This window comes from Mytilus edulis, chromosome 2, assembly GCF_963676685.1.
Source record: "Mytilus edulis chromosome 2, xbMytEdul2.2, whole genome shotgun sequence".
Classification (NCBI taxonomy): Eukaryota; Metazoa; Mollusca; class Bivalvia; order Mytilida; family Mytilidae; genus Mytilus; species Mytilus edulis.
The window spans coordinates 65,593,903-65,738,081 of record NC_092345.1 but is presented as its reverse complement, the minus strand read 5'-3'; the positions used below and the strand labels follow the sequence as shown (position 1 = coordinate 65,738,081).

The 144,179-nt window shown below is 32.1% G+C and overlaps 7 protein-coding genes across 11 annotated transcripts; 4 read left to right on the top strand and 3 right to left on the bottom strand.

The window, feature by feature from the left end:
• Positions 1–11,907: 11,907 nt before the first annotated feature.
• LOC139510972 (uncharacterized) lies at positions 11,908–13,620 on the bottom strand. Its single transcript, XM_071297532.1, has 2 exons — positions 13,132–13,620; positions 11,908–12,729 (listed from the first exon to the last, which is right to left on the bottom strand). Exons 1-2 carry the CDS (start codon positions 13,618–13,620, stop codon positions 11,908–11,910), a joined length of 1,311 nt encoding a protein of 436 aa, XP_071153633.1.
• Positions 13,621–35,491: 21,871 nt separating this feature from the next.
• LOC139510971 (lachesin-like) lies at positions 35,492–43,722 on the top strand. The gene is made up of 5 exons (XM_071297530.1): positions 35,492–35,501; positions 36,989–37,279; positions 38,238–38,522; positions 41,475–41,795; positions 42,847–43,722. Exons 1-5 carry the CDS (start codon positions 35,492–35,494, stop codon positions 43,161–43,163), a joined length of 1,224 nt encoding a protein of 407 aa, XP_071153631.1. The 3' UTR covers positions 43,164–43,722.
• Positions 43,723–72,417: 28,695 nt separating this feature from the next.
• LOC139510642 (neuroendocrine convertase 2-like) lies at positions 72,418–97,630 on the top strand. Its single transcript, XM_071297192.1, has 15 exons — positions 72,418–72,768; positions 75,509–75,631; positions 77,204–77,293; positions 79,534–79,662; positions 80,140–80,207; positions 82,208–82,296; positions 83,359–83,540; positions 84,183–84,386; positions 84,667–84,767; positions 86,702–86,817; positions 87,434–87,548; positions 92,383–92,507; positions 93,773–93,994; positions 94,428–94,484; positions 97,516–97,630. Exons 1-14 carry the CDS (start codon positions 72,472–72,474, stop codon positions 94,481–94,483), a joined length of 1,917 nt encoding a protein of 638 aa, XP_071153293.1. The 5' UTR covers positions 72,418–72,471; the 3' UTR covers position 94,484; positions 97,516–97,630.
• A 2,041-nt stretch (positions 97,631–99,671) lies between these two features.
• On the top strand, positions 99,672–123,288 carry LOC139512682 (uncharacterized). Of its 5 annotated transcripts, none has more exons than XM_071300475.1 (9): positions 99,794–100,171; positions 113,259–113,318; positions 118,136–118,199; positions 118,723–118,791; positions 120,167–120,187; positions 121,001–121,266; positions 121,699–121,903; positions 122,272–122,383; positions 122,704–123,288. In XM_071300475.1, the coding sequence occupies exons 1-9, from the start codon at positions 99,941–99,943 to the stop codon at positions 122,948–122,950; spliced, it is 1,275 nt and encodes a 424-aa protein (XP_071156576.1). In that variant the 5' UTR covers positions 99,794–99,940; the 3' UTR covers positions 122,951–123,288. The 5 variants fall into 5 exon arrangements, with proteins under 5 accessions (XP_071156577.1, XP_071156576.1, XP_071156578.1 ...); XM_071300477.1 differs by lacking the exon at positions 99,794–100,171 and adding an exon at positions 105,503–105,640; XM_071300478.1 differs by lacking the exon at positions 99,794–100,171 and adding an exon at positions 109,650–109,844.
• Positions 123,289–125,218: 1,930 nt separating this feature from the next.
• On the bottom strand, positions 125,219–126,517 carry LOC139510970 (protein PML-like). The gene has a single exon (XM_071297529.1). It carries the CDS (start codon positions 126,515–126,517, stop codon positions 125,219–125,221), a length of 1,299 nt encoding a protein of 432 aa, XP_071153630.1.
• Positions 126,518–129,731: 3,214 nt separating this feature from the next.
• Positions 129,732–132,578, bottom strand: LOC139512680 (protein FAM78B-like). The gene is made up of 3 exons (XM_071300472.1): positions 132,290–132,578; positions 131,078–131,191; positions 129,732–130,449 (listed from the first exon to the last, which is right to left on the bottom strand). The coding sequence occupies exons 1-3, from the start codon at positions 132,475–132,477 to the stop codon at positions 129,861–129,863; spliced, it is 891 nt and encodes a 296-aa protein (XP_071156573.1). The 5' UTR covers positions 132,478–132,578; the 3' UTR covers positions 129,732–129,860.
• A 196-nt stretch (positions 132,579–132,774) lies between these two features.
• Positions 132,775–136,066, top strand: LOC139512681 (polyisoprenoid diphosphate/phosphate phosphohydrolase PLPP6-like). The gene is made up of 2 exons (XM_071300474.1): positions 132,775–133,167; positions 134,544–136,066. The coding sequence occupies exons 1-2, from the start codon at positions 132,867–132,869 to the stop codon at positions 134,924–134,926; spliced, it is 684 nt and encodes a 227-aa protein (XP_071156575.1). The 5' UTR covers positions 132,775–132,866; the 3' UTR covers positions 134,927–136,066.
• Positions 136,067–144,179: the final 8,113 nt, after the last annotated feature.

Below are 144,179 nucleotides of genomic sequence, written 5' to 3'. Positions count from 1 at the left end.
AATTCTATTGAATGGCAACTAGCGGAAAGGCAATTAAATGTTAAAGCTATTAATAGTAATAGTTGGTTTAGTTTACTGAGGAAAATATTTTTGAAATATGAACTTAATGATCCTGCACAATACTTAGTTAATCCAATTAGTAAATGCCAATGGAAAAGGGAAATAACTTCCAAAGTTCAAAAATTCTGGATTGAGAAGATACTGAATCAAGAAAAACTTTATACCAGTTTAAAATATTTATCGTTGATATATAAACCAGGACAATGTCATCCTATTGCAAATACAAATACTATGAATTCAAGGGAAATTATTAGAATTCCTACAAAATTGAAAATAGCTACTGGGAGTTACATTCTGCAAACAGTTAGAGCCAAATTTATAAGTAATACAGAACTGTCTATATGCAAACTGTGTAATGAAACAGAAGAAACTTTACCACATTTTTTATTAACGTGTAAAAGTTTAGAAGATATTAGAAAACCAATTTTGGAAGATTTAATTAATTCCTGTAGTGAAGAGTTAACTGTCTTTAATATGAAAGATGAACATTTTGACATTTTACAACTGATCATATTAGATCCCTTTACTTACATGACAATGTAATAAGTTTTCCTCAGTTAAGAAATGAAAAAGTTTTTAAAGTGATACAGAACATTATAGATCCAAAATGTAGACGATTATGTTACAATCTCCATTGTGAAAGGTATAGACTGTTGCAATTAGATGATATAAAAAAAAAAAAAAAGAAATCCTATAAAGTGACGATTGGTTGTCTACTCTTAACAGTGATATCTTTTGATAAATATTTTAGATTTTAAAATATGTAATGAGTTGATGATATTGACATTACGCCCAATTTTATCGTCAAGAATAAATTGTACAATGTAAATAGTGTATAGTGATATTGGTGGAAGATATTTTTATTCATATTGTGAAATCCAATACTCGGAAGAGGTGTGCCTACATTGGCAGAATTTATATAACAGATTACAGATTACAGATTGCAATTAAATGTGACATGTTATAGTCACTATAATGATAGCCAAGGGCATAGCTAGATTAAGGAGATACCAATTAAGTCATAACATCAACGTGATCAAAGATCGAAAACAAACATGGCACCTAATCACGATGTAAGTTTTGACAATACCTATATATGATAAATAATAATAATACCAATGTAGATTAGTGTTCTCGATGAAATTCATTACGATATTATTTCATATTTATAAAAGAAGACCTCCAATGGATATTAAATAAACGAGGTGAAATAAATTTAATTGTTTAATATTCTTTAAATCATTCATCGGGTAACCAGTAAATTTTACATAATCCTATTTAAACCAGTTACATGCAGAGTTATCGAACGTAATTATGACTGGAATAGTTGCATATGCTCGCGGGATTCGAACTCATGCTACTGAGATATCTTGACATTAAATCGCGTGACCGAGTGTTACCTTTCCTCGTCAATTTTAATCTAGTGTCGTAATACAGTACATGATACATAAGGCATGAAGATGGTATTGTTAAGATCAGCTGAATTATATATTGTAAAGGATCATACAAATTATTGCAAGATACAGTCACATGAATAATTATATTTATAAGTACGTCTGAACCAGTGACAACTCTACAACAGATGTATCTATCGGACCACCAGCAGTGATGGTGATACATGGCTGTGTACATTCTGTATATACAACTCGTCTAAGCATCAACCAAACAATGTTAGATCTGTATATTTTCTTTCCCGAATTTTTTGTTCTTCCATCGCCGGGATATATATACATTGTATTTATCCTTTTGTTCGTTTGTTTCATGAAATTGGTAGTGATTGGGTTTCAATTCTAGTCAATATTAATAACACAAAATAAAAAAGGAAAATTCTACATTTAGCAGCATGTAAAGAACACTCGTCATACTTATTATTCAAAAAGAAAACTTGGGTTCAATGTCCTTCTTTTCATGCTTCTTGAGAAAAACTGATTTTTTTCTATATATAGTACACTCGGCAACCCAAATGAAACACCACTTCTTCCCATATAGGGCAATTTTAAAATATAAACTGCAAATTAATCCGTGGAAACTTCATTACTCAACTTAAATTATCCCAAGTTAGTTTTTATTGCATTTTTTTGTCATTTATCTAAATTGCTGTTCGAATGTTTGGGGTTTATTGTTTCTTTGATTATTCCATAATTTCACCTGATTTCACTCCCGGGTTTTAGTGGAGTTCGTGTTGTTTATTATGTATTATTAATAACTGGTGAAGTAAATGTCTTTTGGTTTTGTGAGTCTTTGTTTACTCCTTGTTTTGATTATTATTGTCTTCGATCCGGGGCATTACTAAGATTTAGTATTTGATGAAACGTGCACACACAGTGCATCAAAATCAAAAGCAGTAGTTGCTCATTTTGACTGCTATCCTTATTTAGAAAACGTTTCCTTATTTTAACATATACATGTATATGTTTTTTATATATAAAACTTAACAGAAAAATCAGCAGAAAATCTACAAAGTAAAAGCAAATTAAAAATTGCGTAATCCATGAACAAAGGGCCGACGCAACTAAAATAAAAAAAAATTGAAGGTACTTTGCACGCATAACGTTACATTTGGTTATGGACAAGTCCTAGTTCTTTGTGAAGCCTATCCCATAGTACATAACATCGGCAACATCACCGAAGCATATTGTTCTGTTCGAGATAAGGAAAAAAACATCGACAAAACATCAGCTCATGGCAGTCAACGTACTATTTACAAATCGGCCTAGAATTGTCCCATGGTACAGAATACGTTTAAGACTATAATGCTGTTCTGAATGAACATAGCCAAGACATTATGATTCGTCGCGCCTGGGGCAAATTGAAAGCGTCTTTTTCATATAGTTTAAGATCAAGTCAATTTTCAAGGTGGAAGGACACTGCTTGTTCAATGGGGCTAGTATACTTTCTAATAATTGCCAACAGATCATAGGTTAGAATGTGATGTATATTGGAATACATCTATAATCAATTAGAAATAAAATAAAATACTAGTAGTAGCGAATATTTTTCTTTCTATAGTTTCTTTATTTTAGTTATACACATGTACATCAAACTATTCTCACTACAGTTGGAAAGCAAGTCCTTGGAAACTTCCGTTGTCGGTAAGCTCTATCAGCAACAATCACAAGGGGAATTAATAAGATTGACGTTTAAAGTATTTTTTCAACTTGTCATGCTTTTATTATAATTGAATTTTAAAATTTGTAGGTTTTTCGAACAACATAGTTTCAACACTACATATAAATATTATCAAAAATACACTGTTATTGCTAATTCTTTATCCTTTCCGTTCAAAACAAATCAGCCATCTTTTTTGTTTCCCAAAAAGTTCGATTTTCCATAACTTGACGGTTTAACGTAATAATCTTAAATGAAACCGGGTTTCCTATTACATAGTTCTACACAATTTTGAAGCCATCATTTTTTACTGTTATACATCAATTTTAGTGACCACCAGTCATGCCAATTTGTACCTGGTTTTGGCTGCGTTTCTACTTTAACAGTAAAGTAAAACTTCTTTCCATTGTATCTGTTTCCAAAGTGCTCTTAAATACTGATTTTATGATAGATATGTATGAAATTGTGATTAGAAATTGTTGTTTTTCACAATTCCATACGATACCTTCATTTTAAAGGGAAAACGGTACTATTTCATTTTCCCAGTATTAGGTTGGTCTTTTGTGTACCCAAGACAGGTGAAGGAAGTCAACTTAGGAGGGCTGTGATTGGATGTAAGGGTACAATATATTTTTTTATTTATCTATGAATAACTGCAGTGTGTAAATTTGCAATATAAATTTTAAAACCTGTTGAAATATTTTCTAGAGAATTATTCGAATAGAGTAATAAAGTACTAACACCCCACATATTAATATAAAAACTGGTAAATTTAGAAAATGTTAGTATTGTCGCCTATGGCAGAATAAATAGTACCGTTTTCCCTAAAGTAATTAAAACCCTATTTGATCCCATATCAAATTGACGGTAACATTGTTTTCTTTGATCATTAAATAATGTTGCGTTTGAATATTGTTCTCAGTTAATATTAGTTTCAGTCTCCCTATGTTTTGTTTTTAAACAAACACTCCTTCTTAGAATTGGAGATTCATCATTGTCATTAGAGTTTATCTCTAGTGGGTACAGTTTGACGATTCGTCTATTAGTAAAACCACATTTTGTACAGAACGTACTACTACTCCTTTCACAAACTTTATTATAACTATCTTTAGTAGATTATTTTTAATGTCTCTATGAAATTCCCAAAGTGATGTTAAATACTCTTTCTTATTGTTGTTTGTTAAGCTAAAATACATAAGCAGAAGCTAGTATTTTTCTAGTGAATTTTAGTACGCTGTGGTAATTTGAAGGATATCGAAGTGTATTTAATCTTCTACCATACCAAATATAAGACGTCGTAAGTGTTTCCTGATCTTATTCATCAGTAGAAATGTACCTTAACGGTCGGTCATTCAGTGTGCACTTGATTTCCGTAGCAAAAGTGTGTAGCATATCTGAGTCGATACTTGCTCGCCTTTTTTATTTGTTTTTATTTTTATATTATTAATAATCACCTGCTACATCAACCCTAAATTTCCCAGGAAAGCAACTAAGAGGCCCCGATTTTTAAAGGCTTATTTGGGGGGGGGGGGGGGATGATAAAAAAAACTCCCATTTTAAATAATCATGTAACATCTATCTTTTTTAATATCATCTATCTTTGTACAAATGTACATGTAATATAATCTATCTATATATTTATTTATTTATTTACAAGATTGATCGTTTATATAAATATACAGTGTTATTTAAGGGAACAGTCATTATTTATCAGCTGAGGGGGTCGGTGCATTTTAGGGGGGGTCATTGCCAAAAATGTCATACCACTGGGGGGTTACCATAAAAAAATATTTTAACTAGGGGGGTCACACAATAAAGGTTTTTATGTCTGACTAGTATATAAATTGTTGACAAAATTGAAATGAGTGTGCGATCTGTGAAATAATGTCTGTTTATTAAATCTTTGATAGTGTAAACTGTAAAGCACCAGCAGGATATGCCTAATTTCTCAAGGACAGTGCATCTGATCACTCCTTATCACAGTTTAGTAAATTTACAATCAATAGATTAACAACTGTATGAAACATTTCTCCTTAGTTTTGACCACAGGAAATAGTGAGTTATAAACTTCAAGGTTTCTGGACATGCATAATTAACTTTCTATAGTCATGATAGTGTTTAAATCATTTTGATGTGATTCTTGAGATGAAATTGTTGTGTATATATTTAAATATTTTGAAGAAAGTTAAAGGATGCATGTTAGTTATATGTCTGTCAAGTGGTTACAAAAATAGGTATACTTATTTTATGAAATTATTACAAAGATATTGAATAAGAATAAAAGATGATCTCGATATTAGGTATTTCCCTTCTGTATTCTTTAATTTTTAAGGTAATATTTCTCTATTCTTAAGTATTTTTTGCTCTTTTCTCCTTTTCTTTATATTTGAACACCAGTGTCCTCTGTTCTTTTTTTTAATTTTTTTTTTTTGGTCCATTTTTCTGTAAATTTTCAAACCCATTCTCCGATATTTTTTCCTATCCAAATTTCAGACCTTACTAAAAAAAATGCTTGATGGGCACCATGGCATTCACACACACTTAACAAAACACTATATGATTTGGAAAAAGAACAAATATATTCAGCTTGGGCCACTAAACAAACATGTGTACTTGTTCAGAGAAAATTGATAACACACTTAACTCTTAAAACATACATCTGAACAAAACAAAGAAAGGCCAGAGGTTCCTGGCTTGTTCGTATATTTCTTTATCTCAAATAAATCATGTACATATTTAATCAAGAAAAGACAAGAACCATATAATCAGTGTTATTTTATTTGCACTTCCTAAATCATTTGTACATTGGAATCCTGACCCCCTCCCCCTCCCTCCATTCATAACTAGATATTTTAAGGCACACAGGTTAAAAAAAATAAGATACAAGGGCCTGTGATTGGGATTAAAATAACAGTCAGTATTAAAAGTTTATCTACCGGTATACTATAAAATTTGTAGATTTATAGGTTGCAGAAAACAAATTAATAAATTGGAACATACAATTTTCTGTATATTTTTTCTATTTTTCTACATGCACTTGTCAAATATTCCTTTTTGAGAAACAAAAAACAAGAAGAAAAGCTGTTTGTTATACTCAGAGTTTCTAAAAGCTTGTTACTATGTAGCTGGTAATCATTACCTTAATATAACTGGGGATGTTTTATTATTTTTTTTTTTTGGGGGGGGGGGGTCAAACTTTTGAAATTGTGTTCTTAGGGGGGGGTCACAATGTGGTATTATAAAATAATGGGGGGGGGGTCCCAACATAAAATTTTATATTAAAAATTTGAACCGACCCCCTCAGCTGATAAATAATGACCATTCCCTTATAACCCCGTGAATTTCCGGCATAAGTCCGTGAACTTCGGCACGGGTTACATTAAAGTCTGTAGGTCGATAATTGACACTATGGCTGCTTTAAACGCAAGACCGTATAAAAATATATGTACAAATTTATTCACAAGTTTACAGCTTGAAAGCTAGGGGAAGACTTCCCCAACAACAGTTTACAAAAACATATAAAGTAAGTCAAAGATAAGGGTATTAAACATTATAAAAAGGTTCTTATAGAAATAAATATTATTGTCCAATCTTATGTAATAACAATAGGATTATTGTCCTCCGGCTTAACTTTATAAAATAGCGATAATTGCTTTTGTAGTTCAAGTGTTAGATAAATGTATTATCTCGCACTTTTAACAGCCATCGGATTAAGTTGTAAAATAGTAAATCTACATGTATAATCACTTTGGATATTTGAAATAAGAAACATTATATTTAAGAAAAGGGAACATTGAAAACAATAAATATTTAACTTGAAACTAAAATGGAAAATAATCAATTTAAAACGAAAGTTCATATAAATATTCAATGCAAAACGAGAGTTCATATAAATATTCAATTCAAAACGAGAGTTCATATAAAGCACTTTGCGAATTATTGTAAAAGTTCCTAAAGTCACTTTTCTTCCGGTTATATTCTCCACTACTTCCCCGAAGTGCTCGTCCCGAGCACAAATTGCTACTTTTCGTCATTGGGTTGGTAATGTTTATATTTCATCTGCGGAATTCGTCCTTGGGTAATTCGTCTTTGGCCGTAATTCGTCTATGGTTAATTTGTCTTTCAATAGGGTAATTCGTCTTTGGGTAACTCGCGATATCGTCTATGGGTAATTCATCTTCCTGGTTGCTGAAAGTGTGTACATACTGAAAACATCACGAACATAGAAAATGCACATATATCGGACCTTTTAATAGATAAACAAAGGGGGTATGAGGAGGGGGACATAAAAATACTTAAAATACTATGAGGAGAGGGACTGTCATAAATACGCTAAAATATTCTGAAGATGGGGACAACTGACATGAATTTACTTATATTCTGAGGAGGGGGACTCCTGAAATAAATTAACTAAACTCTGAGGAGGGTGACTACTGACATAAGTATACTAACTCTGAGGAGGGTGACTACTGTCATAAGTATACTATACTCTGAGGAGGGGACTACTGACATAAGTACAACAATACTCTGAGGAGGGGGACTACTGACATACGTATACTATACTCTGAGGAGGGGGACTACTGACATAAGTATACTATACTCTGAGGAGGGGACTACTGACATAAATATACTATTATCTGAGGAGGGGGACTACTGACATAAGTCTTACTATACTATGAGGAGGGGGACTACTGACATAAATATACCGTGAAATATCTATTTTAACTTCACAACTCAAAGAAGCATGGCTCTATTATATGTATCGATATATAAACAACAAAGGGCGATTTATCATAATCATAAAAGTAGAACTAAGTATTCAATGAATTGCGGAAAGGGGGGAGGGGGCAATAATGATCATTGGCCCGTTTAGGGTTCTAACAAACTACACTATACTGGCTGAAAGGTTTTCGAAAACACTATCATGAATTAAAACCGATTATCAGATTATCAGTGGCTATTTGTACCTTGTAAGCAGGTTTTGATCAAACATAATAAAGCATTTTCTGACATGTAGTATACAGGTCGTCACTTCTGTACACCCAATGGAAACAAGAACACAAGATAGGTGACGAGTCCATCTTGCACTCCTGTTTCGAACCAAAATTGTAATCTAAAATGATTTTGTTATTCCACTGATAATCTATGTATTCACCCGGAAGTTCATACGTGTAAATTCAACTACTTATAGCATGGTGCGTGAAATGACACAAAACAATAACGACAACTAAACAATAATTGTGGTTATTTGGTATACTATAGTCCGTAATCTTTGTTCAAAGTTACAACCTTCACTTGTGTAAAACACTAGGTTCTATGCTACAACAAAGATATACAGACTTTAGCTCAATTTATTGCTTAATTTCTTAATGTCAGTGGCAAATATCTCAGAAAAGAAATGAATATTCATAGTAGAATAATGAAGTGTTCTTAATAAAAATGATTCTAAATGTGAAAATGACAAACAAAAATAGACTTTTCTCATTGAGTTGATTATCTAGACTCGATAAAAACCGTGCTCTGTAGAAAAAACACTTGGCCTACATGTAGTTTATTTTAAAAGTTATCCATGTCATTTTCGCTTATTTTTACTTTGACTCTGAGCATGAAAGTGTTGGATTAAATTATTGGGTATGTTGTTTGATGGTTTCCATGTATTTTGTGAACTACTATAACCTTGCCATTTAATAAGGTACTGCTTAATGTTGCCTCGTTTTCTACACTTAAGTATTTTCTCGACATCATATATGTCCTGTTGAGGGTTTGGATTTTGTGACGGTTGCTTATCATTGTGTAATTGTGTTTGATCATTTTGATTATTTTTCCCTACTTGATTTTGTGTATGATTGATAATTGTGTCATTGACTCTGTCGAGGATTTCAGGCATGTCCATGAGTTCCTCTGGGTTTAGATCGTGATCTTCATTAACTTCATTGGGTTGGTTCGTGGGGCGATTCTTGGGGTCGAGATACTTCTTCAATCGATTAGCGTGCACTGGAGCCTTCAATATTTTATTGTCAGAAGCTTTGCGCAAACGGTAAATGTATTCGCCTATGTGTTCCGCAATGTAATATGGTCCAGTCCATTTTCGTTGGAGTTTGGGCGACAACCCAACTGGAGTCCGGGTACAGTAAAGCCATACTTTGTCTAGTATATAAAAACTTGGTTCCTCTACATTTTTGTCGTGTTGCGTTTTATACTTCTGTTGTGCAGCTTCAATATTTGTCTTGGCTATTTTTCTGGCCTGGGTGAGATTATCAACGATCAATTTAAGGGCTGACTCTGCATCTTTGCTCAGACCTTTTGTTGATTCTGGAATCAGTGCAATGTCTATGGGATTTCGAGGTTCCCTTCCAAAGACCAAATAATATGGACTATATTGTGTGGACTCGGTTTGTATTGTGTTTCTGAAAGACATCATAACGCCTTGTAAATAGTCGGGCCATGTTGACTGGTTGTCATGGCAATACATTCGCAGAGATGTTGCTAATGTACGATTCTGTCGTTCGGTTGCTGCATTGCATTCTGGGTGATAGGATGACGTATTGAGCTTGGTGATCTGAAAAATTTGCAGATTTCTTTCACGAGGTTTGAAATGAAGTTTTTCCCTAAATCTGTAAGAATTTGTCTACAAGGACCATATAGGCATATAATTTCGTTGTACAAGACTCTCGCAGTTTCTACGGCGCCTCCTGTTTTAAGTGGAAAGGCTTCACACCATTTGGAAAACGGACATAATACTAGCAAAATTTGATTGAAACCTCCTGATGAATGTGGTAAATTGCAAAGAATGTCCATGTGTATTCTTTCAAATACTCCAGTTGCCGGAAGCGGCTGTAAGGGTGCTCTCTTAAAGTGCGGATTAGTCTTGCCTTGTTGACATTCAATACAGGTTTTCACATAATCTTCAATGTCTGAGTACATTTTCTTCCAGTAATACTTCATTCGGATGTTGTTGTAGGTTCTGTCAATACCGGGGTGAGCTGCAATAATTGCATCATGGTACGATAAAAGAACATCGTTTTGTAATGACTTTGGTACAACAAGTTGTTTGATGACCCTATCTGATAAGTGTCCTTTCCCTCTAGGATAATAAAGGTGAAACAGTATACCATTAGAAACAACGTAGTGATTTGACTCTCGGACTATAACGTCAGCCTTCTTTTTGTCTTGAGGTAGCGTGTTCTGTTCGATGTACTGTAGCATTTGTCCTGCTTCTTCGTCTTCATTTTGAGCTGCCTGGATTCTATCTTGTGTTAGCTTTGTGGTTTCAATCATCATGAGTAATGGGTCCACATCACGATAACGATTATCTGCTTCAGTGATTGCCTTAATTGCTGATACTGATTCATGTTTTGATTCATCTGAGTCTTGTAACTGGACTGGCTTGACGACTGACCTTTGATTTTCGTTGTACATTTGTTGATTGGTTTCTTTCCTTGATTGAACGGTTGCTGTATATGTAGCCTCGATTTCGTCTATACTAATTCGACGCTGACGCTGGTTTTCTGGGTGCTGAATTCTGGAGAGGAAATCTGCGCATACGTTGTCCTTTCCGGGCTGGTAGTGAACCTCAAAATTGTACGTCTGAAGATACATGGGCCATCTTGCTAAACGTCTGGTACTCACTTTAATGCGATGAAGATATTGCAAAGCTATATGGTCAGTATAAACATGAAATTTGTTGTTTGCCAAATAAACGTGGAACTGTTTGATAGCTACAACTAGTGCGAGGCATTCTCTGTCTTTAACGTCCCATCTTTGTTCTGGTTTTCGTAGCATACGTCCGCCATACGCAATAACTCGGAGTTTCTTGTCTTTGTCATGTTGACCTAGAACATATCCTATTGCAGTACCACTTGCGTCAGTATGTAAAATAAACTCTTTATTGAAGTCCGGAAATACTAGAATAGGAGCTGAAGTGAGTTTTGTCTTGAGCGTTTCAAGCGATCGTTGACATTCGTCTGTCCAATGAAATTGTTGATCTTTGTGTAGCAGTTGATTGAGCGGAGAAGTAATTTTGGAGTAGTTGTGAATGAACTTTCTGTAATAATTGCATAGTCCAAGGAACATGCGTACTTCTTTAACATTTTTCGGCGCCGCAAAGGAATGTACAGATGCCGTTTTCTCTGGGTCTACTGCTATGCCTTCTTTGGTGATAATATGGCCTAAATACTGGACTTCTTTACATGCGAATTGACATTTCGACGGTTTTAATTTTAGGTTGGCTTCGATTACTTTATCAAATAGAGTTGCTAAATGACAAAGGTGTTCTTCAAAGTTCTTGCTGTAAATAAGAATGTCGTCTACATAAACTAATGCGCTTTTCCAGTTGAGATCTCTGATAACTTCATTCATGATCATGTTGAAGGTTGCAGGCGAATTCGCGAGGCCATATGGTAGTCGGTTGAATTCGTACTGACCTCGATGCGTCATAAAAGCAGTCTTTTCTTTGAATTGTTCATCAAGTTCCAGCTACCAGAAGCCTTGTCTCATATCACAGACGCTATATGTCTGCGCATGCTTTTCTCCAAGTGTATCTAGGACATCTGAAAGATTCGGGAGCGATTGTGTATAGATTTTCGTCAGACGGTTTAGTTTGCGATAGTCTACACATACTCTTTTCTCGCCATTTGGCTTAGCTACTAGCAAAATGGGGCTGCTCCATAGTGACATGCTTTTCCGAATGATACCTTGTTCCTCCATTTCGTCCAAATGTGAATTTATTTCTTCCTTTGTTTAAGGGGTGGTCCTGTACGGACATTGTCTGACTGGATTTGCGTCGCCTGTGTCAATGATGTGTTTGCCTATTTTGGTACAGCCTAATTCGGTTATATCTTTAGCAAAAGCTTGCCTATATTGCCCTAACAGAGTCAATAACTGATATTTTTGTGTTTCGCTTAAATCGGATTTTGAAAGATCAATACCCATCTCGGTAGCAATTTTGATATAACTATTATTTGAATTTGAAGCTTCGCCAGTTCTGATACAATCTATAAACTCATAATTTTCTTTTAATTCTCCAAAAAATTTTATCATCTTGAATTTTAATATAATTTCCAACTCAGTATTTTGTTTCAATGTTATAACATCATTTGTAGGATTTAAGATTTCAAATACAGAATTGTTGTTATGTGTTTGTATTAAGCACCGTGCTCCCATAATATTGTGTTTGCCAGCAAGTGAAAAATTTGGTTCAATTACTCCTGATGTGTTTTCGCTAAAATTATCTATTTTCACAGGAAAAATAACTCTTTGTCTAGGTTGAAATGTAACATCGGATAGCACACGAACAAAACTGTGGGAGCGATTTCGATCTTGGCCCTGACATAAAGAAACTTCTGTCATTCCGTTTTGTAATGATAAAACTTGTTTAGGGAAACTTATCTCAGCTTTTTGATCATGCATGAAGGCTCGGCCTAAAATAAGTGGCATATTGACATCATCCAAAATATAAAAATCGTGAAATAAAGCGAGTTTTCCTATTTCAACGGGCAGTGTAACTTTGCCTAGCACTCTGATAAAATTGTCATTTACACCACGTACACCTAACAAATCTGACTATAGGGTAAGGTTTGTCTACTTGTAATGACTCATAAGCATTTGTATTTATGACCGATACTGCTGCACCGGTCTCGACAAGAGTATGTATAACCGAGGAACCTATTCTAACATTTATTTTACAATCGGCTCTTGAACAGCCTGTATTTGCAAAATGATTAACAATATTCTGATTAGGGAGGCTATTTCTAGAATTCATAAACCTGTCTTTGGTTGAATTATGGGAAGGGTTGAACTTAGCACTACTTGGATGAAAATTGAATTTGTTGCTCTGAAGTCTTTTATTTTGTGGGCGTTTCTGTTGCCTATTAATATGATTAAGTACATTGATAGGGGGGACGTAAAAATGTGCATTCTCAAAATGTTCGTAACTATGACAGTATGTATCACACTTAACATTACGATGGGTTGGTTCTGCGGTGTAGGATTGTCCTTAATAGCACTGGTGACTTGGTCTGGTTCCGACTTCGACTTCAACTGAATTGTCATGTCTGCTAGCAATGCAGCATCGATAGCCTCACTTATGGTAAACTTTTGTTTGAGACCAGTTGCGGTTACAAACGGAACAACAAATTCTGGTCTAAGTCCTTGATATATAAAACGCTCCATAAATACGGGTTGACCTGCTAGAAAACATAGTCTCTCAACCCTAGATATGAATTGTGAAACGGTTTCCTCGTCTTTTTGTTTCAGATTTGCCGCTTCCTTCCAAAATCCTACTTTTTGCATACAATTTCTACCAAAACGGTCCTTGAACTTACGGAATAGTTTATCTTTGCTGTTTCTGTCTTCGTCGTCAAGTAGCATATACCATTCTAAAGCATAATTGTCTATGAAACACGTGAATGCTCTTGTGGCTTGTACGTCATCCCACTTTGAAAATTCACACATTAGTTCGTATCTCTTTATCCAAACGTCTGCATTTTCTGTTTCGAACGCGTTAAAAAGTTCCAATTTCGGTAATTCCATTTTCAAATTTTCGTATACTGGGACTAGTTCATAAATAAAACACTCGCTTGGCTGCTTAAGGTTACGGTATTCGAGGAATCCTCCCCAATTATAACCCCGTGAATTTCCGGCATAAGTCCGTGAACTTCGGCACGGGTTACATTAAAGTCTGTAGGTCGATAATTGACACTATGGCTGCTTTAAACGCAAGACTGTATAAAAATATATGTACAAATTTATTCACAAGTTTACAGCTTGAAAGCTAGGGGAAGACTTCCCCAACAACAGTTTACAAAAACATATAAAGTAAGTCAAAGATAAGGGTATTAAACATTATAAAAAGGTTCTCATAGAAATAAATATTATTGTCCAATCTTATGTAATAACAATAGGATTATTGTCCTCCGGCTTAACTTTATAAAATAGCGATAATTGCTTTTGTAGTTCAAGTGTTAGATAAATGTATTATCTCGCACTTTTGACAGCCATCGGATTAAGTTGTAAAATAGTAAATCTACATGTATAATCACTTTGGATATTTGAAATAAGAAACATTATATTTAAGAAAAGGGCACATTGAAAACAATAAATATTCAACTTGAAACTAAAATGGGAAATAATCAATTTAAAACGAAAGTTCATATAAATATTCAATGCAAAACGAGAGTTCATATAAATATTCAATTCAAAACGAGAGTTCATATAAAGCAATTTGCGAATTATTGTAAAAGTTCCTAAAGTCACTTTTCTTCCGGTTATATTAATTTCCATTGTTTAACGCAAGTGTACATTTTAGATAAATAAATTGAATGAAAACTACGGTTCCTTATTTGTGCATTGTGATTAAAAATTCGTATGTATCATTACTTTCATTTGTTTACAACTCTGTCTTGTATTGTTCTGGTCGTACTATTGCAAATAGCAATTTCTTGACTGTATCATGTGTTTCCATCAGTTTAATATAGTACTATAACAAGATAATCGTTGCAAAGAATCCTGCTCAAACTTTTGTGAAAGACGATTTTAACTTTGCAGTGTTGCGAGAGTTTATGTTCTATTTTGAAGGCAATTGTAGTGACCTGCAATACAAGTACCGTTCCATTGAGTTTAGTTATATTAAAATTGAGAAAGGAAATGGTGAATATGCCAAAGCGACAACCACCCGACCATAGAGCAAACAACAGCCGAAGGCAACCAATGGGTCTTCAATGTAGCGAGAATTCCCGCACCCGTAGGTGTCCTTCAGCTGGCCCCTAAAATATGCATAATAGTACAGTGATAATGGACGTCATACTAAACTCCGAATTATACACAAGAAACCAAAATTTAAAATCATACAAGACTAACAAAGGCCAGAGGCTCCTGACTTGGGACAGGCGCAAAATTGCGGCGGGGTTAAACATGTTTATGAGATCTCAACCCTCCCCCTATACCTCTAGCCAATGTAGAAAAGTAAAAGAATAACAATACGCACATTAAAATTCAGTTCAAGAGAAGTCCGAGTCTGATGTCAAAAGATGTAACAAAAGAAAATAAATAAAATGACAATAATACATAAATAACAACAGACTACTAGCAGTTAACTGACATGCCAGCTCCAGACCTCAATTAAACTGATTGAAAGATTATGTCTTCATCATATGAATATCAGGTACAATCCCTCCCGTTAGGGGTTTAGTATCATACTATCATAAAATATATGAGAAGAACATAACCCGTGTCATGCCAACAACTGTCTTGTGTTTTTGTCTCTGACCTAGGTTTTCTGTATTTGGCATGTGTAGTGCATCATGACATAATGCATTGTTACGTGTACCGTGATGAACTTTCGTGCAGGACTGCGGTGTGCCTTTTTGACATGGAACTTGTGACCAGACTATGACTTTTTGACTCTTGACCTATGCACGTTGGTTTTGTCATCATGATACAGTGTGTATAATACATTGACCTCAAAATATAATTTTCAATTGACCTTGCTTCTGAATATGTGGCATGTAGATGTATTGTCATAAGATGGTGAGTCTAGTGGCACGAGAAACTTTATGTGAGCTTGACCTTTGGCCTCAATGTACAACTTGTATATTTTGTTTGAATTAAATGGAGAATTGTCTGATTGGCAATCATACCATATCTTCTTAATATATCTATTTTAGATATAAAGATTTATTTTTTAGTTTTGTGTACCACGATGACCCTTTCCTCAAAATCTGCTTTATGTTTTTTTGACAATGAACTCTTGACCAGACTATGACTTTTGACTCTTGACCTACATGTATGCGTATTGGGTGTGTCTCTTGGTATTATTACCTTGACGTCAAGTCAGGAGTCTGGTTTTTGTTAGTCTTGTATGTTTTTAATTGTAAGTTCAGTTTTATGTTTTAGAGTCTGAACTAGTTCACATTTTGTTTAGGGGCCATTTGAAACCCGCCTCCGGGCGAGGGATTTTCTCGCTTTGTTGAAGACCCATTGGTGGCTTTCGACTGATTTCTGCTCTTTTGTCATGTTACTGTCTCTTTTACACATTCCACAATTCCATTCTCAATTTTTAAGATTGTTTGGTTCAAATGAAAACTAAATCCTTTAATTTCCGTGAAAAAATAGAGAGAATATTTACTGCTTCAGTAGCACCATGTGCTGCCAGTTGTGATAGATAATGCAAAATGTTTCAACCATTTTATCTTAGATTTCATTTCATGGACATGTAGATATGGATAGTCTGTTTTTACATCTTAAAAATTCACACAGAAGGTATACGCATATCAATAAACTGAACTCAGTGCAAAGAACCTTTAAAGTACACTTAGACAGAGAGCTCAATCTAGTAAAACACTTTGTTATGCTGGTCGCATGTAACTTGAAATGTCACTGTCTGTTGCCAAACTGCACCGAGATCCTGAAAAAAATATGCAAGTTAATTCTATTAGAAGTAGAATTCAAAGGAAGTAAATAAGCTGTTCACTGAAATAAATGTAGAATATGTCTATGGGACACAGATGCCCCTGCTTGTGAAAAAAACATGAGTAAACTTCCACATATAATGCAGGATTCTCGTAATTTTGACCATTGTGTGACCAAAAACATTGTATATAAGTTTCAAAACATTTGTCAAACTAAAGTAAAAGAACGGAAACAACAGATTTAGCATTTTTCCTATCTTACGGCTCCGTGTTGACATTTGTATCATTGGTACTTGTACCACATCTTCTTACATCTAATAACTCATGAATAGTGACGTCACCCAATATCGAACTTGATAGATCTGTGTTATGGGGTAATAAGGATTACGTATAAGGTTCATAACATTTGATTGAGTCAAACTTATTTAAGAGAACGGAAACGAAAAAAGTCAGCATTTTCTGTTTTTAAAGGGACATGATAAATCATGAACGGTCAAAGTGACGCTACCAAATTTCAAATTAGATTTTGTGTTGTGTGGTAATAAGCATTGTCCCAGGTTGGGGGATGGTGGGGATCCCGATAACATGTTCAACCCCGCCTTATTCGGTATGTGTGTGACTGTCGCAAGTCAAGAGCCTGTAATTCAGTGGTTGTCGTTTGTTTATGTGTTACATATTTGTTTTTCGGTTCATTTTTTGTACATAAATTTGTCTGTTTCTTTTCTCGTTTGAATATTGTTTGACATTGTCATTTCGGTGCCTTTTATAGCTGACTATGCGGTATGGACTTTGCTCATTGTTGAAGGCCGTATATGACCTATAGTTGTTAATTTCTGTGTCATCTGGTCTCTTGTGGAGAGTTCTCATTGGCACTCATGCCACATATGGTGGAGGGTGGGGATTCAGCTAACATGTTTAACTCCGCCTTATTCTGTATGTATGTGCATGTCCCATGTCAGGAGCCTGTAATTCAGTGACAGTCGTTTGTTTGTGTGTTACATATTTTTTTTTCGTTCATTTTTTGTACATAAGTTAGGCCGTTAGTTTTCTCGTTTGAATTGTTTAACATTGTCATGTCGGTGCCTTTTATAGCTGACTATGCGGTATGGACTTTGCTCATTGTTGAAGCCGTATGGTGACCTATAGTTGTTAATTTCTGTTTCATTTGGTCTCTTGTGGAGGGTTCTCATTGGCACTCATGCCACATCTTCTTTTTTATATTGTGTATAAGTTTTGTATTATTTGATTGAGGCAAACTAAAGTTAGGAGAACGTGACCCATTTTTTGGGACGTTCGGACTAGGGTAACACTTTATGCCCCTCCACTATGGCGCCAACACAGAAGTTAATTGTGACTATTGTGCTTGTGATACTCATCCCACTAGCACTATCATTAACACACACACACACACAATTTTATTATAAAAATATTCAATCTTAATTTTGATTTCTTTATTTAGGGCCGAATGATTATATGCATGCCCTTCATAAGGAGTATCAAATTTGACAAATTTATTGTACATATACTTTTTTGTAATATTTTATAGCTTCTTTTTCAACTAATTAAAGCTTACCAACTTAAATTGATCATCACTTTCTTTTTATATGTCTTATAACATTCTGTTTTGAACAAAACGATTTGTTACATATACTTCACATGTATTTCTATAAAATCTGACATTATTACAAAGCCAATTAAATAAAATTCAGTCGAACTTGAAAGTAAATGTGCAATCAAATAAATATGCAAGTCGTCAACTGGTCAAGTGTAGTGGCGGATCCAGAATTTTTCATAAGTGGGGGCCCACTGGCTGCCTAAGAGGGGGCCCGATTTCGTCACGCCTCAGTGATTCCATATATAAGCAACCAATTTTGTTTCTCAAAAGCCCCCCCCCCCCCCCCCCCCTTAATCCGCCTCTGAAGTGGCTAGATGCATATATCGTTGGCCAATTGAACAACATGTCCTAATTGGGTGGTTTTAAAACTTCTAGAAATATTAACGAAAATAAGGGATGAGTAAAGGAAAATAGATGAAAACCGAACGACTGAATTAAATAAAAGGATGTTCGATATACTGTATATAAACTCATCATAGATACCAGGACCAAATTTAGTATATACGCCAGACGCGCGTTTCGTCTACAAAAGACTCATCAGTGACGCTCGAATCCAAAAAAGTTAAAAAGGCCAAATAAAGTACGAAGTTGAAGAGCATTGAGGACCAAATTTCCTAAAAGTTTTGCCAAATACAGCTAAGGTAATCTATGCCTGAGGTAGAAAAGCCTTAGTATTTCAAAAAAATCAAAATTTTGTAAACTGTTAATTTATAAATAAAACCATATCAATGATAATTCATGTCAGTACAAAAAGTAGTGACTACTGGGCTATATATTTCGGTTTATTTTTAAAATCTATACGATGTTTTATTTTTATCTAGTTTCCTAATGAAAATAATTAAAATGAGAAGATAAATACCTTACAGCTTCCTTTACCGTCGATGCTGGAATGTTTAATGTTATAAAACAATTTTAGCGTCTTAATTTTGACCTACTTAATCTTTTTATTCGGATACTTGCGGTTATCTTATCCAAGTTCAAGGGGGACATTAGAATGATCTAGAATTGAACCCAGATGGAACCAAGAAGTTGGGTTGGTATAACCAAACAACCCGGATGGTGAACCAGTTACCATGGTTTCGTCCCAAGGAACCCGGATAGAACCAAGGTTCAGAACCAAAAACCCAGATGGAACCAAGGTTTAGAACCAGAGTGCCCGGATATAATCTAATTGCATTCAGAATTTTCATTACTTTTTATACCTTCAACCTTTTTTCCAAATCATTTATTTATTTAGTATATTTATATAGTATCGAATTCATAACAGTGTGGCTATGGACATTGATTGGCGCACTTTAATATCCCATTGACTGGGACAGATTAGGTGAACGTTCGTCTATAACGCCCATTGCTCACGACGTCCTTAATATAAACATTTAAACCGTGGGGTCACCAAAGGTTCTCAACGCCTATATAAAATAATTCGAAATACTAATCAGGAATTTGTGTTTTGATTTATATTGATTAATTAAACGTCCTTTACTTGTGTTTTTGTTATGTTTCGACAATCAATTTTCATAATAAGATATCGTAAAGCCATGTTCTTTCAGAAAAAAGAATGACTTACTGAATGCATGTATTGATTGATTATCTTTTTTCGGATTTAACAATTGCGATTGTCGAGTTATGTAATCTTTTAACTTGTATCTGGTCTAATTTTATTTTAGAACGAATGCATAATCCACTTTCAAAAGTTGTGCAAATACGAAACATAAAGACAAAATATACTTCTGCCCTGTCTTTTTCGTACTTGAAAGTTATTGGATAGTACTTGTGAAATTTGCATGCATTTACGTTATTGTATTGGCAAAATGTATCATTTGGTGTATATAGGAAACTTAAACCGTTCTGCTATACTGCTACTATACTTGTGAAAAACACTTGGCAACAGAAACGCATTCATCTTATCTATATAAAAAAATCGACCCAATTTACATAGAAATGGACGTCTTCGTGCATTTGTGATCGCAAATAAAATATGTTCCGGACCTTATGAGTATTTGGACCATACGTGTATGGTTGGACCATATTAGTATACCCTTATGGTCATGATATATGCGTATGGTCCAAATACTCATATGGTCCGGAACACATACATGATATTCTGTGCGTTGTCGGTCGTCTATTAATTTTTTTCTTTTGTTGATGGATTTGACGTCTTTCTGTGAGTGATTATTTGTTCATGACTTAAAACTTACTTGCAAATAATTTAAAAACAAGACTTGATTTATAAAAATGTCCAAACAAACCATGATTTTTTTTTAAACATACATCACATCCATTGCAAAAGGCTAAAATTCGCCAGGTCTTTAAGTTGACTAAATTAATGTTGCGGACCATTTTCCAATTTCCATGCGGTATCCCTATTTTTTTTCTCGCTCATCTTTTATGTTTGTTTTTTTCATCTCAAGACCTCTTGGAGCTTTCATTCTATAAAGTGTGTATTTTGCTAATGGTCGAAGGCCATACGGGGACCTATAGCTTGATAACGCCTGTTGGTCCCTGGAAAGAATGTGTCTGATTGTCTATCACACTTCATATTCTTATTTTAACATGCAGTTATATCTATGATAAGAATGAAAATTGAATTGTCATTGAGACAAAAACCCAACCAAAGAGCAAAAAAAAAAGAAAAAAAAAGCACAAGGCAACATGTAGATCTTTCGTATCAAGGGAATTGTTATAAATATATTTATTTCAGGTTAATAGTATTAGGCCATACTCAAGTTATAAAATAGATCTTGTCGTCAACTTTTGCAACCAGCTTCTATGTTTCTATAATGCACTGTTCATCTTTTTTGGGCTTCGACTTTTCCATTGGACAGACAATTTTGTTTTCGACTGTTTTAAAAAGATGCATTTTTTTAAGTAAGGAGTCTCTGGCCTTTGGTAGTGTTGTATGTTAATTAATGTTTGTTTATTTATTTGTTTAGGAAATAAGTATGACGTACATTTTCACTGAACTATGACACTTTTTATAATAGTTTTTCGATATCGCTCGGGCAAAAATAATCACGAATATAATGCCTACCCATGCATTGATAAAAACGGGTATAAACTACACAGTGCAGCTTCCAACAAGAATACAAGATTTATTGATTTTCAAAATGCGACCAAAATTAAAAATTTGCTCGCAGCGGAAAAAATTCAACAGTTTGATTTTCATTGAAATAAAATAATTGTTATGATTTACACACCGTTACTTTTTCCAATATAAATATTCGAACTATGTTGTTTGTTGTTTCCTTTATAAATTTACATCATTTTTAAAAAGACCACGCGTCTTCGATATTTAGAAGACTATAAAAGCGATGTTCATTATCTTTCTTCTGCTGTAAGTTTAATTTAGTTATTTTGTGTCATAATTGCCATCTCGTATGTTTTAAATTTGAATAAAGAAGATTCAGGTTGTCTTATACGTCAATTATACACACACAAAAAAAAACGATAACAAATAAAATAAGGTGCAACATTCATTCTCCATGAAAAGAATACATCACATGGATGTAATTTTTGTAAGAAAAATACCAATTTCGTGAGAAGTTGTGTGTTGGACTTGAAGAGCCAAGGCAAACTGACAGATATCTGAATAAACGAATCGATTTATGGTATATAAAAAAAAACAAAGCCCACATGGTTAGCATTGAATAAATAGAAGGCCACTCTTAATTGATCACAACGTAGAAGTTTTTGTTCTCTTAATCAATAAGATATTTTCTGAAATAACGCGGGTCCCTATTAACTTAAATTTTTTTTTTTTTTTTTAACCATGAATAAACTTTTTTTTTTATTATTATTTATTGATATCAGCTCTGGACATTAATATTCTTAAAAGTGAAACTGTTGTAAGTGATGGTATAACAATTATTTAAAATAAATTCCTTAAATGATTTGTGAAAAGAAAGTTTCATTTTATGTATCAAAATTTGTAACAAATGATTATTTAAATCCCCACTTGAAGGCCTCCGATAGACTGAGTGAGCATAAAATCATCGCCCACGACAAACAAGTTAAAGGTAAACTTTTCAGTACAATTACTAATAAACGTTTTACTGTCGACCACACTGTTATGAATTTCGTTCTATAATCATACCTCACTCCAAATATAATCATTCTTTTTTTATAAGCTCACCTGGCCCAAAGGGCCAAGTGAGCTTTTCTCATCACTTGGCGTCCTTCGTCCTGCGTCCGTTGTCCGTCGTCCTGCGTCTGTCGTCCGTCGTCCGTAATCTTTTACAAAAATCTTCTCCTCTGAAACTACTGTGCCAAATTTAACTAAACTGGGCCACAATCATCCTTGGGGTATCTAGCTTAAAGAATGTGTCCAATGACCTGGCCAACCAACCAAGATGGCCGTTATGGCTAAAAATAGAACATACGGGTAAAATGTAGATTTCGGCTTATATCTGTGAAACCAAAGTATTAAGAACAAACTTGACAGGGTAAAATTGTTAAATCAGGTCAAGATCTATCTACCCTGAAATTTTTAGACAAATCGGACAACCCGATATTGGACTGCTGCCCCCGAATTAGTAATTTTAAGGAAATTTTGCAGTTTTTGGTTATTATCTTGAATATTATAAAAGATAGAGATAAACTGTAAATTGCAATAATGTTCAGCAAAGTAAGATCTACAAATAAGTCAATTGACCGAAATTGTCAGTTGACCTATTAAGGAGTTATTGCCCTTTGTATTCTATTTTTAACCATTTTTCTAAAATTTTAGTAATCTTTTTAAAAAATCTTCTCCTCTGAAACTACTTAGACAAATTCAACCAAATTTGGCAACCATCATCTTAAGGGTAGTAGTTTCAATAATGTGTCCAATGTCCTCATCCACGAAACAAAATGACCGGCATGGCTAAAAATTATAGTACATACATGTAGGGATAAAATGCAATTTTTTTGCTATTATATCTGAATTCAAAGCGTTAAGAGCAAATCTCATTCTATTAAATATGTTCATTTAGTCATGATCTAACTGCCTTGCAATTTTTAGACAAATCAGGCAAGCCGTTGTTGGGTTCCTGCCCCTGAATTGGTAATTTTAAGAAAAACTTGCAGTTTTTGGTTATTATCTTCAATTTTTCAAAAATAAACTGTAAACAACAATTATTGTATTGCAAAATAAGATCTACAAATAAGTCAGCTTGACCAAAACGGTCAATTGACCCCATAAGGAGTTATTGCTCTTTACAGTAAATGTTAAACAATTTTCGTAAATTTACGTAAACTTTTACAAAATATTTTCCTTTGAAACTACTGAGCCAAGTTCATTACAGATAGAGAAAATTGTTAACAGCAAGAATGTTCAGTAAAGTAAGATTGAAAAACACATCATCATCACCAAAACACAATTTTTTCATGAATTCTATTCTCACCTATTATGTGTGTCCTTTGTTAAGTATGATCATAGACCAAGGTGAGCGACACAGGCTCTTTAGAGCCTCTAGTTTGTATATGAGAAATATCTGACTCTACTTTTTCATATATAGAAGGGTTGTCAGATATCATAATGTTTGATAAAGATCAATGATTAAAAAATCTGCAAAATGGTAATAAAACCAAAATGCGTTGTTAAATCCAGAACTAACTAAATTTGAACAGCCCTTGTTGAGGCGCACGTAAACAGAAATCAGTGCGCTTTTTTTAATCTTGTTCGTATATTGTAAACCAACTTAGTTTCGCGGATACTTTATTTCGCGATTTACTTATTCTTGATCACTTCGCGGCTATTTAATTTCGCGATAGTCTTATTTACTTAGTGTAGTTAAATAAGGAGAGATCCAAATTTTAAATATTCGCGTATTTTTTCTACTCGTGAAATTCTCGAAAATAATTCGCTCGCGAAAATAAGTTGGTTTATAGTATGTAACGCTCCTGTGAAATCAACTCTTGTGGTGCTGAATGGCGGGTCCTCTCAAAGACGATCCTTTAGAATGGGGTGATGGGTCAGACATAACATACAGTTAAATAATAATCTTCCTTCAGGTCACTCAATTCAGTAATGCGGTTTTCACTCTTTGTCGGATTTTCGGAATCCAAACTGTCTGTTGATTTAACGTTATTGTCCCATTTATACTACTGTGTTTTTGTAGTTAGTGTTTATCTAAAATAATCAATGTTTCCAAAGAGTGTTTTGACGGAAGCAAATAAGGGTATTTCACTGTTTCGTTATAAACGAAAGCATTTATTAGTTCTTCCTCCGGAACGTAGTAGTCGTTTTTTGTCGATATATATAACAGTATCTGACGTACAAAAGGTAGTCAAGTAGTATCCTTTGAAATAATATTTCGATTTTATTCATGAAAATAGTTTGCTGTTCATACCGTATCAGTTTGAAAATTCGTCTTCCTCTAACTGTTTTGTTTGGGTGTTCTGCAATTTATTATAAAACGTAATACGTAAGACATTATACGAAGTAGATTCGGATAACTGCTAAACTTCTCTAAATTGATAAATTTCGTTTCAACTGTCAATCTGTCATCATTTTGTTGAATTTATCGGTTTATTTCTTCACTTTAATTGTCTGTTATTGTTGTCAAAGAAACGGACTTTCGATCCCAATATGGTCAATGTTCTTTATGTGCAAGTCATTTTGGTCCGTTGAATCAAGTTGCATTATTAAAACACCTCGCGTAATACAGTCAGCGGGGTTACATTCGGTTGGCCAATACCTTCAAGTTTTATAATCCATAAGTTGATGGATTTCTGTAATTCTATTAGCAATAAATGTTTTTTGTATTTTCGATGAATACAGCAAGCTAAGAACGATATGACTATCACACCAAAATGTGATTTCTGTCATTCCTACAATATTGGACACATGTTAACCTAATTTCGCTCAATTTATTGCGCCTATCAAATCCAGTCGTGGCAAAGTTATAATTTATAGCGGTGTAAATCAGTTTTTAGCCATACCAAATTGCGAATATTTTCTTTGTATAATTCACGCGCAAGCTAGTTTGTTTGCTAGCATCAGTAAAAATGTGTACACTAGATGTTTGTGTTGATATTCCATCGTTGTATAGTTGTCTGGAAATTTTAACTGATTTTGTATCATTAAGCTCTGTAGATAAAGAAGTACTGTACAGTTACATTTTCCCGTAAATGTCCGTACCATCCAAAATTACGTTTCCACAGTGACTTCTTTAGTATCTTACCTTTCACTGTCTCGTAAGTAACTAAGTAAGCCAAGCGGTTCAAAGTTTTATAACGAGTCTCAGAATATTTCTCTTTTTATTACATCTACCATGGTTTAATCTATGTTTAGTTCTACAAATAAAAGTATTTCGTCCGCTGCTTTACAGCGCATTCCATGTATGTTGATCTCGTTACTTGAATCTAGTACGTTCTCTGTGTCAGCAAGTTCTCGTAGTCTATTAGAATGAGAGTTCTATGATCTGGGGTTAAAGCCTTCTTTCTTCTCCATTATCGTCTGTAAAACTAGATAAAACATTGTCCACATACATGTCTTATGTACTTCTTAACAATGTTGGTCTATGATTCTCTGAAAAGTGTTATAACAAGGTTGCATTCTGTACAAATGGTGAGCATGTAGCTCCAAGACTGACTTGAAACGATATCGATAAGTTGAAAACAGACTGGTTTTATCTGTTGGACCTCTTAACCAAAAGTAGCGAGTTACATCACGGTCCAGCCTGTGTAAATGCCTTTTCAATGTCTGTTTCTGAGTACGAAATCTGGTAAGTATCTCGGTTATATCATTTGAAGTTAGCAGATATGAATGAAAGCAGTCATTCGAACTGGGACTTTTTGCGTTCTCTTTACAACTTAAATTAAACATAATTACAATTGGAGTATTTGTAGAATCTTTTTTGCCGGGGAAAACAAAATGTAGTGAATGCGCTGTGGCTCGTCCTCATTCTCTCCTTCCTTTTCGATGAAAGCGCATTTCTCCTGATCTTAGATTCTAAATAAGTTTGGTTTCTGGTTAAAGTGGTTAATGACTCTGTTGGTTCTTGCTCTTGTAATCATCTCGTTTCTCTGTTATTTGGGACTTTCTTCAATCCATTGAAGTTTTACAAGGTACTTTCCATCATCATATGTTTTCGATGTTGATATGAATTGTTTAATGTTAATTTCGTGTTAAGTTTGTCGTTTTCTTGTATACTAAGAGACTCTAATTTCCAACACATCTTAATATCATAGTCCTCTTTTGCACGACTAGATAATATATGCATCATATGTGAATTGCGTTGTCCTCTTGTACATGTAAGTGGTCCAGATATCAACTATCCAATTGTTGAGCTCCTCACTGTCGGACCGTTGCCTCGAACAATATCATCCTTGATTACATCCAATTACTAGTTTGCTCCAATCAATATAGAAATTTCAAAGCTTTGACCATCTGACGAGGGTGGGCTAGTTTTAGTCCCTTCAAATAATGTAGTTGCTTTGGTATGTATCTGCGATTTTATGGTCACGGCACCAATCTCATGACCATATATTGTACAATGAGTTGTGTATATGAAGTTGAAAAGAAAGTCCAGAAAAATTAACGATTTAATCATGAAATACGATCATGCCTTTTACACATAGATACAATGACGTTACATATAGAGAGCGCTAACGCGTGTAAGTACGTGTATAACTCACGCGGTAATGTATAAGCTTATTACTACACTTCATGCATAGGCATAGGATTCACCGAGTCTATTATATAAATACAGTTGACATAATTATTTATTGATCTGATATGGCCATTGAGATTTCGTATTCATGATATAAAAACTATGTTCTTAATCATACTTAAAATAAACAAATAAATTTCAAAATTTTGCCCTAAGATTTAATAAAAAAAGAGAAAAAAAAAAAGAAAAAAAACATTGTGTATGATAAAGCTCCATTTTGAAACAAATTAAAGATCAAATTAACCAGATCTCCAGACGAGTGTTTCCGCTTCAGAAGACTTATTAGTGGCACGCAAATGAAATCAGTAAGATACCAAGTCAAATGTTAAGTTGATTCGAAAATCAAAAATACCAACAAGTTTGCTAAAGAAAACTAATGACAATAATGCCAGTCGTTTAGAAGTATTCGATTACGAAAAATGAACCCTATTCAAGTGTTTGTTATGGATGCTTTAATGTTTAGTTTCATCGCATTCTAAAACAATTGCTTTAATTTTAATTCTGTTTCAGATCATCCTGATTGTGACGCTAAAGAACCAACTTTAGTATTAGACAAATGTCCTACAGGTTTGTTAACTTAGACAGGGAAGTAACAAATACACATCAACTTCTGGAAAATGATAATTTGATTGCTTTTTGTTTTGGGGTTTTTTTTCTGAGCTAGAATTGCCTAAAACAGTTACTGTTGTTAACATATTTAAATTTAAGTTCTTTTTAAAACTTTAAAATATGACTACAAGTGTCCCTATGCAGTACTACATCAAGATACCTACACCTGCCAGGATACTTGTTAACAAAAGTTGATATGTATCATGCATGATTAGGTATCATATAACAAGAAGACACTATTTGACCAACTAAAAACTATATGTGTATGTACATGTATGTGTAACCGGAAGACATTTATCTTGTACGGCTCGTGTCTTATCAGATGATGATATCGTATCGACAATAACGGAGTCAAAAATTGACATCTTTTCAATCCCGAGAACCTATACAAAAGACTTTAAAAAATAGAGAAATAATTCTTGCCAAATATTTGTCAGAAATTTCATATGGGCCGCGGCATGCGACAATAATAACGAAATAACTGTCATATTCGTTGGAGGTTTAGCTAGCTATAAAACCAGGTTTAATCCACAATTTTCTATCTAAGACAGTAAGAAATATACCGGTTGTTATCCATTCGTTTGATGTGTTTGAGCTTTGATTTTGCCATTTGATTCGGGACTTTCCGTTTGGACTTTCCTCAAAGTTGAGTACTTCTTTTATTTTACTTTTGACATGATTAATTCGATTCTAAAAGAAAATTTTATTATCTTTGAATAAAAAAACGAAGCGGAGATAGTTGTACATGTACCATGTTTGCGGCTGCTCTTTTTTCCAATTAATCTATAATTGTTTGCATCAATTATTTCTAAAAACTAAAGCGTGAAGCATCATATTGACTTGATAAAATATATGTGCGGTTAACGTAAAAGAATAGAAAATAACACAATGCCTAACTCAAATTCCATTTAAATACAAAAAAACGGTACAATTTAGAACGCACACGTATCTGAAATACCCTCAGCTGGAAAGTTCATTGTATGACATCATAATTTGAAATGACATTAATGTGCCTCAGGCATCACCTGAATTTCGCGGAATTTTCTTTTATGGCTATTATTTTTGTACACTTTCCCCAAGCATAAATGATGTATTAGACTGAATTGGTAAAGCTAACTCAACGCTAAAAAGTGATGATTTTCTTCTTTGTAATTTCTGAAATCATTCTTCAACAGCAAGGGCACAATGTGCACTTATTTTTGTTTTACGACTTATTGTTAAGAACAACGAAAGAGAAGGTGTGGGTGCACGTGAAACATTTTTAGCTCATTTTATGCCTACACACAGTTATATTTATTTATTGTTATTGTTATTTCTTCTTTTTTTACAAGACTCAAGTTAATTTGGTTGCTTTGGTCTGTTATGCAATGCGATATTTTGGCTTCCTTTTATCTCTTCCTATGTTATCGCATCTATGAAATAATTATCAGAACTGAGGTAACAGGTGTGGTCATCTATAGTTATGGAAGTTGGTACACATTATGCGTGAATAAATTCCAGATGAACAGGGAATTTCAGGAGGCTAAAAACTTAGAAAATGGTCTTTTCGCTTGGCTCTTCGTAGGAAGTTAATTTGATATCGTATGCGGATCAAATCTTATCAGGTGTCCATATTACAAATCAATGATTTCATCGGTTATCATAAGACATATCATGTCACTGCAAGTAAAGTATCCCATTATAACGTATTAGACTAAATAAAGGTTACAGTAGTATACCGCTGTTCAAAAGTCTTAAATCGATTGGGAGAAAGTAGATCCTGGTAACAAACTAAAACCGAGGGAAACACATCAACTTTAAGAGGAAAACAACGAAACAACTAAGTGACCGAAGATCATGTCCTCAAGCTCGTGACCAAATCCTGAGTCAATGCATTCGCGGATAAAAAAAATATTTTATCCTTCATGCTTCTACTGCTACCCAACGAGAAAATTCAATTACTATGGTTTCATCTCTTGTAGTTGCTGAGTTTCTCTCGGTTTTAGTTTGTAACCCTTATTTGTTTTCTTACAATCGTTTCATGACTTTTGAAAAGCGGGATACTACAACTGCCTTTATTCATTATAGTTTAGCACTCATCAACAGAATCCTTTTTACCAAACTTAACTTGCATCGGCAGTCACAATCCTAAATACTGTTCTATTTCTAATGTCTTTTGATAGTTTAACAGAACTTGATGTGAAAACAGAAAGCGACATTATATGCCACATGACAAGAAGTGACATTTGGTATTTTAATAAATGCAACTGACTCAAAGATCCGACCCGCTTGAAGCAAACCCGTCCAAACTATCAAAATTCGGAATTGGTGTAAAGTCCTACATAAAAACAAATGAAAGGATACTATGAGAAAAACTTTCGCTTTAGGATGTATTACGATTGTGGCATTTATAGGTTTTGATTACGGTAACGTAAATGGCCAAGAACGTATGATTACAAATAAATTCTACATGGTAAGAACGCTGTTGGGATAACCGTTTCTTAGCTACGAGTTTGAGCGTGTTTGGTACGCAATCCTACGGGGTATCCATTACCCTACAGATGAACTACAATGATTATGAATAAGTCGAACCAACATTTGAACAACTCGCTAGATGACGTCAATTCCTTTCATGTTGAACATGTAACTTCCAATCATATGCTTTTTGACGCCTTTATCAATAACGTAACGGAATTTTGTATGGACCGAGGCTTCATATGACCTAAACCGTAAAATATACGCTACTCTAGACCTTATTGTGAGTTTCCAACATGTAATGTACTATTGAAAATTGTACCTACAATTTTGCGTCCGTATTTGTTTAAGCTGAAGTATAATTTCTTAGAAATATCTAAGATGCATTTTAATTTCAAGAGAGACAACTCTCAACCATGTAACAAAATATGGTCATGATACCAGCTTAAGGCATCATTAGCTATGCAATTAAACTTATACGTGGGCAATTAAACCTGCATCGAAACAAGGATTTCTAAATAACAGCGCTACATTGAAATAAGACTAGAAACAATGATTGAATAGAGGTCGACCATTAGATTGGCATTAGTTAGACAAATGGCAACATAATGAAAAAAGACAAAATACAAATAAAATTACATGTATATAGCAGTGATATTGTTGGCTTTTTTCAAAACTACCTCTACCCTTTTTATTGGGAAAATATGCGTCATTTTTATCAAATTGGGAAATTTACAATTGTATAATAAACCATGAATTTGACTGGAAGTTCAATTTGCAGACCACCTTTCAAGAGGTAAACCCTCATTTGAAATATAAAGACCCCTTATTGCAGTGATGATACATAAATAGACCCTAAAATCTGCACATATAGTCAATTTAGACATAACAAATTTTTAAATGAGTTTTTTTCAGTTTGTATTCATGCTCAATTACTACTGTTTTGGGAAAAAAGGTGTATTTATAGGAATAATTTTAAGCCATTTTTTTTCAAATTGGGATTTTTCTTCAGCGGAAAAAGCCTTAATTCTCCGGTAATTTAAGGCAAACAATATCACTGATTATAGTAACTGAAGTTACTGAAAGGTTATTCAAAGCCAAATTTCAACTAACTAGTATAAATACATTAAAAAAGCAGGATAACAAAAATATCGATCACTGATGAAAATTCAAAACGGAAAGATAAAGAAATCAAATGGCAAAATCAAAATCTCAGATATATTAAACAAACGGATAACCACTGCTATATCAATGACTTGGTATAGGTATATGTATTGTGGATATGCTTGAAATGACTCCTTTGCCTTGATGTCAGTGTCATATACATTTCCAGTATTATAAATGTAATAAATCCAATTAACTTCATTATCTGCTTCAATATTCTAAAAGGTTATCACACTATAGAATTGTGTTGTACTGATAACGAATATTTAGATATATAGTATGTTGCATTTCTTCTAATGAAGCTGTAACTAATAGATTTCTATAAATTGTGTTTTTCCTTTGAAAAATATTAATTGTCTAACCTATATAACATAATATCAAAAAAGTAAACCGTAGTTATACTATTTACACTTGGTCTTTTATTGTTTTGTTGTTTTTTTGCCATATAATTTATTTCAGTTTATGAGTTTCAGTTCTCTTTTTGTATCTCTCGCTCCTCTTTCGTAACAAAGCAAACTTTAAATAATAATTTCGTCATTTTAGCTTCTGATCCACCAAACGTATATATAACTCCCAGAAGCAGCAATATGTCTGTGCATAGACACGATAACATGACATTAGAGTGTGCATTTGTATCGCTTACTGACATTACCAGTTTTAAATGGATCAAGCATGTAAAAAATGTACAAACAGTTTTAAATGAAACAACTCATCCAGATAAATTTAGTGTTAGTCTTTCCGGATCTTCTCGCAACGTATTGCTTTTTAAATCTGATTTTATTCTTGAGGACGCAGGTACTTATCAGTGCATAGTTTCTAATGAGAATGGTGAAAATGATGACAATGTAACCGTACTCATATATGAAGGTAAGTTTACTTATGACAACTGTACTTGAAAAAAACAACCCATCAAAAAAGTTTTTTTTTTTTTTATATATTTATAATATTTACTGTATGATCCTGTATGCAAGCTGGTTCTTTTATTATGTTTTGGGGTGGGGTGAAATTAGGGCATTTCTATTATTTTGGGTGCAAAGTTCATGATTAATTCATGTTGATATACACTGCGATGGTTTCATTTATAATTCTATAATCATAATGACAATTAGTAATAAATCTATTGAATATTCTATTTTATGTGAATTTCGTTTTCAATTTGAAAAAAAAATGTGATGTGCCCAATACTTCTATTTACAATTCTTGTATCCACAACTACTTAGTTTTAAATATTGTTTAGCCAACGTTGAAAATGTTGGTATTTCAATACAATGTTTATTCAACGTTGAAACAATGTACTAGTTTCAACGTTGAATTGTCAACGTTGAATCAATGTTGAATATTTGTTGATCAATGTATAACCTAAAATCAACATAGATTCAACGTTGATTCAAAACAGTGTGCTTGCAGGGTAACCATTAAAATTGTTTGTTTTGATAAAAAGGAAACAATACATCGAACACAATGTTATACACACATATAGAGACACACATATACATGAATATTTATACCTTTATGTAAACTTGTATTTTCTTATCAATCAGAAATCCCTAACCCTCAATTAACAAGCAAAATATACCCGCTGAATCTTGGTGATGACGTTCATTTGGAGTGCATGATTGACACATATCCAGAAGTAACGGATGTTTGGTGGACGAAAGACGACGGACTTATAGATATAACAGATAGTCGGTACAGCGGATCTGTTCCCGAGAAACCATCCCTTAACATATCAATGACTACTACAGACGATATTGGATATTACAGATGCTGTGCAAACAATTCCATAGGTTTCAACTGCAGTAATAATACTATACTTGGATGTGAGTTAACCTTTTGTTTTCTTTTTATAAAGCATGAAATGATGTAGATATCTTATATTATGTGACCTACAGGAGTAGTAGCATAATAAGTATCTGAAAGAGAATTGGAACAAGTATCAGTTGATATAATATGACATCATGTTTTTATGCCCCACCTACGATAGTAGAGGGGCATTATGTTTTATGGTCTGTGGGTCCGTTCGTCCGTCCGTTCGTCCGTCCGTTCGTTCGTTCGTTCGTCCGTTCGTTCGTCCGTTCATTTGTCCGTTCGTTTGTCCCGCTTCAGGTTAAAGTTTTTGGTCAAGGTAGTTTTTGATGAAGTTGATGTCCAATCAACTTGACACTTAGTACACAAAAGTCATGTTCCCTATGATATGATCTTTCTAATTGTAATGCCAAATTAGAGATTTTACCCAAATTTTACGGTCCACTGAACACAGAAAATGATAGTGCGAGTGGGGCACCCGTGTACTTGGGACACATTCTTGTTATTATTTCAATTTCACTACAAGGGTCAAATATCGATGACCTGGTCATAAATAGTTTTTGTCTATTTCCTAGCTTTACCACTTACTTTTTGAGATTTTACAAATGATGTAATGCATGCATAAAATGAGACACTTATATTATCTTGTCTTATCTGGTCTGGCGTTATTGCGATTATGAACATTTCCATAAAAAATACTTTTGTCTGTATTCAGGGGGACAGAGCTTCAAGCAACAAAATCGTGCACGAAACTTATTGTTAAAAATGCACATTCTCGTTCCCGAATTTAATTGTCATGTTAGGTCATACCTAGTGTAGTGTTATAGTCAACGTAAACGAAGGTAGTCTATGGTGCTGCGCATATATGAAAGACTTGTTTATGCTTTCATTTCCTTATAAGAAAACGGACTTCTTCTAACTGATATGTTGTATATATTCCTAATGCCTAGTCATTGTAAATCGAAAGTTGCATAAATAACGGGGTCTGCTCTGTTTACAGCAAAGTATGTTGATATATGAAATGAAACAATACATGCACACATTTCGATGCTATGTAATCTTTCAACCATCGAGACGTTATCTTAATTTACTTGTAAAATTCATTCTTTTTAAATTCATTCTAACGAAACCAAACATTGAAAATTACCGATGTCTTTTCTAGACCTTGATAATCAACGATGATGATTTTTCCCCATCGTATGGACTGGACATTTCTCAGTTGCTTCGATATGAACGAATTTGCAGAAATGTCTAGGAAAGTTTAACTTTGCTTTAATATACGTATTGATAAAGTTTATAGGTATACTGTTGTTGTTAAATCAGTGAATCTAGTATTGTTGGAATTGACTTCTAATTTCCTATTTATTATATATTTTTTCTTAAATGTGTTTATATATAATATGCAGCAGGTAACAACAACAAATTTAGTCCAAGTGTAACAATTAGGAGGTAATGTCAGCAATCCTTCTTAGTGATTTGTCGTCCTTGGTCCTTCGGTTTAGTAATGGTCCTAAAACTGTGTATTGCAATAACTGTCAGTATTGATTTAAAATGGCAACATGTACATTACAATTTTACAGATATATTTTATTTACATATAATAAATGTGTTCCTAATAGAGATATTGACCAAGTGATTTATGGGTTTACAGTATATACGGAAATCTTTATCCAAATATCGTTAAACAATATAATTGAGGATTCTAATAGTAGAGAAAGATAATTGTATGTACCCTCCATGCGTGCCTCGTTATGTCATTTATTAACTTATGCCGGCGTCACACATTGGCGTTTGGACGGGCGTGCTCCAGACTTACAGAAAAAACTGACAAAGTCCGTATACGTAAGTTGCACGCCAGAGGAACGCTCAACAATCGTTCAAAGCGTGTTGCATAAGTTTGAATTACGTCGAAATTCAAAGGTATACGCTTGGTGAACGCTAAAACTCGCGGAAATTTTTATGCAGCATAAACAATTTCATCTAGCTCAAGCGTATACATGTACGTTACACGCACGTAATACATACACTACAAGCGCGTTAAAAACGCTACATATAAGTTTGAGACACATTTAGGACAAGTTGTATACGTTTCAAGATCGTTCGACTTTAACTAAAACGTATGCCGGTGTGTTTGTAACAAACAATCCATAATTAAACGTCCCAGACACGCCGAAAGCACGAATTTTCGTCCTAGATACGACCGGGACGCGTTTCAGATACGTTCAGGGGACTTTTTTTCCGTCGTAGCGTGGATTCCATATCGATAGACAAACGCAATACATACGCCAACATACGTTTCTTGAACGCACGCTACCCGCTTATGTACGCTTCTCGTACGCACAATACACGCTTAAAGCTCGTTGTTCACACGATACAGATATGAAGTTGAATGCATCCAAAATTACTAGCGTACTGGCAGCGTACATGATTTTTTTACCACACCCGTCGTACATCGGAGCTATATACTGATGTGTGACACAGGAATTAACAAAGATGTGGAAAATGCATAGAGCACATTCAAAGGCAAATTTGTCAAAGAGAAACTGACACTGCCACGACAAAAAAAAGATTCGAAACAACAAACAAACATGTCAACAAAACTACTAAAGAACGCAATGACGCAACGTCAGATATTGCTACCACTTTGTGTAACAGAAAGATGACGTTAAATTAAAAAAAAATTGTGCTTTCTTAGTTGTGTAAATGTAAAGTATTACACAAAAGTATAAATGCCCTGTGATTCCAACCCAATAGGATTTTATAATTGACATAGGATATTAGATTTTAAATGTCAGTAATTTTGTGGTGTTTGGGGAATATTTTTGCACATATTAAAACCACATCGAATATTAGTTTAATCTAGCGGTGGTAAAAGAGACAATACATGTAATTATGATACTTAAGTTTTCTTACTTTTATTTTGATGTTCATATAGGTGGGTATTCTTTGTATTTGTGCATAATTTCGTTTTGTTCAAAGCAGTACAATTACAGTAGGCGGAGAAATGAACTTGCGAATGCATGTTTATGCTGTTCCTGACATATTACGCTTGTTGCAACGTCAAATTATGTTAACGGACAACCTTGCAAGACATTTTCATTGGTCCGTATTTTTCATAGACAACCTGTAATCTTAATACAATTTGGTGTACCAAATATAAATTTAAAAAAAAATAATCTACACAAAATTAACTCCCCGGTTTTTAGCCTTATCAGTTTTGTGAAGACATGAAAGTTTACTTCGGACATTTTCGCAAGACATTGCAAACGTATTGTTTTGAATTGAATAAGTAACTCAATGTATTTGATAATTAGGATTTTTATGCTTGTAGTTAGTACTAAATAAACGATATTTCATACATTTTGATAAATGATCTGTTAAAATTTTAATTTTTCAACTGAAATGTTTCAAGTTTCAAAACAAAAATTCCCCTGGGACATGCTGTTCATTATATTCTTTCCAAATTACATATGCAAGTTTTAGATGGAGGCAGACATGCAAACCTTTACTGAAATATATCACGTCATAGAAAATTGATGCAAAATTTCGAAGACATGCGTTAAAAAATTTAGCGGATTTTTCGAGTTTTATGTTTTGAGTTTGTTACATGGGACAACGCTAAATTAACGTTTTTCATGACAATCTGTATCTTTCAATACATCATACATTATATATTTTATTCTTCTTTTGTCATAATGTGAAAATTTGAGATACAATCCTTTTTTTCATCTATTAGTTGGCATATTTATTTCAGTATTTCTAAAAAAAAAATTCCCGTTACTTAACACTATTTTTCGTGGTAGTAGCAATAGCTAACGTTGCGTTATTACGAACGCTGCAAACTACTTAAAGAGCAGGCAGAATCTGATCTACTATTAAAATCCATCAAATTTTCCATTTTTCACTGATGTCACAATAGATAAAAGGGGATTGTAATCATAATACTTAACAATAGTTCTAGCATATCCTCGGTTATCTGTGAGGCATTGCCAAAACACAATATAATTTCAGAAATCTCTGAGAATATCTTTTTCCATTACAATATTCAAAGAACCTGAACTGAGATACAAATGTTATGGTTCCTTAATGATCTTGTCAATTTGTTTTTACAGATACGCCTTTTATAATTAATTCTACAGATTATGCAGAAGGATTTATTGGGAAATCATTACATGTCAATTGCGAAGTGAAATCAGTCCCTAAAATCCTTGATGTTACGCTTCAACCTAAAGAAACGATTTTTAATTCAGATGTCTCCAACATATCCACTGGAAATCATCAAACAAAGTTCACATTTATGATTACCGATCCAACATTACAGGATAGTGGAAATTATACATGCAACGCAACCAACGTGCACACATCCAGCATTAGTGATACAATTAAACTAGAGATATATGGTGGCAAGTTCTACTTTAAACTTAATTTTCATTGTGCCTTCCCACTAATTGGTTGTTTTTAAAAAAAAGTTATATGTTGCTTTAGCATGGATTGTTTAGAAATAACCGTTTTATATTGCATAATAGAAAACTTCCTATGCTATATTTACTAAATTAATACATGTAATTAACTGTTCATAGTAACCATTAACTTTGTTTGAGTGTTCGCACTTGTCGATCACATTACTACATAATCTAATGTCGGGTGTTGTGTGAACGAAGATTATTTTTCATCGTCTCCCCCTCAACTCATCCTTTAAAAAAAACAGGTCGTCAGTATTTCATAAACCTAATGAATTGTCTTATTAAGTCATTTACGAGAAGAAAAAAAAGGGTCTGCAGGTCAGTGCTATTTCTAAGAAAACATCTTTAGTCTACATATAAATAAGAAGATGTGGTATAAGTGCCAATGAGAAAACTCTCCATCCAAATTTATTTATTTCTAATCAGTATAAGAATTGCACTGTATCGTAACTTTAATGGTAAAAACACATGACCAATTCATTTTCCATATTTGTTTATTCTCGTTTAATTTTAAAATAATATAAAATACAACCATTTGACAACATATTCAAATGTTAAATGTTCCTCGAATCGTTTGAAAATTTGACCATGATTGAACGATAGCAATACATTTTTCGTTTGAATCTGTATGATGGAATTTGTCTTTAATAAACAACGACAATACTTTTAAATACGAAGTCTTTGATTGAATAAAACATTTTCTCAACAATAAATCTTTTGTAAAACGGACTACATTTTAACCAGTACTCTACAGCAGTTAATTTTGATGCAAGTACAACAAACAAAAATCGTATCACTGGTATGACAAAAACAATAGATTTTGGATATTTGTATATCACCGTTGATAGTTAAACTCTACTCATTCAAAATTTCTAATTTTGATAAAAAAAAATTTCAGTTCATTTTCAAGACCAATCTGATGAACACATTACATTTGGGGAACGAATTATCATCGACTGTGCCGTAGAGTCACATCCAGCGATTACTAAATCCACAGAAATAACTTGGTCGTTAAATGGAAGCTGTGTTAATACTAAAAACATAATAAAATATAAGCAGCCAACACCCACTAGCCTGACCATCAATAATGCCACGTTTGGTGACCAAGGGGAGTACACATGTGCTGTTGAGAAAGATATGATTAACGGAACCAGTGGTGGATTTTGGATTAATGTAAATGGAGGTAAGCAAAATTTAAAACTTATTGGTAAGCTCGAATTATTGCACCAAGAGAAAACAATCCGCACTTTTAAGCTCACCTGTCCCGAAGGGACAAGTGAGCTTATGCCATCACTTGGCGTCCGTCGTCGTCCGTCGTCTGTCGTCGTCGTAAACTATTTCAAGAATCTTCTCCTCTGAAACTACTGGGCCAAATACTTTCAAACTTTAACTGAATGTTCCTTAGGGTATCTAATTTATAAATTGTATCCGAAGTTTTGATCTATCAACAAACATGGTCGCCATTGCTAAAAATAGAACATAGGGGTCAAATGCAGTTTTTGGCTTATAACTCAAAAACCAAAGCATTTAGAGCAAATCTGACGTGGATAATATTGTTTATCAGGTCAAGATCTATCTGCCCTGAAATTTTCAGATGAATCAGACAACCCGTTGTTGGGTTGCTGCCCCTGAATTGGTAATTTTAAGGAAATTTTGCTGTTTTTGGTTATTATCTTGAATATTATTATAGAAAGAGATAAACTGTAAACAGCAATAATGTTCAACAAAGTAAGATTTACAAATAAGTCAACATGACGGAAATAGTCAGTTGACCCCTTTAGGAGTTATTGCCCTTTATAGTCAATTTTTTACCATTTTTCGTAAATCTTAGTAATCTTTTACAAAAATCTTCTCCTCTGAAACTACTGGGCCAAATACTTCCAAACTTTAATTGAATGTTCCTTAGGGTATCTAGTTTGTAAATTGTATCCGAAGTTATGATCTATCAACAAACATGGTCGCCATTGCTAAAAATGGAACATAGGGGTCAAATGCAGTTTTTGGCTTATAACTCAAAAACCAAAGCATTTATAGCAAATCTGACTGGGTAATATTGTTTATCAGGTCAAAATCTATCTGCCCTGAAATTTTCAGATGAATCAGACAACCTGTTGTTGGGTTGCTGCCCCTGAATTGGTAATTTTAAGGAAATTTTTCTGTTTTTGGTTATTATCTTGAATATTATTATAGATAGAGATAAACTGTAAACAGGAATAATGTTCAGCAAAGTAAGATTTACAAATAAGTCAACATGACGGAAATGGTCAGTTGACCCCTTTATGAGTTATTGCCCTTTATAGTCAATTTTTAACCATTTTTTGTAAATCTAAGTAATCTTTTACAAAAATCTTCTCCTCTGAAACTACTGGGCCAAATACTTCCAAACTTTAATTGAATGTTCCTTAGGGTATCTAGTTTGTAAATTGTATCCGAAGTTGTGATCTATCAACAAACATGGTCGCCATTGCTAAAAATAGAACATAGGGCTCAAATGCAGTTTTTGGCTTATAACTCAAAAACCAAAGCATTTAGAGCAAATCTGACGTGGATAATATTGTTAATCAGGTCAAGATCTATCTGCCCTGAAATTTTCAGATGAATCAGACAACCTGTTGTTGGGTTACTGCCCCTGAATTGGTAATTTTAAAGAAATTTTGCTGTTTTTGGTTATTATCTTGAATATTATTATAGATAGAGATAAACTGTAAACAGCAATAATGTTCAGCAAAGTAAGATTTACAAATAAGTCAACATGACGGAAATGGTCAGTTGACCCCTTTAGGAGTTATTGCCCTTTATAGTCAATTTTTAACCATTTTTCGTTAATCTTAGTAATCTTTTACAAAACTCTTCTCCTCTGAAACTACTGGGCCAAATACTTCCAAACTTTAACTGAATGTTCCTTAGGGTATCTAGTTTGTAAATTGTTTCCGAAATTATGATCTATCAACAAACATGGTCGCCATTGCTAAAAATAGAACATAGGGGTCAAATGCAGTTTTTGGCTTATAACTCAAAAACCAAAGCATTTAGAGCAAATCTGACGTGGGTAATATTGTTTATCAGGTCAAGATCTATCTGCCCTGAAATTTTCAGATGAATCAGACAACCTTTTGTTGGGTTGCTGCCCCTGAATTGATAATTTTAAGGAAATTTTGCTGTTTTTGTTTATTATCTTGAATATAATTAGAGATAGAAATAAACTGTAAACATCAATAATGTTCAGCAAAGTAAGATCTTCAATTAAGTCAATTTGACCAAAATTGTCAATTGACCCCTTAAGGAGTTATTGCCCTTTAAAGACTTTTTTCACAATTTGTTCATCATGTTGACTTACTTTAAAAAATCTTCTCCTTTGAAACTGCTGTATCAATTTCAACCAAACTTAGGCTAAATGAGTTTCAGAGTATCTAGTATAAATTTAATATTTTTTTTCCTTGTATGTCAAGAAACATAGCTCCAGGGCTAAAATAGAACATAGGAGAAAATGATTATTTTTTTTGGCTTTTAAAGAAAATAGGACGATTAAAAAAACATTTAAATAAATTGAAAAGCCAAAATAATCATTGATGAGAGATTTAACCAAAAGAATTAAGGTGAGCGATTCAGGCTCTTGAGAGCCTCTTGTTTTTTTAAATTCGCTATATCAAAGTTGGATGTAGCTGAATTATTAACTCTAGGGTCACTTGCAAAGAGTTTTACAGACGTATAGAATAAAAGGTAGATTTTATTTTATCCTACAGCTTACAATTTATCTTGTTAGTAATTGATTGCTAATAACTGTTCTACTAATATCAAGATGTGGAGCTGTGTCCTCAAAGAGGGGATTAACATTTTAACAGTTATAAATTAGTACAAAGATCGATGTTAAACTCGTCAATGAACAACTTGGACAAGGGGTGAGTGCACATTGTGATCTACTAAAGTTACTGATATAAATGAGGTCTAGATTTTTCTCTGAATATCAAGCAACTGCAATTGAAAAGAAATCCATTCTCAATTTTATAAATGAACAGCCAGAATTCACATTTAGTTAATGACATCTGATAATGCTAGGAAATAATGTATTGACCTATATAGATGAAATAGTAATAAATATTCCGCCGGATATATAATAGTTTAAATCTATTTTCAGACTTTCCGAATGTGAACAGTAACATCATTTACAACACAGTGCAAGACTCAGCATTTATAAGTGTAAACGAGTCAGCAGACTCAATTTTGATACTGACTTGTAGTTATGAATCCTTCCCAAATGCAACAGGTCTAATCTGGGAAAAGCAAAACGGTGATAATAAACACCCGGTGTCAGGAAAAGCCACTGGTGGTACTTTGGATAACCCAAACATCACGTTCACTTCGGTAGAAAAATCTGACGAAGGAAATTATACGTGCTATGTCACAAATGCAGTAGGGAAACGTGCTGGAAACTCAGTATACATACAAGTTAATGAATGTAAGTTTTTGTCCTTATTACACTTTATAGAAATTTCTCATATTATCCATTTGCTGATTTTTCACTAGCCTTTCATAAGTCCCGCCCAAATAACAATATGTGATGATTAAAGCAACGGATAATACTGCCTGAAAGTAACACCCGCTGACCCCGAGTTTACTGATCCGGTGAGAATCAACTACCGCTCGCCGGTAAACAAAGTCTTATTTATACTTCAATTATCTTTCTAATAACATAGCGCACACTTGAATCATACGGCGTTGAATGTATTAAAAAAAGACACTGCCCTTTGATTAATGTCCTTCGGTGATTTACATACTTGATGAATAAAATTATTACCTGCGATTGCGTTTTGGGTGATATCTATTTCTTCGCTAACACCTTTATCCAAGGGTATTATGTTTATATTATAAGATAGATATGTGTGCATCATCATGCAGAGAAAGATTTGTGTTCTCAGAATACTATTGATAAAGATTCAAAGAATAGCATTGCAAATGGAAATGGGGGATATGTCAAAGAGACAAGAACCCGACCAAAGAGTAGACAACAGCAGCGAGAAAATCCTGCACCTCATGTGGTCCTCAGCTGGCCCCTAAGTAAAATTGTGTAGTATTTCAGTGAAAATTGGCGTCACACTCAACTCTAAGAAATATAAATGAACTAATATTGGTCAGAGGCTCCTGACTTGGGGCAGTCGCAAAAATGACAGAATAAAAGAAAACTGATTTCACCTGTGTCTTGAAACATATTACGCTTTCTGTGCAGAAATAGGTTAGCTGTCGTGTTATTGTATATCTTTGAAATTTAGTAGTATCGTGTGTATTTATTGAAATCCATCATAGGTCCCCATCGGACTCACTGTGTTAAAGAAGAGTTAAATATTTCGACTGTTCATAGACACACCGGATTAAAATTCGTAGTTAACATTATATCCAAGTAATTTTATATCGTACTTACACAAATATGATGTGGTATGATTACCTTCGATGCAACTCTCCACAACAACATTATTCATACTTTCAAATCCCGTATTGTATCTCTTTTTCAGCAATGTGTCCATGTCTCTGTTCATTCAAACAAAAGCTTGAGTTTTGGAAGAATAAAAATTTTACGAAGGAAGAAATGTTAGAATATATGGCACCTTTCTTGAAAAAAACCCTTGAGGAAATGAAGCTTGAACAGAACAAATTGTCCAAAAACATCCGCAAGCGTACAAGTGCGAAGGATGACAGGACATCTTCTCAGCAGATTGGATTAGTGGGTATAGTTTTCATTGCCGCTGCTTTCGGAGTGATAATTGTATTCGATATCATTGCCATCAAAAGATATTTGCTAAACATCAGAGAAGCTTTTAATAGAGTTTAAGATAATTTAATCTTCAATTTCTGCAATATTGGCTTAAATTATGTCAGTAAAAATGTTTGGTATACACACCTGTTTAGGTTAAAGGCAAGAAACGAAAATCTACAATTTTTTTAAAGAATATTTTTTTTAACTCAGTAACTACCTCTGTAGGCAGATGTGATAAATGATAATATTTACATTAAAAATTAGATTCTGGATTTTTTAAAAGCTTGTGATATAAAATAATGTTTCTTCTTACTGAAACAATGTTGCAGGTTTTTGGCAACTAGATTAGCATTATTTTCATGATGGCGAATTTTAATAATAACTTAAACGCGTTTTATTTATCATAATTTGCCTTATGTAGGAACAAAAAAGGATTTTACAAGACAGTTTTTGGAGGTGAATTGTCCTCTCTTTTTAATTTTAAATTTACTTTTAATTCTTCTTTATTTCAATATTTTCAAAATCATAGTCTGTCCATACCTAAATACCTTGCTGAGTGTAATGAAACATTTGTCTTTTGTTAAAAGTATGGTGGATTTAAACCAGTTATGTTATCATTTTGCTTATATTTAACACTCCCATGAAATATCTAATGGCCCCGTATTCGCTACATTTTCAATTTAAAAAAGCCATAGTGTCGTAAAGTTGTAAATAATTGTATAGCTGGAAACCTCCATATTTGTTGCTTTTCACAATCATCATTTCTAATAGTTGTAGTTTCGTACCTCGCTTAAGCCCTTTACAAAACAATTCAGAATCCCGCAATATATTGATAATCACTTAGATGTTACCGTATAGCGGGTTATTTTAGCGGGTGTAAGATTTAGCGATTTTCATTCAATAACTTAAAGATATATTTTGGCGGTTATTATTTTTGGCGAATTCAAAACTTTTATCAATACCTTTGCATGTACACTTTGAAATTGGCGGAATTATTTTGGCGATTTTGTTCTATCTGCGAAAATAAGCGAAAATTTACACCCCGCGGAAATAACCCGCTATACGGTATTTAACACTACAATCAACCCAATATTTAAAATTATTTTGTAAACAGTACATAATCTTGGACTGTAAATGTTAACTGCTAGCGTTTTTTTTTTTAAAGAAAACCACTTACATTGTTGTTCTATGCAGATCTAAAATTTTCTTTTATATTCGTGATTTTCAACCATTAAATGTTATTATCTGCTTATGACAATATTGCGAATTTTCGCTTATTTGTACGTTATATCAATATTCAGGGCATGTATATCATTATCTCTATTTTTAAAATTCATTAATCATAATAAATGATAATACAAATCCTTGTTTAAACATTTATAGTTTGTATTAAACCATTCATTCATATTTCCATTTATACATGAGCTGCATTATGTATTTAGGAATAAAGCTTCTCCTAGTTTTATTTTATTTGTGGAAGTTAAGGTGCTTATGTGATCAATGGTACTTTTGTCTTTCATCAATCATCCTGCCCATCGTCAATTATCTTATTTTCATCAAACTTTTGTCTAAACTTTCATTGAAAATGTTACAATGTATATTTATTTAAATGGATCAAGAGTTATACCACTCACGGTAAGATAAATGATCTCGAGGATCTGGTTTTGAACATCTGTGCATTGGGATTATAAATCCCTCATTTCACCTATCCGGTACTTGACCAGAATTAAAGCATATCTTGAAATATTCATGAAAATAGAAATAGCAGAACCATTTTGGCACTGAGGGTCAGAAGTGATCGGCAAAGGTCATTGCCTACAATTTGATTTTCATTGTTGTTTGTTTTGTTGTACATGTATGCGCCAATGTTTTTCCGTTCTTACATTGAATTGGTGATTTTCCGTGTTGTATGTTAAAGTTGTACATGTAGGCATCAATGTTGTCCTAAACTTGCATTCGTTTGTATTGTCGACTTTCAGTTTCGAATTTTCCTTTAAATGAAGTTGCTTGGGTACTCTATCAGTCTTAAGTTTTTAAACGAATTTTATCTCACCTTCACAAAGGATCGGTGTATACTGTTGCCGTCACATTCAATCAGGCATTTATCTGTTACTCCTAACACTTTTAAGTTGATATTCATGTTTAATCTGATTTAGAGACCCTCACAAAAACTTTTTTTTCTTACAATGACTTTGAAAGTGTATGTGGACGTACGAGCTTTAATGTTTTCTGTGTATTTCCCACTTCTTTTTTATATAGTACATAAACTTTAATGAGGTAAAATTTAATCATTGAATTTTTTTATATATATATAACATGAAAAAACCTGGCCAAGACAACTCTACTCCTACCTTGTAATTTCTTGTACATTTTCGTCTTCTCTAAAAATCTTTGGCTCACGGAAAACAATGCCATATTCTTTTTAATCATACAAACTATACAATCTCGGAAATGCATTCTGTTTCTATTTTCAGCAAGTTACGTATTCTTATTTGTAACTATGATGTGTTTTATTATCTTTACGTGTTGTATTGCATATTTGTGATTGTTAAAAAATGTGACAAAAAAAATGTAAAATATTTAAGATTTATTGTTTAATATTTGTATATGTTTGCATAATTCTGATTAAAATATTGAGAGAAATGTCCATAGATTTACATATGCCCCTTAATCTGTTATCTTAATTTCTGACAATTAACTGTGTTTGTTTTGGTATTTTATCACAGCTTCCTGTAGGAAGGATTAAAGATTGCGGACGATATTTGATATGGCGTCCCCACAAAATTAAAACCGTAAGGTGTCATTGTACTTATATTGTTCGGTGGGGTATCATACCAAACTCTAAACAATCGTTTTATAAATTAATTGTTATGATGGCTTAACCGTAAAAGCCTGTTAATATTTGTTGATTTATAAATCTTCTGAGATCTTCTTATCAAATTAAAATAGACCGGTTCAATACGCCACTTAATAAGTCCCCAAACGATCAAATGAACAGAAAATGTTTTAAAATGATATGTCTCCTAAAGACCTAAAAACGTGATAAAGATTTCGAAGATTAGGACGAGCACACAGAAAACCAAATGACATACGTTCAAGTACAGATTATATTTTAATGTACTACAATACCATACAAGAACCAAAAAGATGTTTTTTGAATTTGTATTTGTAAAAACCGACTTGCCATTAACTGTAAATAACAAGTATAAATCTGCAGGAGGCATATCATTATAGGCAAAGCTTTTGCTTAATTGCTCTTTTAGGGTAATTAAATCTGTGTGTGACATTTACTTTTTTGTACATATATCTAGTTTATATTATCTTCAAATTTACGTATATTGTGTAAAATGCTTAAAACATATTATTATATTGTATTATTGTCATTATATGTTGCTTATACAGCAGTTGGGTTAAAAAGATACGTTGTTGCATAATGAATTAAAGAACATTTTAAAGTTCCTATCAGAGGATTATGATTTAAAACTAAATGACACTTCAGAAAACACAAAGGTCATTTTTTATACTTTTCGACAGCTTTACAGTTTTAAACAAGAGAACAAAATTATAAGGATAAAAAATGAGTTATGTAAAATCATATGATCAAAATAGTATAAGCATAGAAACTGATTTGTTTACTTTATAATACTTAAAAAGAGAAAAAACACAAACAACATACTACTCGACAATATACGTAGGTGTTGAATTGGAATATAAGGGATTGAAAGTTGTATCTCTTTTAATAAATAGAAAAATCGACTAAACATGCGAGTCGGACTTCTTAAGTTTACTTTAAAACGTATATACATCACGTATACGTCAAATGAAAGGAATGTTCTGATAAGTAGTATGACAACATATAGCAGTAAGTGCATGATATTTAAAGCAAAACATTCTAAGAAATTGCAGAAAAGATTACCCACAGTATGACTTTTTATTGTTATTGTTTAGCCTCGACAAATTTGTTTTAGAGTATTAAGTACAAGAGGGGATTGGGGTATACGTAAATGAGACAGCAACCGAACGACACAAATTTCCGAATGACATCGGAAGGTCAAGGCACTGTATATAAAGCATCAAATATATTACATCAGCATCTCTATGCATGTGTTTGCACATTGGGTATATACAATCTTGTGTTAAACTATCAAGCTATTTTTGCGTAACTGTTTTAAGACTCTGGTGAAATCTGTCAAATTTTTAAACTATTATCTTTACTGAAATGCTATCACTACAACTCGTCTTTCCTAATAATTAACAGTATTTAAAATTTTTACAGCTAACAATGGATTAAAATTATATTAAAATATGATAACATTTATAAAGTACGAAAGTCTGGTACGGGCTTTCTCTTTTTATCATTTCGAATGTTCATTTTGACATTTCTAAGTTCTAACTTGACATTTCCTAGTTTGAACATAAAATAAGGAGATGATCACCAATGAAACAGCTATCCTTTCAGATACCAAAGACGTAGATGTTGGAAATAAATAGGTTGTCGTACGTCCTTCAACAATGATCAAAACCGATACTACATAGCAAGCTAGAAAATGTCCCGACAAAATAAAATGGAAAGCAAACTCAAATGCGAAAACCAACAACCTGGTTTAAGTGCAAAAGAACAAACTAAAAACAAATGTCATATACAATAACAAACGACAACCATAGAATTACAAGCTCCTGACTTGGGACAGGCATATACAGAAAGTAACGGGGTTAAACGGATATAGACGCACTATCAAGTATCCCTTACCAACCCGAGACAGGTGTGTAACGTACGAACATAAGAACACATTATATAATCAGTTATAAAGAGTGTGACTCATCAGATCAAAACAAAGCAAAACAAGCAACTAACAAAAACAGTATTGAAATGGCTGATGTTATGCCCTATAACTTGCGTCAACTATAAAACTTTTACTGGTTGTCCATAAAAGAAAAGATGTTTCAGATCGAAAGGATTACACCTTTGTTTATAATCTTTTGTCAATTATATCAATCAAGCACATAATTTTTCAAAACCAAATGATTTTAACAATAATATTTAAAAAAATATATACCGAGGCTATTATATGTATTTATGGTTGTTAATAATGTTTTTTATGATATATAGATGTGGTACTTTATTTATTCATAAATCATGTTTCATTTACGTAAGACACAAATATGTTTTAAGAAAAAATATAAGAATGTACATGTAAGTTATTTTCATGTAGGTTAGAAAAATAATGATACTCCATTAGTACACAGATTGGACTAAATAGATCTCTCAGGTCTATAATAAGGTCGTGTTTGATTGCAAGAAAACCAGATACGGTTTCAAAATCCGGTCTTTCAAAAACTTACAAATGCCTCCTCCATAAAAAGTAAGAAAAACAAGTATATCAAAACTTTATAGAATAGCGACAAATGCATATTAGCAACTGCTGCCGTCATATTTTTTTCTTTTATATAGTACATTATATCCAAAATGTTACAATTTTTACATTTTTTAAAAAATTCCGTTTTACATAAAATCAACAGATGTGTCTCGCTAATAAATTTACTTTTGCACATATAGTGTTTGCATATTTCATCCGGATCAATGACCACAACACTACACTTCATTGATGATTTTATCCCAAATCACTTTTCTAAAGATGGACTCGTCTATAATAAACGAACCAGTTATATAACGCTAATTTTGACTCCGATAAATCTTGTTTAAGGGCAGGTTTCACCGTTACTTAAATCCGAAAAAAATCCGTAAAATAATTTGTTGGTTTTCAAACCAGGTTCCAGATTCTTTGTAATCAAACCCGGCCAAACTGTTTTGTTTATATGTCAAACACTCGTCGTGTACAAGTTATGATTTTGTGTTAGCTATGGCTCTAGTAATACGAATTGATGTTTTACAATTTTTATTATTTGACCCAGGTTTCCTATTATTGTTAATGAATGTTTAAAGAGTATATTTAGTTTGCGTCATGTGAACAGGTTTAATTTAACCATTTCATTCAAACTCTTTATTGTGAATATACACATTGAAGATGAACGTATTGTATTCTCCAAAGGAAATTATGTTGTTATTTTTTGGTTTCCCCATAATTATATTTTGTCCTTAAAAAAAATCAATTGCAATAATTATTATAGATTTGAAATCACATTTTTTATCAAAAATATAACACTTTTAATTTTGATTTCCTAGACAAAATTTCACTTTGTTTGTATGAGACAAATAGGATTTGTTTAATTGCCAAGATTATTTCATTCGTGTATACTTGGCTAAAAAGTTATTTCATATTTTGATTAGTTTTCAATTTTATAGAATGAAATTCAAAACAGTGTGGCTGTGGCCATTGATTGACACATTAAATTCATCCATTGACTGGGACAATTTAGGTGAACGTTTGTCTGTAACGACCATTGCTTACTGTGTACTTTTTTAAGACACTTAAACTATGGCCGGGGTCACCAAAGGTTCTCAACACCTTAATAAAGTAATTCGAAAAAATTAATCAGAAATAACACGATGTTTTGATTTATATCAATTATATAAATCAAAGCATAAAGGTTATTCCTGATTATTTTTTCGAATTATTTTATAATTAAAGGCGTTAAAAAACCTTGGTGACCCCACAGTTTAAATATCTATCGTAGGTACGTCGTGAGCAGTGGTCGTTACATACAAACGTTCACGTAATTTGTCCCAGTCAATGGATGAATTTTATGTGTCAATCAATGGCCACAGCCACACTGTTTTGAATTTCATTCTAATACATTTTGTTATAAGAACGATAAGTTATCATAAGAACAAACATAAAAAAACAAATGTCTTTCAACGTTGGTCGATTGCAACCGAATCGACGGACTCGATGTTATCCTGTTTTATTAACGTTTCAAATTGTTTTTTTAATATTGTTGTTGTTTTATTTAATTTTTGTTAGGGGTGGGGGGATGATCACTATTACTTTAATGAAGTAAACGTCAATCATGAAAAAGTTGAAAGTTATTTTCCTTTATTTTGGTTCTTGTCAACCGCTAAGTCCGGTATATCTCATTTATTTAGAGGGGTCAAAAAGATGGGCATTAATTATATCTTTCATCAGGTATAAATTGAATAGTTTTTACACAATATTTAAGCTAAAAGATATGGAGAGTCATATTTTATCATTTTCGTTTTATAAATAATGTGAGAAATAAAAATACTGTATACTTGCATCTTGTAGTAAATACTAAACCTTCAGTCAGACTTCAAGAATATGAGCTAATTTTGTAGGGGTTATATAGTGCCTATATACATATATATTTGTGTGATGCTACTAATTATAACTTGTCCACGGCGTTTGTATAATATTAGATCCATAAACTATGAAATTTTGTGTACGTTTCACATAATGTTTACGTGTTTTTGAAAGGAACATAATTTTACTCGAGAGAGTATATGTTGCAATTACCAAGTAATCTTTTTAATTTGTAAAAGATAAATGCAGAACTGCAGTTTTATTAGAGATATTATCAATTTTTAGGAACATTGCCTGTAACTTAGCAAACCTCTAAAAATCTTGTAAATGTTTATGTATCAAAACTTATTGAAAAATGTAATAGAGTTACTGAGAGTCACAATATTTAAAGTATTAGGAAAAAGTATTGTTTTGAAAGCAGCCTTTCAGTTTATGACACAGCGAATGATTAAGTATAGTAATACAGGCAGTTAGTGGAAAGCGAACGAGTGTTTCATTTTTTTTTCATAAAATTTTATGTATGTTGATGTATTTTTTACAAATAAATATGCAAGTTTCATTAATATCTTGTTTTGATTTTTAATGCCTCATTCAAATGTTTTGCACCCACACAGAGAGATTTGTGATAATTATCACTTCCGTTTCTAAAATGCCGAGTTTCTTTTAATACTTTTCGACATGGTATGGGTATATATAAAGCATTAAATGAAAATACACTAATGCTCTCATGTAAAATTATAAGTTTTTAAAACTTAAACTTGAAAAAAGAAGGTCATAGCAAAAAGTCAATGAGACACAGAATCATTCATATTGCTTTTACAGTCAATTTGGTTCAATTTTGTCAAATTAAACAAACAAACATGGCTGACGAATTAATCACTTGCAAGTGAATACTTCTACCTCATTGGATTCGTATTCATGTTACCTTAATCTATACCATTTGCTAAATATTTGTTAGGCATGTATTCGTGGTGTTTAGCCATTAAAAGGAAATTAATACCAACATAAAAAATGAAACAAAGGTGAGCCATTTCGTTGACTGATTCGATCCACAACACAATCATTTTTATATCGATAAAAACGATGATTAACTTATTTGTTTAACATATAACTTGAAATCAAACAGACCTAAAAATGTATAATTGCACGAGGTCGCCTTCTATTTATATTTATGTTTATGTTAATTTTAGGTTATGAACGTCTGCCAATCTTCGAATGTCATCTCGATAATTATAAGATCGCGTCTCGACTGAGATACATGCACACGAAATGCTGATATATTTTATCAAGTACACGAATTGTCAACTGTCTATTTCCGACATATTGTAATTATTCCCCCACTTAAAAAAAAGTGGGGATATGCAGTTTTACCTCTTTCAGTCCGTCCGTCAGTCCATTCATTCATCCGTCAGGAACTATACTACAAGGATTTCTGAAAATCGTGTTCAGGGTTTATATAAGTCAGTTATGCCATGTGATGCATTTTCACATTCATCACTCAACTAATTCATGTTTACCAAACACTTGTATCATTTCACACATGATAGCTAAGTTGAAAATGTTTGTTACATTTTCTCAGGAACTACATTTCAAGAATTATAAAATTTGGTTTCAGTGGTAATATAAGTCAGCTATAACATGTGATGCGTTCAACCGCTTCCTGTACTACTGGGTCAATGCCACTTCTGGTTGAGTTTTAATTTACCGAGGTTATCACCAGCCCTCTAGTTAACAATCAGTGTTGACATGAATAATTATTGATATGCAGCTTATAATTATAAGTTAACTATTTACAAAACTTTGAGTTTTTGAAACACTCAGGCTTTTCTACCTCAGGAATAGATTACCTTACCTGTATTTGGCAAAAAAAATAAGGAATTGTTTGTCCTGATTGCTCTTCAAGTTCGTACTTTGTTTGGCCTGTTTAACTTTTTTTTATTCGAGCGTCACTGAGGAGTGTTTTGTAATCGATACGCGCGTCTAGTGAAGGTACAGAATTTCAATCCTGGTATATATGAGTTAAGTTCTTAAACACTTACATCATTTTTCACATGACATCCAAGTTGAAAACATTTTTCACACTTTTCTCAGGAGTACGTTATCATTATTGAGCAATTGCTCGCAGTTTCACTTGTTTAGATAAATATTTTAGTCTGTTTTAAATTAAATATCAGAGTTTGAGTCAAATTGGTGAACATGAATTTGATAACTAATGCCCTTTCAACTTGACGAGTTAGTATATTATTAACCCTACATTACGGAAGATTTCTGCAAACTGGACTGTACTGAAATTAAAATCTATTTTCGAAGTACTTTGCACAAAATTTGAATCAACATAGAATACAATAGTCCGCCAATAATCTTTTTTGAGATAAATTAAAACATGAGGAGATTTGACATAATTACCAGTACAACAACCATCCATAAAGACCAAAGGAAAAGATATGAATAAGAATGCTCATCGTAGTAGATTTGTATGATCAAGAGAAGCAGAGTGTCAGTCCTACTAATAGCCTCTTCTTGTTGTCCATACAGTATAAGATGAAAGTTGGTGATAAGTCACATTTGCTGATGTCACAATCTGAACAGGGGAGGGGATGTTTTAGATGACTAGTGGTGCATATATTTGGTTAGATGTTACACAGATAATAAATAACAGTCAATCAAATCATGATTGCGTCCGTATATTTGTTCGAGGGATTAAACCATTTACTCATATTTGCTCCTTAAACTCATGCATGTTGCTGAAGAGAAACGAACGGAAAATTCACCAGAAGAAAGTTTAAGTAATTTCTGTTTTAAAGTTCTTTACGCTACCGACCCTCAATGTCAATCTCCAGAGTATTATCAAACCCAGAACTGCGGGGATGTTACCATCTATTCACCAATTGTAACCATGCATTGACTTGGTCTTATCAGTTAGACGTTTACTTCCAGCCACTTATAACGTTTTTGTAACAATGGGTCGTTAAACGTACGTTTCTCAACGCATACAAATAAATTACTCAAAAATAGACTACTGGAGATATAGACCTTCTAAAATTCAAACTGACCACATTTACCATACATGCACATACGTTGAATGCATAATGAATTCAAATCGGACGTGACAATGAGTTTGATTAGCATTGAATACAATAGGTAAAGTTGAAGGTAAATGCATGGTTTGACAGTATGAACAAAATATTTGTTACATTTCTTACAAGCTCTTTCAGATTTCGCTCTAATTTCAATTTCCATTATTAACGCATTGGTACGACACATTGAAAAAAAAACAGAAATAACAAATAGCAAAATAAGTAAACAGAAAATATCAGAAAACCAAAAGAAGGAGAAAATATCGTACGAGGTCATATGTTATAAAACTACCCAAGACCTTGATCATAAAAAAAATATTTTTAGTCCGCTTTACCAGACAAACAAATGAAATAATACATTAAAAACTACACTGATCAACATTTCTTGTACATTCAAATGTCATGCAAAGATAATTTATCTACAGGAACTATTATTAAAACATTATATGAATCATATCATGTAGGTGCATAATTTATGTTGATGTTTTGTGTCATCACAAATCGCGGCTCAAATTTTTAATGAGTTTCGTTGTAGAAACAGTTAATGAAAAGTAACTAAGGTTTTGATTGATGTATTATATTAATAAAGGAGACGCATGGTATAAACCAATGAGACATAAAATAACGTACACAAGAAAATTTGAATATAATAATTGTGTTGTTATGATTTCGGAAATATTTTTTTTCATATTTTACAAAATAAATAAATTTATTGTTGACAGTACGAGTACAGAAGAGAAATTTTATCGTCATACTAAATACTCAAATATTCATAGGTGATACATGAAACATGTATTATGTAGTAATGAAGTATAATTTGCTTTGTTCTCATCATAAATATGGACTAAAATTTAGAAAGGAAATGGGGAATGTGTCAAAGCGACAACAACCCGGCTATAGAGTAGACAACAGCCGAAGGCCACCAATGAGTCCTCAATGTAGCGAGAAACTCCCGAACCCGGAGGCGTCCTTCAGCTGGCCCCTTAAGAAAAGTATGTATACTAGTTCAGTGATAATGCATGTATAACATTTTCCGTCAGACTTAAAAAACAATCAATATATATTAAAATTCGAAAGTTGACGAATGCCATCAAAACCTGCTTGTACATTGGTCCCGCACTTTCAGTCATGGCTTATTGACTAAATATGTTGTATAGTTCATCGTTCAGATATTGTAATTTTTATCTAAACTTTTGCGTTGTACGTAAAGGCGAGTCTGTGTGTCAAAAGTTTATATACTGAATGAGTCGAGCCCTTACCAACTGATTTGCACGGTTGGTTCTTTTAATGTTTTGTCATAGCACATCCCAATGTTATGATGAAGGTTGCTTCTGCACATTCTTCTTTTAGCCAAGAGCCTGTCGTTGGTTTGTTTTCGAAATTGTTTTTCTTCATTGAAGTAGCATTTTAATTTTATTTTTTTCTCTATTTTAAATTGTTTCACATGTTGTCAGCCGGGCCTCTTTTTGCTAACTTTACGGTTTGAAATTTCCTTACGGTTGATGGATGTACGGTGACTTGTCATTAAAATTGACGCAATACTGTCGGTCTTAATTGATTGTTGGTTAATTGGTGATCCTTTTTTTCATATATTTTGATCTATTGTTGACAATTATCAAATAATATAGTATGGCATGCGTATTAATGACATCAAATCCCGGCAATGTCAGAAGAAAACATAAATAATTGATAAATTAAAAGTATCACAATATAAAACATACAAAGATATTTATATCATTTTAAATGCTACAAGTTTTTCCCTTCCTTTTTCAAAGCACCTAAGTAATGGAAACCTATTACTATTATTGCCGATTCTTGGTTTATTTTCTTAACGTTGTACACATCACTCTTTTCACCTGATGTCATTAAGCTAAACCAAACTTGACAGAAACACTGGAAGGAACTTCGTCATTATTATTCATTTCGGGCTGATCAAGCGAAAAACATACATGCATGAAGAACTGCAAAAAATGCTCATAGATGTATTCTAAACACTGAGATTGAATAAGGTAACTTAAAGGTTTATTGCATGATTATGTTTAATTGAACTACTTTTGATTTTCTTTTTAAATACTATGTGATAACTTTTTGTTTGCTAAAAGCATCCAACAGGAACGTGGAGTAAAAAGGTTTAATAAGCACCAATAAGAGTAAGGATATGTATTTCATTATAATCATTTTTTTCCGACTCATTAAATTCAATCATGTGTTAATAATCTCATGAATACCATATTCTCCTTATAAGAGATAACATGATTGTTTAAATTCAATTTTCATCAGGTACATTTGAAAATAGATTCATCTGGAAAGGCATTCAAAAATATACATACTTGTTAAATATTTTGCAATTATTTCAGATCTGTTAACAAGAACACTGAGAAGAAAATACTACACTGAAGAAAAGTCAAAGGAAATAGCCGTAGCTTCACGAAAAAGCTCACGTGCATTAATTAAAGAGAGTCATCGAACACGAAATTACAGTTCAAAGATGTACATAATATTGAATTCGACACTCAGGTTTTTTGTGATGCTATACTTCGGTAAGTATTTCAGTCAGTAATTCGTTCTTGTTTTCGTTCTTTCTTTTTCTGATTTGCGTTTGATTTTTCTTCGTTATTTAAACATGTTATTCTATTTTTTTCATATCCTTACTTTGACAATCTTCAATCACTCCAGATGTTCCTATACTTAAACAATTTCATGGTGCATTTATTTGCATCTTAAGTTTAAGATTGTTTTCCCCTTCATTACAGCAACCTCTAGTGGCTCTATGATTCTCGTGTACTGAGTACTTTAACATTAAAACTCATTTAAATGACAGTACATGAATTATGTATAGCATGTTTTCCCGGATTTACTGTATTTCGTAGAATTATTAGGGAGTACAATTAACCTTTTACTGCAGTATTGAACAACTACAAAAAAAGGTTAAAATACTAGTACATACATGACTTTTGGCAAAACAAATACTGTGAATAATCATTTTGCTTCCCTTTCAAATTTTGGAATCAAACAGCTGACATTATCAATTTTAGTATCCAGTTACTGCAAAGGAAAAGAAGTATCATATAATCATTATAATGTTTTGCATGGAGACGATATAACCTTACATCACATTACCTCAGAACTCGGCAATACAAAAACAAAAAACATCCAATGGAAAAAGAATGGACATCAACTGCAGGAGTGTGGAACTTTTGGCAGACAGTCTGGTGGAACAACGCCTTCGCTTACAATAAGCAGGATTGAGATATGTGATCTTGGTACATACGCTAGTTGTCTAGATAGTGACCCAACACGTTGTACACATCATGATATAGGAGGTATCGTATATTCTATTTTGAAATCATAATTCTGTTGTATGTTTTTACTGTCGGTTTATGTGTAATGAAATGTTCAAATCAGTCATATCATAACAAAATAAATCTATTAACATATACACGGTTCGCTTTCGATTCGATATACGGTATAGAACAATTATGGGTGACTCGTCTTTTACTTGGTTCTATATTTAAGAATAAGGAAAAGGGGATATTTTTTATTTCGTACTTTCCTAATATAATAATTTTTAATAAAGGTTAAATTACGATAAAATGGTGAGGTCACAAAGTTTTAGATAATTAAGATAACATTGAGAATGGAAATGATAAACTCCCGCACCCGGAGGCGTCCTTCACCTGGCCACTTAACAAATATGTATACTATTTAAGTGATAATTGACTTCATACTTAACTCCGAATTATACACAAGAAACTAAAATTAAAAATCAGACAAGACTAGCAAAGGCCAGAGGCTCCTGACTTGGGACAGGCGCAAAAATGCGACGGGGTTAAACATGTTTTTGAGATCTCAACCCTCCCCCTATACCTCTAGCCAATGTAGAAACAACAAACACACAACAATACGCACAGTAAAACTCAGTTTAAGAGAAGTCTGATTCCGATGTCAGAATAGGTAACAAAAGAAAATAAACACAATGACAATAATGCATAAATTAACAAAAGACTTCTAGCAGTTACTGAAATGCCAGCCCCAGACCATAATTAAACTGATTGAAAGATTATGGCTTCATCATATGAATATCAAGCACAATCCTACCCGTTAGCTGTTTAGTATTATACCATCATAAAATATATGAGATAAACACAACCAGTTCATGCCAACAACTGGTTTTGGAATAAATGTGTTTAATTCTGATGCAAAGACCCTATAAGTGAATCAGTATTAAAGGTAAACTATACAATCTTTAATGACCTGACAACAGTATCGTAACTATATCCTTTCTTGATTAGTCTGTTTAAAAGTTTTGTTAGCTTTTCAGGTGAGTACTGACTTTTTGTGCTTTGTAAAGAATATTACCATTAAAGATTGGATGTGAAATACCTGAACGTATAAGATGTCTGCATATTTAGTTAAATTTACGAATGATGTCGTTGTATCGAGGTCTAGTTTTCACCTGTTTTTGTTTTATACTAGAATGTCAAAGTAAAAAGTAGCCAAACGTTCGGGAATTTGATTGTTATGAAGCGTGGATAATATATTTAAATAATTTTAACATTTTGGAACAATCTTGATGCAATACAACATCTTCTTTTATTAGTTGTTTTTTTTTTTTTTTTTTTTTGTGAATTTTTTCGCATCAGGGATCATCGTCAATCATTTTATAATATGTCCCTGAAAAATAAGATAGAAGAGCCTATGTTTTTAAAAATAAATATGTGTCATATTTCCATTAAAAATGCAGTTTTCTGCCATCTGTAAATCCATGTAAGTTCTCTATATGATTAAAAGATCTGAATTACAAATAATCATATTGCAAAAAATACGAAGTACACTGTCAAACAAAGCTGTGATGCTGTAAATTTTAGCAAAAATTGAAAAATATTAGAAAAGGTCAAGATCTGAAAGAAAATACACAGGGTATAGGTCTAACTGTTTCTCCTTAATATTTTGTGATTTTTTTATGTCAAAAATAAATTGAAACTCAAAAACAAATTATGAATTCATGTATGTAATATCTAGATCATTTATTTGGTTTGAATTCAAACATCTTTTTAAAATTTCAAATGCACATAAACTTAATAAATATTAGAGTCCGTGCGTAAATGTTGACCACTGGGCTCGAAAAACATCGCAACGAAACGTTTAACACCAAAAACTCATCGGCCAGAGGGTGGGAAACAAAGACACAGTTTTGACATGTTGTGACGTCAAAAGAATGTGAAATACTAAGGCTCTTTTACCTCTGGAAAAGATTACCTTAGCTGTATTTGACAAAACTTTGAGAAATGTTTGTCCTCAATGTTCTTCAACTTCGTACTTTATTTGGCCCTTTTTATTTTTTTTTTAACTTGTTTCGAGCGTCACTGATGAGTCTTTTGTAGACAAAACACGCCTCTGGCGTCAATACAAGATTTAAACCTGGTATCTTTGATGAGTTTATTCGGAACATTAAAGTTATTAAGTTTTTAAACGGTTTTTACACATAAAAAAAATTATAAGAACAAAAATAAGTCAGCTGAATTGGGATATGGTTAATGCAGATTTTTGGATTGTCATCTCTTCCGGCGGATATAATGTCAGATGCTCCGTTAAATAAAAAATGCAACAAGTTTGCCGACTACTTAGAGGAAAATTACGAAACAAGTGATTATAAATTCCACCAGCTTATGGACGGCAATGCTTAATGAAGAATCAAAACATACCAATAATGGGCCCAGTGTCATTTCACAACCATACACCTAATCGCTATTTATTCCATTCCGGATATGTTCTAAAATTACACAACTTTTTCATCCAGTTGAAGCTATCTGGGACCCTGTTTAAACAATTCACTATGCATGCTACTTTTAATGAGACCTGCTTAAACTACTGTAAATACATCAAACAAAATATTTTTTTACTTCAATTTCAATTTCGAAAAAGTGGATCATATTCTATCAAAGTTTCTTAATGATCGCTTTATAAAGTTTATCCTCTCTCACCTCACTACTGATGACCTCTATTTTCGGCGGCCTGACCCAAACAGTAAGTTGTATAAATGACTGTTTTCCCGGATTGGACTAAATAGTGATAAGGTGTATTACTATGGTATTTTCTCCTCGCTTTCGCACGCGATAAAATCGTCAAATATAAACACAATGCAAACTGTTAAATGAAAACAAATCTAGCTGCTGTGAAGTATTTCTAAAATATAAGATGTAACAAAATGTGGTATAATTTCAGGATCATAGCTGTTTTCTAAACATATATCTTTTTTTTTAATTTGTTAAAGTTGTGGTGTTTAGAGGTGCAAGTGGGGACCTTGGAGGACAAAATAATATTTTTGACTTATGGTCATCGAAACATACAGCTAACACAAATGTTACATATGCAATGCGTACTGGATCTATGTCCGGTTTACATTATAAATTGGAATTGGTGGAGAAGTGGTCAGACCTTAAAGTACAAAAGGTAAAATATAAAAATAAAAATGTATATCAACGATAAAGCTTAAGGTCGATGGATCATATAATTATGATACAGTACACTACATAATATAATATATAATAATCAAGTCTAATTGGGTACAACATCACCAAAAAATAATAAAATCATGAACAAATATTAAATAATTGATACCTTAATACCCTTCATCAGTAAGATGTCAAAAGATTCTTATATTGACTTGTAGTAAGCACTCTGAAATAGTAAATTTGATCGTTATACAAATTATCACGAATCAATACGCTGTTAAAAATATTTCAATACAGTAACTTGTGCCTTGGAGGAGTTGCGAATTATTTATAAATAAAAGGACAAAGTTCACTTATGGCACAACATGGCCTATAATATCAACTTTATCATAAAACACCAAAAAGGTCACAATTTTGTTCGTACATGGGTCTATTTCAAAAGCCTATATGCTAAATAAATCAGTTCTTTTCATAAAAGTACATAATATTCTCCAAAGAAAGCCCATTTTAGACAGTTTGTCACAATATGATGATTTTGTACACTTTTCAGACCTAAAACCTTTAGGAAAACCTTGGCCGCCATCTACGATCCCAAATGTTTTGTAACCGAAAGATTCTTTTTGAATCGTGGATGGCGGCCAAGGTTAATTATGCCAAAAACAATTAAAATTATGGATTTTGTTTAGCAAAAATGACCAAAAATACAAATAATATTTATTTAAGGGGTCATAGCTTCAGAAATTTTAAAGGAAGGTGCCAAAAACGTCTATTTTTGTGTTAATAGTATTATCACAAGTATTTCTATGTGTTTTTATTTTTTTGGCCAGATCTAAGTTTATTTTAGAGTTTTGATGTCCCTCTGGTAACTGTCGACCCTCTTTTACTTTTTTACTGTTTATGAAAATTTTCCAAACTTCTAATAATAAATGTTAATATTTTTTTAGGGGAAATTTATCTCATTGGCAATCATACCACATCTTCTTGTTGTTTTATAATTTATCTAAACATCTTCAATGAAGATGATTGAATGAATAAATGAATGAATAAAACATCCTTTTGTTTACTTTCGATTTGTTAAGTATCATGATGGTTGTGTACAGCTATTTTTTTATCAAGGTGAATTAAAATGAAAAAAAAATAAATCTTAATCACGTAATATGTTCGTTTGATTTCTGTTTAAGGTCAAGTTAGCTGTTTATCAAGGAGGGGTAGAAAAGATATTTTTCATTTTTGATGCACGCGAAACTGATAAAATGTCATGGATGAACAAAGATCGACTAATATCTACATCGTATGATGATTATGATGATCTCATTGGTGATGGAGGGAATGCGAAATATTTCTCAATGACTGGGTATGTAAACATTTCATTTAAATGGTCAATACGAATGAAGAAGATTTTATATTTTCTTCCTGTAAGATAATACAATCATGACAAAATACGCATGAAATGTTAACATTTTAGAATCAAAACGATTACGTTTCATTTGTTTGTCTTTACAAAAAAAATCGACATTACACACGCTACTATTTACGAATTCATACCCGAAGATTTATCCGATGGTACCCTAAGTTTCATCTGTATGTATATAGTTTATAATAGAAATAACTCTTCTATGTAAATAAAGACATATACTCTACCTTTAAATTATCTGTCCATTAGTGATACGTCTCCAAATTAATCTCCATATGAAATTTACTGACCCCATTCATAATATCTCGTATTTGGTAATTAGCACACTGTGTAACGAATTTATCTTACCGACTATCTTTACCTAGTTGCCTATCAAATTTATGAGGTCTTACATTTTAAGAACCTGCTTAGATTAGTCTATAGAAAAACAAATGCCAACAATAACAACATGTAAGCATTTAACATGTTTAATGTGTTTTATAAATTTATCTCAATCGTTCATCATCTATTTATTTGTTTGTTGAAACCTTTCAGAGTTATCCTCAACACGATGATATTTTTACAAAAGGACGTATCACCACTACTAACCGTGAATTAAAAATCTATCACGTCTCCTAAAAATCCTTAAAAAAACTATTAATAACCCCATTTGAAATAAACAGTTTCCTCGCGTTTGCTTTTAATAAATCATATTCCTAAAAATGTATATGAGGTAAAATAACAGATAATATCGATTTATATTTTTTCCGGGGTAGTTTATACACGTTGCGTGATCTCGAGTGTAGAGATTGTCATTAAATTTTGTATCTACGCCAGACTCGCGCTTCGTCTACAAAAGTTTCATCAGTGACGCTCGAATCCAAACAAGTTAAAAAGGCCAAACAAAGTACGAAGTCAAAGAGCATTGAAAACCAAAATTCCTAACAGTTTTGCCAAATACAGCGAAGGTAATCTATTCCTGATGTAGAAAAGCCTTTGTAGTTCAACAATTCATAAGTTTTGTAAACAGTTAATTTATAAATATGACTATATAAATGAAAATTCATTTCACAGAAGTGCTGACTACTTGGCTGATGATACCCTCGGGGAATTAAAACTCCACCAGCAGTGGCATCGACCCAGTGGTTGTAAATAAACTCATCACAGATACCAGGATTTAATTTTGTATCTACGCCAGACGCGCGTCTCTTCTACAAAAGACTCATTAGTGACGTTCGAATCCCAAAAAGTTAAAAAGGCCAAACAAAGTACGAAGTCGAATGGCATTGAGAACCACAAAAACAGTTTTACCAACTACAGCTAAGGTTATCTATTCCTGAGGTAGAAAAGTCTAAATCATGAGTAAATGTACGCATTAAAATGAAAAATTTAAAAAACAATAATTACCACTATGCTTTTTCTATATTTGTTACCCAAAATATGTATTGACTTTATCATTCAAAAACAAAATTCTTTTATGATGTAATAACTTTTTAGACATGTTATTTGTGGAGAGTATGTCCGACGCTTATGCTTGTTGACATTTATCTAGAAATTCTATATTTCATAAATTAAATTACATCTATCAATCATTTATTGTAGATTGTTCCATTGTTTGTTCAAGAGTTGTTATGTATTTTATTACGTTATGTTTTTAAATATTATTAGCCTAATTCGTTCCTATGTCCGCCGAAGGTTCTTTTTGAACAAGTACAAGAAAGAAAACAGTTGCAGCGACATGGGAGGTTGGCTTTCCGTTACAGAACTTGGTCTTTGTCCTTGGGAAAATGAAATGAAGTATCCAGGCATTTATTTTAGTCCTGGAAATACACAAACTAATTGGAATCATGGTATATCATTTTCGCTTAATTCATTCATTACAGAATAAAAATTTCAAAAGATCATAGAGATATTTGAACACAATTGATCAAGATAACAAATTCTAGCAAAACAATAAGATGTTAAAAATGTTATATAATTCGACAACTACATTCTTTTTGCAATTTGTATCTGCTTAAAAGAACAACAAAACGGATTAGAGTAAATCTATCCAGCGGTCTAATCTATAATATAAAATACGAGAAACATTTATGAACTACATAGGCTAATTGATATCTAAAGTTGTCGTGTAGTATTATTTAATTGAATACTAGTATATATTTAAAAAAGAATTGCTTCTAAGAGACTTTTTACGATAAAATTCATTCAAAATTTATTGACATTTATGTATCGTTTAAGCGGTGAAAACAAAAATATGAGGTGTCAATACTTGTACGATATTGCATACACAAACAGCTATATACTAAGAGGATATACTTTCGCTAGCAAAGCTGGTTTTCTATTGCGTCTGTCATAATAGTTTTTATAATAAAAACATATGGTCATGTATATAGGAACTACAAAACGTTCGAATTGCATATTGATATATATTTATAGATATTTTATCAGACATGTTTAATGTTTTAACAATTGGTTACCGTTTTTAACTGCTTAACGGGTGCCGTATACGGTGCAGGGAATGTTTACCCTTCCGGAGCACCTAATTTCACTCCCGGTTTTTAGTGGAGTTCGTGTTGTTTCTTTTTTATTATTTATAACTGTTGGTGTAAATGTCCTTTGGTTTTGTGAGTCTTTGTTTACTCCTTGGTTTTGATTATTTTTGTTTTATAAATGCATAGACAATAACAAATGCTGAACAGACAATACACAGTTCACAATCAACAGTGCGAAATATACCACTTAGAATACAACGCAGGTATCGACTAATGTGAAGCTGCTTAACACTAGTCAGATATTGCATATGATCCGACCAATGAAAAATAAGAGAAAAGACAACGATTTTAAAATTTTGAGTCCAAAATTTTATACCAAATACGTCGAAAATGTAAGCGTAATGCTAGGAAATACAAATCGTGTGTCATTTGTTGTTTTCCCTTGTACATGATGTCATACAGTTGGAACTAAATTGCATATTTCACATCCTCTTAACTTAATATGTGTTTGTTGTAACGATATTAGCTAAATATATATGTGTGTGTTTAGTGTGTGGGTATGTATGTGTTTGCAATATAATATTATCTTTATTGTTTCAGCCGAAAAAGCAGACGAATTGACAATATCGTTAGTATTAAATATATCTGGTAAGTTCAATGTTAAAAGATCATCAAACTTATTAATAAGTGTTGAAAGTGAAACAAAAGAGTAGGAATCAGAAAAAAATGCTTTCAAACACAAAATATACTTTAGGTTAACGATACAAAATTATACATAGAAATTCTTTTAAAAAAAGCATGATATTTATGATTATTATTTCTTGTTTTTTTTTCTATTTTTGTCTTTTATATTGTGTTTTGATTTAAAAAAAAAAAAAAAAAAAAAGAACAAAGTCTAAAGAAGGGGCTAGTCCTCAGCATTAATTCAATGCCAACCTTTATAATTAAAAGTAGTTTCTTTTATGGTTTAACATTTTGTTTTTTAAAGAAATTAATATTTAGACGCAAATATGAAAGCAGATAAACTATCAAAATGATGTGACAAGCCTGCGATTAGTATATATTTACTTTCTTATGCACATTACCAATGACCTCATATTCAATGGTGTAATGTTTGAATAATTCTGTCATTATTTAAAGAAATACCATAAGTTTCAGTTTATAAGCTGTTTCTATTTCCAAGGACTCAACAAATCAATATACATGTTCTGGAATAAACAAATGTATAAACAGGTCAATGGCATTTAAAACAAACCTTAGTTAACGACCTTAATGTAACCAACATACATACGGCTATATTATGGAACAATTGTAAGCTTATACTCTGTACTTACAAGCTCGTCATCAATTCAATTTACGTTAAATTTCAAGAATTGATATTCTTAAATTGTGCAAAAGATCATATGGACCTTAGAGAACAGAGAACAATAATCCCGGATCAAACGCAATTAAAGAGAATAACTATTATATATTATCGTTGTTCATCTCAACGAGATTGATATCTGGTATCGCTGTTTTACTGATGACGACTTTGTTCATTTACAACTGCACGTGCGCCCTAAGTTTCTATGAATATTTTTTCATATCACTCTACTGAGAGAAATGAAATTATCAGTGATTCAGATCAAAGGCAAATTTCGTAAATAACGGAAACAAATATATCGAGATGATGTATAACTCTTTAATACATTATACAACCAAAAAGTTCTTATATCACAGCTGTCGAAGCTGTAACCTTAAGTTTTTCTTTATTATTACCGTTTTTTTCTGATTATACTTATATCACCGTTCGAAAAATGAAAACAACACGTCAAAAATTGCATACGTTCTATGCCCGTTTTTTTTACCTTCATCAGGAAATGCTCAAAGCCGAATAATTGAAGGCCAATATATGTGAGAAATTCAGAATCGTAACATTTTGTTTCGTATGGATACAAGGACAAGGAACCTAAATGTGCTCCACAACTTTCCATAACTTAAATCCAGTACGAGTGTTGATCATTGTCGTGTACCGTACATCTATCTTAGTTGCTTATTTAAACTCTGAGAGATAGTTGTCTCATTGGTAATCATAACCCATCTCAGTGTTATTACAGGTATTTGTGAACATGATATTTTGCCTTCATTTGTTGTTGCATGGTGGCGCACGGTCTTTTTTAAGGATTATGTACCATTGTGTGTATTCAATGCTAAACATATGGAAATTTTATAGAAAATCCACAGCATTTATCCTTGTACTCTCATATTTGACAATTTCATGACTGATATATATAAGATTATTGCATGCAGTGTAAGCATTGATTTCCTTAAAACAAGTTTATTAATGTAGCTATTGGGTAAAACAAATTAAAATAAGGACCAAATCAAGTACACCTTTTAGGGTGTGCTTGACACTAGTGACTCAGCACGAGGTATTTTGGAATTTACAGGTTGCTTGACTTTTTGTAAAACTTTAACACTAGCACATCATAGAAAAGCAAGTGAGTAATCTATGTTTCAAATTTTATAACGAAAATCTCTGTATTAAAGACTGTGGATTTTCTATACAAATCTTGGTTTATTTGCCACAAAGAACTATTTTTCTATTAAATGCAATGAAACAATAAACCATAATGCTTTGCATCAAGTTTCCCCTTGGTATATGTACAAAATGACCTATCTCCATTATTCAATACATCTGTAGTTTTGATACAATTGAAGTTTGAAAAATTAGTACAAACATGGCAACAGACGGGGTCATAAACCTTAACGTATGATTCATGAAGAAAAGATTTTTTTATTTCAGAAGTTACGTCCTGTCATTGTTCTTGTTCTGATATAAGACGGCAAGCTGACAAGTTTTGGGCATCTTTGTATGGTTATTCCAAATTTGAATTAGAGCAAATCCTCGAACCTATACTTTTGAAGACAAAAGACGAATTGAAGTTAAACAAAACAAAACTATCATCGTACAAACGAAAACGAAATAGTGCACAAGATAGTAGAAAATCTTCAAAGCAGATTGGAATCATAGGAGTGATATTTATCGGTGTTGTTATAAGTTTAGTCATCCTTATTGACGTTGTAGAAATTAGGCAACGTCTAGTTGACATTAATATTTTTATTTAGAACGACACTTGAAACAAAAGCCCATATTTTTAATGAAAATCCTAATATAATAAGAGTTATAAAACTTTCAGTTAGCTCAAATATTATAAGAAAGACATATAACACAAAGTCAATAATGACTCATGGGTACAAACGAATGTGTTCGTTATATTGGGGTCAATCCTTGTTTTACAAGTATTTGTCATGACTACATACGCCTGCATTAGAACGGTATGTCTTGTAGGTGTACTCGATCACTCTTTCGCGTTACTTGACGTGACTTTAAAAATCATTAATTTGATTTAAAAGGTTATGTTTAATTGGTTTGACCTTTTAAAGTTTGTTTGTATGAGGTTCAGTTTTTACAATCATCTTGGAGTGGAAGTCCTCTTTAACCATTATAGGAAATGGATAACTCGAACTTTGTTTCTCCTTTATGACTGTAGCTGTTAGTGTACGAGTTAAATGGCAATATTCTATTTATCAGTAAAATAACGTGCAGTAAAATGAATTCATTGTGCTTTTCCATGAATTTAAAGATACAAACGTTGAAATTTGAAAACTACCATAATTGATTGACAAAGATTAAAGAAGACAATTTCTTCAAAGATTCACTAAATTCAGGTGCTCTGGCTAAAGTGAATTTGATGCTCAAACATTTTCAGTTCATGTTGGAACATGTAATTGACCGTTATCTTATCAATTTCGAACAAGTTCCATTACACGATGAGGATCTTTCATCACAGTTATATAAAGCTGGACACTACGGATATCGAAATTATTCCCAAATTTGCAGTCAGAAGATTATGCGGACAGTTGACCTCTTAAAAAACTGAGTATTTGTCATGACTACATACGCCTGCATTAGAACGGTATGTCTTGTAGGTGTACTCGATCACTCTTTCGCGTTACTTGACGTGACTTTAAAAATCATTAATTTGATTTAAAAGGTTATGTTTAATTGGTTTGACCTTTTAAAGTTTGTTTGTATGAGGTTCAGTTTTTACAATCATCTTGGAGTGGAAGTCCTCTTTAACCATTATAGGAAATGGATAACTCGAACTTTGTTTCTCCTTTATGACTGTAGCTGTTAGTGTACGAGTTAAATGGCAATATTCTATTTATCAGTAAAATAACGTGCAGTAAAATGAATTCATTGTGCTTTTCCATGAATTTAAAGATACAAACGTTGAAATTTGAAAACTACCATAATTGATTGACAAAGATTAAAGAAGACAATTTCTTCAAAGATTCACTAAATTCAGGTGCTCTGGCTAAAGTGAATTTGATGCTCAAACATTTTCAGTTCATGTTGGAACATGTAATTGACCGTTATCTTATCAATTTCGAACAAGTTCCATTACACGATGAGGATCTTTCATCACAGTTATATAAAGCTGGACACTACGGATATCGAAATTATTCCCAAATTTGCAGTCAGAAGATTATGCGGACAGTTGACCTCTTAAAAAACTGACGATGCAGATAACATTGGGAAAACCCAATATATATATATATTAAAGTTTCTCGGTTCAATAAAAATTTTCAAGATTAAAATTCAAATTATTATTTTTCACCATTTCATTGATATGTTAAAGCGAATATATTGATATCGTTTATATTTGTAACTTGTGCTCATCACACGAAAAGGTAAACAGTGAATTGATTTTTTTTCCACTATGAAGTGTGTAAATACAAATATGTCAATTAGACAAGACGAACATTAATTACATATGTGTACATATACTGGTGAAATCTTTTTCCATAAGCATAAACTGCGTCATTTACTCTCTAACCCATGTTTTCCTTCTTGTGTTACATCTGTTTCAAACTGTATGTGGTGTTCGAGTTTATTTATTTAAGTTTTTATAGTATTTGTTTAAAATCTATATCTTTACAAAAAGTTTCAAATACATGAGAATACTTATATCAAATACATTTGAATCAACGTGCAAGTTAAAACCATGTTTGGAGTAGGTTTATTGATTGTTGTTGTTATTAATTTAACATGTATTGAACAAAACATGATGCTTTACTTTTTTAAATTTGGAGTGTAGTAAATTGGATGATTTTATATCCTGTCAACTCGAGCTCTGAGGCGGTGATTTGGACCTTCATAATGTGCTGTGTTCGACCCCGATCTTAATGGTCAAGGATTGCCAATTTTCATAAACTTATATTGTGATTATTTGTTTTCTTTCGAGATAATTGAAATAAGAAAAATGAATATTTATCATTTGCCTTCCTATCTCTATTACTAATTTCTCACTGGACTTCAAATATTTCAATCCTTTATGGATTGATTTAAAATACATATATAGGTAAGCAATGCATGTGGTTGTTAAATTTGATAGATGCTCTTTGTGCTTCTTTGTTTAATATTTGTTTGTTTTGTTCTATTGAGATTGTGAAACAGTGATGACTGATATATCTCTTTTTAGCTCACCTGGCTCAAAGGGCCAAGTAAGATTTTCTCGTCACTTGGCGTCCGTCGTCCGTCGTCGTCGTCGTCGTCGTCGTCCGGCGTCGTCTGTTAACTTTTATAAAAAAATCTTCTCCTCTGAAACTACTGGGCCAAATTTAACCAAACTTGGCCATAATCATTATTGGGGTATCTAGTTTGAAAAATATGTACGATGACCTGGCCAGCCAACCAAGATGGCCGCCATGGCTAAAAATAGAAAATAGTGGTAAAATGTAGATTTTGGCTTATAACTCTGAAACCAAAGCATTTAGAGCAAATCTGACATCAATAATATTGTTTATCAGGTCAAGATCTATCTGCCTTGCAATTTTCAGATGAATCGGACAACTGGTTGGTGGGTTGTTGTCCCTGAATTGGTAATTTTAAGGGAATTTTGCTTTTTTTGGTTATTATCTTGAATATTATTATAGATAGAAATAAACTGTAAGCAGCAAAATGTTCAGCAAAGTAAGATCTACAAATAAGTTATCATGACAAAAATCGTCAGTTAACCCCTTAAGGAGTTATTGCCCTTTATAGTAAATTTTACCATTTTTTCTTAAATTTTTGAAATCTTTTACAAAAATCTTCTCCTCTGAAACTTCTGCGCCAAATTTAACCAAACTTGGCCATAATCATCTTTGGGGAATCTTGTTAAAAAAATGTTTCCGATAACCCGGTCAGCCAACCAAGATGGCCGCCATGGCTTAATATAGAACATAGAGGTAAAATGTAGATTTTGGCTTATAATTACTCTAAAACCAAAGCATTTAGTGCAAATCTGACACGGAGTTAAATTGTTTATCAAGTTAAGATATATCTGCCCTGAAATTTTTAGATGAATAGGACGACCGGTTGTTGGGTTGATGCCCCTGAATTGGTAATTTTATGGAAATTTTGCCGTTTTTGGTTATTATCTTGAATATTATTATAGAGATAAACTTAAAACAGCAAGAATGTTCAGCAAAGTAAGATCTACAAATAAGTCAACATGAGCAAAATGGTCATTTGATCCCTTAAGAAGTTATTGCTCTTAATAGTCAATTTAAACACTTTTCATAAATTTTGTAAATTTTGGTAAATTTTTACAAAATGTTTTTCTCTCTAACTACTGGGCACAGTGCATAATACTTTAATAGATAGATATATTTTTAACAGCAAGAGTTCAGTAAAATAATATCTACAAACACTTCACCATCACCAAAACACAATTGTGTAATGAATCAATCTGTGTCCTTTGCTTCATATGCAAATAGACCAAGGTGAGCGACACAGGCTCTTTACAGCCTCTAGTTTGACAATTTTACCTATTATGTCTGTTTTGTTCACGCATCGTCGTAAATATAATGGGGTTGATGCGACTGTGATACAAATGAGATGTTTAGCGCTATAAAACCAGGTTCAATCCACCATTTTCTACATTTGAAAATGCCTGTACCGAGTCAGGAATATGACAGCTGTTGTCCATCGTTTGATGTGTTTTATCAATTGATTTTGCCATTTGATTATGCATTCTCCGTTTTAAATTTACCTCTAAATTCAGTATTTTTGTGATTTAACTTTTTTTCAAAACTCTTTACAGATAAAAGCTTTGTACCAGTGTAACAGTTCAAACCGTGTATAGCTTTTACATAAGGGCTGTACATAAAACTGTGGATTGTTACCAACATTTACATTTTTCAGTTTATTAGAATATAGATCTGGGCGGCCTTTTTCATAGTAGTATCGGAATTTTTACTGTAATTTCTTAATTAAATATAAACAGATCAGGTAGAATTTGACTTAAAATCAATGATTATTTGCTGAGTTTCTATATTTCACAACGGAGGCTATAGAATTTCAAAATTATTTGCATTTATTTTCGTCTTAAATTTTTAATATTGGTGGTATGCACGTTGTTTAAAAGTTGAGAACTGTATTTCAAATATCAAGATAAGATACATATTTCAGTAGTTCATTATTATCATTTCGTCGGCTATTTTCGTACCCATACAATGAGAAACTAATCTATCTATAATACTAAAATAACGAGCTCCAATTTGTAAGCCGTCATGGGGTAAAAACGACAAATCAAATACTTCAACTTTATATATAGATAAAATAGGATAATTGTGTTGATAAAAAAATTACACCACTCCAAACGCTTTTGTTTTCCAAATTATTAATATTGCCAGTAATTAACAAGTTCCGGGTCGAATCCGATAGCGATACCAATAGTATATTCACCTGCATGTTACCTATAACCTTAATTATCTGTATTTTCCGCACCTGATAGGCGCACCACCAAATTGTGTATTTAGAATTTGCTATATACATGAGTCATAATCAAAGGGTTGACACTACTAAATTCAATCATTGTCACATTGTTTCCTATAGTAGTATTTTAATCAGTATGACTGTATAAGATGACATACAAATACAAAAAATCTAGACTTAAAATAAGTTGTATAGGTACAGTTTGCAATTTGTTAGCCGGCATTACGTAAGAATTCTAACTTATATAGGACAAAGCTGATGATTAAAAATTACTCAATTTAAGGCCCTCTTGTTTTCCAAATAATTAATATTACCAATAATTGATAAGTTCAAGGTCGTCGGGTTCAAACAGAAAGATCTTGAAAGCAGAGAAAACTGTGCATCTTATAATCTGATTTTATCAGATGGCAATACCAATACAAAAAATCCAGTCTAAAATAAGTATTACACATAGTTATATACTTAAATTCAGTCACGGACCTGCGATATCACGAGTGTGATCTAGTATTCATTAAATGTAACAGTCAAAATCGGAAGTCTTCAAAATGAAAACCGATACGTCGTTAAAAAAAATCAAAAGCCTTACAGACTTGTCTTGTTGAAAACAGTTTACAAAACTGTATACCTAAAACATGCATATTTAAATGGTTGCATAGTTTTCCATTGTTTCATCCGAGTAGACCTGTTGAACTATCTAGGATAGAAACGTAATTGTTTTTAATATTCTCCAAAACCTATTTATTTAAACAACAAAACAAGCAAATAGCACACTTATTTTCTCTCTAGTGGTACATCTGTTTCTAATAGTATAAGGTTTTTGAGTTTAATAAATGACGTATTTTAAACATATAATCAATAACATCTTAAAACAGCTGCCATGAAAAGTTAAATAGTTGGATATATTTCAAACAAATTGAAACCAATTCTTAATTTCTGAAAATGTTCCTATTTATTATGCTCGTTGTTATTAATTCAATTAACGCAAAAGTAAATTTAAAACATAGTGCGAATTCAGTTATCAACAAAGACAGTACAAACATTCAAGACCGTAAGAAAATTGAGGGACTTGGAATAAACGGCGTGTTTAAAAACTTTGATTCAATCGCAAAAAGCAGCAAAAGAAGTGACCATGATCAAACGACTAATGAAATTGTTATGAAACTAAAAACAGGATATGATATATCTGATGTTACGGAAATACTGAATCGACATAAATCATTCTATATCCTAAGACAGGTATGTATAATGATTTCAAATTGGTATTGCATTCCGTATTTGAAACTACTTGTTTTTTGTATCGGGCTGATGAGTATAGTTATTATTAAATTGTACTGTCAAACTGCTATCCAATTCTAGGAGGCAAAGATAGGGCGCTTGTAATCATGTTCAAACACGCCATATGCAGAAATGGCCATAACTTAGTCTGGAGCCTCTAATTCATTCGTTTGTTGTGTATATCATGTTTGTTTTAATTTTATGGTTTTGTACATAAGTTAGGCCTTTAGTTTTTTCTGTTGAATTGTTTAACATATGTCATGTCAGGGCCTTCGTTATTCATTCGTTTGATGTGTTTTATCTTTTTATTTTGCCACTTGATTTGATTTGAGGGACTTTCCGTTTTGAATTTTCCGCGGAGTTCAGTTTTTTTGTGATTTTACTTTTTGTAAGCTTGTTATACAATATGGGTTTTTGATGAAAGTGATTACCTATAGTTGCTAACTTCCACGTCATTTAGTCTCGGATGGATAGTTTTCTCACTGACAATATAGCACACACCACCTTATCTTATATTTGTATCTCACTGTCTGCATGACAATGGATTAGGTTAATTTAGAAGTCAAAATTGTTTTAATTTTGATACCATTTTTCTAAATTGATATTACACATGATAGCAAAAATGATGCATTTATTAATGTATGAAGGTATTGCTGAAAACCGAAGATGAATATGAAAGAAACCATTAACAACGCAAGATCTACAATTAAGACACTATGGGATTTTTGTATTTTAATGACGAATTTCAATTGTTTTATTTTATTTTGCCTTACACGATAACAATAATCATAAATACCTAGACACTTAAATCATAATAACGTTCACCAAGGCAAGATCTACTACCAAGTTAAATTTTGCCGATAAATATGGTACACTGTTACTCTTTATCGAAGTGATGCCCTTCGACGAGGTTTTGTGTCCCTCTTTTGTGTTTTGAGCATGATAGAGAGAAACTAAACAGATAAAAATCATCAGTAAATCAAGATCAACGAAACAGAGACCTTGTTCATGAATTCTATTCTCGTCTACAATGTTGGAGAGTGACCTTTGTTGAATATGTCAATCGACATAGCCTCTAGTTAATACCTTCTTTTAAATAACCGATTAACCACTTCGTCCATGACAAACGTGGCGATTTCAGTTTCAGAGTATCAACATTGCATTTCTCAGTAGTAGCATACTCTCTAACTGATCGTATGCGTTTATATTTGTCATTTGGTATTTTACACACTTGTATGTACACTTTACACGGATGTTGTTATCAGTAGTGGGTTCCTATTGTATAGCAGGTTGTTTTGATGAGTGAGTATCAATTAAACACTACATAACCTCTTTTTTTGATACTGTCCAAGTAGACCTCTGGAGACGGTCTTCCGAGCATAGGGTTTGGACGCAGGTTTACAACTTTTTTCCACTACATGTTTGGTATTTAATGTAGTTTGACCCGAGGTAACTCGTTTTAGTTGGTTGTTCCTGGTCGGCGGGATCTTCGATGAAAGAGCCTTTGCTTTGCTCATTGTTGAAGGCCGTACGGTGACCTAAAGTTGTTAATGTCTGTGTCATTTTTGGTGGACAGTTGTCTCATTGGCAACCATACCACATCTTCTTTTTTATATTTGTTATTATTTGGTATTTAACTAAATATACAACATATATGTCATATATCAGCATTCAGTTATCATCTATAATTGTATTGATTTATGTATTTATGCTTATGAATTGTATTTTCAACATATTAAAATCCGGTGTCCTTCAAGCTGTCTGGGTTATCGGCAAACCCAAAAACCAATACTATTTTTAGCATATTTTCGAGGCCTTAGAAATTAAGGTACTGGAAATTGTTGTCTCAATACACATTAGCCATGATTTTGTATCCTGTTTGACAAATTACAAAATCGATGAACAAGATTTAAGCATAAGAGGTACTGAGCTGCATATCTAACTCATTCCTTTCCAAAGAAAACCAGTCCTTTCAAAAACCTTAGGTTTTTCTATTATGAGTTAGTTGGATATACAATGAAAGACTTAAAAAGTAGAATACCAAAACAAACCGAACTCCGAGGAAAATTTAAAACGGAATCAAATTGCAAAATCAAAAGCTCACACAAAAATGACTGAATACCAACGGCCGTTTATATTCCTGAATTTATACAGGCATGTAGAAAATGGTGTAATAAACCTTGTTTTAAAGATAGCTAAACCTCTCTCTTGTGTGACAGTCGCATAAAACTACTTTATACCGACAACGATGTGTGAACAAAATAAACAGAAACAACAGGTAAATAAGGAAATATGTTTTAAAAAAGACAGTATTTTACTGTTTCTCAAATCAATTAGAAAGAGTCATGTCAAGGTAATAATGATAACTGAGGGAATTGAAAGCACTCAAAAGTGAGCAAAAACTCATCAAAGGTAAATGACTTCTCATTATGCATCATCCACTAAGATGAGCTTGAACCTAGTGATTTCAAAATTTGAGTTTTAGTCAATATAATTAAAACCATTTGACACGAAGCAATGTTTTGCAGATTAACAACATGTAACATTGTCTAAGAGGTTGTAAAACTGGAATTAGGAGTATATTTTATAATGATACGTTAGTTAAGATTCAGTGAATTCTACAATAAGGCAACTAATTTAATACTCGTTACAGATCGACAATGAACAATCTTGCAGTTTAATACTTGTTTCATTGTTTCAGATGAAATTCGGAAAGAAAGTATTTTATGTTCTGAAGATCAATAAAGACGAGAGAGATACAGACATAGATGTTGATTCTCTCATTGACGATGCTGATGTAACTGCTCTCAAAAAAGAAAAGAAGGTATACATAAATGAACTGAATTATATATAGACTCTCATTTGGACGAGACTAATGAATATAAATATTTGGGAGTTTATTTTACCCGCTCTTTGACTTTTGCTTACCATATCAATCATTTCTTAAAAGATCCTTCCGAGCGCAAACTGAATTATATGACTAAGCTACTTAATAAACACGGAACTTTTAATCGCATATCTTTTGGAGATGCTCTCTGGAACTCGGTCATCCGCCCTTCTCTAGCACACGGGTGTGCCGTATGGCTACCGTCATCCGCTTCTAGTCAACATATACTTGAAACATGGCAATATAAAACCGCAAAACTGATTTTTAATACTAAGATGAATATTTCAAAAGCTGCTTTATTTCTAGCTTTGAGATGGGAGCCAATAAACGATTTTCGGGATAGACAAAGGGTGTCTTATTTTGCTAGGATTCAAGGCCTTGACTCAAGTAAATTATACCGAATTGTATTTGAAGAGCTCAAGTCCTTAAAGCTTCAAAGGGGATGGGACTATCCACAATATATGACCAATTTATTCAATATGGTTAGTCTGGATCACTTTTATAACTCGAATGTCAACTCTAATATATTTAAACAGTTTCTTGGAAGGTTTGTCCGGAGAAGGCAATATCAAGAAACAAATGATAACAGCAGTCTAGATATTTTCTCAAAATTTATCTTTGCACAAGGAAGGCAACCGTATCTGACGATCTTCCTGGACTGCAAGTCTGCAAGACTCAAATTGTTAATACGACCAAATTGTTTACCTGTAAGCAAAGTCTTGTATAGGATGAATCTTAGCGAGAGTTCCACTTGCCAACGTGTTTATTTAATTCTGAAGAGTCTATTGAACATATCCTATTAGCGTGTTCTGGCTTCTCCTCAATCCGTTATAAATACATAACTGATATAAATGAATATCTAAGTTTTACTTTCCCGGGCCTCTGCTTCACAGAGTTATCGTCCTACGATAAAATACAAATACTGGTTGGTGATTGCTTTAATTAGGTTGATCCCTACATTAGTAAAACATTGGACAGTTTAAGTAAAACGATGTTCAGTGAAATGTACTCTAACAGACAATTAGTTTTGGAACCTAAACTTTAAATGTTATTTTTTACGTTACTTTTAGTTTAGTTCATATTTTTATGCTGTACATAATGTTTATTTTTCTTATGTAAAGATGATGTCTTATTTTACAATGTACCAATTTTAAGTCTGTAAATGTTTTATGAATATTTTTACTTGTCTGTATATATTCAATGCATATGTTGTTAGACGCATTTGTGGATACCCCGTCCGCAAGTGCCCCCGTTGTAAAGGGGTAGTTTCTATCACGTCTAGACGTCACTGATGAGTCTTATGTAGACGAAACGCGCGTCTGGAGTACTAAATTATAATCCTGGTACCTTTGATAACTATTCTAAATAAATTTATATATATATATATAGGGATGTATATATGAAATTAGTTTTCCAGACTTTTAATTTAATTTCTATTAATATATCTTTATTTTATTTTATCTGTTGTATATGACTACATGAACTAATATTTTGACTGTAACTTTTCAGGTTAAAAACATTAAAGTTCAAAGAAAGTTCCATTTCGTGACAAGCAGTGTCAATCCATCAGAAATAAGTGACCCTAAATTTTGGAATATTGTAAGTAGAATAGTTTAAATTTCAATATGAAATGATTGAAAAGTAAGTCATTTTTAAATTGATAAGAAATTATTGAGTAGTTTTGAATTAGACTGGAGCCATGCAGCACAAGTTTACGAAATACACATATTTTATAGCTGACTATGCGGTATGGTCTTTGCTTATTGTTGAAGGCCGTACGTTGACCTATATTTATTAACTTCTGTGTCATTTGGTCTCTCTTGTGGAGAGTTATTTCATTGGTAATCATACCTCATCTTTTCTTTTTTTTTATATTAAACGAGTTGTAGTTAAACGGAATATATATTTCATATTGTCTTCTCTACAGTTTATGTTAATATATAATGGAAGTCTACTTTAAAGCTTACGTGTGAACGGAGTAAATAAATGTAATATTTACATTTTAGGACTCTCACCAGCCCAGTAGTCAACACTTCGGTGTTGACATGAATATCAATAATGTGGTCATTTTTATAAATTTCCCGTTTACAAAAGTTTGAATTTTTCGAAAAACTAAGGATTTTCTTATCCCAGGCATAGATTACCTTAACCGTATTTGGCACAACTTTTTTGGAATTTTGGATCCTCAATGCTCTTCAACTTTGTACTTGTTTGGCTATAAATATTTTGATTTGAGCGTCACTGATGAGTCTTATGTAGACGAAACGCGCGTCTGGCGTAATAAATTATAATCTTGGTACCTTGGATAACTATTTACTATATATTATGTGTTATTTCGTTAATTAAAGAACTGGGTTGAAACCGCTGCTGGTGGACTATAATTCCTCGGAGATATTATCAGCACAGTAGTTAGTGCTTCGGTACTAGATTTTTAAACATGTATTTCTATTAATTAATTAGGAAATTATTTTGAAATTATGCAAAGTTGACCTTAAGTGTATTTTTCTGTTATTGTTAGATCATTTTTATATATTCCTTATCAAATATTATGATATATCTCTGGATTCAAATAGTTGATTTTAAGTGTTTCTGAAACAACTGAATCAAGACAGTTGCATACAATTTATCTCAGTTTTCTTCTTTTACTACGCGAGTAAAGAAAAAACGTCAAATTCGATATCTTATTTCTCCTGTGCTAGAATTTACGAAGTAGTCATTGAAAGTAAACGAAAACATCATCCCGACATGCTAATACATGTTTATACCAATTTTATTTATTTTCGCCGTTTGTCTTTTATTTTTATAAGTTACAATCAAAATATTACTTAATTGAGATACATCCTCCAATCTACAACAAAAGTCGAGATTAAAACGAAGGCAGAATGGTCTACCATTTACTAATTTGAATAACAAATCAAACTAACAAAAACAAATAATCCAAATATTTAAATTTCGAAACATTTCAACTTGTAATAAATTGATACTTCTAATTTAATCATGTGCTACCCTGCCTATGGGATTGTTGAAGTCTTTCTCACACTGTTACAAGACATGTATTTTATGGACATGGACGATTAAGAAAACGATTATAGGTAAATGGGATTTTTTTAAAAAGACAAAAAAATTGCAACAATTACCCACAAAATTGTAACACTATTGTCGACTACGGTACAGTCCTTAAATGATGAAAACAATAACACGTATACCATTGCACCACACTCCTTTACACCATAACACCACACACCACGCACCATTTCATCATATCACCATAATACCACACACAACAACCCCTTACACCAGGCCCCGTACCCTCTACAGTTTACACCATACAATTCACTTCATACAACACTCTGCTTTGACTTTTGCTTTTGCGTTTTACGTTTTGCCTTTCCTATTTGAGTCATACGCGATTAGCATCTTTTCAAAATTTTACATAATGCAACGTATTGAGGGAATTGCAAATCTCAATACATCTTTTGTGAAACAAATTATAATTTTAAAAGGTGCAACATTCTTTCTGTACACCTCCTCTTTTCCCAATGTACCACACACCTTCACATTATATACCAAAATCAAAAGCTCCTTTAAGTAGGAAGTTTACATAACACAAGACCTATTGCATAAAAAAAAGGGACTACGATTATGAATTGCATGACATTTTGATAGCTTCAAGTAAGTCGGGCCTTTTATATCTTGCTATGCAGTATGCAGTATGGGTTTTGCATTATTCTTAAGGTCGGACGACGACCTATATTTGCTAACATTTACATCATTTAGTCATGATATTTGTCTCTTTGGTAATCATTCCACATGTCCTTCTGTATATTACATTATTTCAGAATGGTGATGTTTTACCTTCAATTAATGTTCAAGCTGCTTGGGATCTTGGAATCACCGGAGCAGGCGTAAAAGTAGCTATTGTTGACCAGTACTTGGATTTGGACCATGAAGATATGAAGGATAATCTGGTAAATGTCACTATTCACCAGAACAACAACGAGTTCGAGACAGACCTTATGTAAACGAACGTTCTATGTTAAACTTTTAACATTGAATGAAGGCAGAAGACACCAAATCACTTTGAGCGTCCCTGATGAGTCTTATGTAAACGAAACGCGCGTCTGGCGTATAAAATTATAATCCTGGTACTTTTGATAACTATTTAAACTCATAATTCAATGAAAAAGTGACAAGGCAAGGGGAAAACATGAAAATGGATGGGGACAAAACACTACATAGAAAACCAAAGACTGAGCAACACGAGCTCCAAAATAAACTTTGGGTGATCAAATGTGCCTGTATAGGGTAACCAGATCATGCTCCATATCGGGAACATCTCGTTCTGCTCATTGTCACTAAAAATGATTTGTTAAGTCTCATTATAAGAATGTCTGGATTTGTTTGATTATCAATACTTTTCACACATAACACTGTTTCTATTTCAGATTACTGATCTCCATTATGATTACGTTGACAATGATAATAATCCTAGACCAGAAAGTCAATCTGCAGCGTAAGTTTTAAAAACGTAAAACAAGTCAAGAAGCAGAGTAAGTTTTATTAAGGTAGGACAAATAAGAAAATAGATGTTTTAGCAGATGGAAACCACAGAGATGCCGCTGTGTTAAAATTTAAAAAGGAAATTTCGGATGTTGCAAGCTTTTGGTTGTTAGGGAAATGCAATTTTTCATGTAAAAGAAGATATAAAATTTAGGTATTTTGTCTTGAAAAGACTTCATCAGAAAAACTAATTTCCTCAATTTGTGTCTCTTACCTTGGTTTAGTTAATTTTGTATGCAATTTCAACATCGATGAACTTTGATTGCCTTTATTAAAGATGTAGCACAACTAGAAAAGATATGCTCAGTTTGTTTCTAACAAGCTAAATAAAAAAAATCCTTTTAATCAAGCATGCAATTAAAGTTTACATATTAAATAGAATGCTAAAGTAACGATTTGTCATGTATTACTTTTTTGTGATCAGAGGTAAATAGAGGTAAATAGAAATTATTTTTTCAAATAACAAGAAATAATATACAGCAAGTTTCAAAAGGTTATAGCAAATAAGTATGTGTGCAGTGATGGTTTTTCATTACTTAAAACTGATATTAAAAAACGTTTGAGAGCATTACAAGGGATCACAACAGATGTGTAAGCAGTTAAACTAGTCTTAGTGAAGTTTTGCTTGCTTCCTTAGTTACAGTAAGGATAAAAAACTGAAAGGACTGAAATATGAAAACAAAAAGTAATACATTCAGGAGCGCATTTCTGTGTCTAGTTATTCAGAACAAAACCATATGTCAGCATATGTCACCACTGTTTGGGGTTAAGATATAATACATACTGTTTAATTTCATTACTTGCACTAGTTCTTTGTAATTTGTGATGTTGAATTTTCAAATTTAAAGAAAGTCTCAGTTATGCACGTCTGTTATGTATATGATACAAGAATAGTTATTGTAAAGTTTTAATAAATATTATTGCGTGCAATTAGATCCGAGTATAAATTTCTTCATTAAGGCTTGAGCAAGCATCTACTTTGTTTATTTATTCATGAATTGCTGCGGTGTGTATAATAATAATATAAATATAAAAGCACATGGAAAGCATTGAAAAATGAAGATGTGTACATCAATACAATAAGGGAGGAAATCAACAATCATGCTATAAATCATTAAATAAATTGACATGAGATAGATATGCTAATATATTTAAAAACAAATAAATTAAGTTTGGAACATTTTTTTTTATAATAGATTTTCCTCTCTTTCACTTCCTTTTGAAATAAAGGATTAAATCATTGATTAATAGATTTTTGCTCAATCTTGCAAATATTCCAGGTAATTTCAAAATGAAAACAATATGTTTTATTCCGTTATGTAGTTTTGTCTGACAAACAGGCGTGTTTTGGTCTTTTATCGACGCAACATGAAGGTTGCAACTAGGTGATCACGAACTGCTCACCCTTTCGCGGTAAATGAGTACCTACCTGTGTGGGTATCGTTTTGCTCAATTGTTTTTGTTAGGTGGTTTGTGGAGTACTGTATGTTTTATATTTCCCTTTCTTGTTCGACAGCTTACATATTAAACGATGGCTTTAAAAGATTAAGAAAAGTAATGTCTTCAGGATGTTTGTTCGAATCGGGTTTTTTTTATTATTAACATTTGTAATACGTATGAAATGACGACTGTGTCACAATTCATCAAGAACTGCTTAATTGTCATACATTCGAATGTTAAATATGAAAACAATCAAATTCAACGACATACTGTTGAAATAGAAACCGAAAGTTGAAGACTCATCAAAAATATCTTAATTTTTCATGAAGGATACGTTTTTTCATAGATGTATTATACTTTTCTCTTGACATAAAGGCACAAATATGGGAAATTTATTTTCCCATACCAAAGTGCAATTTGGTGAAATGAAATGTCGGGTATTTTGTAAATAAATCTGCTTATCTGTTTTATATATAGTAGACGTCTCCAACAATAAATCAATACATTTTACAGCCATGGTACCGCCGTAGCAGGCATAATACTATCAAAACCTGGAAACAACGTATGTACTGTTGGAATAGCATATAATGCAACAGGAGTAGGTGAGTTTTGGGAGTTGCCACGAACTGACAACAGTGAAACCTGTTCAAGAGACCACCTGTATTAAGCAATCACCTCTGTTAAGAGATCACTATTTATAGATCCTCTTTAGTGCATTTCATTTAAATTGCACCTGTATTAAAAAGACCACCTGTGTTATGAGATCATTTATTTGCTCTCCCTTAGGTGGTCTCTTAATGCAGGTTTCACTGTACATTGATATGCCAAATCTTGTTTCCTTGCTAGCCATTTTGCTTAACAATATTGAAAGGCAGTCAACAGACCTATTGTTTTTAAATAGTATAAGATTTTAAAATAATAATGTGAGTGAAGATAGGTCTTTCATTTTATATATATGCTAAACAAAAAACAGAAAACAAATGGCCAAGGGAATAATATGATAAAATGCATATCAATTATCATGTCATTTGGTCAAATCAAATACTAGTAAAAAATCAGAAGTGTATTCATGTACATACATATATAGATATTAGTCAATGATAATTCGTACGCGGAAAATGAGTCGTTATGATAAACAATAATCTACATGATAAACAAATAAAGACAATGATCAGTATCCCTCTAACTTGAGTTGTCATCAAAAACACTGCACCAAGAACATTCCCTACATCCAGATCATCATAATAAAGTGTATTTGTTAAAAAAAAAAACGATTACAAAAACTTTTTCAATATAACCTTCTTCTCAGTCGACATGTGAGAACCGTGTCCACACTCTGGTAGATCTCAATCGACTGACTAATATCAGCAAAGACCAAAACACTGACTGGTCTATAGAGGAGAGTACCACTTGTGAAATCTCTTGTAAAATAAAAATGCTGTCAACAAATGGAATCAATGAACAGATGAAGTTTAAATCCCACTGACAGTTTTAATTATTCACTTCTTGAGTTAAATGTATACATGGATAAAGTTTATATCGATTCTAATGTGCAATGTGTTTTGAAATGTCGCATTATATATAAGAAGAAAAAGATAATGAGACGTATACATTATATCAAAAAGGAAATTACTTGCATAGAAACGTTTTGTTGAACATACTAGGTGTTGCTGTAATTGACTCAACTGGAAGCTTAAGTGCCACCGACGTGGAACTAGCTAGATACCTGTCTCATGAAATGGAAGAAATCGATATTTATAGTAACAGCTGGGGACCAGGACAAGCGTATGGATATTTACAAGTCAGTGAAGTGTTGGAAGAAGCATTTATAAATGGAGTAACCAATGTGAGTTAAAAATACCATCTACAAGTTAGAATTTGATTGTGTCTTTTCCATATAAAATGTATTTACAAACACTGATGATACGAAATAATACTTATTCAATCTTCATTTGGTCTTCGTTGTATTTGATGCTCGTAACAGGCAAACCCGCTACACTTCTCTCTGAAAGAGTTTTTTCAAGGTTTCTTAGTAGGTGGATAGCGTTCAAATCTATACTAATCATGCGTCTGATTAAGTCGCCCAATCCCCATCGGACGTGACTCCGTGAATAAACATCCAAACAAAAAGTACTTTCTGATTTGTATTATCTATGGAGTTCGGTATTTTGTTATAATGATTGTGATTTAGAATGACTATTAGACAAATATGCATTAGATGGATTTAAAAAAAATCAGATTATAAAAAAGTAAAATATCAAATATACCAAACTCTAAAGAAAATTCAAAACGGCAATTCCTTAAACAAATGACAAAATCAAAAGCATAAATACATCAAACGAATTTAAAAACAACTGTCTTATTCCTGACATGGTATCGGCATTTTCTTAATTAGTATAAAATGTAGAAATGAATATCAAATATCCTACGTATATAAAATCATGTCTCCTATATTCTTTCATATCATATGTTTCAACTTCTTTCAAAGGGTCGAAATGGAAAAGGAAACATTTATGTTTTTGCAGCTGGTAATTACAGAGATAACACCAACTCAAATGGACTGTTAACGTCTCCTTACACAATTGCAGTTTCTGCTGTTTCAAATGGGGGTATGTCAGCTAGCTTTCGGAGTGTTGGTTCTTCAATAATGACAGTGGCATATGGTGAAGGTCAGGGATCTACTAATGGAATAGTACGTTTCGTAAAAATTGAATCTAAATCTCTAACGTCATATGTAACGTAACTAAGAATATATCATAGTGTGGTAAATGAAGGCAACAGAAGTATAACGGTGTTTAAAAGTCATAATTCTATTGAGAGAAAACACGTTGATGGTGGTCTCTTTAAAAGTTTTGTGAATTATGTTATTTGAAATTATTACAATTAAATTAACTAGTTATACAACTATATATATGCAGAGATCATTTTTCATGAATATCTATAATTAAATAATTCTTATTTATTTGGATCAGATTGTACCAATTCCATATTCTAATTGTATAGACGGAGCTGAAGGTACATCTTTTTCATGTCCAACAGTCAGTGGAGCTATAGCATTATGTTTAGAGATTAAGTAAGTTCCGCATAAGTCCATATTTTATTTCAAAACTTTAACTGTACATATTCTTCTAAGTAAGCATTTTACCTATATTCAAAGAGGTGGAGGTCTTGTTCTCAAATTCGAATATGAATACTATAAAGAAGAAAGCATTGATTTTATCTTGTTAATGAATATACAGTAGTGTCAATCAATCGGTAACATGAATGCAGAGTGTCAGTTAATTTCATGGGCATTCCTAGATTTAGACATTTGTTTACAGAGCAAGAAAGTTTAAGAAAAACACATCCAACGATAATAGGTCGATATTTTTCTTTAGGTGTGTGTCTTAAAAACTCTTCCCCGTTATGTTCTTATGCATATGGAACTAGATTTAATCGTCAATTCTTTTTCCTTTCCAGACTTTTTTTTACAAACCCAAGTTTCACTGTTAGTGTCTAACATATGCATATGTATGTAATCAAGATGTAGATTTAGTTTCTAAACGTTGCAGTTGTTTATTTTATTTATTGTGTGTGTGTCCGCATATATCAATACCTGACATTGTTTCAATGTAATTTTGCAAAATATTAAGTTCATAAATTTAGTTCATAACTACTTACAATTTGAACAAGTTTGAGTGACACTTTTTTAAATCTCAGGTGCTCTGGGAGGATAAGCACATCTTACCTTATAAACTATTATCGTGTAAGAATGATCATAACAAAGCTTCCAATATGAAGTCTGTTCTACTTTTCTTTTAATTTATCTTTAAAGTTACTGATTTCTTTATAAGACATACAAAAGTCTTCTTTACTATGCAACTGCTGGTATATACATCACTACAAGTGCTTGTGTACTTTTTTTTATTCACAGTTGAGTCCTCTTTTCAAAAAAGTGATTTCCTTTAAAGGCTTAGAATTGAAGATAATGAATTTCACAGACATATACTTTTGAGACAGTTCAAATTTTGATAAATCAGTTTTTGTCAATTTTTTTGACAGGTTGTTACAGGGGATATATATATATAAGTTGAAAGTGTAAAACTTAAGTTTGATTAAAAATGCAATATTACAAAACAGATGAAAGAGTAAAACACAACATATTTCAAAATATGAATATCATTAATGAGTAAATAGAATATACATATTGACAAAATCTTTTTATGAAGGAATCTTACGCATTTAGTGATATCCCGTATCTTAAAATCGTTATAAAAGTTGTGTTCAGTAAGCACTTTACCAGTAGAAATAACTGCTACAGACCATCTTAATAGATGCTTAACATTCATATAAAACATATTATAGTGCCATCTATGGAGTTGTTTTTTTACTCCAAAAAACAGTGTACAGTTTTCACAAATATTAACGAAATTGATTCCAGCTTAAATTGTATCATGATTCCAGGTATCGTACATAAGTATCTAGCTTTAACGATTGACTAGATCAAAATCAAACATCTAAAAATGAGAGTGTATCAATTTATTTTTGAAAATGATAATTTCAACATGTTCTCGAGAATTGTTGTCATATCATGTTCCATAATGCAGAACCTGTTGTAGTGTACTGTTGTTCAATTGAAAGGGTATCAAATTTAAATAAATATATTTGTTTTATGAAAAAATGCATGGTTTTATAAAATTATTAGATACTCGACGTTTGCAGGTCCATCAACTCTTAATTGCAAGAATCGTTCGTGAAATTTTAATACAAATCAATATGTTTGTAACATTAATGGAAAATTTCTGTGACAATTATTGCCCTATATTTAATAAAATACTTTCGGTATGAAGTAACTTCAAAAAATGGATTTAAGTTAGCATACTTACATTTTATTTTTAAATCTTCCGAATTGCTCAAACATACCATTCGTTTTCCAAAATTACAGTTATATTATTACTTATATATGTTAACAGGTTGTCGATACGTTTTATCTTTCTATTGGTTCGTCTATAATCTTTTTTTTTTCAGTCCAAATCTGACGTGGCGAAGTATTCAACATCTACTTGTGCAAACATCAAAAAAACATAATTTGGCCGATTCAGACTTAAATTATCAGTGGCAGGAAAACGGAGCAAAATTTCAAAGTTTGTCTATTTTAAAATCTAGTTCTTTATAACTTTGGCGACGTTAGTAGCAAGATGGAGAAAAACTAAGAAACAGTCAAATATTGTCTCGTCAACTGATCAACACAAAAGGAATACGTATATTAAAGTCCTTACCGTAATTGGTAATTTTCGGCTTATACATGTAAATAATATTAATTATGCACAAAAGTGTTTTTTTTTTTAATCATACCATACACGAGTTTCATTATTCTTTGAAGGTCCATTTATGGTATAAAGATCCAGATGTATGATTCAATCTTTAGCTTTGTAGACATTTTTTATGTATAATTACTTAGATATGTACTATGCATGTAGCAAAAAAAAGTTATGTTGCATTTTTTGTAATTCTATAAACAAGGTTTTCCATGTATGAAAGGTATTTCGTTTTAATCTACAAGTTATGTTTATCATATACAGAGTTCTTTTAACAGGTGTGATAAACACATAAAATTTCCAAGTTTGGTTACTCAGATTTTTACATTCCGACAAATTTGAATAAAGAATTTAACATTCATGTTAAATGTTGTAATGCGTTTTTTCTCTTGTTTAAAATTTCTATATCAACACTGTTAAATGACATATATTACACTTTCAGCTCACCCGACAATGGGATTTGGTTTGCTTGATGTTGGTGACATGGTACAGAAGGCGGAGAACTTTCCAGTTTTACAAGCACTTGAAACCTGCACAATTAATAGACAGAAAAGAATGTAAGTGCAAATAATACTTTACTTTTTAAAAACGTTATATTTTCATATACTATGAATCTATTACACTAATGATAGAGACATCTACTGGCAAAAACTCTTTGTTATAAATTATCAGACAGAATACAGGAACACAATGAAATACTCTGACACAATGATACAATGATAACAATAATCCCGTCATTAAAAGGGGAGAACCACAGAACAGGATACAAACCACCACACATAATATGAGAAGGTGCTCCGAAGGAGATTAACTTTTTTCTCCACTATTGGCACCGTTTTTGTTCATATAAAGTAAAAATGCGACAAATATACAAAGAGAATAATTCGTATTCAGTGATTTCATTAAAGTAGAAAATATAAAGAAGTGAGTACTGGTTACGTCAATTGGACCATATCCGTTGTTATCTATGGTATATATATTCAACAAGGACGACAGAATTCTGATAGTGTGCATAAAATAACTAATGAGTTTACTTCTCTTTCCTAATTGAATTTTTCTTGGAGTTTGGTATTTTTTTATTTTACTTTTCAAAACTCTCAGTTCAGCAGCTCCATTGTAAGCCACAACCTTTTATCAATAATGAAATGCTGATAGACACCTTAATCTTCAGATTAATGTTTCAATTGTGTTTTCAATATGAAGGCGTTGTCCTTGAATGCTGGCATTTCAAAATGAAATTTTTAAATAATCTTTTTCTGTAGCATGTGTAGTAAAGGTAAATTTTTAACCGACCCTTCCTGTCGATTGTTGATGTTAGTATATATGAAAGAGACCTAGACATGTCTTTGTTATTCCCTTATTTTAACTGATATAGATGTGATAAACATAGTCACTCAAATTTGAATTACTCTTTGAGAACATTTTTTTCATACCGGGTATAGGAATTTCAATGCCCTGTTTGAAGCTGTATGAAAGATAGCGCAGCTAGTTCTAATTCGACAAAACAGGTTATGAAAATATTATTTCATAATGAACAAAGTATCTTTTATGCATTATTTCTCAACTTACTACTTCAATTACAGCAGTAAATTAAGAATGTCTGCTTTAAATTTTGAAAACCATTATAGATGTACAGAAAATGTAAACACAAAATTATCAGCAAAAATAAATCGAGACTTCTGCTGGTAGGTTATCGTTTTGGCATATTTTTTATGTCTTTTTTGTCACAAAGCTCTGAAATCGTTTCGGTTCTTATATATAATTGGCTTTCAAATATTCCGCTTTGAGCGTTCTTGATGAATGTAAAACCAGAAAGTACTTTAAACGCATACAATTAATTGCTAGCGCTTTCTGGATTTCACTTACTCATGTGGGTGATCTTTGATTTCTACCTACCATACGTGTAAAATGCATCTGTAGGCCAACACACAAAATCATCCTTAATTTCAATAAGGGCATTTGTCACATCACTTACAACACGGGAAACCGTTCCTTTATCGTACCCCAAAAGTATCTCCTACAATATATAACCCGTAAGAAGTAGCCGGCTGGATAGTAACGGAGTGCAATGCATGCTTGCTGCTCAACGGTCAGTGTTGTTGATTTGTTGGTGGCCATGCTGAGCGTGTCTTGGAGTAGATTACAAAGGTATGCAACAGAGTCCTTGCCAAATATATACCTTCTTCATAGTTCATCATCATTCAAAATAGTTAAATAAGAAATAATTCCCCTAAAAACTCTGTCCTTCCTTGGTCTTGGTGGTAGCATCATGAAAGCAGCCATATTTAATTTATACCTTAAATGATTTAACGCTGCTATCTACCAGCAACTGAACAATAAGTTTGTGACAAATAATATAAACATACACAAATACGTTAGCAGTGATTTCATTAAAGTAGAAAATATAAAGAAGTGAGTACTGGTTACGTCAATTGGACCATATCCGTTGTTATCTATGGTATATATATTCAACAAGGACGACAGAATTCTGATAGTGTGCATAAAATAACTAATGAGTTTACTTCTCTTTCCTAATTGAATTTTTCTTGGAGTTTGGTATTTTTTTATTTTACTTTTCAAAACTCTCAGTTCAGCAGCTCCATTGTAAGCCACAACCTTTTATCAATAATGAAATGCTGATAGACACCTTAATCTTCAGATTAATGTTTCAATTGTGTTTTCAATATGAAGGCGTTGTCCTTGAATGCTGGCATTTCAAAATGAAATTTTTAAATAATCTTTTTCTGTAGCATGTGTAGTAAAGGTAAATTTTTAACCGACCCTTCCTGTCGATTGTTGATGTTAGTATATATGAAAGAGACCTAGACATGTCTTTGTTATTCCCTTATTTTAACTGATATAGATGTGATAAACATAGTCACTCAAATTTGAATTACTCTTTGAGAACATTTTTTTCATACCGGGTATAGGAATTTCAATGCCCTGTTTGAAGCTGTATGAAAGATAGCGCAGCTAGTTCTAATTCGACAAAACAGGTTATGAAAATATTATTTCATAATGAACAAAGTATCTTTTATGCATTATTTCTCAACTTACTACTTCAATTACAGCAGTAAATTAAGAATGTCTGCTTTAAATTTTGAAAACCATTATAGATGTACAGAAAATGTAAACACAAAATTATCAGCAAAAATAAATCGAGACTTCTGCTGGTAGGTTATCGTTTTGGCATATTTTTTATGTCTTTTTTGTCACAAAGCTCTGAAATCGTTTCGGTTCTTATATATAATTGGCTTTCAAATATTCCGCTTTGAGCGTTCTTGATGAATGTAAAACCAGAAAGTACTTTAAACGCATACAATTAATTGCTAGCGCTTTCTGGATTTCACTTACTCATGTGGGTGATCTTTGATTTCTACCTACCATACGTGTAAAATGCAACTGTAGGCCAACACACAAAATCATCCTTAATTTCAATAAGGGCATTTGTCACATCACTTACAACACGGGAAACCGTTCCTTTATCGTACCCCAAAAGTATCTCCTACAATATATAACCCGTAAGAAGTAGCCGGCTGGATAGTAACGGAGTGCAATGCATGCTTGCTGCTCAACGGTCAGTGTTGTTGATTTGTTGGTGGCCATGCTGAGCGTGTCTTGGAGTAGATTACAAAGGTATGCAACAGAGTCCTTGCCAAATATATACCTTCTTCATAGTTCATCATCATTCAAAATAGTTAAATAAGAAATAATTCCCCTAAAAACTCTGTCCTTCCTTGGTCTTGGTGGTAGCATCATGAAAGCAGCCATATTTAATTTATACCTTAAATGATTTAACGCTGCTATCTACCAGCAACTGAACAATAAGTTTGTGACAAATAATATAAACATACACAAATACGTTAGCAAAATCTAACGGAGCGTTAGTGCTAACAACAAGTTAAACAACCGGCCCCAGACTGTTTGATCCTCAAGTGATTTATTTTAACCTTTAAGTGTTTTGCGTATTATCTCAGAACACTATTATAGAGGTGTACAGCAACTAGGAACATTAAATATATGTAGTGGATTTCTTTTTACATTATTCTTTCATCCCGATATTATATAAAAGTAAGAATGGAAATGGGAAATTCGTCAAAGAGACAACAACCCGGCTAAAGAGTAAAAAGAGCAGAAGGCCATCAATGGGGCTTCAACACAACAAGAAAATCCCGCGACCGGATTACAACTACACAAAATGTAAAATCACAAAATTACTGAACTCCGAGGGAAATTCAATCAGAAAGTCCCTAATCACATGGCAAAACCAAATGACAAAACACATCAAACGAATGGACAACAACTATCATATTACAGACTTGGTACAAGCATTTTCAAATGTAGAAAATGGTGGATTAAACCTGGTTTTATAGCGCTAAAACTCTCACTTGAACGACTGTCTCGCCAAATTCCGTTATATTTACAACGATGTGTGAACAAAACAGACATTATAAATAAAATAGACAAAATATGGGTACCGCGGTCATCACTGTGTTACAATCTTAAGGTGATACCCAACACTTTCACTAAAATTAATTCGGCTCGTTTAATTTTCATAAAATTAAGTCAAAGTATTTACTTTGACCCTTTAACAAAAATATAAAAATTTCAAAAATTTTGAACCAACTGCTTTGTCAAAAAAATTACACTGGTTATATAGCAGTTTGACAAACACCAATTTTGATCATTGAGAAGCTTAATATTCCTTTTACAACACAACATAATTAAAACGTTTAGATGACTTTACAGAGTTATCTCCCTGTAGTGTTAGGTACCACCTTAAAACAAACAATTTTACCAAAAAGCTCAAAAGCAACCATCAAATTAAAAACACATTTATTGTTTCGCGTGTCTGACGTCAGAAAATGTATACGTCACATAGGAAGAAATTCAGTCATTCAATGTTTATACAAAACAATTTATAATTTCACATGGGAAATGTTGGCATACAGGGTTAAAAAATCAAAAGTATGTTAGAATTGATATCAGAAATAGACCGAGATTTAAAATTGTCCAGAATTTCTTTAGAATTTCTAAGAATCCACAAATGGTTAATTCCACTACGCGATTAAAAGGTTATTAAGGAGAATGAGAAAATACCATTATCCATTAAATTTCTAGAACCTGAATACAAAAGATGCCTTCTCTACGAGTAATTCAAACTTGTGGGACTGTACTAATCGCATCTTTACATTGAAAATAATGAATATCAAAGATATATCTAGGTTTCTTTCCTATTAACTAACACCAACATATCTTCTTAAATATCAATATGTCTGTGTTTCCTTGTGAAACTACTTTTTTAAATTTTATTTTTATATCAAAGCATTAGACATTTTCAAATTAACCCAAGGCAGTTTTGTTAAAGTACTTTTTTATATTCTATTACAGAAGAACAAAAAGGGGTGGATCCAAAAGTGATAATTTAAATGTGCTTTGCAGTGGTCAAGGAACCAATTGTGGAACGATTAGATATTTAGAATCTGTATTAGTTACTATTTCATTTAGATTTACAGGTAACAGTATTAACTGGTTACCTTTTATTAATCTACTGATTCATGATTAATGGAAAGGCCAATAAGACAAAGTGACCGGGATGTAAGTTGATAAAATGTTCAGTGCCCTGAGTAATATTTGATCATCTAAAAACAAGGTTTATGTCGATCCCTCCACATAATTCGAATTCAAGCTATTGCGACAACATCATCAATACCGTCTGCATTGGGCCCACTGTCTGAAACATACATTAAGAGAAGGAAAGTTGCCTGCCATCTTATTGACAATCTGTTAATACTGATAAATTAGATTTCTAATATATGCATGCACATTACAGACGTTGGATTAAAATTTCTATGTGATAAAAAAAATTAATGTTACTGCATGCAAAGTATTATCAGTCTTTATAACGAATAGATACAGCTGATCTGCAAGGCTTTCCATTTACATTTCATCATACAGCATGTTCTGAGTTCTACGTTTGGTATCTTTCATGATTCTTTGCAACCCAACATGAAGCGAATAGGCAAATATGGGATGACAAAGCTATTATTATCTGAAGCCTTGCTAACTGAGGGATTGGGTTTGCTGGCAACGGTGCAGACGGAACTTTGTCATGATGTCATAAAAGTAGGGGTTGCAATCTCGCCTTTAATTGTAAAGTGTATAGAAAATCAACATTATGAATAATATCTCGTGTGAAGTTCTCATAGGAATTGATGTATTACAAAGGTTGACATCAGTAATTTCTCTGATGAATTAAAAAATCAGAATATTTTGGGAGAAGTCACAGCCTTTGAAATATAAATGATATGGCATATCAACATTGTAATTACTCTCATTGATATAGTTGCATGCCGCCGCCAAAATTTGATGAAATAACAATGGTAGGATGCAATTTTTGAAAATGTTCAAAAATCAGTGCTGAATGAATTATTTTAAATGTTATGCCGCTCGGAAATGTACATTTTATAGAAAATACTAAAAGTAAGAGCTCTCATGCCTTTTGCACTTATGGTTCTCAAAAAGAAATTAAGAGCAAATAGTTTCATCAGCAATATATCAGATGATTTTGAAAATAAGTTTAGGGCCCTTGAAATTATAAACGATAGGAAAATTTGGGAATATGGGGAGGGTAATTTAATACTCTATTGCAGTTTTGTTATTGTTTAAGACTATAACACTTCATGCAATACTCAACAAAGTATTTTCAGTAATTATAAAATGTAAAATTATAATATTCAATTATGAATATGACTTTGTAAGTGATAAAATATATTTCAAGCAAACAGAGGATCAGTTGAGTTCTATCTATATTCTCCGTTCGGAACAAAGAGTTATTTGATGACACATCGACCGGAAGACTCATCTTATCATCCAATGGGTGGAAGCCTTGTGTGGACATATAAAACACTACAGACCTGGGGTGAAAATCCTTGTAGCGATGCGAGTAGTGGAGACAGACCCTGGCGTTTGGAATTCAGGACAATAGACAAAGCTGTTAGAGGTTCGTAAATAATTATAACTTTGTCTAGTCTGTCTTCTATGTCATTTTTATACACGTTGATATCTATCCGATAAAATGTAATTTTAAACCTATACGCCGGTTAGATTTTCAAAAGTTCGTGCCTAACATAATTTAAATTGTTTGATGTATAATACGTCTATGGTATTGGTGATTTATTTGGTTTCCAAATTGAAATTTTGAATTTAGTCGTTACTTATAGACGACTACAATAATTTGGCAAATAGTGGTGATATATGAGTCCCATTGTGATATATGTGGAAAGAACTAATGTGTTTGTAAATTCTTCAATGCTATGTCCGATTATATAATTGTATATTTGTTATCGCGCTTTAATAAAATATTAGAAATATCAAATATTTATTTTTAAATAGTTTAGTTTTTAAGTTGGTTTTTTTTTCATCTTGCGTTCCAGTTACTTTGAATGAATGGAGCCTTACTCTGTATGGTACTGAGACATCACCACAGTGAGGTATGGTTTTTAGGTCAAAACGTTCAAACAGGTATTATAAAATGGTATATCATTGAAATAATTGAATGTATTGTCGCCTTTAGGTTACCTTATTTTAAAAAGAAGCATTGTTACTTGATGACATGACTTAGTCATTTTTTATATCCTGGAGATCAGTGACGATACAATAACAAAGATCCTAGTTTAAGGTAAAATGTTATGTTATTTCCAAGCATGATAAGGCAAAATTCCAGTATTTCAGAACTTTAGATATCCAGAAAAGTGCTATGGACGCTTGATATTTATCGAGGGTATAAATCTTTTTTTTTTAAATATAGGATTTCGCATTTTGTTTTATAAATGAACTTTATCGTAAAGCTTAAAAATTAAATGAAAAAATGGGGTAATCTTTTATTTAAAGCTCAAAATCTGCCTTCGAAAGTATCATGCATTTTTGTTAAAAGTACTTTTTTCTGTTGAACTAATAGTAATAGGAGAAATAGAGGTATTATCGAAATAAAAAATGAAATATATTACAGAAATTGCTTAAAGTTTACAAGTGTTTAATTTAAGTACAGCTTATTTGAAATAATAATAATAATGATATAGGTCACCGATAAGTTAAAAAAAAAAAAAGGACATTTCACTTTTCATGCCAAAAAATAGATTTTCTGCATCAAAGGGGGAAAATTTTGAGCTTTTTCAATGAGTATAAGCATTTAAAAGTCTTCTAGGGCCAAAAACGAACTTTTTGTACCCGCGAGCCTCCTTAAAGTTTTTTTTTCGTCTATAATATCTTCACAGCCACTTAGCGACTACTTTTAGAATATTTTTATATAGTTAATTTCAATTTTAAAAAAAGAAATGCTGTAGTGATAAATACAAGGGACACAACTCTGCATATTATCACTTTATGCATTTGTGTGTCAAAATTTCATTGCAAATTAAATGTGTCTTTTGTTTGAGAATGTCTTTCAAAATATGACAGAAAAAAAGAATTTACCAATGTTTCCGTTATCATAACAATTGAATATACAGATATGGCAGTTATGATAAATTCACGGTCTTGGAAACATCGTGAATGGAAAAAGATTTTCAAAATAATGTGAAAATAGTGTGAACTTCATGTTTCAAAAGCATAGTTGTGGTATTCGGTGATTAAAGGCACACTCGTTAATTTGGTCTGTTGTCCACATTCGAGATAAACATGTACATTTAGTTTGATGGCCTTAAATTTTCAATTGAAATGCTTAGGCACATCGAACGTTTACTTTAACGAATTTTATTAGCAAATAGCATCAATTTAATTTTTTCATGTGTCTTTTTTTCAGGAATTGACGATGAAAAGCGGCTCAAACACAAGACTACGTCATTACCATTTATGAACGTGGTTATAAATAAAAGAACTTAACAAAAAATAATAGTTTTTTTTATTATTTCATTTTGATTTAAACTGTTTGTGTACTATGCTACCAGCATAAAAGTTGACACCGTAATCGGTGGTAATAAAATAACAAATGAATGCTTTTATGTTATAACTCCAGTGCGTGTATTACTACGAAACTTTAGAAAAAAATTGATCGATGAGGCTTTTCGCACAACATGTAAATGAACACAGAGAGAGCCTGGTAAGGCTTTGAATATAAATGCCTGTACCAAGTCAGGAATGTAACAGTTGTTATCTATTTGTTTGATGTGTTTGAGATTTCGATTTTGCCATTTGAGTAGGAGATTACGGACTTTCCGTTTTGAATTTCCTTTGAGTTAATTTATTTTTTTTTGGTGATTGTACATTTTTCTTATGTTGGATAATACTTTAGCTCCCGGGTATATAAAAAACACCTACAAAAACGAATACAAATAAAAGTATGTTGGGCAAATTTTAAGAGACACAGCAATCCAATAATAAATACAAATCTTCCAAAAAGACTTACAAACGTTGTAACGTGAGGGACACAAAAAAAACAAGAGTTATGAAAGAACTACATATATACCCTGACGATCAAAACCAAATTCATCAAATAAAGCAAAGGTAACACAGTAACAAAATAACTAAATATTTTCTGGTTTGGAAATTGATGAAACGATTGGATAATAACAGTAATATCCCTGCCTTGGTACAATCATTTTGAAATTCTTATAGAAAATGGGGAATTAATAAGATTGAGAATTGAAATGGAGAATATGCCAAAGAGACAACAACCCGACCAAAGAGCATACAACAGCCGAAGTCCAACAATGGGACATCAACGCAGCGACAAAATTCCATACCAGGATATGGGCATCAACTGGCCCCTAAATAAGAATATGTACTAGTTCAGTGAAAATGGACCTCATACTAAAACCCGAAACACATAAATGAACTAAAGTTAAAAAACATACTACAAGACTAACAAAGGACAGAGGCTCCTGACTTGGAACCGGCGCAAAAATGTGGCGGGGTTAAACATGTTTGGTGAGATCTCAACCCTCTTCTTATATCTCTAGCTAATGTAGAATAAAGAAACACATAGCAATACGCTAAGTAAAACTCAGTTAAAAGAAAGTTCGAGTCTGATTTTAGAATATGTAACAAAAGAGACTAAGCAAAATGATACATAGATTAACAAAGGACTTCTAGCAGTTACTGACATGCTAGCTCCAGATTTCATTATAATTAAAACGATGTGTGAACAAAACAAACAGACATATTAGGTAAAAATGTCAAAAATAGGGTTACAGCCGTCAACATTGTGTTTTAATCTTAATCACTATGAAAACCAACAAATATGTAATAAAGAAACGAAAAAAGCATATATACAAAGCACATTAGCAAAAATGAAAGACAAGAATACAAAAATTTACTATAGCACAATAGCACAATGACGGTATGTATCAGTACAGAATCACGTCATATGTTACAAAGATGAGGACAAAAAAGAAACGAAAGCCACAAAAGAAGAACAACATAAGTATACCGCTGTTCAAAAGTCGTAAATCGATTGAGAGAAAAAAACTAATGGACATTTTATATGAAAAAGAGAATCTAATCATTTATTTTCTTTTTTTTCAGAGAAAATTATTCGACGGCAATTGAAATATCCTGATTAGAAGATACTAAAATAGACGAATTTAGAATAAACGATGTGATTAAAATTTAATAAATTCGATCAGTTGAAATAAAAAATGAAAGCAAACTCAAGCAATTTTATGAATTTAATTATATGTTGAGTATACGGCAATGATACATCAGTCCAACTGCTCAGTCAAGACGTCAACATACAATACTAGTATTAGAAATAGAGAGGGGTATTTTCTCTCTCGTAAAATAGCTCTAATCTCTCCGAGCTTAGTAAACGTTAGGTTGGTCCCCTCCGTAAAATTTCCAGTATAGCATTCGGAATATACAAAGTATTGTCAAGAATTTAAATAACGGTCGGGTACCAGTCTAAGTAAAAGTTGTGGATGCATTTAAAAGTGACTATCAATGAACTGCTATTTTGATATAAAATCCCCTTAAATTGCCAATGAGTAATGAGATTTGGTACGATTGTCAATGAGACAATTACTTACTAGAGACCGACACCCTTAAAAACACTCGTCTTTCGACATATAGCAAAAATCATATCGTACAATAAAAATGAAAGGTCTCGGGATGAAAAATGTGCAACACAATAAAAAAGAGAAAATTAGCGGCCTAGCTTATGACAAAAACAATGAACGAATAAAAACCAAACCTGTGAATCAGCAACCATTGAATAAGATGCTCCTGAAATTGGACAGGCCTATAAATAACAATACATTAAGATCAAATGGAAGACAACCACTATCGAAATTCATTACTTGAAACAAATATAAAAAGGTCAAATCAAATAGTTTGTTTTAAATCTCAACCTTCCTATTTTATCAGTGGACTAATAAACATTATTGTTCTTAATAGAACAAAACAAAAATGCAGGAATGCTGGGAATGTACTTGTCATTATATAACAATGGTATAATAGATCTTAAAAGAACAAAAGTGCCAAAATTTGATAATATACAATAACCTGCCGTATCTAATATTGACGACTTAACTATTGATACGATTTCATACAACAGCGTAGTAAACAATACAAATAGACACCAAAAGCTCATTTTTTATAGTAAAATTGAATAATGGTGCGGGGAAATCGACGTACACACATAGAAATTATCAAAACTGACCCTATGCATACTTTTGAAAGGTAGATGTCAATCATATTACTTCTGCAGAGGTTTTACAACACGCAGAGATAAAACAGAGTACAATAGAAAAATAATGAAATGGCTAAAACAAATCGGTTCAATTTTTTGAAAACAAAACTTTAATTTTTTGTTTATATTGATGTCTTACATTATTGAGAATTGTTACATACATGCACTTGATAGGCTAACGACTATCAAATAAATTTGTTAAAGTTGTATAAAGACATAATAAATATATTTCTAAAGAAAATATTTTCTTATGATGTAAGGAGATACGTTAATATTTTGAAATATGTATTTTAACAAGATTATTAGTCTTTCCTTTTATGTTAAAACAAGATTTAAATCTTAATAACTAAAAACGATTGTTCTTATCTATTTATCAAGGGTAACAATGTCCTTGGCTTCACATGCACAACAAATCATTTTAAAGGGTCATATCAATTATATAAATGTAATAGGGTGATAAATAAGATAACAAAGTTGACAACTGTATAACTTTGCTAGTGTGGTTTGAAAGAACAATCTTAATTGGTTAAATTGCTTGGTCTTCTCTTAGATGTTACATTTGATTCGTTAATGCATGTTTCTATGGTGTGCTCGTGAAACTGGATACTAGTTACAATTGTATTCTCTTTAATGGGATCGAATAATTGACACACTGACGTGTCATAGTACACAAATCTGATATTCATTTATTTTAAATATTGGATGTTTATAGCATTAATCAAAGAGATCTAATTAACAAAATAAGGGGTACTCAAAAGGTGTAAATTTGATAATTTTATTGTTTAAATTCATTCACTGTCTAATTGTTATAATAACGAATTTTGTAACAAAATAAATAATTTGTTTTCTTTTGTAATTTTCCAAAGTAACTGAAACGAAAAGAAAGAAAAAAGGCTAATGTATAACCCCCGTTCCCCATATTTCTAATTGATAAAAGTAATACATACAGGAACCTTGTAGAGGTTAAAATATTATGTTGAAAAAATACTAACGCGACGTTGCCAACAAGACACCGAGTGGGCCAACAACGACGGAATGATATTAGTATTTCTCTCTTTAAAATAGGATTATTACATTGGAAATAATAGTCGATTGTAAGGCCAAATTAATGAGATTTAAAACAAAGATTAAGTCTTGACCTGATCTCATTTTTAAATCAAAAGTGTTATACACATTGTTACAACTTTTCTTTCCCATGGACACTTGAACTAGATTTTAAGTTTATTCGACGATGGAATGATTTGATATTTGGATAACATTAAGATGTCAGCTGTCGAAGTCGCTCGGTTTGGGGAACACCCTCATAATATTCCGGATCCGTTACCATGTGGAAATTATGTCGCCAGCCAATTACGGTGTGCATATGATGATAGTTCCAATCTCTTCCCAGCATCCGCTGGATCCCAGAGATCGTACAACAAATATACATCTGTCACAATGCAGGATTTCTTTATCAAGGATTTTAATGAGACTGATCCTGATTATGACGATGCAGTAAGTTTAATTTAAAGTTTAGGAATCTAATTAATAAAGTGTGCGTCTTAGACATGTGTTCTAAGATAACATTTCAGTAGAAGATTTAAGTGTATTTCTAGATAATTTCTTATTAAAATGATGCATTTAAATCTTTTTATATTTTTTATATATTTGTTTTCTTTTCATCACAACTTTGTTAAACTGTAAGCAATTTTACATTTGAAACTGAAGACCCGTTATAAATTATCTTTATTTTTGTTATGAAGGCGGACAGGGAAAACCATATTTCGCATACGTCTATCTGTCTAAGTATATTAAAAAGGAAGTAAATTTTCAGAATCGCGTTGTTTAAAAAATAGTTCTGGATTAGAATACACATATATAATGTGATAATGAATTTGTGATCTTTCAGTGATCCGTTGTCGTCTGCGTATTCTTCTAGTGAATGTTATGTTCGATGCCTACCGAAGCGTAATAGCACTATAACATGTATAACTCAAAAACAATAAGCAAATAAGTGCTCAATATCACAATTACTTAAGTGTTGCTAATTATCTCCATAAATTCAAACCTTGAATGATATCAGTTAACGCAATCGTACCTGTCTTCCTTCATTGAACTCATACAAGTGGTTAATATATGGAACCTCACTTTTCCATCATATGACGGGAAAATTCATAAATGATACTATTCAGGGAAGTTGACAAACTTAAATCTTCGTGTTTGTCATATATTCCAGTTCTAGTTAGTCAATTGAATCTTATTAAGAAGATCAACTTTATTTGGTTGCCACATTAGTATTATTAATTTTCAATTCGCTGGCGTTCATGCTATTTGCTGGGGTTCATGCTATTCGCTACCATGTTCTCCTTTTGAAACTAGTCTTATCACTCGTCAATAAATTTAGAATTTAACGGCCATTTTGGTTGAATTTAAAATCACCGAAAGTGTCTGGAAAATGAATAATAAGTGTGATAACCTGTCTTTCCATCAATTTTCAGTTTCATGATCCATTGTAGTAAAATAAGTCTGTAGCTGTCCATACAATTCACTTATAGTCATTTCAGTACTGGTCAGTATTTTTAAGTCAATTCAGTAAAATGTTGATGTGTAAATGTAAATAACAATTACTGAACAGTCTGAACATAGATCAACATATACTGTAAGTGAATTGTCTGAACATTAATGAATTTGTCACAGTGAATAAGTCTTTAAAAATGATTGAAAGGCTAAAAAAAAATAATCATTTTAGAGCTGTTCAGATCAAAATTACCATTTTATATTAAAATTAGTTTACTAGTGTATGATATCTGAGTTGAAGACTATATTATAAGACAATCATCTATTGAACCAAGAGTCAGAACAAAGGGGCAGGAAATGTTGTGTAACAAAGTCTAACGATATTTGTATAAGAGTAATACATACATAGATACCAGGCTTAAAATGTTTATAGGAATTAGCAAGGCTTCATAAGTGAAAAAGAAAATCATCAATTAAACCTGAAAGGAAAATAACTAATGTTTGTTTGCTGTGTCTGTTTAAGAAATATCTGTGTACATCCTGCTTTCATGAGTACAAGAATGTATCAACTTAAAGGAAACAATAGGGAAAAGTCATTTGGTATATATATATATATCTTCTCTCTATTGGGATATCAATATAGCAAATTCAACACACTTGTCGTTTTAAAACGTGACCCATATGACAATTTTTAAAGATAGAATAATATTGTGCTGTAATATGAATTTTTATCTAACCCTAGTATAATAACAATTTAGGAAATAGATCTCTTAGTATTTCTGTATATAAACTCATTATAGATACCAGGATATTTTTTTTTTATTTACGCCAGCCGTGCGTTTTGTCTACAAAAGACTCATCAGTGACGCTCGAATCCCAAAAAGTTAATAATGCCAAATAAAGTACGAAGTTGAAGAGCATTGAGGACCAAAATTCCTAAAAATTTTGCCAAATACAGCTAAGGTAATCTATTCCTAAGGTAGAAAAGCATTAGTGTTTCAACAATTCAAAAGTATTGTAAACAGTTAATTTATAAATATGACTATATCAATGATAATTCATGTCAGCACAGAAGTGCTGAATACTGGGCTTGCGATACCCTCGGGGAATTAAAACTCCACCAGCAGTGGCATCGAACCAGTGGTTGTAAATAAACTCATCATAGATACCAGGATAAAAAATTTATATGTTTATGCTCGATGACTAAGCGAGTTACGATAGACTTGTACATGAATAAGATTGAGTTGCGAAGTGGTTATTAGAAAGAAATATAAAACTGCAACTTGTATATGGTATAACTCCTAAATTTAAGAGCTAAAAAGACAAACGTTTTAAAAAGCATTAAACCAAAGCTTAAGGCAAATAATGACAGCTCAGTATTCCAAATTGAAGATATTCATACATAAAGTAGATAATACTAAATCCTGTTCTCTGAACATATATAAAGCCTGAGCGAAAAATGTTTCACAAGTTTAGAGAACACGGCGATTCGCGTGGCACTGCTTTTATCATGTTTTCAAAATTTGATATATATCAAAACAAAATACCAACTATTAGGCCAAAACGTTCCGGGTCTAGATACAAATGTTCAACGGTGATACACAATTTATTTATGTGCATGAATTCAATACAATTTGTAAATCTAAGGACTGTGTATGCTTCAAATCTCAGTTCCAAGAAGTCGTAAATGCTATTTATGGCAGTCCTAAGAAAATAATTGCATATTGAAAAGTAGCAGGAGTGACATGCCATTTACAAAAAGCATATGTCACAGTCTATAGAAGAAGAAAAGAAACGGTTACGGACTTATTTCAATCCCATGGTGTATATTGTATACTTATTGACTAGGTATGAGTGGAATAGTAAGTTTATTGTCCCTAGGAGCAACTATTGTCCTGAGGCGTAGCCGAGGGCAATAGTTGTATCCGAGGGACAAAAAACTTACTATTCCAAGAATATCCAGTAAGTAAGTGTTTTATTATATCGAAAAAGACAACAAACAATAAATGGCGGTGATAAATCAACTATCGTAATATTAAAAAGGAGAAACCAAACCATAACGTTTACTTCATAGATATGTTCAAATGATAAGGCTGCGTCTTGCACTGGCGACAATCCTTTACTAGATACAATAGGTAAAACACGACGTTGTTACTCCCGCGTTATTTTCAAAATCCTCCAATCGCGTAGCTGCATTTCAAATTCCGCGAAATATAATGACGCTTGCGGTCAAATAGTTTCACCCAAGTCCAATAGTTGGAAATTTTTGACTGGTCCAATAGTTCAAAGCTTGTAATTTGCAAAATAGTGAAAATATTATGTACTTATTTTATATAGAAAATGATAACTGAGGTATTATAAAAAGACATACTGTACATGTTTCTTAAAAGTTCAATAGTATGTATTCTTTTATGTACATTTTTTTTGTAATCCATAATTCACTTAACGTAAAAATTCGAATGGGTTGTCTTTCTTGACTCGTTTTTAAAGCTAGTACAATTTTTATCGTTTAGATCTCTAGTTTAAACTGCTTGAAGCAGCAGTTTGATTGGAGTTAAATGATGCATTAAACCATTGTGGTGTCAGTAAACAATTCACCGTTAAATACCAACTTAGATTATTCATAAAGTTTGATTTCGGTAGTTCTTTAATCTATTAAATGCTCAATAAGCCTTTTTTGAAGTCTTTTAATGTATTAATAAGTCGGTTAAATATCTTAGTAAATCACGCTACATAGTAATTGTTTTAGTGAGTGCTTCTGGAGAAAAGAGTGTACTATTGGTTCACCCATATGCTGCATTGCAACTGATACTTATTATGCCTAACTCTTTCCGTTTTGGAATCATCAATTGAAGTCATATTTTGTTAAGACGTTTTAAGAGATAGATTTAGATATCATGGTTGGTACGCTTTGTTGACACCTAGTTGTGTGGTGTTTTTTTTTTATGATAGAAAAGTAAGCTCTGAAGGACAATATCAATTTGAAGATATGTAACCATATGCAGGTGCTGTTGGAAAGTTCACAATTGGAAAGCTAACAGCATCTACTTTTTTGTAAAGGATTACTCTCAATAGACCTTCGTTGTCTTTTTTACATGGTTCAAACATGGTTTATCGGGTTCTATTGGGTAGATGTGTTCATCATAGTTACCAAACTTTTAATAGTGTATACTAGTACATAGCGGAACGTGAAGTTAAAGGATAATACAAGATTCTTGTTACTCTTCCTATGAAGCGCATGTATGAAGTCTGTCTCATATATTTTGGTCTTAGATGTATGGTTTCTTTATTAGTTGTTAGAGACATTGAACTAGCTGTCAGTCGTTTGGATAGTTTCACATTTGTCTTTTCAGGGCCTATAAAAGTTAACGGTGTGGAATGGACTTTGCTTATTTTTAAAGACCGTACGGTGACCCCTGGTGACCTATAGTTGTTAATTTCTGTGTCATTTTGTCTCTTGTGAAGAGTTGTCTCATTGGCAATCATATCACATCTTTTTTTAAATAGGAATGCAACACTGCTGGCAAACTGTAAAATAAAGTTCACACATGATCACATCTAGAAAAAAAAATCTCTTTATGCAGCTTCAAACTTAACTACTATCAAGTTCCATCTTTTTAAAATTACCTCCGATAAAATCCTTTTAACCTATTTAGTTTACTGGACGCTTAACATATGAATTTACATATGTATTACTCGATGATGATATCCTTTGAAAGACGAAATAGTGCTCCTTTTAATAGTGCTATCAAGGGTTAGTCGTCCTGAGTGTTTATCATTGCCAATACAAATTTCAGTAACGAAGTAGCCACATCAGCGAAAGCCCCTCCTTGTAGTTATAATAGGGAGCATCCACATCCATTTGTGCCGATCTACGCTATTTTAAAGTACAATATAAAATTCTGTATGTATTCTAGCTCTTTTGTGTCATCAATGACAAAGAAATTGTCTACTTTATTTAGTGATCACAACAGTTTGAAAAACACAACAGTTGTTTTATAAACGCTATAAGATTGTCTGTAAGGTTCCAGTCCTTCCTGAATGACAATATATTACAAGTTGCCAAATCTGTCAGTCTTTGATATAGCTGAACTGATTAACGACATATATTGCCTGTTTAATGCGATTAAAGGTTTTCGATTTCACTGATACTATATATTACTTTGTAATGTTTTCAAATCCTTTGAAGCCTTTAATCTTGACTACAAAGATATGGGCTTAACGCAAAACTTTCGCTAGAAAATATACAAACAAGGGTGACAAAATATATCATTCTCAAAAGAATTAAGTGAGCCGAATAAAGGCGTTGATGCACGCTTTGCACTTCCATTTGACCTTTAATAATAACTATGTAAATAAGGAATAACAAATTTTCAGAGTGGAAATAATCTTAAGTGCATTTATTCTGTTTGTGCAATTATGGCAGGAATTACAAAACTTCCTCCTATACCTGAAATAAGTTTTACTGTAAGTATCTGTGTGTGGGTTAACAGTTTATAAAAAGAGTTGGAAACTTTTATGTGTTGCATAGGCGGTTATGATAAAGAACGCTAACTTAACGGAAATCAAGATGAAGACCCGGTAGACTTACGTATTATACATTTGGCTCATAAAAAAACAGGGAATCTTGTAAAAATTGGAAAAAGTCAAGATTTGTCACACTTTTTTTTAAAATTAGTTGCATATATTATGTATAAAGAAATAAAAAGCGGTGACATGATTGACAATGGAAAAACTGTCCACCGTACGCTCCTCAACATTGAGTAATATGTTTGGACAATGTGTTGGATATAGAAATACAAATGTGCATACTGAAATTAAAAAGTTGAAACATTGGTTAACAGTATATAGTGTTACTATTTCAACCCGTCAGTCAGTCCAACTGAAGATTCGTGTGTGTTTCTTGTTTATTGTTGAAAGCCTTATGGTGATTTCGGCGCGGGACATTTGCGCTTTTACATAGGACATTTGCACGTATTTTTTTGGACACTTGCGCTTCAAATCATAGGATATTTGCACTTTTTAAAAAAGGACATTTGCACTTTTAATAAAAGGACATTTGCGCTTTTTACATAGGACAGTTGCGCTTTTGCAGTATTTGGTTTTTATGACTATCCTCCTCTTTTATCCAGGCTTGAGACCCGCATGTTTGACCTGGCAGAGTTAAAGTCATATTTTTCTTTATGGTTAAAAGTTTTAAAAACATTTCATAGCACATTTCATAGGACATTGATATGTGCTTAAAAGTTTATATACACTGAGCTATACATGTTTATAGCATTGCCCTTTGATTATCACCGCAAAGCTTGCCTGATTATTTGTCCAGACCAAATGAAAAAGACCAGCAATTCAAATGCACTTTGATAAGAAAACCCTTGATCGTTTTTATACATTCCTGTTTGCAATTTATCTTTTTATTGTCACAATAAAAACAAAAACACTGTATTCTATATAAACACATTTTAAATTCAATTTTTGTTTGACAAATGTGCATTTATTATCAATATATGCCAATTTACAAAACACTTTAAAATTATATCAATTTACAGAGTACTAATCTTGTAAGTATTTACCATATGTGTATTTGACTGCATGGTAAACATTCATATTTATAAGTCGTTCATAACGCCATTGTAACTGTGTGAATATATGATATCATGCATGCTGATCAACAGTTGTTTGGCGTATGTTGCTTCATATGCTTTTATAATGCATTATATTATGCAAATTATATCTCATATTTTCATGCTTTATTGCAATTTGGAAATGGCTAGATTTGTCATATCAATGTTTGTTTTAATATATAAATACACTGGTTTCAGCTTTGGTATTTTTAAAATATATATATATATATTATTTACATGTGTAATATATTATCTATACGTTATGCAACCTTTCTATTTTGTGTCTCCAACTTTGATAGAAGAGATATAACTACATCGTGTTGTATAATACAATTGTTCGTTCTATTTCCATTACAAAGAACATATAACTCAAGTCTCAACCCCTTTACCTTTATAGTCTTCAAGACCTGATGGTGCCACTTGTAGTACAAATGGTATTATATTAACTGGCTGCTAGCGTAGTGGTTGCTAGCGAGTGGCTGCTAGCTTGAGCCTGGTTTATATTAACTAGTGCTAAACCGGAGTTTCATGTTTAAAATTATGATACTAGTAGTCGAATATCAAAACAATTTACGTAAAATTAAGGAAACATTTGTGTATTCCTTATTACCATATAATTCATGAATGTAAAAATGCTCCCTTTGGTCAAAAGCTTAAGTAATCCTTTATTTGGAACATTCAATAGAAAAGTATATAAAAAAATGTTATATATTTTCACCAATCTTTTGGAAATTGTGCAATCATGAATAAAAATATATATGGTTAATAACGCGACCGCAAACGTAACTCAAAATGTTTCAATACCCTAATACTACATTTCGCCATTAGTATTGTAGTTACAAGTATTGAATGGCATTCAGAAAAATGTAACATTATATAAAAACACTGCGTTTTCACCACACAAAAAAATTGAATAACATTACAATTATTATAAATATGAAAAGTAAAGAGAAGCATAAATTTGGTCATACTTATTTTTGAATTTATAAATATGATTAAAAGGAGTTTTTGTCCTGATGGTATATGTTAATAAAACAGTCTCGCAACTACACAGCAAACCCAAAGGCCAACACAGTTACAGTCTTAAACAGGGGCCTGTTTATCGAAACTGTCCTAAGTTCCGTCCTAAGAATTTCCTAGGACAGAATTTAGGATAAAGTTAGGACCGACTTACGACACGTCTCAGCATGCACATCGAAGCTATCTTAGGAATATCTTAGCTAGGACCTCCTAACCGATGTCCTAAGTATTGGCGGAAAAGAGAATACAAATTAGATATGAAAAAAAACAATGTGATATCATATTTTACTCAATAATTTTGTTTTTTCAAATATCGTTAATTAGAAACTAAACATTAAAGATGATAAATGATTATTGTATAATATTTGTACATTTAAACTGTATAAAACCAAACATAAGAAAATAATAATAACTACGTATTATCAAGGACGTATATTAGTTATACGTCCTTGGTATTATATAAAAAATTAACAAACTAATTGTAAACTAGATATATAATCGGTAAAAATCATTACATATTTTTAAGTGAGTTGTATTCGAAGTGTCAAGGTTTCAATATTTAACAGTCCAAAGACAAATCTCGTGCATTTTTCATATAAATCCGGAGTATTTCAACTATTTTACTACTGGTAAAAACAACAATACGTGTGAAAATGATCAAAAGGCGAAATTGAATATATCCTAAAGTTAGGACCATCCTAAGACCATCTTAAGATACCTAAATTGGTATCCTAAAGTTAGGACAATTCCTAGGATTTTCCTAAGTTGAGACGTGTTTGATAAACCCAGTTAGGACTAAGATGTGTCCTAAGTTGGTCTTAGGACACGTCCTAATCCTATGAGAGCTTCGATAAACAGGCCCCAGGACAGTAACTGGTGTATGTACAGCTGGTCAAACTGGGTGTATAAGTTTACATTTATCGCGGATCTCTTATACAACAAAAACTTCCAAAAATGACACAAATGATACAAAGACTTACAGATATAACAGAAGACAACCACTGACGAAGGTGACATGCACATATGCAATTTAATACATGAGATTGTAGATATTTTTAGTTGATATTTAAACATGTAGAAAATATGAGATTTAATACGGTTATTATTTTTCGTAGGTTATCAAAAAACCATGGCCTTATATTGATATTAAAAAATTGTTTCGTCAGAATTATTTACATTTTTACTTGAACGTATTTCAATTTTTGCATGTTGTTTGGTAAAAAGTAAAATCACAAAAATACTGAACTCCGAGGAAAATTCAAAACGGAAAATCCTTTCATCCTTTGTTAGGATTTAGGGAGGGCAGGGGTTTTTTTTCTAATAAAAGGGTGTAGTTTTAAATTTTTTGAAAACGTGAAAGAAAAAAAATCTGTCAGAATGAAAATCGAAAAAAAATATGTTTCCACAAAAAAATAGAAAAGGTAGAAAGGGTTAGGGTGTAGTATTTTCGGAGTTTCCAAATACAAAATCAGGTTCCTGCATGTTATGAAAAATGTGTTTTTATAATAAAGTTTGAAAAAGAGTGTGCCCCGAGAAGAAACCATACACGTGCCTCATCCCCAATAGATGGTCAGTTTACTCACGTTTACCCAGATCACCATTTGACCACTATCCATAATTGCAAATGCAATTGAGTAGTTTGATCAAATACTTAGTTTGTCAACCAAAACAACTGTTAAACGTTACAAATAAACTATTTTTTTTCTTTTCGTCAACATGAAGTATTCATAAAGTGTTTACCTCCATAAAATCATATAATTATGATAAACATTTCCCTGTCAATATTGACTTGACACGAAATATATAAATTGATATATAATTATACCACAGACCTTTTCAATGGTACGAAACTTAATATGCACATTTATATAAAGTCCTGTCAACCTTGAAATACATTTATAGTATATAGGCATTTAGGATGTGAACATTAGGGATTAAGACAAACCATCCAACTGTTTATTTAAAGACAGGTTTTACGTTTTTCTTGTAACTGATTTTTGGAAATGGTTCGACTTTTCGATTCTGAGGTATGATAATTTTCTTCTCCGATATTGAATTACAAAGATTTTTTATATAAAGTAACAAGCAAATTAATTTGTTTATCTCTCATGTTTTTCAATCAGAATGTAGAATGAGCCAAGTAATTTTCATATGGGTATATTTTCGAACATATTTTCTTTTTCCCTTTTAGAAAAATTATATATTGTGTTTTTGATCTAGATTTATCTAACACACATACAAGTTTTAAATTATAGTAACAGTTTCCAGGTTAGGATAAACTGAAGAAAAATCTTTTTTGTTTTGTATAAATTTGTTTTATTCCCAAATTTATTTCCAAAATGTTTTAATATATAAAACTAATAAGACGATGTATAATAATCGCTTTCTACCACGTCATTCGAAATCTGGTGGATAGTTGTCTCATTTATTATGTTTAAAATATAGGTATTCGTACCGTCTTAAACAATGAGCAAATACATATATATAACGTTTATTGGCTTACCACAGCAAAAACAAAATATAAAATAATTGAAAAGCTCAAAATCAATGACCTTATTTATGCTCAGAACCATATACGAAAGCAACTTCTATTTTCTACGGTAATGTTGTTTACAAAGCACGTAAATTTAATACAATCAATGTAAACCGATTAAAATTCTGCATAAACGTATTCTATACAAGCTCAATCAACATTTTTATATAGAAGTTCTTTGAATATGGTTTGTATCGGTACAAAATTGATTTTTTATATACTATAAATTTTGGTATTGCACAACAATGTCATGCTTTTTTTAGACAGTTTATGACGCTTTCACACTGATTGATACTTGTGTCTTCGGAAACAAGGTTTATTTCTAAGTTCTTATTTGCTTTGAATTACAAGTAGCTGGTATCTTGTGATTATTTTGTGTCTTTATGTTGGTTTTTTTTTGCTTCGTGTCAATCTGATTGGTCAAGTTTTTTCAAACTGACTTTTACAGTTTGTTCTTATATTGTGCTGTTATACCATTATCCAATGTAAGGGGATGGTAGACACACTCAAAAATGTTATATCCAGGTACTTTCTGTATTATGTTTGTCCAAAGTCAGTAGTCTGAGATTCAGTGTGAGTTGTTGGTTACAATTTGTTAAAGCTGTGCTTCGTTTATTGTAAATAAAAGGAATGAATTAGGCCATATGTTTTTTCGATCAATTTTTTTCACATTTATCCATATCGGCTCACTTGATTTGTCCAATACTGAACGTTTTAATTAATTACTATGGCATAGATCGTTAAGAATGTTAAATTTTAAAAAGTTTTAGAAAATGTGAATGACTTACAATTGTTGGTTTTTATTTGTTTTGTATAAACGTTTGTAACTTATTACAACGACCTAAGAGATTGTTTGATATTCGACGAGAGTTTACCTGTTCATTGAGAAGTAAAATCAATGTCTTCCAAAATATTTAAGAATTCGTTTGCATAACAGAATGCGTATATTTGACCCTTTGTTCCTGGCTCTCTTAAATAGTAAATAGAATGCAATATTCGAAACATTTCAATTAATCTACGTAATAAATTCACAATTGTAACATTAGGTTGGCGAATGGCATTACAACAGTTCAAATAGAAAATTGAAAATAAATTATAAAATTGGCGGTGTTAAGGTCTTATTTATAAAGAATAAAAAGCTTTTTCTTCAAGCAAAATTATCTCATGACAGAATTTATATGAGAATAAATTGGAAAAAGAATAGGAGGAGTATTAGGAAGATTTTACTGGATATAAGATGTCTCGTAAAGTTTAAATTGATGGGGTTTTTTTTTGGAAAATCCTTAATACGGTATTACTATGAATTGTACCTTTTGTCTGAAATGGGTTAGAGGATAGTTTTTTTGCACGTAGCTTTTTTTTAAATTAATACTACCTCCATATGCCATGTGCATACATACATTAAGTAAGTTGCAAGATGCTTTCGGAGTCAACTTATAGCAACATGCAAAGCAAACTATTTTAACATTTACATTATAGCCATCCTTCGCGAATACTCAGAAATTCAGAAATACACGTTTGATCCAAGTCGGTGACAAGTATATACTTTCAGTAAACATTGTCATTTTAAAGCTTTGGTTAACATTTATAGGCATCATTCTTGTTAACACATACATTTTGTATCCGTTTATACTGACCAACACTTGCTTTCATTGGCAATCACAACATATGCAAGTACTATAACTATAGAAGTAAACTACTTTCATGTTATAACCATAGGTTCTGGGTTGCATTTAGGCGGCCTATGAAACTTTTAATCTGGTCATCACTATGAAGATTAAACTGTGCATGTTAGAAAAATGTGCAGTTGTAATATATGAATATATTAATCAAGAAAATGGTCAAGTTACCTTACTCATTGCAAGGGCCATCAAGATCCATTTAATATCAAAGCACGCTAAAAGGAAAATACCGAGCTCTAAGGAAAATTCAATGCAAATGCCAAAATCAAAAGCTCAAAAACAACTGTCACAATCCTAACTTGGTATCTGCAATTCCGTCTTTAGAAAATAAGGATAAAACCTGGTTGTATGGCCATCTAAACCTCTCACTTGTATGACAGTAGCGGAAAGTTCATTAATATTGACAACAATGTGTGAGCAAAACAATGGACATTTTAATAAAACGTAGTTTATGATTATCATTTGATGATCAAATGCTGTTATGGTGTCAATTATTCTTCCTACTTCTCTCCCCCTCCCTCTCCCCCTCCCCTGAGTACATTACCATACAAAAGAGTTCAGTTGTGTTAGAGTAAAGATTTCTTTCTTCAGAAGATTGATGTTACCCTTATATTTCCCCTAGTTTATTTGCGTTTAACGAAAAAGGATTTTCAAGACTCTTAATTTTCAGTGAAAAAAGTGTATTACATTTAAAGTGCACTAAAATTCCATTGATCCAGACTAGTGTAGTTAAATGCCTGGTTTAAATATTATACTTGTTCGATTGTTTAAGTGGTTCTTTAAATGATCATTGTTTGCTAAAACATATGAAAAAATAATTATATCTGAGATGTGGATAAAATTGACATTATTGATTATGATATACATTTAAAAAGAGGTTTCAAAGGGGAATAGTTTAAATTATTGCATCAATCATTGTTGATCCTTAAAGAAAATAGATTTATAATTGATTTTAAAACTATCATGTTATGTATTATATAAGTATTTTCTAAAATAAAAAATTTGAATAGTCTTAGTAAGTTCAGTAATAAACGTTTGTTTCGAAGTTTTAATAAAGCTACGGCTAGATAAAAAGAGGCATTCATATCAATGTCCGAAAATGTTGCTCTACAAACTGACTATCACATATTACCAGAAAAACGTTTCTTTCAATTTAACTTACTTATTTCTATGTGATAGAAAATTTAACCAAAGATTAAACAGACTGTATAATTCTTGTTTTTCAGCCGTTTCAACGAAAAAGAGAAACAGTAGCTGATGTACTCTCGAAACCACATGCACATCAAGTAAGTGGAACTTTGGCATTTAAGTGAATAGACACATACAATAGTGAACTAATACTTCAAAGGCGGACTTAAGTGGGGGACATGGTGCCCGGGCTCCCCTTGTGGATCTACATATGTAATAAATGCATAGACATTTTTTCAAGTATTACTCCAAATAATGACTTGACAAACCTGGCCCCCCTTTTTTTAAATCTTGGCCATGATCCGCACTTGATTATATATCACCATTTTGTTGGGACTTTCAGTGCATAAGATAAACATAACTAAATTAAATGCATTTGAATATCTTTTGATTTGATTACGTCTTTTGTAAAGTAACAATTATCATGGTCAAGTTAGTGTAATATTTCTCTCTCACCTACACGAGTTAATTGTATACCTTCTCTTTTAATTTTGATATTGATATATAAATCCCATACTATTCTTTAATGATTTAAATGGTAAAACTCCTACTTTTTAACTCTAAATTAGAAAACACATGCGCAGTGAAGCGTATTTCAACAATTAAATAATATGTGATTAAACAGTTCCGAATGGCCATGTGACGTAGATATAATCTGGTCCTTCGGCGGATAATTGTTCTACTTTTGTCGCTAAGATACCCAACAGATAATGTGTACATAATAGAAGAATAAAGCTATCTTTTTGGTGGAAATACATAACACAAAGGTGAAGAAGGTAGGCTAAATTGCTTTTATATGCTGCAATGTTTCAATAATTATATCTCTTAGAACATTTAAACTTATTGTTTATTTATTTTTAACTTCATGTAAACATTTGATTTAAAAATCGATTGTACACATTTAATAAATCCAAAAGATTATTAGCTGAGCTGCCTTTTAAATTTTCCAAATATTAGAAGTGCTTTATAGAGACAACTCTTAAACCTGAATTATAAGAGTTTAATTTACCATAAATATTAAGCAGTGCAACAGACCACACAGGCAATTAACAACCGACTGGTCCAATAAAAAAAATTGAACAAAAGAAAAACAAGAACAACCAACACATGGTTCAGATAGACACGAAATGATATTGGGTTAAACTACTGTACATACGCCCTGCACACAAAGCTCCATCGTTGCCTACACGATCCATGTACAACAAAAGCACCATCATATACTGCACAGTTCAGCTGATGTAAGAATATTCATTGAACAGTAAAACAACTTGAAGTACATTTATTAGTAATTTTAGAGGTTCCAAATTAGTAATATAAAATCAACTCAATTTTTTGGAGCTGACTGTTTCGTCAGACCAATTGAATAAACATAGACATACATCTCTTGGAAAGATTAAAATGCACTATCTTATCTAGTGTGACCGTTACACGAAATATTCATGTCACTGATGAAAACATCTGTGACATTTTTGTTTTATCCAAAATCTTGGCCTCGTTTTTCATTGTCACTTATTATGGAATTCGATTTTTGCCAATTATAAACTTCTCATGTGCAACTCGACTGGTTCCAGTAGCGAAGCAGGAACTGCTTACCCTACCAGCACGCATGCGTACATCCCTTCTTTTTTTTTAGAGTGGTGTTCTTGTTGCTCAGTCATTATATTTATGTGTAGTATTATTTGGGCTGTTGTCGGTTCTTTTAAGATTAATTAAGATTAAGTATTTTGATATATTCTTACTTTATTTAGTACTTATGAAAACTCCGATTTTATGTTAGCTTTGAAAGGAGTAGGTCCAGTAAGACCCCTTTTTGGCCCCAAAATATAGCAGTTTTACAAAATTGTTAAAATGTTAACTTTTAGTTATTCATTGGACAGTAGAATGCTTTTGCTACATAGATATGAGCTGTTTTTGACAATACAATGCACATATATCGGGTACTAGCAACAAAAAGTCATGCTAAATTACTGAAATCTTTACAATTCTAGCATTTTAGTTAAATTTTGGGCGGTTTTCGTGTAAAACGAAAGTGGTCGCATTCGTGTTCATCCTTAATATTTAAATGTAAGTTGTATTTTATGATAATACATAACATATATAAAGGTTGAGGATGAACACGGATGCGGCCACTTTCGTTTTTGACAAAAACCATCTGAAAATTGACATTTTTCGGCATATTTGGTAGATTTTTCACATTTGAGATTGAATCGGATCGTTTTTAAAGACTAAATCAGTTAAAATCTTTCACATAAACTAATTGATTCAAATGAAATAGACACTTAAGTGTTTAAAAAGTGGTCAAAATCTTTCGTCAGATGAACCTGAAATTTGAGGCCAAAATTGGTCCTTACCGGACCTACTCCTTTGTCAACCCCTTTTAAAATGTTACTTAATGTCATTTGATCGACAGACCTGTCATCCCTGAGAAATTTTTTCATTGAAAAAATCCTTACAATAAACAATACTAATCCTAGATTAAGTAATGTTGAATAAAGATTAGTCTTGAGTGTCATATTCATAATAATTCATAATCAGCCGTACATGTACATAATGACTAATCATCACCATTGAAAACGAATGTCGACTTTTCTATTCTTGTAATCAGTTATTGGTAGTCTGATCGATTAATTATATTGAATTTAGGAATAGAAGAAAACAAATTGCTATTTTGAATGGTAAAAATGGTAGACTTAAGACGTCCCTGTAGTATGTATTTCTCCATATTGTACCATTTCATGGTTCTATTTCATTTTACAAATTCGGGGTAAGATATTAAACACAAACACTCAAGTATAATGATAAGAATAAATCAACTAATTTAATTTTTCGTCGCCAATTGCTCTTCGACTTATGCTTTTTGTGTGTCCCCTTGATATTTTCCACCTCTTTTTGATACAATAATATCGATATAATAGTAAACACAGCTACAGCAGGGTGGACACAACCCACCATTATAAAAACAATTGCCGCAAATGAATAACAATCCCCCAATGAAGGTATTTGTGACAGCTAGAACGAATGAGAAAACAGGTTTACTACTCTGATTGGTTCTAGCAAAGAAAAAAGGAATGATCGGTAATCTTTTTGACCCCTTGGTTTCGAAAATCAAAAAGCATTACTTATCAAATAAACAGCACCATTCGTGTGTTCATAAGACATTAGTCTATCACATATAAGATTTCTTCTTTATTCTGATTCATTTGCATTAGGGCTTCTTATATCTTCTATTTTGTACAAAACTTCAAAACTGCCTAAAATACTAACATTAATTTGAGAATCGAGATATATGTGAGCCAAGTTTTAACTTAGAAGATATTTTGCTACAAGAGGTATCATACAACATGATAATGTGTGTAAATTATCATTTTGAATTAGGCTTTGGCTAAATATTTATTATGATCAAATTTATAATATCAGTAAAAAGACCATTTTTTATCAAATATTTAAATTTCAACATGTTTACATAACATTCGACCTTTTTGCACTAAAAAGTCTAGATCCTATAGATCTCACTATCCAGTTATCTATAAAATGAGCATGAGTTTGAATTTAAAACTTAAATAAGTTTATAAAATTGCAATTTCAGAGGCCGCATACTGGTTCTTCAAGTTCTTTTAAATAGACAAAGAAGTTTAAACAAAATTGCAAAAAACATATGAAATATGTTATTGTCTAGGAAATTAAGTCATAAGACCACAAGTGTTCGGATACAGGAATTGTATAATGTTTTTGTGCAACCCCCCCCTTTTTTCCCCTTTTTTCCCAGAAACAATTGTAAGGTTATTCAGTGCCACAGGAAGCCCTGTTTGATTATTATAGAGAGATGTGTTAAAGGTTTTTTTTCTGTCTATCATGGCTTTGGAGACTTAGTAAAAATATAAATAAGAATGACTTTTTTCTATTTATCAGAAAAACTAGTGGGAATTTTAGGTCCCTCCACCGATGTGCATTTATGAAGCATAGATTGACTGTACCAACAATCTATGTATTGTCTTATGAATTTATTTTATCGACTATCTAACATGAACACTCACGCAAATAAGGCATTAATATATTTAGACAACAGTTAAAGCATACAATGTTTACACACTTACGACCTCCTCCATATTATAACATAAGACGATTTAAACATTTTATAAACGATTTTCGTTCAAAGCCTTTTAAAATATGTTGTTCGTAATCCAATGATATGAAAAAAGTTTGTATTAAATTAATAGTTAATGATTTGAGTCATATTCGTAACTAAGAGACGCGAATTCCTGTAAGGTTGAGATCTTTGATAAATTATTCTATAGTTTATAAAACTTTAAACATTAAATTCGTATCAATAGATATGTTTTCAACTGTAAAGGACAGGTTATTTAAATATCTCAATTTATGTATTATTATGCAAGATAACCAAAAATGTATATATGTCAGTTTGATAGCACGAATACTACAACTATTTAATCATATAATACAACGTACTAATCTTATAAAATATTAAAGCTGTAAGCCAAAGATATGAAAGGGTAAATTTCTTTATTCTAGATGTCACACAAAGTATCTATCTACCAACTACCTTTCTAATTTATATTTACAAATGAGCAACATGATTTTGTCACAAAGTGTAATGCACAAAATCATTTATGTAAATCAAATATCCTTTCGAGTATTTTATTTTTATTTTTAGGGGTCAAATACCAGCTAATATTTATATAAATCTTTCCTTTATATCAATATCTTCCTTGTGTATGAACAATCAAGCAATGAGCGCATTTCCTTTTTAATATTTCGATAATGTAGTTAGCCTTGTCCTTTCAAAATAGTCCTAGTTATGGCCATTGAGAATATATTTTTATTAAACTGAAGACTGTTACTGATAAACATCAAGCAGTTCAAGTATAAAACATGACATTAATTCTCTTTTTTCCAGATGTTTCATAGCTGGAATGTACCACCCCGTTATGTCGCCAGTGACGACGATACTTTTATTACAGGTTTGTTATATGCTTCTATTCGTATTTTAAATAATTTGATGTTGGTTCAAAACAAGAAAGCAACAGAATCAGACTACATTTGTTATAACAATATCCTTCAAATATTCCTAATTATTTTAGCGAAATTTTTGATGGTTGAAATTTCAAATTCTGCATCTCAACATATTTTACTTCCCGCACCTAAGTCGTGTGAAAACGTCTGTTCATATTTTATCAATCGTTGGTCTTTACGGTGTTTCCTAGAAGTTATCAGTAAACATGTCCTTGTTACCACCGTTCTTTGTTTATTTCTTCTATCTACGTCTATACATCGTCAATATGATGCCTTTTTGGCAAATTCTATCATCCAACATACTCTTGTCAAACTCTTACAACGAAGAAGCATATATGTATGTAACTTCTGGTCTCTTACTTATTTAATCTCCATTCAGAAAGTAATTTTACTTTGTCATTTCTAGAAACAAAACAAACCAACCTCTGTAGTGATTGGGTTTTTTTATACTCACATATATTTATATTTTAGGTATGGTTCCAGAAGAACCTACGATGGTAACACCACCAGCACCGGAAAGAATTAGTCGCCAAATGTCACGTATGTATTTCTTGTTTTCAATTCCCTTCATAGCTCTGGTATCACGAAATAAAAATTCTTATTTCACATCATTTATCCAATAAAAAGAAATAAGTTCCGAGACTATGTCGTATAATTATTGTTTCTAATGCCCAGAAGAAAGTATTGAATAAAGGACAATTTTGATGTGACAAAATGTAGGACTTTTTATAGTGCTGCAGTATATATATATATATGAAGATGTAGTATGATTTTCTGACAACTTTCCATCAGAGACCAAAAGACGAGAATGTAAACAAGTATAGGGTACTGTATAGCCTTCTACCATGAGCAAAACCCATACTGTAAAGTTTTCTATAAATATATTGACAAGACTAAATACTAAACAATTCAAAGGAAAACACCAATGACCTGACTGTTGCTAAAACAACAAACGAAAAACAAATGACAGCAATCAACGACAACTAATAAATTACAGGAATATAACTTGGTACATGTATATGTACAGAAAGAGAGCGATGGGATAAGGATTTATTATAAACGCCCAATTCTATCCTTATCTAGGTCAGTGGTGTTACAGCACAACATAACAGCCAATCTGGTCAGTGGTGTAACAACACAACATAACAAAAAACTACTTAGTATAAATATCAGTCCGAAAAGGCTTGACTCGTTCGATTGGCTGAAAACACTCAAAACATAAGGTTACTAAGAGTACTCAAAGTTAATGCAAGCTAGTTCAAAGCCAATTCAACTGACATCATATCTGTTTTTAACATTTTGTTCTTATGTAAAGCTGTTACGCAACTGTCCCAGAATATAGAGAGCGTGTCACATTCTGTATTAGCTACGAAACCGTACTGAGCTCTTTGGTCCTTAATTTATGTTATTTTTTTGACTATTTGCGGACCATAGCGGAACCGTAGCATGTGGTCCGCAAATAGTCAAAAAATAACATAAGGACCAAAGAGCTACGGTTCCGCAGCTAATTCTGTATATATGTGTACCAAGTTAAGATCTTGTAATTCAGTGGTTGTCGTTGGTTGCTGTTTACCATATTTATTTTTCGTCAATATAAATCAGATATTGGTGTTCTCGTTTTAATTGTTTCCCTTCTTTTCATGTCAGGCCTTTTATAATTTACTATACGGTATGGTTTTAGCGCACAAGTGAAGGTAGTATGGTTATTTTTTAATATTTACGATAATAGTTGCTTGACCTAGCATCTACGTCATCTGAATGGTCTCTAGTAGATAGTTGTCTCATTGGCTTTCACACCATAAAATCTTATTTTGTTTGTATTAATAAATGGACCATGTTTTCCCAGACTAAAAGATTAATCAGTATGTAGTGGAGACCAACATATATCTTCATTTTAGTATACTATAAATTTCAGGGAACAGCAATGATGTTAAATGTAAGACGTTTGAATTTGTCATTTAGTCATCTAAATAGAAATTACTGTACATATACAAGGGTGTATATAATTATATATTCTTATAGCGTAGGCATGTAATTCTAGCTATCCATCTATATATATATATATATATATATATATATATAAACATGTATATATGAATCTGATCGAATTGACTTAATGTTATTCCTCTCTCTCTCTCTCTCTCTCTCTCTCTCTCTCTCTCTCTCTCAACTTACATTATTGTACATATACAATGGTGGTAACATTCTTTTTCTCTCTCTCAAAGTACTAGTATATATGATGCAAGTTTTTGAGTGTAATTAGCTATATAGCATAGTGTTGAATGGAAATGGGAATGTGTCAAATAGACAACAACCCAACCAAAGAGCAGATAACTATTTTAAAACCAATCAATGTTTGATTAAATGGTTTTAAATTCAAACTACAAAACAAGACTTTGTTTAAATAAACTTTTTTTAAATGAGTATGACATGGCTTATAACTAAGAAAGGATAATAATAAAACACGAATTATTGCAAATTGGTGACAATCCTAAACTTTGACTTCACACCAATAAAATGTAAAGATTTAGCCACAAATTATATTGTCAGAAGTTCTAATTAACAGTGACAGAATAGACAAATAAATAAAATTTGGCATCTTGCACTATGCAAAACATGTAAACACTGAAAACATTAAAAGGAACAATATTACCATCATTTGGACTATTTATTAGTTAACATTTGAAATTTACATGTATAATATCAACTGAATATCAAACATGACTAATGGATAACTATTGTGTTACAGTACCTAACATTAACTTAAGAAACAAAAAGGCTTCTGCTAAAGGAATGACAAGAGAATATACCAAAATACAAGACAAAGGCCCATTACAGATGACTGCCGTACCTACAGTGTTGAAACCTCAACGATCCCGTACTGACTTGATGATGAAACCTTCAATACCAAACCAAACAACTAAACCAGAACCATTTGTACGTTCTGTGACAGACTTAAAACCATCTGTAGTTAAGAAAACCGAAACAAATAATAATATGGAAGATATTAGAAAGGTATAGTTAGATTTTAAACATTTTTTACTTTTGAAAACTTATCGTCATCGTATATCTGGGTGCAATCTGACTGTGCTTCCAAAATTTTGATTTGAAGTGGTGTTCTATGTTTAAGAATTAATATATATATATCTAAGGGATAAATTTTGGACGGTTCGTGATCTTTTGGAACTTTTAGACACAGTTGATGTGGTAATTGACAAATCTCCACTATAAAACCCCCTAAGATTACCAATCTACAAATGCAGCGACTTGTAATAAATGTGTCGTATTAGCCTTCACAATGCTTGTTTTGTGGTATGCTAAGAGTTTATAGCAGGCGCATGCTTTTCCATATATCCTATCTAACAATAGAGTTTTAATATAACACGTACTCGCCTATAGTGCAGATTTCATGTAACATAAATGTCTTATTTAATTTATATCATTCAGGAGTTCCAAAAATCACTACAACCTCATGCAGTAAGAACGGCTGAACACTATTTTAAATTGGCACCACAAACAGATCGCAAGGTGATTGAACGCATTCTGCGCATGACTGAGAAGAAACATCAAATGGACAACACATTAAAGAAAACTCTACTACCTGATGCAAAAGATACTGTGGAAAAATGGTTAGACAATGCTACCGAAGAAGGTATATTTATGTACTGACGTAAAGTTCTTTTGTTGATAGGTTAAAACAATTTTATTTACAGAAAATATTATTTGTATAAGATCAGTTATGTTTGTATTTCATTTAATTCGAAAGAAGACAGAAGAAAAATGTATCGCTCATCTGTTATATGTGTCATGTCCATCTACAAGTACGCAGTTGTGTCTTTAAAATTGCTTGAAATACCATGAAATATTTTTAAATTGTACATACATATGTGATAGTTACTATACATATGAGAGTTTGAAGTAAGCAACCATGTCCAGGGTTAAGTAGAGACGAATTCTTGGAGTTTTTTAAAACTTGCTTTAATTGAAAATTATTACGAATCTTAATTTCTATTCTTGCAGAAAGACATGTCGCTTTGAGATTTTTCAATTCCCTTGCTGGAAGTAAATTGATGGGTATATCTGTTGCTGAACAGAAAAAGAGACTACAACAGGTTATCAAAACATTAGAAGAGTAAGTTTATTCTGTATTTGTTAAGTGGTATATATCATCACTTTATTTTTCTTTTTAAATTGTCTTTTACATTATATCTCATTTCTAAGTACAAATAAGGAATAAGGATAGTGCACTGTAAATGACACCATACAATGATAAGAAATTGTTTTACCCACTATCTAAAAGTTAAAAAAAAGTATGTAAAATGCGTATAATAGTTTTATCCAAACAAAATAAAACAGTGTTAAAGCTATATACGGAGGATACACATGTAATTGCAAGTAATCTGCTTTTGAGATACAATACTGACAAGTGTTTTTAAACTACTTTCTTTTCAGTGGAGATGGTAAAATCGAAACGTCTTCAGAATATAAACCACGACGTAAGATGATTCCGAAAGGTAAAGGAAAATTCAACCACATCCGTTTACTTACACCAAATACCAGGAGTAACCGATGGATGCATACCACGTGGCATCATTTACCAGAATATAAAGAAAAAACGGTGGAAAACTCGAGTTCTCATTATATAAGACCACATGAGCCGATATCTCGCCATTTTGTGATTCACCCTGACTGGGGATAAAGATACGATCATTCTAGTGACACAACAATCTGTGATATGTTTGTTTAATACTTTATATTTTATTGCATTTTAACTTGTTGAATTTTGTAAGTTTATTCCTGTTAAATTTCTCTTCGTTCGGCTGATTTCGTATTATTAAAGAGAATGTGCAACCTTATATGTTCGCTTTGTTGGCTGAACCAATAATCTAAACTGTGTTTTGATCATGTTAGTTTTTATATCCATCGTATCCTTGACTTTATACATCGATGATTGACAGAGGACTACTTTATATACTGAGTTGGTTTTTCTTTTGATGTGATGTCAAGGATATGAATAATACAATATATTAAGTCACAGATTATGTTTCTTATCTTTTATATCATTTCATTCAAGTAATAACTGGTGTTTTAAGAAGAAACTGTTGGGCCTAGGTTACAAAATATTATATTATAATATCTTCATTTATGATACGGTTAGAAACTGCAAATAATAGCACAGTGATGCATTTTCCGGGAGAAAATAGTCGCTAGTTACATGGAATAGCATACTATCTCCTAAATAACTAGTAAGCAAGCCTGGATTATCTTAAGGTAAAGGAACAGTAAATGGGGTATGCCGCAGATTTTTCTAAAATATTGCATACAACCTTGATTCGTTGAACTACAAATGAAAATCGAAATAATAATGCATTTAGTTTTCTATCTCTTTTAATATCTGAAATATTACAGATTGATTTCATCAAATCTCTAATTCTACTCTATAGATTTTTCTTAAAAAACTATATGTTGTTGACACATAAATTATTTAATAATCAATTCGTTTCCTTGGTGGTAATGAAAAACTATTATTTCAACGTTTTGTAGGATTTTTTTTCACAAAACACGACAGTGAATGAAATATACCGTAAAAACGAAGTCGGTTACCGTATCTTTATTTTGCACCATTAAAACGAAAATCTATGTATCAACAACATATAGCTTTTTTAAAGAAAAATCTGTGGAGTAGAATTAATGATATGATGATTTTGAGGAAAAAATTTAAAGGTTTTTAGCCGACTTTTATGTGCTTTCCATACACATGTTCATCCATTTTGAAAGAATTCAATTAGTAATATTTCAAATGATAAATGAGATTAATGCATTACTTTTTGGATTTTCAGTTGTAGTTCACCGAGCCACAGTTATATGCAAAATTTTAATGAAATCTGTGACATAGCCCATTTACTGTAACTTGACCTCAAAGAAAAGGTTATCACAAAATAAGACAATTCAACATGCACCAGTCAGTATTTGGTCAAAATAACAAAACTATATTGTCATACAACTGGGAGGTTTAGCTAATTATAAAAGAATGTTAAAACCACCATTTTTCATCGGCAAATGCCTGTACCAATATACAAAATGGAAGACGTGGTATGATTGCCAATGAGACAACTGTTCGAGTTATCCACCATACGGCCTTGAACAATGAGTTAAATCCATACCGCATAGTTAGGTATAAAAAGCCCCGAAATGGCAAATGTAAAACAATTCAAACGAAAAAAATCCTGATATATGTACAAAACGATGAACGAAAAACACAATTATATATAGCAAAACACAACATCCACTGAATTACAGACACCTGATTTGGGACACGCACATGTAGAATGTGGCAAGGTTAAACTAGTTTTCCTCTTACTAATCTTGGACATGTGGTCAGCAAACTGTAAAAATCAGTCGGGGCTTATCCTTATAAACTAAGGTTACATCAAACAGTCTAAATTAGAATAAATGCTGAAAGTTTGATTTCAGTATATACACAATGGTGCATGTTAGATTAAGTGTCATTTTTTTGTGATAACTTCGATTATGAATAAAAGATAAACTTCAATGAAATAGCATTATTTAAAGGGAAACAAAGTGTTCGACGACTGGTGATGGACGAAAATGAGCACAACAGAAGCCAACACAGAACCTTTATTTGGCAAAGAAGAGCTAAAAATAATTTAGAACTATTTTATTGTAATATATAGATTTAATTTAAACAATAACTATGATGAGTTAATTGTAGACCTATACATACTGGTCTGAAATAAAATTGAAAAAGTATCGAACTCGTCATGTTGACGTGTCCTCCTCATACATGGAAACAGTCAATGACTTCTGAATTGGCGCAGTTAACACAGGGTATTCACTTGTGGTTATTTGCAGCATGTAAAACAACATCAACAAACAAACATGCATCTATACTGAATTAATGTTCACCATCGTATTTTAACCATTACCCATGTATAAAAAGGTATCATTAACGATTATTCGACCTCCTTGAAGATGTTGAAATGTGAGTGCTGTGTCGTGATTTGCCTCTTGAATCACTTGCAGGTCTAAGCATTCGAGATCGCCGAGATGTTTCTGTAATGACTGCTGATCCTAGTTTAGATATGACATGCGCTATTTGCTGAATACTTATAAATGTAACCGAGAGACGAGAATTCTTCATTTGAAAGAGAGTTCTTCCGATCGATTCCTCTATTTCATTGCATTGAAATCGAACATCTGTCAGTTCTGATAAAGACTGAATTGGTTGTGAACATTCATTGATTGATTTAATAAGTTTAAGGTAGTGTTCGAAATTTGACCTTTTGTTTTCAAAATCGTGTATTTCCCTCTCAAATTGTTCTTTAGTTTGAGAAAAATGATTCTCGATATCTAGTTCTAAATTGGTTTGTAATGAATCGATGTAACTATCTAGATCTTTTCTAAACATTTTTACTGCTTTCATGGAAGAATTTCGTTGTTTGTGTATGTCTTTCATTAAATCTTTACGTTCTAGTAAAGTGTCATTAACTTTGACAAGCAAATGATCAATTGTCTGTTGTAAATCCGAAGTTATGCGAGATTTGTTTACGATTCTTGCAGCTTGGTCGATAGGGATAACATTGCACACTTTGTGCATCCGCTTCCAACAAATCGAACAACACGAATTTAAATGATCCATGCAAAAATGGACTACGGGATTTTTCTCGTGATATCGGCAATGCTGAGATTTATAAATTGAATCTGGAACGTCTCTAATATTTTTAATCGGAAACACTTGGTGTTTTACCTTCGATGATGTGACTGTTTTATGATAGCTTTCGTGGTTTTCACACAACGCCTGAGCACAGTAAAAGCACCAAAATGTTGCCTCTGATTTTTGAACAGATGGACATTGACTACACTCCCTGGACTTCTCTGCTCTCTTTGAGAGAAGAGTAGCTGAAAGTGTGCTGGTTTGTAAACTTTCGGCAAATTCTTTCGGATTATCAACAGATCGGAACGTTGCAGGAGTTTCACAAATAGGGCAAGCCACGTTTGGAGTCTGACCTTTTGACTTTTTCTCTCTTTTAATTCTTTTGACGTAATCAGTAATGCACATTTCGCAAAATGAATGAAGACACGGAAAGTTTTTTGGAGCGAACAAATCCTTATTGCAAATTTCACATGTAGTAAGATCATGTCTCTTTGGGTTTTCGTCATCTTTGAATGTAGTCTTTTGTTGTTTCTCCTCGTCTTGTTCAGTTATTTTACTTCCCACGCTTCCTCTTGCCATTTGAGTCTCCATTTTGTTAAGAATGTTTAATCCACTAAACAAATTTATGAAATTTTTGTTTAAACTAGCCTATGCAACACAAATTCTAAACAGAAATCATTAAGGGAACGTCAGGTCTTTTTGTTTTGAATTAAGTTCTTCGGTTCAATAGTTAGTTAAAATATATATAATAATAGTAAAAGCTTCAAATTACAGTTATGAATCAAATAATTTCTGACATATAGTGTTTATATAATTGATCAATGAACAGGAAAGTTTATTGTGAATTTTCTATTGAAATAAATCAAAATCGGATAGTGGGATTTTTTAATGTAAATCATTTTCTTTTCCACGAAATAACCAAAATAATCAAACCATTTCATGTGAATAAGTAGAAGGAATATTCTGAAAAATTCAGCATAATCAGAAAAAACTGAAAAAAAAGTCCTGGTCATACTTTTTCAATCATTTTACACCAATTTTTCGTATTTACTCCTTGAAAGATTTGTTTCAAAAACGTGTTTAATTTGAAGTATGAATGAAAAAAATGAGGAAAGATAAAGTCAAGCTTTTCTTAGACTATTTATGACGTTTTACATTACATCCGTTGACTGTGTACTGATTGATATCTAAGTCATGGAGAACAGGACTTAATAATTAGTTTTTTTACTTCGAACTAACGTTCAGTAACTGCGAATGTACTCTTGTGTTGGTACAGTATGTCTTATTTCTTTGTGTTAAGTGTATTTGTGTGTTTCGTGTCAATTTGAATGAATCAAGCCATTTCCAACAGATGTTAACAGTTTTAGCCACGCTATATTCTATATATACAATGGCTGTGTGAACTATGGAGCCTGTAATTCAGTGATTGTCGTTGGTTGTCGTCCGTCATATTTATTTCCAGTTTTGTCGTTAATCTAACCGATGGTTTTATCACCATTGAGTCAAGCCAGGCTTTAGACGGTTTTAAAGCTGACTATAAGATATGAATTTTACTCATTGTTAAAGTCCGTACGGTTATCTTTATTTACTTAGTCCACGTTATTTGGACTCTGTTGGATAGCTTTCATTGGCAATGATACCACATTTCCTTATCAATTAGTCAATTCCAAACCACAAGGTGAAAGGTGAAATGATTCAGCCAAAGATGTTACAATATGTATAGCTAATAAGAAAGTTTTAAAAAAAACACTCTTTACCTGGTAGCTTATGTGAGCAACATTAGCATATAAAACCGAGTGAGTTACATAATTTTTAATATCCATACATAGATGATTATAATCTCCAGCATAATGAATTCATACTTGTAGGAATATATATAATAAACTATATAGTTTTGTCCCTATGTTGGCGGTAAAGTAAAAGGTTTGATCTTTTTATATCGAACTCCTTGATTAAATTGTTTTTCATTAATAAAAATGTTAATACATTCATTAGAATCAAAGTAGATGCTGTAATGCAGGACAAAGATACCAAGCCCAGCCGAGAAGAACAAACTAAACATGATCATCGCTATAACATAAATTTTACCAACGGGAAAAGAAAGGTAATTCCGTAAATGCTATCAATTGTGGTATGAAGACTCTCTTGTGAAATTAGTATAAAGTGTTTACCCCGGATTTGTTCACGATTCGTTTATATGGATAAAAGTACAAAGACATAGTCAAATTTAATGTTCACGTACTGTGGTAAGACTCTATCAAGTGTTGTTTGATTGGATGGGTGCTTTCAAGATTCACTGGCAACAGTAAAGAAACAAATCCAAATAGAGACACAGTTTGTTCTCAATGAAATACATTTTCGATGATTTCATACTTTATGATCAAGTGTAGGTTAAACCATGGAAGTAATATTGAATATTACTTCCATGGTTAAACACAAATCTTTTATCAGACAGTTACTAATTGACAAATAAATGAAAACAAAAGAGGACCGTTAGTTTTCTCGTTTGAATTGTTGTACATTGTCATTTCGGGGCCTTTTATAGCTGACTATGCGGTATGGATTTTGCTCATTGTTGAAGGCCGTATGGTGACCTATAGTTGTTAATTTCTATGTCATTTTGGTCTCTTGTGGGAGTTGTCTCATTGGCAATCATACCACATATTCTTTTTTCATATTAAGAGCCAAACCAGGTGCGTTGACAGGGTTATCGTCTCTTGTAATGTCTGCACCACCCTCAATGAGTAACAAAAAGTACAGGTTTGACCCAAAATTACTCATCAAACAACTATTCTGATATCTAATGATCTAAGACCGCAGACTGACAAGTGTCGCTAGTGAGTGAGTTTATACACATCATATCGGTCCGTTAATTCCCGATGGTCACAATTTCACATTTGTATGAAGTGCTCTAATGAGAAGATATACTCGATATTTCAATTAATCATCAGGAAAAGAAGTGCTAACGCGTAGAAGAATCAATAGCTTTGATAATACTGCAAAATTGTAAAGATTGTGATTAAAGAATTTAGATAAGATCTTTGGATTTTTTTAAAATACACATCTGATTGGCATCGTTGTTTGACTAAACCTCATCATCATATTTCTGAAGCCGGTCGTGTTTTACTGAAGAAAAAAACGGTACTACTTTAGAAAAATGTATACTAGTAGTCAATCATCTTGGCGACCCGGCTATCTTTGGAAAAAGTTGTCACAGGGTTGAATAGTCTGTGGTTAGCAATTTCCATAACAGAGTTTGTATCAAAAACCATAATTGAATAGTTTTATAAGTTCCTTACTTCATCTCTTCCTCGAAGAAACATCCGTTTTTTAACCATAAGTTTGACCGAAAAATCTTGTTTTAAAATCAATAATTAAAGTGGATATATATAAATGATTTGAGCGAACTATCATGTTGTGTTACTGCTAGACCAACAAGTGTCAATATCATCGAGTGTAGGCTGCCGGACAAGTCAAAGGACCGGACAAAGAAGAGGCAGTGATTGAAAATAATCCACAAACATTGCGTGCGTATACTTTGTGACTAGAAATTATTTGAATTTAAAAATCAAATTGTATTTCAGATAGACAAATCAATCAAGTGTAGCCCATAGAATGTTTGTGTGTTTGTGTGTGTGCCAACACAAATTCGTTCGTCATTAAATGAATACAAAAAATGCTCGCCTCAAAATCTCAAGAACATTTTGGCTGCATAAAACAACTTTCAACTTGATAATAATTCAAGAGGGAAACAAAACCACTGAAGAAAATGTCATAATTCTGTATAAAAATACAAACACTGATATGTAACAAATAAATTTAATAATGACACTGAATATTGCACTTTCCATAAAAAAATACAAAATGCTATATAAATATTAAAATAAAACATGTATAAAATTTATCACAGAATTAAAGCTATATGAAATGCTAATTAAAGTTTACAAAGCTTGCTGTCAAAACGAACAACTTGCTCTTCTACTGGAACCTCTTTCTTCCAGACAGGAGGTATAATGCATTGGGCTTCCCCCAAACGAGGTCTCCATACCAGCATCTGAGCACTATTGGCATTTGGTGGCATAAGAGAACATCTAGGAATCGGAATATTGTTTTCTAAAACAGTGGGCTGTTTTGGAACTACAGAAGTGACAAGTTTGGACCTTGATCCGAGAGCTTTCTTTGGATCAACATTAATTTCCAGTTTCATATTCCAGCGAACGGTTTTCAAAATATATGCATTTTGAGTTGTCATGTTCCATGCAACTAACCATACATAAAAACTCTGGTCTCGGATGATATGAGTAAGATTAGGTTCAGCTTGGTTACGATTAGATGGGTTTCTCCAAGTCACGTGGGGATGAAAGTTATCGTTCATGGCGATGGTTGCAGATTGGTACATTTTGCAAGGTCCTTCAAAAACAACAGTTTCGTTTCTTGAACCGTACCATGGGTAATGATGTCCATCACAATCGCTGATCATTGATTGTTGACCACTTGTCAGCTCTGGAAATTCCCAACTTGTGCTAAAATAAATAAAAACACGATTAAATCCTTCATCGAAGTACACTTGTCTGAAAAATTTACATTTTAACATGTTACCTGACTATATTTAGATTGATAGTTCAAACCCAGTTTGTCTCAATTTTTCATTTTGTATTTCCAAATTGAAAAACCATTTCGTGTTCTCCTAATTTATTTTGATTACAACTTTGCTTGTTTTTCTATCTTTTGGTGTGACCGATGAAATCTATTTGATAAAAAAAATAAGGGAAAAATATAAACATAGTTCGATTTCATTCCTCAATTTGGATATACAAAAAATATTTGAAGTAAAATAAATAAAAAAAATAAAATGCTAATTTAGCTCCTAAAGATCGTATAGAAAGCAAATTGCTGGCACGAAAACCTCACGTGATGTAAAAACTATTGTTCCCTGATTGTACGTGCTCTCCATGACAACGTTAAAACACTGATAAGTAAGAGTTTAACAAAACGTATGAAAAGCTGCTAGATTTTACTTATATACTTTATTAGTTTTCTCATTAAATTCTTTTATGTATAGTGTGGTACTAACACAGTGGGTACTAATACATAATATATTCGTGAAGTCTTAGATCGTTGGTTGTTTGTGTAAAGTCTGTGATTACTTACTATCCCTCATCTCCATATGTGTTGTGAAACATCATATCTGTACAGGCCTGTATCCAACCAACTTTCCATTTCTGCTGCTCAGTCATCGGGGCTAATTCAATAGTAGCACTCACCCTAAATACAAATATGTTGGTTGGTTACATTTATACGGAAAATAATAGCTTTAAACGTTTCTCAAAAAGAGTGTTACTAGTACTTTATGTACCTCTGATACTACATGCAAAATATAGATAAAGTGAAACATATAATTCGAAAAAAATACTTGAGGCGGTGACACGGTTTGATTATTCTCGAAATTATGCCTTTTTTCTAATTTTTCACCAAGAATTTCAAGCGGTGGGGTTGAAAACTTCACTGATATACAAAATAGGTTATTTTTACAAAAACTGTTTAAAACAAAGTCTGCGGTGAGGTCTTTTGCTGGGATACAGGAATATTTCAATCAAAATATTAAAAAAAACCAAGGGGATACATTCAAAAACAACTGGACTTGTACCATCATTTGGGTTACTTTGAACATTTTGATGAATAGAACTGTACGGTACTTGAATTTGGCGTCATTTTCATATTGAAATTCGAGAAATAAAGGCGGATCCCAAGTGTCATACAAGCGGACAAAAAGCCACGATGAACACAATCTAATATTTCTATCCTTAACTAAAACACAATGAGATGTTGTAATTTTGCATTATTTTCGTAAGTTGGGGACGAATATACTTTAGCTTATCGTCCATACAACAGCAAGCTTAAATTTGAAGTAAGAACATATTAGTGAGGGGGAGGACAGGGGGGTACCCTTCTCCCTTCTCCCACCCCTCGTCTCCTTTCTCCTACCCCCGTTCTCCTTTCTCCCATTAGAATAAAAAATCTCCTTTTGAGATATTTTTTCTTGAAATATTAGAAAAATTTTTAAAAGGAGAGATATTTTATTTTTTCTCCTTTCTCAAACTTTTTCTCCTTTCTCCCAGCCTTCCTCTCCTTTCTCCTACCCCCTTTCTCCTTTCTCCCACCCCCTTTCTCCTTTCTCCTACCCCCTTTCTCCCTGTCTCCCTTACCCCTGTCCTCCCCCTCATTAGTGCTATATCTCTAAAATACCGGGAAGCTGAAATAATAAAAGATTATTTTTTTTCATAAAAAACTGAACTTCGAACATACTGTCATTTCTCTTTTTTAAATGCACTTCATTTAGTTTTTTTCAAGGTAAAGACTAACCTGAAATTGGGAGTTCTATATTTAAGAACGGACTGTGAAGTCTCATCCACCACTGTAGGCTGTTTTTCAATTCTTGCGTTCAGATTAAGAACTCTAATTTTTTGGTGGACTTCTTTCAAATTGTTGATTCCAATTGCAGTCTCGTTCAACCAAGCCGATGACCGATTCCCCATCTCTCTGCCTTCCATCGGTTCCGTGCGGTAAAAGAAAAAATGCGGACTTGTCTCATTCACTTTTATCCGCAAAATAATACCATTCGTATTTGCCGCTCCCGAAATTCTTTGGGTTTTATTATGACGTCACAAAAGGAATTCCTTCAAGAGGATTTAATTTAGTTTATTATTATAAATAAAGGGGTGGTTAGTCATATCTAGTAATTTCGTATTGCCGGTAAATTATTTTTGAATAAGAAAATGTAAGATAGAAGTTTTGAAATAGCTATGGTAACTAAAAAAGAAGTCTATTTATAGATAGAACTACCCATAATGCCTCATACAGGGATTCCCCGGAAACCGCGTTTTACCTGAGCTGGCACCATTTAAAGTTTACAAACGAATGAATTTTCACACCAAGAAGCATGTCAGCGATACAGAGACGTAAAAGGCGTGGTAATGCATCTAGAAGAGAAGTTAACCCAGAAGAAAAGTTGAAGAAAGCGATTGATTCGTTTATGAAAACAGTCACTACGCTTGATGATGAATTGACACATCACTGTGGTTTATGTGCCGATGCAAATCGACCCCTAGGGAATTTAAGACCCTTGATGAAGGCTCTAGAAATATCATGTCATGGTATTCCTTGGATATTCGGTACCATAGCAGTCTTAGTAACAACGCACATACCAGAACACTTTGAAATTGCAGTTAATCTATTGATAGGTACTTATGTCAATACAAGAATTATCTCCCTTCACACTTTACTCTGTGTTTGCTACATAGTATTTTCCTCCGTTGAATGTTGAATACACACTTAAACACAAAGTAAAAAGTCCATTAATATGCTCACACCATCTAGCAAGATTAAATGTCCAGGAAAAAAGAAACTAATAAATGAAATTAAAAAAAAATATAATTCAAAAATCTCCTGGACAACGTTTCATGAGATTAATAATCTCGTAAATTTTGAATTCTTGTAATTATCACGATTGGCACTGACATTCATAAAGGATGGACACAATTAATAAGGAGAAATACATGTAGGCCCCATATAATTATTATGCATTGTTTTTGGCCAAAGCTTGTAGAACATAAAGATTTAACGGTAGACAGGTTTTCATTCCTTCTAAAGACAGTCATGACAGGTAATAGCTTGGAGTCTAAATAGCCTTTTCAGATGTTTCCTTCATCAATATCAGACTTTCTTTGAATAAAAAATACTCTTGCAAACAGAGGTACAAAATGTACATGTAAAAAATAATCTAGCATTTAACAAAGCTGGTATACATCATGTACAAATGTACATGGTATTATTGATATAACTCCTTGCACATACATACATGTATGATATCATTAGAAATGTCCTAACATGCCTCATAAGACATTTTAAAAATGTAACCATTAAAATAATTTACATCTAGGGGTATGGAAAGGGGGGCTGTTTTTTTTCAATAATATTACAAATATATATAAAGTTCACCAGTCTGAAAATACATGGTTAAATGGATTTTAATTCTGAAAAACTCATGTTTATTTAATTTCTTTATTATTTCCATCATAATAAGAAACAAGCTACATGTATAAGGTATTTCAAACATATATTTTTGGCTTTTATATAAGAACATTCAAGACTATTAATATGTACACTATGTACCTGTAGTAAAAACATTACAAACCTGGTAGAGCCTAAAAAAATTCTACAGGGCCCTTGAAAAAACTTTTGGATCCAGGCCTTCAGAGAAAATGTTAAGTATTGTTCCTGACTGTATTGCAGATTTATGTGAAGTTTTTAAACTGACATGCACAATTCATTTCACAAGTGTAATAAAAATAATTCTACAAAACAACGCAGCGCATCACGTTGCAAATTCATCTTAGACCCACCATGCATCAAGAAATATGTCTTTATGTGGTAATATTAAGTATTTGATTTTTTTCAGTGAGAACGCGCTAAAGTGCCCTTTTTAAAAACGCGCCCCTCTATTTTCAAATCCTAGCTGGAACACTGTAACTAATGTCAAATGTATGTAATAATATATTTACAATGTTGACAATTGTTTATTACATGTTTTAAATGAATTATATATTTTCTTTTTTAGTTCTTCTTGGAGATTTAATAATAGTAGCACTGATAAAGGTTCTTTTTCAAAGACAGCGACCACAACACAACAAGAATGACATGTTTGCCACAGTGTCAATAGACCACTATGCATTCCCATCAGGCCACGCAACAAGGGCAGCCATGTTGGCATATTTCTTTGCAGATAAAGTCTTTGCGGATGCAGCAACAAAAGGAGTAATTAGTTTATGGGCTATGTTTGTGTGTATGTCACGTGTGTTGTTAGGAAGGCACCATGTTTTAGATGTACTTTTTGGAATCATTATAGGAATTTGTGAATTTAAAGTGTTAGCCTTGTACTGGTTACCTCAGCAGCTGTGTTTGAGTATTTTAGAACCATTTTTTGGTCATTTTCATTTATAACATTAAACTATTATTAAAATTGAAAAAATGATCATAAATAGCATGAATAAAGATGTGCATTTACCCAGTATGACTATGTATGATACAAATGATCATAAGACAATATATTTAAAATGAGAATAATGTTTCTGTTAAAATACACATTTGAATTACATTTAAGAAGGTTATCATATTGAAAACAAACTGCTCTACTTATAATTTTTTTTTTAGATGTGCTACCTCTTTATTTCATTTAGACACATTACAAATATGAAATAATGTTTATATGGTCATATATTTTTCATTAAAACCACCAAACTGTCACATGATTGAATTGTATTTTTTTCTACATTTTTGTCATCCATTCATACATGTCATATTGGTATATCAGTGAAATTGACTTTTGATACATAATTGTCTCAGTTTTCTGACGTATCTGTTATGTGTAAATTAATATTATTATTCATTGTAGAAGAAACAATTAACCACTGTTTCAAGGTACAAATGTATTACAGTATGTCCTCATGTATATCGATATCTTAAGTCATGTGTTAGTTCCTATTTTCTAGATTTGGAAGGTATTTGTTGGTGCAGTATGAAACTTATTGCTTGTACATGTACATGTCTCATGATACAAATATCTTTGTTTGTAGCTACTGACTTCTCTTGAGTCCTTGACCTTTAACCCAGTGACATTGGGATGATAGATGTCATTGAAAGAAAAGCTTTCCATCAGAACTTTATAACGATTGAATAAAGGGTTGAACTGTGGTTCAAAATGCATGTTTTTCCCTTTATTTCATACTTCTTTTAGTTGAAGTAAGAATCTAGTAGCCTTGACCTTAGACCATTTAAAAATTCTCCTTTTTCTTTGCAAAGGGTGGGATTAATATATAAGATTTCAAAGATACTATCAGTACCAAAAGTTTACATAAAGAATATACTAAATTTAGCTGATCTGACATAAACTTTTTTTCAAGTGACTATAAACCAAGATCAGCTTGTGCTCATCTCGCTATTGGTCAAAGTTTGACAAAAGCTGAATTAATCATTTGACAGGTACCTTTTGGAAACCAGTAACTTCTTATAACTTCTGTGATGACCTGAGACCTAAAAACCATTAGCAATCTTTGAATGGTCTCAAAATCTAAAAAATCAAAATGTTGATTGTGGGATGCCATTTATCATAGATTTTGTACATGTCATAATTCCAGTTTGAAATAGTTGCAAATCCACTCATTATACTAGTCATATTTTATTCAAATAATTTCATTAGTCATTGCTAAAATGGCTATCTTATTTTAGGGAACTATGTTCCGGAAATTTTTTCAAACATTGTTACTGAATTTTAATTATCTAATCAATTTACAAATGTATTTAGTACAAGTACAATGTATATGTAAATACATTACAAACCATTATTGATCATATGTCACAATGAGATATATTTGAATGTAAAATCCTTTGTAACATACAGATATAAGACATGTCTGGTAAGGTTAAATACATGAAGTGTTATAAGGTTAATCATATTGTTATCATTTTCTGTCAATTTTTATGTTGTAATGTTATACATGTACTTCATAATGTTTAATCAAATCTCCATCTTCAAAATACTTGAATGTATGTCTATTTTTCACTTTTGCATGTTAATGGATAATTATATAAGTGCTCAGGGTATTTATTAATGAATATTTTTATCATTGAAATCCATACCTTTCTGTACAAGTTTCAGGAGTTTATACTATGTGACACTTTTCTAGACTTACTACAGATTTTAGTTGCCAAATTATTTTGAAAGCCAGAAAAAACTTATTCATGGCCAAATCAAAGGAAACTGGTGTGTTTAATTATTTGCACCACAATTATCAAATAATTATACTGCTGGTTTCACCCTCTCATTTTGTGCTGCATTTGTCTATCTATCATAATTTTCCATTGTAAGTTTCTAAGAAACTGAAAGTTAGAACATAGTGATAGTTGAAATCAAGCATTTTAATTTATTTGTAAAAAACAACAATAAATATCAGTCTTTATAAGATTTTTACCTCATTTTTTTTTGAGTGACTACACATTTTTATACGACCGCAAAATTTGAAAAATTTTTCGTCGTATATTGCTATCAGGTTGGCGTCGTCGTCGTCGTCGTCCGAATACTTTTAGTTTTCACACTCTAACTTTAGTAAAAGTGAATAGAAATCTATGAAATTTTAACATAAGGTTTATGACCACAAAAGGAAGGTTGGGATTGATTTTGGGAGTTTTGGTCCCAACATTTTAGGAATAAGGGGCCAAAAAGGGCCCAAATAAGCATTTTCTTGGTTTTCGCACTATAACTTTAGTTTAAGTTAATAGAAATCTATGAAATTTTGACAAAAGGTTTATGACCACAAAAGAAAGGTTGGGATTGATTTTGGGAGTTTTGGTTCCAACAGTTTAGGAATTAGGGGCAAAAAAAGGGCCCAAATAAGCATTATTCTTGGTTTTCGCACAATAACTTTAGTTTAAGTAAATAGAAATCTATGAAATTTAAACACAAGGTTTATGACCATAAAAGGAAGGTTGGTATTGATTTTGGGAGTTTTGGTCCCAACAGTTTAGGAATAAAGGGCCCAAAGGGTCCAAATTAAACTTTGTTTGATTTCATCAAAATTTGAATAATTGGGGTTCTTTGGTATGCCGAATCTAACTGTGTATGCAGATTCTTAATTTTTGGTCCCGTTTTCAAATTGGTCTACATTAAGGTCCAAAGGGTCCAAAATTAAACTTAGTTTGATTTTAACAAAAATTGAATCCTGGGGGTTGTTTGATATGCTGAATTTAGAAATGTACTTAGATTTTTAATTATTGGCCTAGTTTTCAAGTTGGTCCAAATGGGGGTCCAAAATTAAACTTTGTTCATCAAAAATTGAATAAATGGGTTCTTTGATATGCCAAATCTAACTGTGTATGTAGATTCTTAATTTTTGGTCCAGTTTTCAAATGGTCTACATTAAGGTCCAAAGGGTCCAAAATTAAACTAAGTTTGATTTTAACAAAAATTAAATTCTTGGGCTTATTTGATATGCTTTATCTAAATATGTACTTTGATTTTTGATTATGGGCCCAGTTTTCAAGTTGGTCCAAATCAGGATTCCATATCAAGTATTGTGCAATAGCAAGAAATTTTCGATTGCACAGTATTGCACAATAGCAAGAAATATCTAATTGCACAATATTGTGCAATAGCAATTAATTTTCAATTGGAGTTATCTTTCTTTGTATAGAATAGAAGTTGATAATATATGTTGGAAATTTGCCAGACATGACTATGATGTCATTTTCTATTTTTATTTGCCAATAACTTTATGTAAATAACTTCATTGGAAATTTGCCAATATAAAATGTTGCTGATGAAGTTTTTTTTATTGTTTTATACAATAAACAATGTATATTCACTTTTACTACCAACCAATCTTTACCATTCAGTGATAACAAGCACTTTATTTTACATTTTAATATTTTATGATGTATTTAAAAGAGTAGTTATTGTTGCAAACTCCATTAGAAATTTGAATTGATATCAGTTTTGGAAAAAGGGAAACGGGGATGTGAAAAAAAAGGGGGGGGTTAAATTTTTCTCATTTCAGATTTCATAAATAAAAAGAAAATTTCTTCAAACATTTTTTTGAGAGGATTAATATTCAACAGCATAGTGAATTGCTCAAAGGCAAAAAAAATATTTTAAGTTCATTAGACCACATTCATTCTGTGTCAGAAACCTATGCTGTGTCAACTATTTAATTTTAGATTTAAAAAGTTTGAAGAAGAAATCTTTAATTGATTTGTAAAATCTTGACATTTGTTTTGTGTAAAAAAAAACATGTAATGTCAAAAATTTGATCACAATCCAAATTCAGAGCTGTATCACGCTTGAATGTTTTGTCCATACTTGCCCCAACTGTTCAGGGTTCGACCTCTGCGGTCGTATAAAGCTGCGCCCTGCGGAGCACCTGGTTTTGTATTGCTTCTTTAAGAGGGTTGTCTGTCATTTTCTATATTACTTGTAATTTAACTAATTCAGACATCAAGGGTATATTTTTTTCAAGATTCAAATATTTATCCATATAAAGTAACTTCATAAGTACAAAACATCCACATACAAGAATTAGATTTATACTTTAATTTCATGTATACAGAACATCACTCACTGTTTAAAATATTTATAACTACTAAATAAACTAAACTTGTTTAAACAAATGTCTTTGCAACAATAATAAAAGAATTCTTTGAGGTCTTTATTGAGATACAAAAAATCATATTTTTTTTTGCTAGAAAATGATGTATTTGTATTTGGACATGTCTACAATGAATTAAGAGTATGAAGGGTAAAGGGGGATTAACTCAAAGCTTTTTAATATTGACAATGCTTGCTTGTTCATCTTTAATAACTATAAGTGTGAAATATTATTATATGTATAACTTGGGATAATGGTATTTATTTTAAACCAACTGCTTTGGCTATCTTTCTGTAGTGATTTTTTTTACCTTGCTTCCTTTCCATGTTGTATTTAGTTGTTGACCTATATATAGCTCCATTGTGCAGGTTTTTTTTACTGTGTTTAAAACCATTCAACGTATGGTTTTATAGAAATAATAGTATGCACATGTAAAACTGGTTTAATCCAGTCAAATGTTGTGTTGGTATATAGTCAGACTATTTAGACAATGCACTGTTACTTTTTGTATGTCAATTTTTTGGAAGGAGTTGGAACCTGATGTGGTCTGTTGTATTCACCATTGCACAATATTTTTGGTAATATCTTTTATTCTTTTTTAATGTGCTTTGTTCATTCGTTAAAGAATACAAAAATGCATTGTTGTCCAATAGAACATTCAATGTGTTAGCCATGTAACTCAACCACTTTCTTGGTAAAGAAGAAGATATATTGTGATAGTTGTCTATTTGTTCATCCACAGTTAGTGTCCATTAAACCTCTTAAACCTGTAAGTTAAAAACTGAAGTACCTGAAGACTTTATGCAACTGTCCAATTTAAATAAAAAAATTTAAAAATATTGACACAGACACATTTAAACAAATAGAGAAGGCAGGAAGGATTATTTGAATTCTGCTAAATAGTATTTCTAGAATATTATTTTTCAAGAACTATAATAATCTGGGTTATGATATGCAAAGATGAAGGAGTAAACCATGGTTTTAGCAAAGTCTTGGTGTTGATAGCTATAGTGTACCCAAAATCTTCAAAGGGTTGTTTTCACAGTGAATTTGAAATCTAATAAGTATGTGTGGGTGTTTTTGTAGTGAAAATGTACAAAAAATTTGCCTCTATTGGTTGTTACCTTATTTATAAAAGTGTTTTCCTGGACACTATGTATGTTTTAATGGATCAGACATTAAATTTGTTTTGAAATTTATTTATTATTAATATGCCCTGAATGTTCAAGGACATAACCAGATGCAAAGAGCTTTTATTTATATATAACCAGTGTAAATAGAACACCACAGTATTCAAGATATTACTATTTCATTGTGATAACTGTTGTAACTCCTATCTCTCTTGATATAGATATATTGAATTGAAGGTCACTCATAGTTACAACTCTGTTCATTAAAGTTTTCACAACATTATTAAGACATTTTGAATGATCTCAATATCTAAATGATCTGCTTATACATTGTATGTTAAATGAGATTTATTTATAATGAACAAATTTCCTAAGTTTTTGTTGTGTGTACAATGGTGTAATGGATGTCGGACATTGTCTAGTCATATAGGAATCTGAAGATTTTGTCTTACTAATATTAGGTCAAAAATGATGTGTTTTCCAGCTAGAAACCATTGCATTGATACTGGCTTAATCACGAATGATATTCAAACAAAGAAGAAAAAAAACCTTCTATTTATTTATATAATGTCTGTGAAAAGGTCCATGCAGATCAATTTACTTATAACTTCAAAGGGGAACTTTTAATGTACAAACAAGTATTAATTTTGTGTGGGATGATAGAGGTTAATATATTGGTATCCAGATTTACTACTTGTCACAAAAACATCAAGTTTTAAATGTATATTACATTTTCACTTTATGATTTGATTGTACGATTCAGATACTACTCTATTGTGTGTATTTTTTATCTCTCTGCATTTGATGTTGGAAGTAATTGTCATTTTCCATCAACTATTGAGATAGATAGCATATTTAAGTAAGTTTAATCTTTTGACATGAAATAAAGAAAAACTGCTTAATGTCTTTGTATTCTATATCACATTTTAGATCTAGTATCTTTTATTAATTTAGTTTTCAAAGATGTATTGTGCTTGTATCTAGATTGATATCTGCCCTCTGAAACTTTGTAAGAACTAAAAGTACTTGTATGTGGCCATTAAAGGCAATACCCATTATTATTCATGTCCTCATGATCAAATAAATGTTCACAATAAACCAAATTTTTTTTACCACTTGCATAAATTGTTTTCTTGCTTATTTTTTAAATTGTTACTTTTGATAATTTGTGTATGTCTGTACAAATGTGAAAAATAATGTACATATTTGATTGGTTATATGACTGGTACGATTATAGCAATAAAAACTAGGAATATTTCAATGTGTTATTATTCTATTAACCCACTTGGCCCAAGCTGGACATGTAAGCATGTATGGCAAATCTGTTGTAAATTTTACAAAATGTTCTCTGAAATAATTAGATTAAATTGTTTTGGATCACGTTTTGGTCTACTTGTTGTTAACTTGAAGACTTCATAATTCTATCTTGTGTACTGAATGTTTACCCTTTGTTGCTCAGATTCGTACAGTTGGATTTGATTAGGGAGGGTAAAAGTTGCTTGAGTAGTTAAGCTGTTAATTTGCCTACTCTTTCTACTATCTATTCACAAGAAAAGTCATCCATATCCAAAGCACCTTAACCTGTACAGTATGGATACGCTATATGGTGATCAGTCTGCAAATAAAACACATACTTTTAACCAGTATCAAGGCATATTGAAAAGAAGAATAAAAAATTGTTGACTTGGAGAAGCTTTTTATAGCTTTGTTTTCAAAATTCCAATAGGGAACATACTTTATATTATTGTGTCATTCAGTGTCAATAAACCAATATAAGGTACCTGCATACAATATAATTTATGCTTTTTATAGCTATTTAGACACTATTCTTTGACTCATATTTAAATAATTACTGATGGGGTCAGCTCTAAAAACTTGCTTTGTCCATCAAATTTTTCAAACGGAATGTATGATTAAAAAATCTTTGGTTTAAAATTTTCCTTCCACTAATTAATGTGCGAGACATAGGTTTACCGGTATATTACTATCCAAGATGGCAGTGTCAACTGTTTGTATAAAGCTTTATATTTTAAAAGGTAGAAGGCATGGATGTTTCATACCTTGTATGCAGGTACCTTATATTACTAGGTTTCCATCTTTTTCATGGATTGGCGACTCATTTTTGCCATGTGAATTTCTCACTTGTTATAAGTAATAGAACAACTATTTGGTATATGGGTTCCCTGCAACACATACATGTCCTTCAAACAGGGTTCACCTGACCTCAACCTTACATGGATCAGGGATAAGGGTTAAAATTACAGAATAAGGTCATTAACCAGATTCTATAAGCAGTAGGTCAACTATATGTGGTGTATGTAATGATTGTAAGGGGTACATCGTCACTACATGTCAATCTTACAGGTTTGGTTTGACCAGGACTTCATTTTTATGGTTCATTGAATTGGTAAATGTTACGTTTTTGTGTTTTGGTCTTTTTAAATACTTAAAGCAGTGGCTCTACTATATTTGGTTTGTTGAATGATTGTAAGGTGTATCTTTATCCTTAAGACATTCAATATAAAATCAATGTACAGTAAAGCAGGTGGGACATTTCAGCAGGTGTGCTCAAACTTGTTACCCATTGACATAAAAATCAGACGATGAATAATGCTTTTTTTCTTTGGTAATTACTCTCCCTTATATTTAAAAATAAAGTTTAGTAAAAGTTTAACATAGGGTAAAACCAGATGCTCCGCAGGGCGCAGCTTTATACGACCGCAGAGGTTGAACCCTGAACGGATGGGGCAAGTATGGACACAACATTCAAGCTGGATTCAGCTCTAAATTTGGATTGTGATTAAATAGTTGACACAGCATAGGTTTCTGACACAGAATGAATGTGGTCTAATGAACTTAAAATACTTTTTTTGCCTTTGAGCAATTCACTATGCTGTTGAATATTAATCCTCTCAAAAAAATGTTTGAAGAAATTTTCTTTTTATTTATGAAATCTGAAATGAGAAAAATTTAACACCCCCCCCCCTTTTTTTCACATCCCCTTTCCTTTTTTCGAAAACTGATCTCAATTCAAATTTCTAATGGAGTTTGCAACAATAACTACTCATTTAAATACATCATAAAATATTAAAATGTAACAAAAGCAAAAGGTGCTTGTTATCACTGAATGGTAAAGATTGTTTTAATTTATCAGTTGGTAGTAAAAGTGAATATACATTGTACATTGTATAAAACAATGATTTAAGTTGATTCAACTACTATTCTGGACAAAGAAAGATAACTCCAATCAATTGAAAATTTCTTGCTATTCGACAATATTGTGCAATTAGATATTTCTTGCTATTGCGCAATACTGTGCAATTGAAAATATTTGCTATTGCACAATACTGTGCAATTGAAGATTTCTTGCTATTGCACAATACTGTGCAATTGAAGATTTCTTGCTATTGCTGAATACTGTGCAATTCAAAAAATTTCTTGCTATTGCACAATACTTAATATAATAATTTTGGATCCTGATTTGAACCAACTTGAAAACTGGGCCCATAATCAAAAATCTAAGTACATGTTTAAATTTAGCATATCAAAAAAGCCCAAGAATTCAATTTTTGGTTAAAATCAAACTTAGTTTAATTTTGGACCCTTTGGACTTTAATGTAGACCAATTTGAAAAAGGGACTAAAAATTAAGAATCTACATACACAGTTAGATTTGGCATATCAAAGAACCCCAATTATTCAATTTTTGATGAAATCAAACAAAGTTTAATTTTGGACCCCGATTTGGACCAACTTGAAAACTGGGCCAATTATCAAAAATCTAAGTACATTTTTAGATTCAGCATATCAAAGATCCCCAATGGTTCAATTTTTGTTGAAATCAAACTAAGTTTAATTATTGACCCTTTGGACCTTAATGTAGACCAATTTGAAAACAGGACCAAAAATTAAGAATCTACATACACAG

Coding starts and splice junctions, on each gene's coding strand:
- LOC139510972 (XM_071297532.1), bottom strand. CDS start 13,620: ATGTGTGAATTTTCAAAGTGGGATGACGTACAAGCCACAAGAGCATTC. Junction 12,730..13,131: donor CACCGCAGAACCAACCCATC/GTAATGTTAAGT, acceptor CTTACCCTATAG/TCAGATTTGTTAGGTGTACG.
- LOC139510971 (XM_071297530.1), top strand. Junction 37,280..38,237: donor TAAACTAGAGATATATGGTG/GCAAGTTCTACT, acceptor AAAAAATTTCAG/TTCATTTTCAAGACCAATCT. Junction 38,523..41,474: donor TTGGATTAATGTAAATGGAG/GTAAGCAAAATT, acceptor ATCTATTTTCAG/ACTTTCCGAATGTGAACAGT.
- LOC139510642 (XM_071297192.1), top strand. CDS start 72,472: ATGTTCCTATTTATTATGCTCGTTGTTATTAATTCAATTAACGCAAAA. Junction 84,768..86,701: donor GCATTATGTTTAGAGATTAA/GTAAGTTCCGCA, acceptor TTTTTTTTTCAG/TCCAAATCTGACGTGGCGAA. Junction 87,549..92,382: donor ATTAATAGACAGAAAAGAAT/GTAAGTGCAAAT, acceptor ATTCTATTACAG/AAGAACAAAAAGGGGTGGAT.
- LOC139512682 (XM_071300475.1), top strand. CDS start 99,941: ATGTCAGCTGTCGAAGTCGCTCGGTTTGGGGAACACCCTCATAATATT. Junction 118,792..120,166: donor AATTAGTCGCCAAATGTCAC/GTATGTATTTCT, acceptor TATAAATTTCAG/GGAACAGCAATGATGTTAAA. Junction 121,267..121,698: donor ATATGGAAGATATTAGAAAG/GTATAGTTAGAT, acceptor TATATCATTCAG/GAGTTCCAAAAATCACTACA.
- LOC139510970 (XM_071297529.1), bottom strand. CDS start 126,517: ATGGAGACTCAAATGGCAAGAGGAAGCGTGGGAAGTAAAATAACTGAA.
- LOC139512680 (XM_071300472.1), bottom strand. CDS start 132,477: ATGGAAGGCAGAGAGATGGGGAATCGGTCATCGGCTTGGTTGAACGAG. Junction 131,192..132,289: donor TATAGAACTCCCAATTTCAG/GTTAGTCTTTAC, acceptor ATTTGTATTTAG/GGTGAGTGCTACTATTGAAT. Junction 130,450..131,077: donor ACATATGGAGATGAGGGATA/GTAAGTAATCAC, acceptor TATTTATTTTAG/CACAAGTTGGGAATTTCCAG.
- LOC139512681 (XM_071300474.1), top strand. CDS start 132,867: ATGTCAGCGATACAGAGACGTAAAAGGCGTGGTAATGCATCTAGAAGA. Junction 133,168..134,543: donor TGCAGTTAATCTATTGATAG/GTACTTATGTCA, acceptor TTTCTTTTTTAG/TTCTTCTTGGAGATTTAATA.